A 110,909-nucleotide genomic window follows, 5' to 3' on the forward strand; every position below is an offset into this window, starting at 1 on the left:
TTTCATAAGAACATCTTTCATTCATTTTACCCTCATTTGACTGTTATGATGACAATGCAAATGTAGCTGAGAATGTTACATTATCAGATAAGTAAACATGACCCTGCCCCTTCTAGAAAAGATGACATAACCAATAGTATGCAAACTGTGACACTGTGATACCTAATCAGCTTAAGACCAGGAACCAGTAGATGTTCATGATGTAAACAGTAATACAATATGGTTAAGATTACATTTAAGGCATGAGAGGAAATAATACACGGGACCTTGTCTATACTAACCACAAAGGACACAACAACCAACACACTGACATACAGGAGCACACTGAGACTGTGACAGTCTACATCACCAGATATGTGTGACTATCACTAAGACCAGAGATTCACAGAGTGCTGAGGATCCAAAAAGCTGCCTTTAGAGGCGATGACACAGCTGAACTGAGAGCAGCTAGATCCAACCTGTTTCATGCCATCAGCAAAGCCAAGCATCTCTACACCAGGAGGATGACCCATCATTTCAAAGAGAGCAGAGATGCTTGGACCCTGTGGCAGGGGATCCAGACCATCACAGAGTACAAACGTCTACCACAGGTCTGTGACAGCAACTTCTCTTGCTGACCAACTCAATAACTTCTCTGTACGTTTTGAAGCACTAAACAAGACGCCTGCAGAGAAGATAGCACCCCCTCTCAACAACCAGGTTGCGAGGCTGCCAGTCTGGACAATATACTGGGCAATCTCCTCTGTCCTCCACTCAGCCCTCACCCACCTGGACATGAAAGGGTCTACTGTTTCAAGATTTCAGTCCAGCAATCAACACCATCGTCCTTCAGCAGCTGATAAGGAAACTGGATCTTCTGGGCCTGAACACCTCACTCTGTAACTGGATACTAGACTTTCTCACAGTCAGTAAGGATCAGCAATGACACATTGAGCACCACCACACTGAGCAGGGGAGCTCCCCAAGGATGTGTGCTCGGTCCCCTGCTCCTCACCCTGCCAACCCAAATTACAGCTCTGACACTTCATCAGATTTGCTGATTGCACAACTGTGGTGGGTCTCATCAGCAATAACAATGAATCAAATTGCAGAAATGAGGTGAACCTACTGATCACATGGTGCAAAGATATATCTCCCTAAATGTAGAAGGAAAACAAGGGAAATTGTTATTGACTTCCAGAGGGCACCTCAACTCAGACTCCCTCCCGGTGGCTAAAGAAGGCAAGAGCCCCAGCACTCATCATGTGCTGCATTCTACAGCCACCCATTCCTTACATAGCCTTTTCAGCCTCCTGCCATCTGGGAGAAGATATTGGAGCCCCCAGACTGGGTAACAGCTTTATCCATCAGGCTGTCAGGATACTGAACTCTCTCCCCTCTCCACCTCCAGAAAATCTGGAGTGTAGCTCACCCATTTCACCCCTTATACATCCAACAGCACCCACCATAAGAACGTTTTACACAAACACATACACCCACACTCAGCAACTTAAACAATTTATGTAGGAGTTATATGCCTGAACTGGTCTGGGAGAAGCTGCATTTATATGTCCTGTGCATATGGCAGAACTGATAATAAAACTGACTTTGACTTTCAAGAGTGCATCACTGCAGTCTGCACTGGCTTTTAAAAGAACATTAACTGGGGGCACTATAATTACAGATTTGTATCAAAGGTAAAATAATGTGTGAACTTAGTAAGTAAAATAATAATGGTAATAAAACATTATATGATGCTGAAACAGTTCATCCCCATTGTAACTGTAAGTACATCCTGTAACCTGAATCAACATAAGCAATCATTTAAAAAGCGCATAAGAAAAGTTAAAAAAAAGGTGTTACTTTCTTTTTTTTAATAGACAAGAAATAGTGGTCCACTGATGGTAAGGTTGGAATGTATGTGTGTGTGTCTTGAGGAGGCCAACCCTTACACACACACACACACACACACACTCGAGCATCTCCCAGATGAAGGCTCCAGCCTCAGCTGTGTGTCGTTGCTCACGGTGAGTGATCATCAGTTGGTTGGTCTCCGTTCAGTCTCTCTGTTTCTCTGTTAATCGTCTCGGAATAGATCGCATTGATTATTGTTCCCTCCCTGCACCATTTTCGTAGCCTTCACCGTCTGCAGTCAGTTCTTCTTCTTCTATTCTCATCACTCACCGCAGCTGAACGGAGCTTCGCTTATCATTTTACATGACTCCATCCGCGTCTGGTGATTTTTATTCAGGAGGAGGAAGAGGAGGAGGAGGAAGAAGAGGAGGACAGCGTTTTTTTTCTGCGGAGAAATCTGCGGAACGTGGAGCTTGAAATGAACGGTCGCCACTGAATGACAGGATACATGGAGGCACCACAAGCCTGCGCCTGTGACAAACTTGTAGGTAGGTAGGGAGAAATGTAGGCAGACTTCAGAAATGTGTGTACCTATTATGTATACTGTATTACCACCTCCTACATAAAAACACAGAGAGAGCTACATCATGTTCACTGTATTTATTTTTGAAATTTAGGGTTACAGTTCCATCTTTGTATTGCTCACCTGGGACCTTTTGCTAAGGAGACACAGTTCACTGGGGGCTTACCTGCTGCTCCTGCTTACAGTTTAATTAATGCTTGTCTGAGCAGAAAAGAAACAAGGCACCACTTTACCTTGCGTGTTGCCTCCAAGGTGCATTTATTGCAGACTGACTCATTCCTCCACCACATTCACTCCAGTATACTGTCCCACTGCAAAATGCTCAGCCCCACACTTTTTTCCATGTATCTTACAGGGAAACCCCCGGGAGGTCCCAGGAGAAGATGGCATTTTGGAGGAGAAATACTTTTGTTGGTAAGACAGATTTTTCTTTATTCTGTCTTCTTTTTTGTTTGTTTTATTTAACCGACTAAAAAAAAAGTATGCCAGAACTATCTGAAATGAAGTAACAACAGTAAATATTCTACCTTCCAATTGGCTCCAGGTTTGTAGGTTTGAGGTGTGTAATCATACAAAACCTGTTCAGGTTCACTTTATTTATCTTTCAAAAGCAGGGGACAGACCTTGTTTCATCCTCTCTCTGGCAGATACACTCCTCATCCTGTCCTGGTGCACTGCACTGGTTTGGAAAGATAAAATGAAACAGTATACAGTTGCCTCTCTCTGTCTCCTTCTGTGTGTATGTGTGTGTATGTGTCTGTTTGGTTTGTCTTGTTAATGTGTTTGTGTGTTTTGTGAGCATGTGTTTGTCATCTGTAGCATCCTGTAATCAGTATCAGCCTCTCACACATGGAGTGAGGTGACCTTGTGCTTTGAAGGGACAAACTAAAACATTTCCATGCTTTTTGTTTTTTGTTGTTGTTGTTTTTTTTTTTGAGAGAGTGAGAATTTAATTATATTTTTCAGCTATATACAGCACACGTGTGTTGTCATCCTTTTGGGGGGAAAGATGTCTCAGAACTAGTGAAACAATCACCTGAAAGAAAATCATCTAAAAGGTTCCTGTATCGATGCTAGACTCAGGAGGATTGTTCCTGAAGCATTTGTGAAACATCTCACGACATGATCCATCTGTAAGCTGTTCAGACTTGCAGTCTTACTCAAGAGTCTGCTGAAGTTCCCAGTAAAAAAAGAAATCAGAAGTAAACTAAGATAACTTTGTGCCCCATTAGAAAAACAATATTGTATTTGTACATTGTCTAATTAAATGTTTAAGCAGAGTGAAGACTTTGAACAACAAAAGCCTTTCTTAATAATTAATTATCATAGTAACTGATAGCAGGATGAGGCCAGCCTGCTGTGTGAGAGGGTCTATCCCGTTGCAGCTCTCTGTACGCATATTATACATAATTCAACAATGATTTAACCTCGTTTGGAAACAACAGATATAGCTCTGTGCTCCTTCAGGCACTGTTCTGTGTGTGGGAAGTTAATACATTTTGATAAATGGTTTCATCATCTTGCAGGTGACTGGTATTTATTTTGTTGTTTCTGAGTGCATATATTTCCTGTTGGGACCGCTTGAAAAGCTTGACCGAGCATGATAATGAACCTTAATGCATCACCTTGACGTATGAGCCATGAGATGACTGTCAGAGCTGGAATTGCAGATGAAGTCTTCAGTTGTTGTGTAGAGAGGGCAGGCTCAGACAGCTTCCGCATGACGCAGACACTCCAACAGTTGTATCTTATCAAATCCATAACACCAAGAGGTGTTAACTGAAGCTTCACTACACTTTAGAGAATAAATCAACCATATTAAGACATCATGGTGTGTTCATGCCCATGGATATGTAAGATATGATATGATGAGTGATAGGCCTACTTTGTGAAAGAATGATAATACTATAACAGATGCCATAACAGTAAACAAGACAACGTCCATAGAAAAGTGGGACCAAAACCTGGCAATAAAATGTAGTACTGTATGTAATTATGATGTGTAATTATGCTAAGCTATTACTTTAAAGCGCTACTCCACTGTTTTTATATATGATGCTCAATTTACTTATGAAGAGTGTGGCTCAGCCAGGCTCCATAGCTCTGAAAGGCTGAATTTCCAAAGTTTGAAAAAATACATGATGATATTTGGTTTGGCTTATTTGGTCCTTTGTGAGTCATTTTGCTTTATGAAAGTGCCCCCCAAAAAATGTGGGAAGTGAGGTAATAATCTCTGTCTCTGAAGTACTGAGAGTAATGAGGGCGAGACACTAAAATTGCATCAGATCATGGATTGGGTGAATATACTACTTAAATCAAGAACAACCTTGTCTTGTATCAGGTTCATTGAGATTTAGTATCACATTGTAACAGCTCAGGAAAACAGTTTGTGGACTCAAATGCACTTTAAAGTATGTGAAAGAAAAGTTTATGTTGTTGCTCAAAGCAAAATTCAGCTACAGAACAGAACCAAGAGGGCAAAACTGGCACAAGAATGGCACGATAGACAATCTGGTAGCAAACAATGGCTTAAGGGCAGATGGAGGGGAGTCTAATGAGCAAACTGGGAGCAGGTGGGCAGGTGGGCGGGAACATACTGAGGGTGGCCACAGGATAGGGAGGGTATACGCCTTTTTCACAGGATACATTTTACTCGTTAAAGCAGGAGAAGCATAGGTGTTACCAGCATTAAACTGTCTTTTGTGAAAACAGCTGGCAGGTGAAATAAATCAGTGAAAGATATTAGTGACTGGCAAAATGACAAAAGGGCAAAAAGGGTGAAAAAATTCATGAATTGGCGGCCACTTACAACTTACAATGAGCACATTCCACTTCTCAGTATGATCAATTCCAATGTCACTACCATTTGCTGAAACTGTAAGAGAGAAGAGTAGATGTAATTTAATTACATGTGGTCACTAGAAGAATATCTAAAAAGCTCAATGCTTTCCTCCATATGGAAATTAAAATCAGCATTATATGTGAGCTATAATTGTAAAAGCAGAAAGGAAACTGAATAGTTTTTTTTGGTTTTCTTTGTGCGCAGAGAAGGAACGCCATGTAAAGGCCAATGCGCGGGACTACAATGACAAGTTTTCTTACGCTGTAAGTAGACCTTAAAATTGCAGATGGTTTGCATTCGCCACAAGTTTTAGGCTCATCAGTACTGTTTCTAAATGTGTCATTATTCAGGACAATCGCATCAAAACCTCAAAATACAACATCTTCACTTTCCTGCCCATCAACTTGTTTGAGCAGTTCCAGAGGGTGGCCAATGCTTACTTCTCAGTGCTGTTTATACTGCAGGTAGGAGACGCTGTTTTTTGTGAAGAGAAATCTGCCATCACACAGAGTTTTTTGTATGAATGAGTGAACTTTTCATGTCACATAGGTAATTCCAGAAATATCCTCTCTGTCCTGGTTCACAACCATCGTGCCTTTGGTGTTGGTGCTGGCAATCACAGCCATCAAGGATGCCACAGATGACTATGTGAGTTTATCTACAGTATTTTTGTGTTTGCAGCTCTAGTGAATGCTCCTCCTTTATCTCCTCCTTTTTTGTTTGTTTAAATTTCAGTTCAGACATAAGAGTGACCAGCAAGTCAACAACCGCCAGTCTCAGGTCCTCATCAGGGGAAGGTATTTAAATGCTTTAAGTAACTGCGCATGTGATTATATATCTGTTCAAGGTAATTTATCCGGTTTAATCATAAGCTTTTTCTCGCTTCCAAGTTTGCAGAATGAGAAATGGATGAACGTTCGAGTCGGGGATATCATCAAACTAGAGAATAATCAGTTTGTTGCTGTGAGTTAACTTTGCTATTATGTTGAATTTAGATGCTTTGATGCTGCTGATTTATTTAGAGTGAAATGTCTTTTTCATTTTATTGCGCCATTTATTAGAGGAAGTTCAATTCTGCATCTTATTGCTCAGATATTATGGAGGAAATAGTGAGAGAAAGTTAACGATATGAGGGTTCCTTTGGGAGATTCAGAGGCCGCTGAGTGCTCTTGCAGGTTCAGTGGTGCAGGGATTGATTTATTTCCTTTTCTCACCACTGAGTGTTTCATATTGGTTTTACACACAGGCAGACATCCTCCTTCTCTGTAGTAGTGAGCCCTATGGACTGTGCTATATTGAGACTGCAGAGCTAGATGGGTAAGTGCTGCACTGGTTATGTAAAGTGTAAAAGACTGAACAAATCCAAACTGGGGTCAAATAAGACACGGTATTGATTGTGTGACAATGCAAACTGTGAAAATATGAAAATTTAGTAAATGTGAATTGCTATGTCACAGTGGAAAAATCTTCTATTTTCCCCTTACAGAGAGACAAATCTGAAAGTTCGTCAGGCCTTGTCTGTCACCTCAGATTTGGGAGATATCTCAAAACTGATGGACTTTGATGGTGAGATGAATATTTAGTTTTATTTAATTTTTTCATTTGTGGATATTTGGTATATGTATGAGTGTCTATGATTTTTTCTTTGCAGTAATGATTGTTGTTGTGTGAATCTCTCTCTTTTCCCTCAGGAGAAGTCATCTGTGAGCCACCAAACAACAAGCTGGATAAATTTACTGGAACGTTATACTGGAGAGACAATAAATATCCTCTGGATAATGAAAAAATGCTACTGCGAGGTTGTGTACTCAGAAACACTGAGTGGTGTTTTGGAATGGTTATATTTGCTGGTATGATATTTTTATTTTGATGATTTCATTCACCACATCCATTAGCCTCAACTGTATTTCTTTCTGTATTTCTTGCTGTGACAAACTCATAAAGTAATCCTTGATGATCCATGATGTTTCAGCTCTGATAGTTGTTTCCATTTTCTTCAACAGGACTGCAAACCAAACTGATGCAGAACTGTGGAAGAACAAAATTTAAAAGGACAAGCATTGACAAACTGATGAACACACTGGTTTTGTGGGTAAGCCGTACACTGCTTCCATATGGTAACATACATAATGCACCCACCTGCACAGGTGTTTTCACTTATTCTAGTCAGTGAGGCCTCTGCTCAGGAGTTATGTGAGGTCATTTGTACCAATATAAATAAGGAGTAAGCTGTCCCACCCAATGGGTGCAGCAAAATTAACAGAACACAAGGGACATGTTAATGAAGTGTAGCCTGCTGTACGCCTGTGTGCCATTGAGTTATAATTGATATTAGACACATCTTTCAAAATTAATGCAAAATGCTGATTCCATCTTTCAGATCTTTGCCCTGCTCATTTGTATGGGAGTTATTCTGGCTATTGGAAACACTATTTGGGAGAGTCGGGTTGGCAGAAACTTCCAGGTGTTTCTGCCGTGGAGCGAGTATCAGACCAGTGCTGTTTTCTCTGGCTTCCTCACCTTCTGGTCCTACATCATCATCCTCAACACTGTTGTGCCCATCTCACTGTATGTCAGGTAAGGTCAAAAACATACAATTGTCTGCCAAGTCTAGAATTTCCTTCAGTGATTTTACATTATTGTGTCACTTTGTTTATTTCAATTTTGCAAATGATTTCCTGTTGTAAGTTATATTGTATATTAAAATGTATGAACCTTTCCTTCAGTGTGGAGGTCCTGCGGCTCGGTCACAGTTACTTCATTAACTGGGACCGGAAGATGTACTACAGTCAGAGGGACACTGCAGCTGAAGCTCGCACCACCACCCTTAACGAGGAGCTGGGCCAGGTGGAGTTCATCTTCTCTGACAAGACCGGCACCCTCACCCAGAACATCATGGTGTTCAGCAAGTGCTCCATTAATGGACAAACGTATGGTAATGGAGTTTTTTGAAACCCTTTAATATATTATTGCTGTTATGAATATTACTGTTCTAAAACCAGTCTCTCACTAAAATTGGCTTACCTTTAGGTTTAGGAATAATGTGTTTGATCTTCAAAACACCCACACTGTAACCAATCACAGCAGCAGAGACATATTTCTTTGATAAGATTTTCAACTCATTACATTACCTTTTTTCCTCCTAGGTGATGTCTATGATGAATTTGACCAGAAGGTGGAAATTACAGAAGTAAGTAAAGCTGAACAATCAAAAATGCTAACTCTCTGATACTGTTATCACATTCTTCTAACTACAGTATGTTGATGGTCATGTCCCTTCAGAAAACAGCCTGTGTGGACTTTTCATTCAACCCTCTATGTGACAGAAAGTTTAAGTTTTACGATGGCAGCCTGATTGAAGCCATTAAACTGGAAGATCCTGCAGTGCAGGAGTTCTTCAGACTGCTAGCTTTGTGCCACACTGTGATGCCAGAGGAGAAGAGCGAAGGTAAAACACACACATACAAACACAGGCCAGTAGCTGTAGCAGTAATAACAGCAGTTACTCAGCTTATTAAAGTGTGCTCTGATGGATGTTTCTGTTAACATGAAGGACATTTGGTGTACCAGGCCCAGTCACCTGACGAGGGAGCACTGGTCACCGCGGCTCGAAACTTTGGGTTTGTCTTCCGGGCTCGAACCCCCGAGACCATCACACTGTGTGAGATGGGACAAGCTGTCACCTATCAGCTGCTGGCCATACTGGACTTCAACAACGTGCGCAAGAGAATGAGTGTCATTGGTTAGGTCTTCACTTATAATGGCAATGCTCCATTTCACCCCCTAGTTGTAGCTTAAAGTACAGTTATTTTTTCTCCATTCTACCCCTCTACTGACGTATTTGGTACCACATTCTGATGAGGCAACGTTGCAAACTAGTTGTTATTTATGGCTTACAACCAATTTAGAAAGCATTAGAAAATTATTTATTAACCATTAGCAAACACATTAATTACACTATATGTACATATACTTTTTGCAGTCTGTAATCCTTCTGAGTTGTTTGTTCTGTCCCTGTGTTTTATAGTAAGAAATCCACAAGGCCTGATTAAACTTTACTCCAAAGGAGCCGACACCATTATCTTTGACCGCCTGGATCCGTGCAGTGGAGACCTCATGTACACTACCTCAGAGCATCTCAATGTAAGTGCTATTTGATTGGATAGCATTACTCGGTGACTACATTTTAAATAAGTGCACTATGCACTATCCATGCGTATTTATAGTCTCATAAAAATCAATACACCAAAAACATCAATGTGCTTACATAACACTGAGGACTGCAGTGGTTTGTGCTGAGAGTGCTTATAGTACTGTCAACATTTCCGAAATTGCTGGATTCAGATTGTATCAGTGTCTCTTCTGTATTGAAATGAATGTCATCTGTCACAGTTATACTGTAAGTAATTACAGTGCTTTATTTTGTTGCACAACAGAATTTGAGGTTTTTTATCCCTCTGCAGGAATTTGCTGGAGAAGGGCTTCGAACATTAGCTCTGGCCTACAAAGACCTTGATGAACATTATTTTGAAGTTTGGATGAAGAAGCTTCTGTTTGCCAGCACTGTAATTGAGAACCGTGAGGACCATCTGGCTGTTCTCTATGAGGAGATCGAGCAGGGCTTGAAGGTAAAATTGACATCCTTTCGTTTACATCCTTGAAGCCATAATTCAATTCATTTAGCCTGTGCAGACTGACTGCTGCTCTGGTTGAAGCTTCTAGGAGCCACAGCAATAGAGGATAAACTACAGGAAGGAGTCCCGGAGACAATCGCCTGTCTGGGCCTAGCCGACATCAAAATCTGGGTCCTCACAGGAGACAAACTAGGTAATGTGATTCACCCAAATAATCATACTTAGCAGAAAAACTGTAACTGCTTACCCATCTGTGAAAAGCAACAGAGCTGTAAACTGCGTGTAACATTTCAGAGACGGCGATGAACATCGGCTACTCCTGCAACATGTTGCGAGACGACATGAATGAGGTGTTTGTTATCTCTGGCCACACATTACTGGAGGTGCAGCAGCAGCTCAGGTGACACATTGTACATTTATCCTTACACCTCCTTATCCTTCCCTCTGCGACTTGCAGTGCCAATATGTTTACAGCCCCATTTGTGGAGAATCTTGGCATCTAAAATTTTAAAAATTGCCTGGATAAGCTTAATGAATTTTCAAAGCACACTGAAGATGTATGTTTACTTGCTGTCGCTTCCCAGGAGCGCTAAGGAGCACATCCTCGGCCTGAGTCGAGTTAGCAGTGCAGGAGATGTGGAGAAGACGGATATGTTTGCAGAAGACTCTGTGTTTGAAGAAACCATTATTGCAGAGTACGCCTTAGTTATCAATGGACACAGTTTGGTAAGATACTCCAATGTGTCTTGTTACATGAAATGATTGTTTTTTCCGTGCCTGCAGGTTTTACTTTGTTAAATGGTGGCTGTGTTGCTGTCTGCTGAGTGTTGCATCTCTGTAGCTGCTGCTGCTGACTGTGCCGATGTCTGTAATGAGCAAAGAGCTGCTGTGCTCCTGAGGGCCCTCAGCTCTATTACAGCATCCATTTCCTCGAAGAGGGGCTGCTCCCTCGCTGCACCTTGAGCAGTGTGCACGGTCGCTTGGTGTTTTTCTTCTTCAGGGAGTTGACGTAGGTTTAACAGGTGTCGTGTGTGTTCCTCCCTGCAGGCTCATGCTCTGGAGCCACAGCTGGAGCACACCTTGCTGGACTTGGCCTGTTTGTGTAAAACTGTCATCTGCTGCCGGGTCACTCCAATGCAGAAGGCTCAGGTTGTGGAGCTGGTGAAGAGGCACAAGAGGGCCGTCACCCTGGCAATAGGGGATGGAGCCAATGACGTCAGCATGATTAAGAGTAAGTCTCAGGATTGACTGCTCTAGATCTGGATTGCCTCATGAATTAGTCAGAGAACTACTTCCTTAAAATATAGACCTGATGATATTTTTAAAACCTGGAATATCATTTAACAACCAAAACAAGACTCTTCTAACTATCTGCATGAAAAAATATTCTGTTTCCCGTGCCATAAAAAAGATTCCTAATTTGGCATCCAGTAATATTTAATATTATAGTTTCAAGGACCAGTGATCCATACTGTGTATTTCTTCCTCAGCTGCTCACATCGGTGTTGGAATCAGTGGTCAGGAGGGGATGCAGGCTGCTCTGGCGTCAGATTACTCCTTCGCTCAGTTTCGGTACCTGCAGCGGCTCCTGCTGGTGCACGGACGCTGGTCCTACTTCCGCATGTGCAACTTCCTGTGTTACTTCTTCTACAAGAACTTTGCCTTCACGCTGGTCCACTTCTGGTATGGTTTCTTCTGTGGTTTCTCAGCTCAGGTAAGATATGCAACATATGTAACATATCATGAGGCCTAGCAGCTCTTTGAAAGTTTTGAAGTAATGATGTTTACACTGTAACTGTGCTCTTTCCACAGACTGTGTATGACCAGTGGTTCATTACCCTCTTCAATATAGTCTATACATCTTTGCCAGTACTGGCAATGGGACTTTTTGATCAGGTAATAATGGTATTTATGATAGAGCACTGACTTATATATAGTTACCAAATCACCCAAATCTTTTTAAAGGAACTTTTGATTTCTAAAAGTTCATTCATTTTTTCAGCAGTTTCCAATGGCAAGCTCCTGAGCCATCTTATATTTTTCTTTTTGTTTTTCTTCTCAAGATACTGTCAAGTAATACAGGTGAATATTTTATTCCTGTAGACCTCTTTTACTGTGTCATAAACCTCCCAAAGGTACCTTATTGTCTAACTCTACAGATGGTGCTACACTAGATTCAACCCATGTGTGACTATAACCCAATCAGCCCTAACCCATATCCAACATTGTTCATACACCATCTTCAGTTTAATATCTCCCGTGCTATTTTCCACCAAACACTAACTTACCTCAACACACCACCTTTTCCCCAACTAGTACATCTAATATTCCTAAATCAAAAACACATAAAACTCATGCTGTCTCTGTTTTCTAAAGGATGTTAATGATCAGAACAGTCTTCGTTACCCGAGCCTGTACAAACCCGGCCAACAAAACCTTCTCTTCAACAAGCGCCAGTTTTTCATGTGCACACTGCAGGGGATGGGCACATCGTTCCTGCTCTTCTTTATTCCCTACGGAGCCTTCTCTGTCACGGTGAAAGAAGACGGCTCCAACTTTTCTGACCAACAAGCATTTGCTGTTACCATAGCAACGTCCTTGGTAATTGTCGCAAGTGTCCAGGTAAGATTACAAAGAAAAAAAACAGACAAGAATAGCACTTTTGATCTGAAAAATTAACACTATAATTATGTTTATGACGCATGTATCTGTCTCTAGATTGGACTTGAAACACACTACTGGACAGCTGTCAATCACCTCTTCATATGGGGGAGTCTGACTGTGTACTTTGCCATTTTATTTGCAATGCAAAGCAATGGCATGTTTGGTATCTTTCCAAGTAATTTCCCATTCATAGGTATGTTTGGCTCAGTGTGATGTATGTGAAGAAATAATGTTTATGCATGGAAATTGAGCACAAATAAATTTAGATTTGCATTTCCTTAGGCACGGCCCGTAACTGTCTATCAGAGAAGAGTGTGTGGTTAGTCATTCTGCTCACCACTGTGGTGTGTGTTGTGCCTGGCTTAGCCGTCAGCTTCCTGAGAGTAGACCTCTTCCCAACTCTAACGGACAAAGTACAGTAACTTTGATGCATATACAGTACTTGTGCCTATCGTATTGGTATTAAATAAAGGATCTAAGTACTTCCACCACCGCTGTGTTTCAACAGGTTCGTCACCTACAACAGACCACAAAGAGGCAAGGGCCTCAGGAGCAGAACCTGAGGCGAGTACGCAGGACGAGCTCCCGTCGCTCCGCCTATGCCTTCTCCCACCAACAGGGCTATGGAGAGCTGATTACCTCAGGCAAGAACATGAGGACAAGCACAGTGTCTTCTGCTCGCTCCCCTCAAAGGACTCCGCACAGCTCCAACTGGATAGAGAATATGTTAAAGAGAAAAAACGAAGTCTCTTGCATCTCGGTATGAAAGCACAGGAGCAGCAGAGAGCAGCAGCAGGGCTATACAGACTCCAAGGACACAGCACACAGACTGAGCTCGACCTCTGACAGACACTATATACACTATAGGATACCATATGCATGGATCCCAGAGACCAAGCACAAGTTATCAGTGTCCTTCATTTGGGTGAATTTATACTCAAATCCAAAAACACAGATGTACCTCATTTTCTTAGTAGTGTGATTCATGTGGACTCTGTTGAATGTTAAAGGCCAATTAAAACATGATTATCAAGAGGAACCATTTACAAAAAAGCCAGCCGATTGAAAACAGATAACTTTTTAACCTGCTTGACAACAGCAGCTATATTTTAGGACAATGTTATGCATGTGTTGCCAAAAGAAATATTTGTTGTCCTAATCTAATTTGATCTGTAAGCAGTTGGTGCATTTATTCCATATTAATTTGGTCGCACGTCCTTTTCTGATTAATAAAAATGGTTGGCACATTTCAGCACCTTGAGAGAAATCTCTAGCTGTCACAAACTAAAATGTAATGCAGAAATGGCAAAAGCGAAGATGAAAGTAGCCCCAAGCACCAGTAACAAAGTTTATTTATTAATATACCTAAGTCTGTAGGGCCTATGCATTGAAGCTTCCATATCAATATACATCCAAAGTGCTAAAATACAAGTGTCTGTAAATACTTAAGTAAAGCTGCTCAATATGATGGTAAGCACAACTTAACTGATCTTAATCTCTGATTACATTTCACCGACTCCATATTGTGCCAGTATATATACCATTAAACAAAGTGGAACCTCAAATATGGGATTTGTAATGCCTAGTGCATTTGTGGACAAAGATGTGATGAGAATAATTCTAAGATTGTTTTTCCCAGTGCTGTGCCTTGTATGGTTCCTGTTAAAGATAATCCATCTTTTTTGTTTGATGGTTCTTTGGCCTGACTTTATTTAAAAGATATGTGAAACTGGAATGCATGGGTTAAATCTGACATCTGCACAAAAATCCTCTTTAAAACAATAGCTGTATTGTAACATTTGAATGATCGTTATCAAACTCAAAACACGATTTTCATTTCAATTGGATTCCCAGGCGACTTCCCAAAATAAAATCATCGCTTTTATCAATCAAGTTATGAGCAGATATTTGACCTGAAAGAGTGAAAGAGAGGGGCTGGGTGAGATGTGATGTGATAAGGGTCCCTGAACAGATTTAAATGCAGAATGCTACAGTTACATTTAATACAGTACAGTAGCATGTGCCTTAAACCACCAAGCCTCAACCACCACTGAAGTGAAAACTGATTCTGTGCAGAAGCTCAAGGCCAGTGTGTGATCCTATAATCAGGACTTTCCATTCTGATTACCCATTGGGTCACACATCTTTAACAGCACAAACCCAACACACTCTAACAGCCAGAAGAAACATGTCTAAGTGATGCTGTTCCAATGATGCTAACTGATACACATGTAAAGCCTGGATATATTCATCATGTTTAATTCTCCATGATTTTTGCCCTTGATAATTACATAATGTTGATCTCTAAAATGTTAATAAAAGATGGATGAATGGATTTTGTAAAGCACAAATTAAACATGTGATTGTTATTTTATTTGCCATCTTTTTCTGTTAAGGTGAGACAACCAGTTAGCAATACAAAATCAATGCAAAAATCCTTCATGATTTAAAGAAACACATAATAATACAAAAAGCATATTCCCTTTGTAAAAACATAATGCAACTAAATACCTCTTTGGCCCTTGTATTCCACAATAATCTGTAAAGCAGTCAAATGAAACACCACATCACGTTTACATTTTGTGTTATCTTGTGATTTGCAAGTGCCCTCTGTCTCAAGTGTGAGAAGTCGTTAAAACAAAGTAATTATTCCTGCAGCAGTGTATGTGAAATTTAATCATAGCTGTATAAACAGCTTTGCATTACTGTGATCCATTTCACTCCTCAAAGAAAACTGCAGCCCCACCGCCCGGCTTTGATACAAACAAACTTTGTTTTTCCAATGCTGCTCTGCGTGGATCGGGGAGGTAGTAGGCCTTTCTGACGGCTTGTAAAAAGGACTCCACCTTCTCACTGGGCACCATGGAGACGGCACAGCCACCCCAACCCGCTCCTGTCAGCCGGGAGCCCACAGCGCCGGACTTCCTGTAGCCAAGAGAAACAAGAAAAAGCTCCATGTTTCAGTGCTGCTATTTCAACCTCAGTGTATGCAGCCATCAGTACCTTTAATCAGACGATCAGAAATTTAGAAAGAAGGTGAATGAAATGAATTGATGATAAAGAAAACACTTTAGAAAGTTAATGTCTTTTATACCAACAGCAAAAAACAGTATACTATCAGCATATCTTAACGATTTGTATATACTCTGTATAATTAGTCTGCAGTATGGGATTGGGTGCAGAGTGAGCTGGCATTCACAGCAACAAGATCCTGAGACTGAAGCAGCTGAGTGGAATTCAGCAATACTTCCAAATTACCCCAGTTTACTTTAGTTGGTTGTTCTAAAAGAGCTACTTTTTATCATTAGTTAAATATATCACTTCATCCCATTCTGTCCTCAGTGTAAACCTGTAATAGCAGCGAGTGAAGTGAGATTTTTCTGTACTCACAGACAGATGTCCACCAGTTGGTCCAGTTCAGGGCAGCTACATTCATACAGGTCTCTGCAGCTTGCGTGGCTCTGGTTCATCAGGTCTCCCAGCAGCCGGACGGACTCGGCAGGTTCTGAGTCACACACGGTCTTGAACTGCAGCACCCGCGCGGCCTCACTGTACACGTGCTTGGCTCGCTGGTGCAGCTTAAAGTGCGTCACTGAAAGAGAGGAGAAGAGGCAAATTTATCTCGTATTCATCTGTATGGAGACTCTGGTCCACCCAAACTTTCTGCTTGTTAATAATAGTGTGGACATAAGGCTGGACATAATGATGTTGATGTGTGCTGTAGCTCACCGTGCTGAGTGTTGGCACTCAGCAGCTCTGTGGAAAACTGCTCAGAGGTGATTCCCAGCACCTTGCAGATCTCCTGGCGGCTGTACGGCTCAGGATGCAACACCTCGTCCACCAGAGCCTGCATCTCCTCCAGCGAGGCCTGCAGCTCTGTCTGAACCTGGGCCAACTTCAACAGCCTGCTTGGGTCCAGACCCCTCGCCTGAGCCAGCATCTGAGTTCACATCAGCAAGAACATTTAATACACACTTATTACTCACATAAATGAAACATTAATTCTCTGTTGACAGGTTCTCATATGAAATCTGGTTTGATTTGATCTGCGATTAAGAGAAGTGTTTGAGATATTGAGCATTTCATGACAACAAACAAATCGAGAGTGGTCAGGATCAATGTACCTTTGTGGCGATTCGACACTCCACCACACGGATGTTGAAGTGAGAGGAAGCAGCTTTGTTCATCTCTATGCAGCAGTTGGAGATCACGAACACAGCTCCATCAGGGAGCTTGACATCAGTGGCTCGCAGAGGCTGGAACTCTATCAGCTTTGCCTGACAGACAAAAGCCAAAAAGTTTTAAAACGAATAAAACAAATGATTAACTGTTGCCTACATATAAAATTTTAATCAACAACAAACCATTATTCAGGAACCTTTGCACCTCAAACATGCATTTATTCTTATATTTTTCTGTAATTTAATTTTTTATACTGATGGTCTGGATGAAAAAAATGACTCTGATCAACTGTCACTTGTTTGACCTCATGTACAGAAAGGAAAGCTACATACAGTTCCTCTCTCTGCCAGGAATGAGATGGACTGGTCCATGCCACCTCCCTCTGTGCCGATGTAGTGTTCACATTTGGCACATATCTCAGCGAGAGCCACCTGAAGTAATACAGGGTGATGAAAAAAGAAATGACACAGTCTCCTATTCACAGCTGGCATGAAAGTGAAGCACATTATGGCTTATTGGCTTGATTTAGAAATTTACTGCTACAGTTATAAAGTATTGTACCTTGGATAGGGACTTCTGATTCGCTTCCATTGTTACAAGCCCGGCACAACAGACTAAGGCACTAGAGCTGGACAGACCAGAACTCGGAGGGATGGTTCCATCAACAACACACGACATCCCTGATAAACGAGCGATCCCAAACTTCTCCTGGTAATAAAAACACAGCAAGTTTTTATTTGCACCATTTTATTACAGTAATACAGACTACAGTAGAATAAGAAGAACAAAATACACGTCTTACCTGAATACCTTTAACTCCACAGAGAAAATAATAATGCCACTTTGGATTGTCTCTGTCTATGGCAATGTCCTCTGAGCACGACACAGTGAAGTCACTGCAACATGAGAAACAACAAGCATTTAGAGATTCAACAGAGAAATAATACTCTGCATGCATTTTAAGCCCCTAAAATAACATAAGTTCTCTAACGATCAAGGTTTAAGTCTTACTTGTACTGAGGATTGGTGTTGGCCAGTTGGATTGTCCCTGAATTGTTCACTGACACAGCAGCCAGGATATTCTGTTCAATAGCCATCGGAAGCACAGAGTAACCGCAGTAATCGATGTGCTCTCCTGTTGAAAATGAGAAATATGAAAAAGATATGTGAAATGGAGCCTACTGTAGATGTAAATGTAAATGTTTCAACTGATATGGGTTTAGCACTAATACAAATATTTGTGGAAGAAAGGTGGCACTAGCAAAATATTGAATATCACTAAATTTAATTACAAAACTACATTTCCTTCAGATGTTTTTTTGGAATGTAGTGGATCGTCTGACACAGTATATAAACAATAAAATACTCCACCAATAGAGTAAATTATGGAATTACAAAACACACTGCATTGGGTTTAGTGCTAGGTTGTAAAAGTCTCTCTCTTCACTCCAATGGACAGTTTACTAGTTACCTTCTGAAAAAGTACTGCAGAGAATCTGGACAAAAATACATTTAGTATCTACTTTCTGGCATTTATGACTACAGACTTGAAATTAATCACAAAAAACCCCTACAAAACTTTAACATCAGCCATAGGGAAACTTTGGAAAAGTTGTATTTATTGAGGCCATAAAACTGATCATTAAAACTGTAAGTTAATGACTCTGAAACTATTAATAAATCAATAGTAACTTACAAACCATTCATAAAGAATGCCTTATTAGAAAGTGCTCATCAGTCCTATATGCTACATTTCACAGACTCAATCAGAATCAGTCTACTGTCCAGATTTACTATACAAAATGAACATATTAGTTACCTATTAGATTTACTCTTCCTGGTGCACAAGCGTAGAAGAGAGGAGATTCTCCATACTTTGATTCAAAGGCATTTTTCAAGTTTTGCAGCCTGGAAGAATGTCAGAATAACCAATGAGATGATCAATGAATTATCAGACAGAGAACACACTTTTTTCTTGCTCTACCTCCTCAACAATCTGCATATCTGACTAATACTCACCTTTCATTTGTAGTAATCGCAGTCTTTAACCTTGGTGGATTAGCGGCCATTTCTACGAGTTTAAAGTAACTATGAATGGATTTTACTTGTCAGACAGCAGAGCTCAGGACTGTGTGCATATCCTGGCTGCGATCATCTGACTGTCACAAGGAGATCCCGGATGCCAAACGTGTGAACTGCGGTCAGTTTTAAAACAGCAGCTCCGCTCCGTTTAGTGTCGGTAAGATCCTGTTTTTGAGAAAGGAGCTGACTCTGGCACAGCCGGAGGATCCAGCGGCGAAAACCTGTATATAAAGAAACACGGAAGAGACACGAGGACAGGGGGCGGGTTCAACACGGTCCAACCCCATATCCATTGGTTCAACGTGTGCACACGTGTTCACATGATTTTCCCATGGACTGTATTCCCCTTTTTGGAAATGACTTGACTTTGTAGAGCACGACTGTAAGTGTTAAACGTAACAGCATGGCAGATATTTAAAGCAGAACCAGTTATTTTTAATTTGATTAGTTTCTTTGAGGCTCAATCATCTCAGCTCATTTCCAAGGAAACACAGTGACTACACTACCCACAACTCCAGAGACGCTGTTACCATGGAGACGAGATTAGCTTCGCAGAACCTAACAATAATGCTTGTGAAGTGGCTTGTACCCAGTGTGTTTTTTTGACAGTGAATGGAAATTAAACTGTTGCTGAGTCTGCTATTGAAACAGTATGATTTCTGGTTAGTTAAATAAGACGCTCGGTATAGTCGATGTGTGTATGTGTTTAAGACCCGCTGTGGTTTGGCGCTGCTAATGCGCGCGACTTTTCAAAGTGGGCGAGTCCGCTGCTCTTAAAGAGGACGTTCAACCGGCTAGCCGGTGCTAGCTTTGTTCCTTACAAAGTTTACTTCTAGGTTAAATGCACGTGAAGTGGCGTCAAACTTTTACTGGCAAACAAACTACCCACTCTGATCAGAGGTATATTAATTTTGCATAGGTTTTTCAAAGCACTGCCAAATTGTTTTTAAACGTTTGTCGGGATCGTTGTTACTAAGGCTAGCTAACATGATCAGGTTAACGCTAGTTAGCTAGCGTCAGTGCTTTGTAATGTAAACAGCAATGTGTCTGGGAGTTAATACACATTAACGTGAAGGAATAAGCAGTGTTTCGAGGGAAACGTCTCACGTTTTTATTTACAGGTAAGCTGTGTGTCTGTTTTAACCATCACAATACTGGTTGGCATTAGATCTCAGGGCTCGGGAGAAGGTGATGTTGTATCGAAGCCTATTTCCCCCTTAAAGTGAATTATATCTTATCTAATGATGCTTAACCAGACCCCAACCTTACCCTAGTTATTTCTGCCGACTCCCTAGCCTTGGAACCTAATATTTTCTTTCTCATATTTAAAGCGAAATTGCACATAGTTCCTGGTTTTTGTTATTTCCCTCCATTAAGTTAGTTTTGTGTCCCTTTTCCCAGCACACCCCACAGCAACAGGCTGTGCATCATGTCTATTGATTTTGACAGTGCTGCTCTTCAAACCCAACATGAAGAGGAAGAATACGACCAGGAGGACTATGCAAGAGAGCAAGAGGTGCAGCACACATACTTAAAGCATTATAAAGTTGTCATTTGTGTTACAGTAATGTTCCTGTATGCCGTTGTGATTTTGTTAAAGCTACCCAAATAGTTGATTTTTACATATTGTCAAGCATCTGCTATCCAGCACGTCAGATGAAATGATATATCCATGATGAAATTGTAGAAAGATAATCTGTGATATGTGCATTTCTCAAAGCATTTTTTCTCTACTTGAGATCACTTCCCTGTCACTGGTAATTGTATGTTTAGCAAATTGTTATGTTCACGTTTGAGAAGCTTACATTTGTCAGGATCATAGCAGTACTGTTGTTGTTGTCTGGGGAAGCATTTGAGAAGTGCACTGTTTGAATTTCACAAGCTCTGCCAGCTTCACAGCTAGAAAGGCATGTTGTGTTATTACCCACGCCTACAATCTGTTGCGCCATGAACCTGAGCTATTATTGGCTCAAGGAAAAGGCCTCTTTCCAGGTGTGTCACACTGAAACTAGCTCTGCCCTGTGGTTTCCCTACTTTCTCTGTATGTAGGTTACATTGTTTCTGTGTTTGACCCCAGTTGTACTTGAGAAGAGCAAGCATGAAGAAAGTGGTGCTGAATGTCTTTCCAATGGACTGTGACACTTGGAAGAATGGGACTTTGAATATTAATTCTTAATTAGATTTGGATTTTTGGTGGATGGATTTTTTTTTTTTTGGTATAGCCTATTTATTTATACCCAAGTTGGATAAGTTTGCCAACATGTTTGCCACCAGTGATTGGAATGTTTCTGCTCCAGTTAGCCCTGCTATATGTTTTGTCTGAACAATGGAGGTCTTTGGGAGCAAAACACAGCAAGGCCACTGGAAGCCAACAACATGCCTGGCACGTTTTGGATGTTTCACACAGAAAGTCTTCGCTGCAGAAAGATTAGGTTAGGAGGTTATCATGTGGCTTCACAGCTGAAGCAGAAGCGCCTCTTCAATCTTTGTTAAATGTGTAAGTGGGATAATATGGGTCCTTTGGTTGTGGACACAGTGGAGGATTTGAGGAATATTCAGCGGTCCCTGTGGGAAGTAAGTCCAGCTGGGTCTGTTTGTTTCATCTCTCATGGCTCATTGTAAAGCAAGTCTGGTCAGTCTGTTACTGACAGAGGAGAATTGTCTCTTTTGTTTTTGTGTCAGAAAGAGATAAGATGTTATTTTACATTGAGAGAACAAGACATTGTTGTTTGTCAAACAGAGCTTTATTTCACTTAGGGCTGCAATTAATGATTAATTGAAAATTATAGAAGGAGCATATCCTCATATTTCAGAGGCTTTAACCACGAATATTTGCAATCTTTGCTTGATAAATGAAGTGATTTGATTGTCTTAACTGTAAGGTTAATCCAGTAATATAATTGTCTAATCAAATAATTGTTTTAGCTCTGATTCCAAAATGAGATATGCATACATATTTAAAAAAAAAAGTACACAAACAATAACAACATGATTATGCAAAGATGTTTTTATCAGCTATATTGAGTTGTATACCTCTGAGGATAACCTCTCAAAATATTGCATGATGAATTTTAAAGGAACCACAGTTTCTCAAAATATATGTTTTAGATCACTGTAGAACAAAACTCTACAAACATTTCCCCTGACACATTCATCTTCTCAGTCAGTCAGGCAATCACAACTCATTGTTGCATTTTTTTTTCTCCTTAAATTTAAATCTGTGTTACTTAATAACTTGGTTGCGGAGCAACCTTGGTGACTCATTTTCATGTGCTGTTTTTCCACAGCTGCACAAGCTGCTCACAGACCTGCCCGATGACATGCTGGAGGATAGCAGAGACTCCTCCTCCCCAGAGTTGGAGTACTCCACCTGCAGCAATAAAAACACTGGCAACAGGTAACACACATGTGGTTGCTGATACATTACTAATCTCAGATTTGGAGAACTCGGGGTGTGGTTCAAGACAAGCAGCTACAATGTGACTGTATTATGAATATAATTATGCTTTTCTTGCCTCAGCCCACAGTCCACGTGGACTCAGCAATGGTCAAATCATCCAAGGCCAATCTCTCATGAACAGGTAGGGTGTTTTTCATGGACAGATTTTTTGTTTTCTGAACTTCTGAAGAGAAAACAAAATCACCCTTACTGTCAATGTCTCTCTGAAGAACTCTGAAGCTGACTATGATCAAGGCTCTCATGATGACTATGCCTATGGGGATGGTGCAGCTCAGATCAATGGACATCAGAGGCATCCTCAAAGTCAACCTCCGCCTCGCTCCTGGAACCAGCAGTCACAGGACCACCAGTTCACCCAGGGAGATTATACATACACGAGCATGGGCACAGAAGAATCTACAGAAACGAATGATTTCTCCACAGATCAGTATGAGTCTAAACCATACCCTCAAGGCAATAACAACCATGTGGAATATAATGGAGAGGGAGGGTACAGGGACAAGCAAAGCCATGAGGGCAATAATACCAGAAACCATTTTCAGGTGAGTGGACTATTTTGTCTTTTTAAATACACCAAAATAACTGCAGGGTCCTAGGTGTGTTATTTTAAGAATACAGAGTATTTGATGGTTCATTGCGGAGACTGCTGCTCTTGTCTTTTCAAGTCTCCTAGAGATTTGAGGACAAGCTTTCTATCTGTTCTCAGAGTGAACACAATGTCTGGTAAAGCTGCTATTAGTTGTTATGGCCCATGATAATTTGTATAAATAACAGTAATAATATGTTTTAACTGTTGTAAACCCAAGTCTCCACTTTTTCATTCAAATGAAACACACTTATATCCCTGTGTATATCATTCATACAGAATTTGCCTTTTCCTTTCAGAATTCAAAATTAATCTTGGTAAATAATATGTTATGGTTACATTTCATTTTTTGTCTTTGTTTTTCTGAATTTAAAGCCTGGAGTGGGAGACAAAGCTGTAAATCAGTACAAAGCCAGCTACAATCCTCACCATCCTGCCCATCAACCAAAGATGTTTAACTCACAAGCCGCTCACCAAGGTGGTCAGTTTGACCATCTGCAAAGAGAATTCCTTGACTCGACACAACGTGAGTCTTACAAGCTTGATTTTAGTTGCTGGATCAATAGCACAGGATCATAACTTTAGGCTTTAGGCAATTTTACTGAACTGGCTGAGCAAATCTGTCCAAGTAAATGATCTGAATCTGAAGTATTCTGTTGTTTGCAACTGTTGTCAAAGTGCCACTGAGCAATATACCTAACTCTCAGCTGCTCCACATTGGCTGTGCTATGGACAGTGGAACAGAAATTAGGTTGTTTCATCTGAGAAAAGCTGAGGAAGTGGGACAAATTAAAAATAATGAGCTGTGTCATTCCATGTACCAGACATATAGACTATCATGAACCACAGTTTTAACAATGTTATTTTAGATTAGCAAAATCTGTAGAAGTGATAAAGATCAAAGTTTGTCGGAGATTATACCTGTCATATTTCTGTCATGAACAGATGTATTTAGCCAGACAGCATGGCATGACAGCATTTTTATGGATGTTATTATCCATAAAGATGTAAAGACAGGGAGTCCTTGGTTGATTATGCCAGTTTACCACTGTGAAACTGCAGATGTTAAGTGTTATAACATACATCCTCTCAGATGGCATTTCTGAAAATTAAAATGTCTTCACACTGTTTAAATAACAGGTAAATGATGGATGTGCTGAATATAAATTTTGTGCTGTGTTTCAGAAACTGCTGATAGAGAGCAGCTCGCCCAATTGCAGATTTTAAATAAAGCTCAGCAGAGGCAGATTGAAGACTTGGAGCGAAAACTGGAAGATTCAAGGCGTAATATGAGATACCTTGAGCATCAGTTTGCAATTGTCAAAGGTATTTTTCACACAGTACTTACCTTAGAAATGGAGGGTGGGAATTGCCTCTCACTTTGTTGCAGCACATAACCCATGTAAAGTAATGTCATTACAAAAGATTTTGTGACATTTTAAAGGAATGGATTTTAATGTTGTTGCATGTTGTGATTTATCATTTTCTTTCTTACATGTACTTTAAAGCAAAAAAAAAAAAAAAATTAAGCTGTTTTCAAAACTTGAACATTGAATAATAATAATAATCACTCTAGGCCTGAGAGTTATGAGGGAGTCTTTTTTAAACTATGGTGTTACTTTATGTTTACTTTTGTGTTTGACACTTTCACTTAACAAATATGTTCATGGCTGGTTGTCTGTCAGTACAAAGATAGATAGATAATAGATAATAATAGAATATGTCTATACTTAGTTATTTAACTGCCCCCTTGTGGCTGTTGAGAGGGTTTGTGCTGTCTACAGAAACAAGGTGAATCCTGTGCTGGCCTGTTGTGTCCTTGCTTTTGATGGAAACATTATCATTGTCATCAATAGATGAAAAGGAAGGTTTGGCAGTAAGTCTAAAGGAATCGAGTCGATTGGTTGAGGAGGCCAAAGAGAGAGAGGTTCAACTGCAAAACAAAGTGAAGGCTCTGGAGCAACAACTACAGGTCCTTACAGAGAGAGACCATGAGGTAAGTTCTGTGCTGACACACACTGCAGTTTTCCTTGTAACTTTTTAACTGTTTAAAGCAAAATACAAGATAGTCTGTAATACATCAGGCTATCTGTAAGTATCTTTAGGTTCAGTGCTGGTTATGAATCAGATGCAAACCACACATTTGAAAGTAATGTCAGTTTTACAGAATTTAAAAACTGATATAAAATAATGTACCTCACTAAAATGTATACCATGTCTTCTTTAACAGACCTAGAGCGTTTACTGAAACATGCAGGTAGCATTAATATCTCCATTGCAACCTCTTGATAATCGTTGTTTCTACAGTAATCATACACTGTTTTCCAGAACATGAAGAAGCAGAGGGTGGCAGAGGCTGCAGTGGACAGCATGAAGCAGCAGATGTTGGAGCTTTGTCGTTCTGACACCCTGTCCAGAGCGCGGGAGCAGCACGACAGGGATCTTGCCATCATAAGGGAACAGCATGAAGTTGCACTGTTGACCATAGAGCAGAAGCTTGACTCCACCACTCAGGCCTTGAATGAACATGTCTGTAGTTTTTCTGTCAACGGGCATTATATTAACACATCCAAAGCCAGATAAATGTTGAGATATTTGCAAGTAACCTGCAAATAGATTATACTTGTAAATATAGTGTTGTTGTATGGTTGATTCCAGATTGATCTCAGTCAGAGGTTACGAGAGCAGGTGAAGCAACTGGAGCGCCAGAGAGAAGAAGAGCAACTGGAGAGAGCCAGAGTCATCAACGCCCTCACTCAGGGCCTGGAGGAGAGTCAGCAACAATGTGCCAAGCTACTGCAGACAAGTGAGAGAAGGGCTCTGCATATGGACATTAATAAACAACTTCTATGCACATATTTTTACACAGCTTTAGTCCAAATGATATTCTCTTAACCGTTGTGGTTCTATTTTCTTCAGGTTCGGTGCAGGAGATGAGTCAGTTGCAAATCAAACTACAACAGGCTCAATCAGCCAAGGCACTGAGTGAAAACTTGAACAAAGTCTTACAGGTTTGCTCTCTGAGTTCTTTGCCCCAAATGTAACCATTCCTAAAACATTATTACCTAAAAAAAGATGTACTTAAACCTGATTTCTGAAACCTTTTTTATTTTACATTTTGCCCTGAAGGAGGATCTTGCCGATTTGAAGGAGCAGATCACTCTGTATGAATCTGCTGTGAAACATGGTGTTATTGCACTAGACCTGAGCAGTGACTGGGAAAACCCGCTGTCTGAATCCTGTATGGATTTAGGACTAAAGAAAGTGAACAGGAAAAATGGCATGCTTCACAGGTACACCGTGATTACAGAGCACTGTCACTGTCACCATTACAGTGCCTCACTGTCTGTGTCCTTTGGTCTTTGAGCCATGAATGTTAGTATATACTCTGAACCTTTGTCAACAAATTTTAACTTTAGGATCGCCGATAACTATCAATCTTTCCCTACTGTTTCATCAGTACTGCCTTAGCGCACCTGTCAGACTCCAAGCTGCCCAAGGACGAGGCCTTGCGGCTGCTGCGAGTGGAGATGCAGCGCTGCCTGGGTAGTCTGAAGGGGAAGCGACAGAAGATCAGTCAGCTGCAGGAGGAGCTCCAGCACTGTCAGAGCCAAGTGAATGAACTGCAGACCCAGTTAGACGAAGCCAAGCTCAGCTCTTCAGTGAGGACTGCCCCTCTGTATCAACACACACTACATAATATTGAACTGCCAACTAAGGCATTTAACACTGTACTGTTCCAGTAGATAAGGAACCTGTTGAAAGATATGGACCTATTATACACTTGTTTCCCCCCCCCGACACTGTTCAGTTGGATTGGCATAAAAAGAAACAAATGACATCTGAGTGTTGCAAAAAAAAAAAAAAAAAACGACTAAAACTTGGTATAAATGGTATGGTACAGGCATACTGAATGAATAAATAAAAAAAATTGATGGTTCTAATGTAGGCAGTGTGTATAAAAGAAACATCTACTATATGATCACAGGTCAGAGAGAACAGCCAGACGAAGCATCTTGACATGACTGGAGAGTCTCAGAAAGAGTTGATGAGACTACAGGAAGACAAGCGACACTTGCAGGAACAAATGGAGGTTGGTGGCAGTTCATTATCAAATTAACTATGTTCTTTCTTTTTGGACTGAATCATCAAAGACTCTTATTCTGTCCCAATTTTAGGTGCTAGACAAGAAAAATAAGGAGCTGAAACAGAGTGAGGAGAAGGTGAGGTCTGCCAACGCAGAGCTGTGCACTAAGATGAGGGAGATGATCCAGGAGCTGGACCAAGAAAAGCAGGAGGCTGCTGAGAGGTAAAGCATGGAGAACGGTAATAAGATTACAATTAATGTTATCTTTAATGTATGTTTATTAATTGATATGTACAATTTTCTTCATGAAGATCTGAACGGATTCATCAGCAGTATAGGGACGATGTTGTGAACCGGGTCAAAACAGAGCTCATGCTGGAGCACGACGCTCAGGTTGAACAGCTGATGGAGCAGCACCAGCAGCAGCTCCAACAGTTACAGTAAGTCCTCAGCACCTGCCACTGAGAATTTAAGTTGACCGTGAACCTTTGCAACTCGTTTACAGTGTTTACTGCCTCCTTTACAGGGCACAGCTGTCTGAGGCCAATGATAAGATGTTGGCTGTACAAGAATGTTATATATCTGTCTGCAAAGAGAAGGACACGCTTGAAGAAAGAATACACAACAGGGAGAAGGAAGAGGATTTGATCAGAGAAAATGAGGTATACAAATAAGCTTATCAAACCAACACTGAAACATAATTCAAAAGATCAGAATACACTATTGTTAGGTGAATGATTATTCTGAATTAATATAAGTAAGGTAGTATTTTCTTTAGCTAAGCTGGAATGTAAAGTTTTTACTATTTATTTTTTGACCATTTGTGTGCTGTATTGCTGCACACTTTGTGCCACAAATTTGTTTCTCAGTGATGAAGGTGCCTGTAGATGTGTACTGAGGATGATTTGTGGTTGATTGGTTGTTATTCCCAGCAAAAAATGAGAGAGGAGAATGATATAGCTATGGGGAAGCTAAGGGCCGAGCTGGAGGCTCAGCATCAGGCCTCAATAAACCAGCTAAAAGGTCTGTGGTCCAGTCAGAAGGAGGCTGAGATCCAGCAGCAGGTGGACTCTCACATAACCTCAGCCAAGGCTACGTGGAAGGAGGAACTACAAAAGGTATGGATTTCCAACTCCCTCAACTCCCAATACATATCACTTCAGACCTGAATGTTTTTCTTTCTATGCAGATGGAGAAGACCTGGACCCAGAGGCTGGAGGAGGCTAGGAGGGAGAAACACAGAGAGACTGCTGAGGTGACCTGTCAGACAGATGAGACTGAGGACAGCAGTGTGACAATTACTGCTGAGGAGCTAGACTCCAGGCTCAGTGCCCAGAAAAAACAGCTGCAACTGGAAACTGAGAAAGTCAAACGCAAAGCTGTGGAGGAAGCAAGGAAACAAACCCAGAGAGAACTTCAGGAGAAACATCTGGAGGAGATGGCAAAGCAGGTTGAGGGTGCAGTGACCAGGGCCTACAATCGCTGGATTGAGGATTTGACTTCATTACCAGAATACCAAGCCTCTCTCCAAACAGAGAAAGAGAAATGGGAAGAACTACAAGAAAAATGCACAGAACAATGGGTACACTTTCTTTTGTCTCTTAGTTAAAAATGTTACTGCTGTTATCTGTCTTTTCTCTTGTCTAGTCCTTCATGTATCTTTATCCTCTCAGGTGTCCCAAGCCCTGAGGGAGGCAGAAGAACAGTGGCATAAGAAACACAAGAGCCAGCTGGAGCAGCAGAGCTCTGGCGAGCAGAGGGTGGAGGAGCTTCAAGAGGAGGTGGCCACTCTCCAGAGCCAGCTGGAGCAAGTGAGGAGAGAGCAAGCTGCCCTGCTGAAGGCCGAGCTGGCCGGAGCCAGGGCTGCCTGGAACCGAGACAAACAGCAGGAGATCTCAATCATTCAGGTTCGCAGTGAGCAGGTGTACCATAGCAAGCTGCAAGAGCAGCACAAAAAGCTGGAGCAAGTTTTGCAGCAGGCCAGGGAGGATGCAGAGCTCCAAAAGAAAGAGCTGCTCCTGCAGATGGAGTCAAAGCTTCAGGAAACTCTGAGGACCCGAGAGAAGGAGTGGAGATGTCGGCATGCAGAGAAAGAGCTGACCCAGAAACAGCAGGTGAGGGATGAACTGTTGGCAGAGCTTCAGACTGGGCTGGCAGAGGTTCAGGCACAACTTCTCAGAGATCCCAAAACAGATCAGCAGGGCACTGAAAACACCAGGAGAACCAGCGGGGACACGTCAGAGAGGACAATAACACACATCATCCAAACATCCTGCAAAGACATAGTCAGCAGAGCAATATCCCAGGCCAAGAAGGAGTGGAAGACAGTGAGTTGAGATTGGATTATCTGTCATCTAAAGAGGATAAGTGGTGTTATCTGTTATCTGTTAATGATTTGGGAGGACTGGTTCTGCTCAATGATTAATTTCCCTAGCCTGCAGAGGACAGAGGTTAGAGTGTTGCAAAACACACACTACTGCTATGACAAGTGCTGTAGCATTTAATCATGATTTGTCTGAACATACTGTCTTGATTGTGTCTCTGATTTGGTGCAGCATTTCAGTTGCTTTGCCCTTAATGATTCATTTCTGTGCCTTTAGATAAGTGAAGAGAGACTGAACCGTGTGTTAAAAGAAACTCAGGAACAGCATGAAAGGGAGATTGACAAAATGCAAAGTATGTAACATCACCAACCATATTACAGCTTTTTCACTTCCATATTGTGTCCTCACCATGGCACTGTGAAAACTCAACAATATTGTCCACTGTTTCCAGGCTCTTTGTCTCAGAGGAAGGAACAGGTTCACTGCAGGAAGGAGTGTGCTGAGACTTCAAGTAAGCTGCAGAAGAAGAATCAGGAACTCCAGAGACACTTGGAGAAAGCCTGCCGTCAACTCCAGCACACTGTCAGAGAGCACAAAACTGCCATGCAGCGTCTCAAAGGTATACTTATTTAATGCATTTAAAATGTTTCACTAGATGACATTTAAATAGATTTACTTGACTGCATCTGTTTTAATGAGGATACACCATTCTTCTTGTAGATGAGTATGAAAGCAGTTTACAAAAGGCCAAGGAGGAACATCTGCAGCAGCTTGATGAAGTGAAGAGAGCCAAAGAATCCTCAGGGTTTGTCCAGTTAAATGAAATATTGTTTCTCTGGCTTCATCATAAAGATGGAAAGCTTGAGTAGGACTTTTGAGCTTGCAGTAAAATTCATATGAAGTCCTTCTAGATATTATGTCCTGCTCCAACATCAAGATCCGTTTAGAAATGTCGGAAAAATTAGAGATCTCTCTACAAAATGTCAGAAAATAGTGGAAAAATAGTCACTGATGCCTGAAGCACAATGTGATGTTATCATTAATGGACAACGTTTTGTTAAGCTTTGTTTCTGAATTTTAGTCAGATAATGCCAACAGATTTAATGTTCTTCTGTACAGGAATTCTGATCACCACCAAAATCTCCAGCAAGGCCTCGAAGAGATGAAGCAGCAATACTTGATGACTGTAGAAAAGATCAGAGGTTTGTGATAGGGCTTTTATTTATGAGTTCATTATTTTTTGTAAACTGAATATCTGTGTGAATTCAAATGATTCAGCATCACGAACACCAGAATTAGAGGTTTTAGACCTAATAATACGTCTCTGGTAGGAGTCAGTGCTGACAAACTTAGACACTGTGGTTTGTGTATTTACAAAGACTGGCATGAGACTTCACCAAATCATCAAGCAAAAACGACTGGGTGTGATTTTTACTTTTTTTTTTTTTTTTTTTTAAATAACAGAGGACATGCTGCGTTACCTCCAGGAGAGTCGGGAGCGAGCAGCAGAGATGATCCGCATGGAGGTGCAGAGGGAAAGGCAGGACACTGCCAGAAAGATGCGGCGTTATTATCTGACCTGTCTGCAGGAGTTACTGGAGGATGGAGGAAAGACTACAGGGCAAGAGGCCGTAATTTTCTTAAACTTGTTTGCTTGCTTCATCATGGCTCCTCAGGCTAATTGTATTGATCTTCCCATCTTCTGCAGAGCTGAGAAGAAAATAATGAATGCTGCAAGCAAGCTGGCAGCCATGGCTAAAGTGCTAGAGACGCCTATCAAAAGTAAATCTGGAAAGAACTACACTTTACCAAGTGAGTCCCTGCTGTACAGACTGCATTACTGTGGATTTTTTTTTTCTCAAAATATCAATGTGTTGTTGATCTGTGTTTTGTATTGGCAGATTGCTCGACAGCTGCATCCACCACTGGCTGCCATCCAGGAAGAAACGCAGGTTTCAATAAGAACCTGTCCACACTGCCTGAGCTTCCTGACATCAGGGTAGAGGAGAGGTCCCACAGGGAAAAGACTTCTGCGGATTCAGCGCAGAAACCAGCTGCTGCAGCCAGGACTAAACCTCTGAGCCACCAGGACATTTCTGCTTCTGGGAAGGAGGAGGCCTCAGTGGATGCAGGCATGAAGCCCCAATCTGCAGCTCATACACACCTTAGCTCTCACAAACCCTTCTCAACAGACAGCTTCTCCATCCGAGGTAGATTTTGTCAGTGCTTCTGTGAGGAGTAGGAGCAGGGAGCTGTACCTGCAGGGAGGAGAATCCAGCACAGCAGACAACCACCTGAACAAACCATTCCTCATCCAGGAGGCTCCTGTCAGAGATGAGAAACGGACTGAGTGGAGCATGACCAGCAGCGACTCGGATGCAAGCTTCCAAGTCCCCAGACTCTCCCACTCAGGGAGGAAAGTAGAGCCAGTGAAGCCGTTCTCTGTCTCTGCAGCTTCAGCTAGCGACTTCAGAGAGTTTGGTGGCCTCACCCCGGATGCGTCTGACTTGACAATTTATAATGAGATTGCCAAGAAGACACCTCACGCCCAGACCTCGAATTTTCCCAGTGTGAAGATGAGCACACACAGAGAGCCCACCCCTGGCTCTGAGGCAAAGAAGCAGCAGGGAGTTTGTTCCAGGCCTGTGTTCTCTGAGTTGAGGCAGCGCCAGCAGGACAGCGGCTTTGACAGTCCATTCTACCAACACAACTGACAAAGTGAAGGGCAGGTATGAAGTAGGAACATGAGCTTAGTACTAACTTGACAATTTCAGTTACATTACCAAATAGTACCTTTTAATACAGTGTTTAAAGTTAACGTGATGTATAGGTTTTGCCTTCACAGTTGCTTGCAGTGTGTTTTTATGTGTGTGTGCTGTGTTAAGATTGTTGAAGGAATAGTTTGACATATTGGAATACGCATTTATTCACTCCCTTGCTGAGAGTTAGATGAGAAAGGCAATACCACCGCTACAGTATATTTGTATGCTAAATATGAAGCTACAGTGAGCAGTCTTTAACTTGGTGTAAAGACTGGAAACAGGTGACCTAACCTGAGGTTTAAAAAAATCCACCCATTTCTTACAGCCCCCAGCCAAAAAATAGTAAACAAACGAGATATAGTTTATTTTATTTCATTCTTTCTGCTATGCTAAAGCCCTGCTGGCAATAGCTTAATAGTGGCACTGATATTCTCATTTAAGAGCGCAAAGAAGCACATTTCCCAGTAACGTCAAACTTGCTTTAATGCACAGTTTGTTCCAGTGTAAAAGAAAGACATTTCATGCTTCTTTGTTCTAGCCTTGACATCTGTCACCTCAGGCAACACTCCTTCTCCCAACATCAAAACATTTAGGGTTCTGTTAATATTCACTCGTTTCTTTTGACTCCTCATACTCACTATCACATTTTAGTCTACCTGTAAAAATGCAGCTGTGGGTTGGAGTTCTGAATCTCAGTGAGACACTTGGCAGCATGATCTCTGATAAAATAAATACACAAGGGTTTGCTTATTTCAGCAAAGGTACACTGATTTATCAGCCAGCTCTGAGTAAACCTGCTTCTGTCTAAAGCTCCCAACACTGCGCTGTTATTCACATCCAAAGCAGGAGCACTAAGCCTAAATACAAATCTTCAGTCTGTGCTTTCTCACAGATCACTGTTTGATAAATACAGCTTTAATAAATAGAAACAGTTACATTTTCTTTCTTTTTTTTGTGTATGGCAAGCGTTGATAATGAGTGACCAGTAGTGACCTATTCCATGAATATCACAGTGTTAGCTCATGAAGGCTAATGTCCAAAGTATTCAGGTGTTTCTTCTGTGTCTACTTACATCAGGGTTGAGTGCGTGTTTTCAGGTCTAAAGTCGCAGCTCAGTCCACACTGTCATTTTTTTTCCCATCACCTTGTATGAGAGATATTGACAGCGCACTATTATAAAAAGACTGAGAGTTAGATAAGGTGCAGGTTTATTCAAAACTTATGTCACTCTCCTCTATTCTGTCTCTGTCACTTTTGGAGTTAGTATCCAGTGCGTATATGTTTTTATATTTAAAAATGTTTTATATCACATTAATGAGATATGCTGTGCATAGATTATAAATGTTTTTTTTTATACATATATGTTGCTTAAATTCGTTTGAATAAATCTTTTAATTTTATTGCAAATTAAGAGGGAACAATTCTTTTGTCATAAGAGCTGAGACTTGCCAGCAAATCCTGTTGATGTGAAGTGTAATTTTTATGTGTAGTTTGTATCAAAGATTAGTCTCAGTAATGTCTGATGGTCTAAATACAATCATGTTTACTGTAATTTCATATTAAACATCAAGCTATGCTTTCAGCTAAAACTAAAATAATTGATAATTCACGGGTAGTTCCTCAAAATGCGATTTTTTAAAATTTATTTATTTATTTATTCATTTTTGCGGGTTTACAGTAGCACACTAAGTATCTTTGGGATCTGAACGATTGAAAAAACAAGAAATCTGAAGACCAGGCCTTGACTCCTGGGAAACTGTGAGGAACATTACACTAGGTAACTAGGATCACATGTGTTTTTAATGTAAAGTACAGTAGGTCCAAATAATAAATCTGAAACAGGAAAACCAAGTTAATACAGTGTGTCCTGTAAATCAATGTTGTCAAATCCTGCGTTACTTTATAACTAGATTGTAAACATTTTCCAACCCTTGATATTGTATCTGAGCTCCTCCTCCTCCTCCTCCTCCTCTCCAGTAATACATATATATGTGTTAAACTTAAGTACACTCTCCACAGGCTGGTGGTTTAAGTCCTTACCAGACAACATGCTCGTGTGGGTAGTTGTTGCACTTGGGGTTGTGACTGTGCTCGGAGTTTTATTCCGCTTTTCTAACTTGTTCCAGGATGTCCAATACATACTCACCATCTTAAAAACGAAGCGCTTCATCTTAAAATACATGCAGACTAACTACACCGTCCTGGACCGGTTTTTAGACGCGGCGAAGACTCATCCACACAAGCCGCTCATTCTTTTCAAGGATGAAACTTACACCTACCAGGACGCCGATGTTCTCAGCAACAAAGTCGCGCGAGCGTTCCTGCAGAGCGGACTCGTTAAAAAGGGCGACACGGTGGCGATGTTCGTCGGGAACGAGCCGATGTTCCTGTGGCTCTGGCTGGGTTTGGTGAAGATCGGATGTTCCGCTGCTTTTCTCAACTACAACATCAGATCCAAGTCTCTGCTGCACTGCTTCAACTGCAGCGGAGCCACAACTCTGGTAGCAGCTGCAGGTGAGAGTAGTTTGTTAAAATTACTTACAAAGAAATGCTGCTTTCATGTGAATGCTTCAGTAATAATAATGTATTGCTGGTGCTGTAATGTAACTGTAACTGAGCACTTTAAACCTTTGAGAACCTTCCTCTGCATTTAATCACCAATCTTTGACTACTTTTAGCAACATTTAAAACTTGTAATGGAATATTTTATATTCATCTTTGAGGAACCTCTTCCACCTCTGTGTTTGGTTTCATATATACTGGTACAATATTATATATAATTACTGGAATATTGTCACTGTTAACTATAGTAACATGATTAAACAGCATGATAATATTATAGCTGGTTGAGGTGGTTTAAGCTACTTTATAGATTGGTAGTTTATAAGAAAGCATGTGTTAGCAGGTCTGGTCTTTTCTATGTAAAATCTTGATGTGCACAGTAACTGTGCAGCTGTATAAACAGGAGTACTCATGTAGAGAAGTAATACCTCTGAATTGTTCTGAAGCACATAATGTCCTTGGTTACCTTTCACCACTGGGTGTCTCTTAGTATTAAAGGCAACATAAATGTTTTTTGGTTTGCATTGGTGCAGGACTTAAGGGCTGGATTTATGATCTGCAACATGTAACTTCAGCTCTGTTTGCACTTTTAATGATTGGTCAGAATCATTGAATTTCACGCTGAATTTTGTAATCATTTCCACTGTACTGGGTAAGTTTAACATATTAACACTACAGGAAACAATTGCATGAAAATTGTCTTTTTGTGTAAAGTCAACCTGACTGAATCCTGATAACTGAAACCCCGCTAATCTAATATTAAGAGTGTGGGACTTAAATAGATAAATTATTATCATAATTAATTATATTAAATGGTAACAAATGCTCTTGGTACCGGAGAAAGAGAGCAGTGGTAGAAAGAAACTGGAAATTTATTTAAGCTGTGCACTTGCTTGCAATCTTGAGGTACTTGTACTTTACTTGAGTATCCATTTTATGCTACTTTATACTTCTACTCCACTACATGTATTTGAGAGCTTTGGCTGTCTGTCACTTTTGTATGTAAACTCTTAATGTGCAAACACAAGTACTTCCTTGTGACTCCTCACAAAAAGCAGTGTTTACTTGTGGCCCCTTGTCATGTCTCAGATATCTTAAATGTTAAGATATTAATATTAATAGTAATACAGGCAGAAAAAGCATAATTTCTGCTGAAGATAAGAATTACATTTTTCAAAATATCTTTCTTAACCCTTAACACAGAGTTGAAGGATGCTGTGGAGGAGGTCCTGCCCAGTCTGCTGGAGCAGCAGGTCACTGTTTACATCCTTGCTGACAGCTGTGAAACTGCAGGTGTGGAGAGCTTCAAAGACAAAATGAGCCAGGCCTCCTCTGAGCCTCTACCCAAGGATTTAAGGTCACATCTAACTTTTCAGAGTCCAGCAACATACATATACACATCTGGGACAACAGGTAAGTCACCTCAGGTGCTAACGTGCAGAACTCTACAACAAAAAGGAAGCAGTACCTTCACTACATGCATCCTCTGGCTTCTCTTCATCAGGTCTCCCTAAAGCAGCAGTGATCCCTCATTCCAAACTGTGGAGCATGTCTTTTCTTCAGTTTGTAACAGGAGTGAAATCCACAGATGTGATTTACGTTAGCCTCCCTCTGTATCACAGCACTGGCTTCCTTGGCGTCACTGGAGCCATAGAGAGGGGTGGGTGCACTTTTGAATATTCTGTATTTATATTTTAACAACATCACTGATTCTGTTAAGGGATCAGACTACTGTTACTGTTGTTATTGTCTGTTATTCCATATTTTCCTTACTGTCAACAAATCCCATGAGTAAGCCAAAACCAAAAATGCATCAGTCTGTTTCTCAGTACTCATGAACTTGTGTGTGACTGCATACTTTGGATGCTGGATACTGTTGTTTTTAGCAGTCAAACAGTGGTAAATGATGAATTTGTTGGGGACTATTTTCTGCTGAGGTTTAATTCACACATTTGTGTTTAGGAGGAAAATAAACACACACACTACGATTACAAACAGATGTGAGGCTGGGCTGATCTTTAGTATATTTTCTGTCACAAAAACAAGTAAACTCCCAGGCAGCTACCACTGACACACCTCCCACCAGCTTAAGTCAGCTGTAACACCATGAGTGAAAACTGGTCAGCTACAATTCAGGGGTAAATGGTTAAAACATCCAACTTCTGTCACAACTGCAAATGTGACCAAACCTAAAATTAAATTGCATTAAAAAAAGTCCAAATCCTAAACATAGATTTTTCCAGGATCACTATGTCACTTTCATATGATTAATAGTGTTAAATAACATCCTGTTTAAAACCTGTATTCTTTAGCTCATTGCTCAGGGTCGTGGGGAGAGCATTAGACAAAAATGGTGCTATAAGTTGTACTGGCTCTGATAATGAAGGAACATTACACCCAGTGCAACGATGCAGCTCATTTTTTTTCTCTCTTTTTTTTGTAGTGTTAGGTCATTTTTCCACAGGTCACTTAGAGTTACACCCTAAAAGCGAAGCTATTTTCTGACACTGATAGAGTCAAGCTGGCCAAATCCCCTGCAACAGTTGCTGTAGCAACCAAGGACATAGCGTAAGACCCTAAGCATGTAAAAGATATGATAAACCAAGCCTCTAGGCGAGGGAGTGAACAGTGATAATACTAGTGTTCATAGGTGCATACACAAAGGTATTGCATAAAATATACAACATGACCTCAGGATAACGTTGGGATCTTCACATGTGTATGGATAGATGCTGTGGTCCCATGAAAAACATCCTATTCTTTCGGAAAGATGACCTTTCAGACCTGTAGTTTACTTATATCAGACATAAGCCACATGAGGCTTTCAGCACAGAAAATATTTTGTTAGTAGGTTCAAGTTATTGTTGGTTTTGGTCTTTTCATTGAATTTGTTGACAAAAATAAAACGGTTAAATATCGCCAATTTTATCCTTTATAATTGTTATCTTGTTTTGTGTAGGTATCACAGTGGCTCTGAGGAATAAATTCTCTTCCTCTCAGTTCTGGGACGACTGCAGAAAATATAATGTCACTGTCATACAGTACATAGGTGAAATTTTGCGTTACCTCTGCAACACACCAAAGGTTTGTACTGTGTGTGACATTAAATATCACCAGAAATAAAACATTTTTAAAAGCCAAAAAGCTAAATAAAATTATTCTTATGTTCCTATATTTCCTTTTATAACAGAAACTCAATGATCGAAACCACAAAGTAAGACTTGCAATCGGGAACGGGATCAGAAGCAGATGTTTGGAAGGACTTCGTAAGCAGGTTTGGAAACATTGAAATCAGAGAGTTTTACGGAGCGACAGAGGCGAATTTTGCTCTGCTGAATTACAGTGGCAAGATGGGAGCTGTTGGCCGATACACCTTCCTCCACAAGGTAGAAGTCCATGTTTCATTCTACATTATAAGTGAAAGGTGTTATGAATAAGCAATGCTGTTTTTCATTGTTTTGCAGAGGTTATTTCCGTACTCTATAATCAAATATGACGTAGATAAAGAAGAACCTGTGAGGGATTCATCTGGTTTCTGCATAGAGGCTTCCAAAGGTGCGTCAGTAGCAGGGCTGTAGGTACAGCTGCAGACTTCAGGTCATGTCTATTCAAATTTTTTCAGATTTCCTTTATGCTTCAAAACAGTGTAACCTCACACACACACACACACACACACACACACACACACACATTACATCTAATGACACTTAAAGATTACTTCTCCCGGATTCACTTTCCTCAGGTGAGCCTGGACTTCTGATATCTGAAATAACAGTGAGGTCTCCATTCACTGGTTACGCAAGAGACCTGCAGCAGACAGAGAAGAAGAAGCTGCACGACGTCTTCAAGAAAGGAGACACCTTCTTCAACTCGGGAGACCTGCTGCGCATCGACGAGGATAATTTCATCTACTTCCAGGATCGAGTCGGAGACACGTTTAGGTAAATTCAAAGTCAAATGCAGCTTTAAAAGCTGAGTGCATGCAGCCTTCAAAGTTATTTTTTTATTTGTTACCAGATGGAAAGGAGAAAACGTGGCTACAGCTGAGGTGGCTGACATCATCATGCTGGCTAACTGCATTAAAGAAGCCAACGTGTATGGAGTTAAAGTGCCAGGTACATTCTTAATCAGTCACCCATGTGTAGAGTAGTAGGTAAAAAGGCTCAGTCGGTGAGCTGAAGTCTAAGTCCTTGTCATAAACTTTGACCAATATATATTCAATTTCACGAGCCAACAAGGACCGCCTGAATGCATCATTAGTTTTAGACTCAGACATGTTGAGGAGGAGGAGCAAGTTCATCCTGACTTTCAAGTCCTCTTATGGACCTTTACCTGCTCAGAGGATCCGACCCTTGAACTTGGACGTAACTTATGCAAAGTGGCTGTCAGTCAATCAGTTAGTCAATCAATCGATCAGTCAGAGATAGCAAAGGGCAGACAGGCAGCAGAGAGGGCAAAATTCAAAATACAGCACGATAACCAAACGCCCCTGACGTCTGTCTGTATCATGTTGTTTTGCAGCGTTTGGGGTGAACCTGAGCACACATGAACTTCTTTGACTGACAGAAGAATTGATCTAAACAGAAGCAGCCAATTGTGGCAAGTGTCAGCAACACTTGGTGTTTATGTTGTTCAGCCTGGTTGAACGCCAACACCGATGTCTGACCAGCAGCTTAACTTCCATAAAAATTCTAAAAATGGAAGATTTGCAAAAGACAGATTAAGAAAATTATGATCAAAATTTGTTTCAGAGGCTGAGATATCCAGACTTTTAATGTGCTTCAAACAAAGTGCTTGTGCTATCATCAGACAGCACCTAGAATGCTGTTAAATACCAATTCATCCCCCTCAGGCCTAGTTTGACATCATCTGTGTTATTTTCTCCTCCAGAGAAACTTCACAGCTTCTCACAGCTCACTGGTTACACACGACTACTCATCACTAGTAAACTGATCTTAATGCGTAAAGTTGGTAGACTGCCCCTTTATGAGCAGTAAGGACAAGAGCACAGGTTATCATTTTGTCACTAAATGCACCATTATTATGTACTTTAAGTCATTAATGTTTTTACATCAGTAAACTCGTATGTCTTGATTTAACCTCCAGGTCAGGAGGGGAGGGCTGGGATGGCTGCCGTTACTTTAAGAGACGGACAGAAATTTGACTCTGCTGATGTTTTTAAACACGTTGAAAACTTCCTGCCAGCTTATGCAAGACCACGTTTTATAAGGATTCGGGTATGTTTATTCCACTCGTCTTATATTTCTGCAGAACATTTTGACAGTTCCTTCTGTGGTGTTTGGAGCATTAGTTTCATGTTTTTCCACCCTAGTAATTGATTGCACTGTGATTTGTTACAGAACTCACTGGACGTAACAGGCACATTCAAGCTTGTGAAGGTGAAGCTGGTGGAGGAGGGCTTCGACCCACATGTAATAACGGACCCCCTCTACTTTCTGGATGAAAAAGCAAAGGATTATGTCCCTCTTATGCTGGATATATTCAATGAAGTTACATTGGGGAAAATCAAAATTTAAAGTGATCTTAAAGGAAAAATCCACCTACTCACAGTATAATACACCACCCACCTGTGATGTTCAGTGCACTGAAGCGTTGTGATCTATCAGCAGTAATTTAATCCATTTCCGCAAATGGCTTTAATTCTCCTCCAGAGAACATGACTGATCCTGTTGCTCCGAGCTGTGAGATTAACATCCATTTAGTGCAGTTAGAAGAACAAAGCAAGTTTTTCCAGTTAAGAAAAGTGACAGCTGTGAACTTCTTGTTCAAACAGTGGCTTCTTGCTGTATTGTCAGTGTAGGAGCTGGCATCTCCCCCTTGTACACAATGTAGTTCTCTTTGTATGATTGTTGAGTGTCTGTTGTCACTTCCCTCCCTCTCTGTAGGTCTGAATAATCTGAGTAAAATAACTTGTTATGATTTTTCTGATCAATATCAAAATTTAAATTGCTCTTATTGTAAATATCTGTAAATCAAACCCCAGTTTGAGCATCAATCACAAATGTGTCTTCTTCTGCTTAAATATAATAAAATAAAGTGATGCAGTTGCTTTATTTAGGTCCTCCAATGTTAATTGTCATTTAACCCTACAGTTTGTTAAGTTAAGTGATTGTATATGTTAAAGTTAAAATATGGCTCTTACATCTTAAAATGGATTGAATATGGCCTAAACTGGTCATTTTTTTAAAATAGAAGTTTCTATAGAGAAATCAACCAGGTTCAGGTTCTAGGAGTTGATTTTTCTCTGACTGACTGGTTTGGATGAACCTTAAATGAACTACATGAAGAGTGCATTTAAAACAGACAGTGATAAAAAGTTGCTTTTTGTTGTTTGTCTAACTCAGAAAAAATGAGTCATTCAGCTCTACCTGCAGGATGTTCTGTTACCTGCTCTGTCAGGAGGCCCTGCTCACTGACAGTTGTTAGTTTAATGTGTTGGCACCTGTTAAGCCTCTGTCAGACTCACTCATATCAGCTCTGTTCTTGGTGTGTCTTCTCTAGGTGCAACATCTTTGCACCACATGCATAGTCTGTTCACTTAAAATGAAACATCTCTGCTTTGAATTAAAGTTGATTTAAAATGATTTAAAGAAAGAGGCCCTTGTGCTGGCTTTGTAACACGTTGGATTTAATTGCCTTTTACTCAAATTAACCACAGGTATATCCTTTTCAAGCACAATTAAGTGTTACTGATCAGTATGACCCAGCAGCTGCCAGGTTAGAAACTCCCCTCACCCCCTGTTTGGAAGCAGGATGACCCAGACTGTGGTGCCTCTGGAGCCCAGCAGTGGATCAGCAGCAGCGAGGAGAGCATGACAGGTAAAGACGTTTACTCATTTAGCACACACACAGAGGATGAAGCCGGGCAGCTCGGGCTGGGAGACCAACCTCATTAACCACAGTCTGTGAAGTTAACAGGAGGACCAGTAAGAACTGTAAACTTCAGTTTTAGTACTGAAGATGTGGAACCTGATGACACACACTGAACCATCCACTGTTGTCATGTTCTTCTCGCTTTGTAAGTCTTTATAATATATATATATATATATAATTTACAGCCTCTGGTCCTGTTCTTTTTTTTTCCTCTAGTGATTTGTTGTCAGGACAAAATCTTCCTGTCTCCTAGTGATCCTACGTTTTGCCAGTGCAGTTTTCTGTGTAATCGTGACTTTCAGCCTGGTTAGCTGTGTGGATTTAGCACTCAGTCCATGCCTTTGGCCCAGAGTGAAATGTTTCAACTTTTGACACTCATGTTCCACAGAGGATGAATCAAAAATGTTTTGATGGTGATCTTGACCTTTCACATTACAACAGTATACTCATCAAACTGCACTGTTTGTCAGTGATGCACCAAAGTTGAATACCACTCAGCTTCATGCGTCAGTCTTTGAAATTCACCACTTTAACATTATGTAATGTGACAAGAGGAAAAGCCTTAAACTCTTAACTAAAGAAACAGCTAACATCATTTTATCACAACCTAATTACAGTTTTGATTATCAGCTAATCATCTGTCTGCACTAAAAGCCAGTATTTCCTGGTTCTAGCCAGTTAAATCAATTAACACTAAAACCTACATGTAATATTTCTGGATGTTGGACTGTTGGTTTGACTTAACAATTTGAATACATGGCCCTTGGTTCTGGGAAATTATAAAGGGTGTTTGTCACTATATTCAGACATTTTGTAGACATTTAATTTTTGTCATGGGAAACTAAAATATAGCATTAAAAAAACAGGTCAGTAACATCTCTGCCAGTCTGAACACTGCCAGCTTCACCTCGCCTTCAAGTGCCTGCAGGACAACATAGTGTTGTAATATGTTTGTGTCTTTTCTGACCAGAATGGAAATGTGTGCGTGTGTGTGCCTATCTGTGGCTCCGCTCCTCCCCATAAATCAGCAGACAAATACAGTTCAGTTTGAGGAGAGTACGCCCACCACTTGCTCAGATTGCGGATTTCTAATGAGGGCTGCCATTTGTAGAGCCGCTGTAACACTTTGCCACTGTTGTTATTAACGTACACGCCCGGACTTCAGTCTTCTTGCTCTTGTTGGCACTTTAAGCCCTTTAAAAAATTACCTGGAATTATCACTTTTCTCGCTGTTAAAGGACTTGCACAAAAGGGGATGTTTTTAGAGGATAACAGAAGAACAATAAAACACCTGAGTAACATAAATATGGAGAGACATTAGTGTAAAATCAGTCCTGAGTGGATGTGGAGACACCCGATCTGGCAACTAGAAAACATTCCGGAATGAAGGAGGGGTCAGCGGGCCACAGTTGAGCACCGCCCCGGGTAGAGTGAGTGAACTTTGTCACAAATTTCACTGAGCTGCATTATTTCCACCTCCTCCGACTCTCGCAGACAGATGCGTCCAACTTAGTGCGCTCTGCAAAAATGTACATCTGGTTCACCGTCTTAGCCGGACTGGCTATTCTGTCCCTTTCATTCCTTAAAACACGTTCCCCATACCTCGGAGAGGACTGGGCTTACATGCTGAGGAGCATCAAACTTGGCATCAGGCTCGTCAAATACAAGAAAAACAAACCTTTTTACAGCATCTTGGACTGCTTCTTGGATGCGGTGAAGAGGCATCCCAGTAAGATCTTTATCCGCTTTGAAGGTCGTGACTATTCTTATGAAGAAGTGGATAAGCAGAGCAACAAGGTGGCCCGAGCCCTGCAGGCTGAAGCCCAGCTGAAGGAGGGGGACACGGTCGCCCTGTTTATGGCCAACGAGCCCAGTTTCGTGTGGACTTGGCTCGGTTTGGCCAAGCTCGGCTGTCCGGCTGCTCTGCTCAACTTTAACATCAGATCGAAGTCTCTGCTGCACTGTTTCTCCTGCTGCCGGGCCAAAGTGATCGTCGTCTCTCCAGGTAAGACGCGGTGAGGTGTTAATAAATGCGTCAGGGGCGCAGAGAAGAACAATTCTCCGACCTTTTGGTTTCTTCCACCATTGTTCCTTAAGCATGCTCGTCCCTCACAGGAGTGCAGAGTTCAATCGTGACCTGCTGCTGGTGCTTCAGTGTTTCCATTTAGTGCAACTTCAAGTGGTGGAAAACACATTTACTCAATTACTGTACAAAGTGCATTTTACTGAGAAAATGTTTGTACTTTTCAGATTAAAATTATACATAAACATATGATAATCTTATAAAATACAGCACATAGATAAACTAGTGTTCCCCAAACTGTTGGGGCTTATTATTACTTGAATAAACTGTGTCACTGGGGCCCTTTTCAGGTTTCACATGTCTGAAATGACTCTGGTGTGGGCAGCTTCACCAGAGACACATTTCCCTCCTCGGGAGATTTCATTCATTTTGTGCAGCTGAACTTTTTATTTGTTTTAGGGGCCAGTTTTCAAGCATCAGTAGCTTTACTTTTGATACTTTAAGTATATTCAGATGGTAAAACTAATGTAGTTTTATGTAAGTATAATTTTAAATGAAGAACTTGTACAGGAGTATTTGTTTTAGTTGTATTTTTACTTAAGAATCTTCTTCCACCGCTGGCAGTGTTATACTTTAACAAAACAAAGTTCCATTTGAGTTCTTGTTACTTAAACACATTCATCTGTACATTCTTCTAGAGCTGTATTTACCTTACAGGTAATGATTGTCTAGGCATGCAATTTACAGTCAATAGGAGATGACCTAAGACCATGATGCATCACTATCAGGGCCTGAGTGACCTGCTAATCCCATAAGAGCCCAGCTCCTCCCTCTCTGTGGATCTTTTATGTACCCAGTCACCTTAAAGTGTCCATCATTGGGTACAGGACACAGAGTAGTGGTTTCATTATATTTTCTCTTAAGCCCCAGAAACCAACCTGTAGTGCTACTTTACCTTGTATTTATTGTTACATAGATTTATTCAGGAAAATGGACCCTTTTGAACCAGCACAAACTGACATAATAAAATTATTTTAGATTTTGCTTCAGGGGTGCATATTACCAAACATATTAGCAGTTAACACTGATTTATTGTAAAGTGAACAGGGGGCATTTTTGCCTGGTTGATAATCCAGACTTGGTTGCTAAAGATTAAAGTACCTAGTTTGAGCCAGCTGCAGTACAACAGTAGCAAACACTCTGAACAGGACTGTTCTTTCTAATGACTCTAAATGTCTATGCAGGACAACTTAATAAGCAGAGCTGAGTTGGTTTTTGAACCAATCTAGATTACAGCACAAACAGACTGATATTTTAATGTTTCAGGTCACTACATACTGTCAGTAGTTATATTTTACAGTGCTAATCAGAAACTGCTATTTAGTGTTTTAGGACACATTTAGAGAACTGCATGATTTTGAAGTAATGGACATGGATAAGAATGTAGACCAGAGAAAGAGATCTTTTTTGTTTAGACAGTTCAGGAGTAATATGATGTCAGTACTGTATCTAGTCAGAACAAAAGTTTGAATCACTTTTAGTCCCGTGTGGTTTCAGTCATTGTGCTCTACATTCAGTCCTCAAGACTGAGTTCATCTGAGGAAACCTTGCAGTCAGAAAACAAGTTTCTCCATGCTGCCATTATGGTGCTAGAGTTTCACCCCTGAGAAATGCATACAGTTGAGCTGAACTTCCTGCACCATGTGCTCATATCCCAGTGGGATCTGAGGTAACATGATGCAGGCAGGCAAGCCTACATGTGCAGCATTGCGCAACAGAGCCCTCTTGACACGTTATATGAAGCTGAATCCTTTTCTGTATTTGCAGATCTGCAGGATGCCGTGGAGGAGGTTTTACCAATGCTGAGAGAGCAGGGTGTCAGTGTGTACCTCCTGTCAGGCAACTGCAGTGTCCAGGGCATCAACTCTTTGTCTGACAAGATCTCACAGGCCTCAGATCAGCCTCTGTCCTGGGCGCTCAGGGCCAACGTCCATATCAGGAGCACTGCTGTGTATATATACACGTCTGGCACCACAGGTACATCAGAAAACTTATCAGGGAAAAAGAAAAAAGAAAAAAAAAAACGGACAAAAAAGTTAAAGTGACAGCCATGGAAATTGCTCACTCAAAACTGCACATTAACTAACTATCTAACTAACAAACTAACATTTGGATCACTCTTAAGGGTATGACTATCTTTTCTTTAAATATGTGTTGTTTTTTTCCCAATTTCCTCTGTGTGAGAGCGATAGTAGAGAATCAGACAGGAAAAGCAGTAAAAGAGAGAAGGAGTAAACCTGTCCCTGAACCAGAATTGAAAGTAATATTGTAGTTACATCATACGTGTCTTTTCCACTTGGCGAATGGAGTCCTCCAGAGCACGAGTTTCTTTATTAAGTTGTAATAGGTCTAAGGGTTAGTGTGATCTACTGATTCTGATAATTCTGTGATGTTCCCCCCAAAAATATGAGATATGAAACACTCCCCTGCTGTAGACTTGAAAGGTGCCTGTACAATGTTTGTATTTTGCTCCTTAATGGTGGCCACAGTCAATGCAACACAATATGTATATTCATATCCCAGGTTAACTGATTGTTGTGGCCACTTGGGGGCAGCACAACAAGCTGTCAACATTGACATTGTATCACTTTATAATGAATATGGTGAATGTCTTAGCTAACAGTTACTCATATACACATCCAGCAGATAAGGAGTGCTTTTTTTGGAGTCTTGTTTCTGGCCACTTGCACCAACTCTTGAGGGAACTTTTTTGCTATTTAGGTGCTAAATGCTCCACTACATTCACCAGCTAGTCGCTAACTTTGACTGTTTGGTGCTAAGCAGGTAGCGCACAGTGGGTTTATAGAGGTATTTTTTTTGTTAGGTTTTTTTTTTTTTTTTTTTTGCTAAAAACCTGCCTGTTATGTCTAGAAACCTTTATGAGACCAATGAGAATGTGAGCCATAAAATGAGACATAATTTTATCCATTGTTGGTATAGAAATGTTGATTAGTGCAGCTTTAAAAGAAATATGCCTAGAACACAGTCTCTGAATGAACAGCAGAGAATTGGCTCATACTCTTACCAACTGTATCTGTTGTACTCTGAGGTAATTTATTATTCTTTGACCTTGGAAGGTTTGCCTAAAGCAGCTGTTGTCACCCATGAGAGGGTGTGGGCATCCTCCTTCATCCAGGCAGCATGTGGAGTCACAGCAGAGGACATCATCTACATCAATCTGCCTCTCTATCACAGCGCAGGCTTCCTCATTGGGACGATTGGAGCCATAGAGAGAGGTAATGATCCGCTTAATCCTCCACAGTATAAGAACAAAAGCATTTACACACCTGGTTTGGACACATTAGAGCAGATAAAGATAAAGGCTGTGTAATATCCTGTCAATTGCAGGTATAACCGTTATTCTGAGGAGAAAGTTCTCAGCCTCTCAGTTCTGGGATGACTGCAGGAAACATAACGTGACCGTCATGCAGTACATTGGTGAAACAATGCGCTACCTCTGCAACACGCCCAAGGTAAAAGGAATCCAGACCAACTTGTTGTTAAATAAATGAAGTACTGTTATAATGATGGAGATTTTCTGTTACTTATCAGAACTGATCTCACTGTTTGCAGAAAGACAACGAGAAGAACCACGAAGTGAGGATCGCCATCGGCAACGGAGTCCGGTCGGACATTTGGTCGGAGTTTCTCAATCGCTTTGGTGACATTAAAGTCAGAGAGCTGTATGCTGCCACAGAGGGAAACATCGGTTTCATCAACTACACTTCCAAGATCGGTGCAGTGGGAAGAATCAATTTTATCCACAAGGTATGCATAGGAACATGTCTGGTGTTTTTAGTCATGGTATTGATGTGGCTCTAGATGGTCAGTCCACCAGACTTTCAAAAAATACTGAATGGAATGGCACATCATTTTGTTCAGACATTCTACGTCCCAAGAGGATGAATCCCAAAAACTTTGGTGATCCTCCGACTTCTCCTTTAGCGCCACCAGCAGGCTCACAGTGGTGGTTTTGAGAGAAATGTCTTAACAACTATTGGACAGATTGCTTTGAAATTTGGTTCAGACAATAATATCCCCCCTCATTATACTTACTTAACATCAGCATGTTAGCATTTTTATTCAGAGTATGCTATCATTAGACTTCAGCTCACTGCACAGCTGGTCCTAAGTAAAGCTTCACACAGCCAGAAGCATCACAGCGGCTCTTGTTACACTAGCCAACTTGAACTTAAACAACTGTAGAAGTTAACCTTTTACAACAATGCACCTTTTTAACTGGTGAACCATTTATTTCTTCTTTCTAGTTTTTCTTCCCCTACACTTTGATCAAGTTTGACATTGAGAAGGAGGAGCCTGTCAGAAACTCTGAGGGTCTCTGCATTGAAGCAGCCAGAGGTGAGTCAATATTCTAGCCCAACACAAACCTGTGTAACATCTGTGTTTTCTTATTTCTCCTCTAGTCAACTGAAATAAAACTGACAAAAGTGTTAATTGGTATTATTAAGCAAAGATGTTATCACCTGTGTCTTTCTGAATTAAAAATAATTGGGCTTTGTATTGTTGGTTGTGTAAAACAAGCAACTTGAAGATGTGACCTTGTGTCTATGTGGAACTGTGATTGACACTCTTTATGTATCTTTGTGTCAGGTGAGACGGGTCTTTTGGTGGGAAGGGTAACTAAGAGGTCTCCCTTTGTTGGGTATGCTAACAACCCACAACAGACCGAGAAGAAGAGGCTTCGTGATGTATTGAAAAAGGGCGACCTGTACTTCAACACTGGTGATTTGCTACGGGTTGACCACGAGAACTTTGTGTACTTCCAGGATCGAGTTGGTGACACTTTCAGGTGATTTGTGACTCATTTTGTGTTGATTTGTTTTGTTTTTCATTCTCTCAAAAGATGACCCCATTTTGCAAATTTTCAGCAATGCACTATTTTATATTTCTCTGAATGAGAGAATTAAGAAAAGAAACCGTAGCAGTTTTTCTTTCATTCAAGTGTTTTACTGTGGTTGGAGCAGATTTAGACAGCTTAGTGTGGAAACACAGTAAGCTATCTTTAAGGTTTGTCTCAGTTCACTACCAATAAGCCAGGAATGCACAAGTTTTTCATTTGACATATTTTTGTTTCCTGTTTGTTTATTTGAAAGAACAACTGTGTCTGTGCCTTTGTTACAGATGGAAAGGAGAGAATGTCGCCACATCGGAGGTTGCAGACATTGTCACAATGGCTCATTGCATTTTGGAGGCAAATGTCTATGGTGTCAAAGTTGAAGGTAAAAACACTGTCTTAAATAGTCCTGTAGAAATGTTTAGAAAGGGGAAATAACCACATATACTGAACAGGCTTTCTCTGTATCTTTGATATTTTCTGTATGTGAATCAAACACTCATAAGGTCACGAGGGGCGGATCGGCATGGCAGCTGTCACTTTGAAAGAAGGAGAAGAATTTGACTGTTCGGACACCTACAAGCAGGTCGTCAACTACCTCCCAGCTTACGCAAGACCTCGATTCATCAGAATTCAGGTAACAAAAAAATGTATCTGCAATGCACTTATGTTGTATTTCATGCATCTGCAAGTCTTTGGCGCTTGTGTCAGGGGGAATATGGAACTGAGCATTATTGCTGCACTTCCTCTCAAAGCCCCCTACTTGATCTACCACAGCTTGCACTCTACCTCATTTGAATGTAACTAAACCTCTTTGCTCAGTTCAGTTTGCTTCCTACAACCAGACTCGCTGACTTAAGATTTCATTGTAAACTGTGACGGTCATCATATGCACCAATTTAAGCAAGAAGTTCATGTGTTAAAGGAATGCGCTGAGAAGACATTTTCTCTCTTGATACCCAAGGACGTGGTTTTCTCTATATAAGGACTTGTTCCCCTCACTTCTAGTTATAGTTTAATTAATTCACTAAAAGACCGCTAAACAAAACCTACATTGTAGCTAATTAAAATGTTAGAATGCTCACTTGAGTGGCTTTTGCTATCTTAATTTTGTTACATTGTTGTTTGACTCTATTCTATTCTTTTCTGAAACTTGAGCCTTTTTTGGATCAGACTATGCCTCTCAGGCAACATGCAAGCTGCCTTACTGTCTTGGTGGGAGTTGTTGGGGCTGTATGCAGCCTGTGAGGAAGACTGCAGACAGTACTCAGGGCTGAAAAGTCTCCTGAATTCTCTCCATTTTCCAGTGTAGAATCATTTGGCTGTTTATATTTACAGATCATTTTCCTAAAAAGATGCTGGACCTGATCATTAATCAAAGACATTAATTATAGGTGATTACTGGGTTAGTGCATTTTAATGCAGCAATTTATGTGGCTTCTTTTGGTTTACTAACCCTATTGTAGAAAGCATACCAATCACGTTAATCATATTTTATTTGCTAGATATGCCTATATAGAAATTTAAAAAACATTTATATTACTTGCTTGTGTGTATACAAGTAAATCCGAACCTTTACCTATGTTTGTCATTTTTATACAAGCTAATTGAGACCAGGGAGCTGTCTGCAAATGACTGGATGTAGTGGATCTGTGACGTCTGGCCGATATTTGATGTGCTTAATAAGATGGTGGTGCATCCCTGGTGTGTTGTTTTAAAACTTAAGTTGGACTGACAAGTTTCTAAACTTCACAAACTGTGTTTCGTAGCCCTTCCTGGAGATGACAGGGACATTCAAGATGAGGAAAGTGAAGTTGGTGGAGGAGGGATTCAACCCAGCTCACATCAAAGACCCTTTATATTTCCTGGATCCTGAGAAAAAGACTTACGTTCCCTTGACTGAGGAGATCTACAGAGCTATAGCTTCTAGGGAAATCAAACTCTAATGCATAAACTAAAAAGTAGCCAGTGTTGAACCAGATGACCCATATGTTTACAGAGATTTAACCGCTCACTGGTGGACCTTCTTTTTTTTTTTTTAACAGTCAACTAATCTCAGGGGCAGACTGACTTTGAAAGGTTTTTTTTTTTTTTTTTTTTAAATAACACAACTACTGTTCATCTCGCCAGTTTTGTAAACTTATTCCATAATGCTGACAGTATGTGATATACAGGTATGTCTCACTGCCACTGTTGTACTTTAATAATTAAACTCTGATTATCTTTTTCCCCGATTCTCACCATTTATAATCCGCCAGATTTGCATTCAATTTATTTAACCTACTTATGTCACATTGTACAATCTGCTGTGGGTTTATCAGTGAACCTTTGCACTGATATTATGCACAATCTTTGCTTTATCAGAGTGCTCATAGCTCATACTGTGAACCTACAGCTTTATTGTAAGAAAGGAAATATCTGAGTCTTAAGGTTGTTCTAAATGGTGGCCCTGAACGTCAAAACACAACAAACATTCCACAATATGCAATATTTCAAAAACATATCGGTATACTGAATATCTAGCAAGTATGACTGTAACAACAGGCAGCGGCCCACAAATACCGGTCCACACAGAAAGAGTAAACAAACAAGAAGCGTTGTCCCACCCTTTCCTTAATCTGAAATGATGTGTTTTGTGAAATTATATTATGCTTTTACCTGGGGGCCCCCACAGCTCTGATCTACAAGCTGTCAATGTGCTCTTGTAATCACACAGCTTTGTAACTCTGGAGGGGTGACTGACCAACAGAACCTCAGAGATAAAAGGACACTCAGACTTTGTCACAAGCTTGTTCACATGACAAACATAGCAAAAATGTCGAAATCAAGGAAATGTTCTGGTTTCAGAAAAGACAATAACAACATATTTAATGCTGTCTGGCACTGAATTTAACTTCCTTTTTCTTGAAGTCCTCCTTTGCTTAAAATGTGTTTTGCTTACTGTAACTTCACTTGAGTACTTGAGCTTGAGAAGGATTCTCAGTTTAAGAAGTGCACAGATAAAAGTGATTTTGTGATGTTGCCACTAGTTTGGGAGCCAGTCGTGGTCCAGCGTGCAACTTCAACATACACAAGTTTATGGGGAAATCTGAATCCTCCAGTGTACATACACAGTGTGGATTTTTCAAGTGATGAATATGAGAAAGACTTGGATATTCATAGATTTTGGGGAAAAAAAGGAAATACATGGGATTCATATATTGTATCTACAGAATAATCCACCCAACTGCTAAGTTCACTAAGTTCATGTTGAATGGGTTTAGGGAGCAGCTGTGAATGGTAGAAAACTTAAATCACACATAGCATACTACTAATACAATCGCCAACTTCTGAACCCACAAAGGAATCCTTTGAGCTGTTTGGCAGAAAAACAGTCTGGGTGTGTCAATATGTAAAACATCTGGAGGTTTGGAGCAGCACACAACACTCAAATCAGGGGAGCAGTTACTTTAAAAATGAATTTATTTATTAATACAGTGGTATACTTAGAAATGTGTCGCAAAGGAAAAAAAAAACAACAAAAGTTGAACTGAAGACAAATCAAAATAAATAAAAAGAATGTCAGCCACACAGGAGAATAAACTAGTGTTGGGTTGAAGCAGTGTTATCATATCAAAAGAAAATAGTACTGATGTGCCATAATAAATTGTCTATTAGTACAAAAATACATTTCAGGGCACACAATACAGCATCCAGTATCACAAATAAAGGAAGGGACCACTCTTCACAGCAGACCCCCTCAAGTACATCTTTTAAAATCATTTAAACCAAGCACTTCTCTATTTTGTAAATAAGAATAAAAAGTTTTCTGACTGTTAAAAATGCCTTAAGTAGTGTGTGTATATGTTGGTAGAAAAGTTGGACTTATTACTGCTTATGTCAGTTCCAAGGCTCAGGGGTATAACCAGAATACAAACATAACCAATGTAACCGCTTTGTCTTTTTTAACAAACGTTTTCTCTTTTATACAAAATAACAAAGATGTACAAAAGTTCATTTACAGAGAACCAAGGCCATATGCTAGCAATATGTACAGCCACAATTTAAACATCTTCTAGCTTTTTGTATTTCCTCAGACTTCATATGCATAGCAGTAAAAGAAAGCATACCTTTTCATCAGCCTCAATTATTCTCGTGTGCTAAATCCAAGTTCACTGGCTATGAGAAAATGCAGAGACAACTTTTTCTTCCATAGTGATCGCTATAACTGAAGGATCCGATGTTTTTAAAGTTTCACTGAAAAGTTAATATGCAGATAAGGCATCACTGCTTGCAGTGTACGATGGGATTTTCATGTGTTGAACTTAGTAGTAGCAGGCTTCTGGACCTGAGTCATAGCACATGCATAGATCTCTAGACAGCAGGAGTTTGTAAAATCAAGTCAGTATATTTATCTACGGTAAAACATTGCTACAAAACGTCAGTTTTAAACAGAGAGAGCCCCATCTGAACAAACGGGCGTCTGACACTAATACTTAAACCTTCATTCTTCATATTATATTTTTAATCTTTATGATGCCTACGTATTCTTTCATGAGTCAGGCTCAGCATTTCTCAAGTCCTCAGAGATCCTACATGAGTGAAACGCATGACCACAGAACTCACAAACAAAAGTTTTGCATATACCAACTTTGCTGTTTGTGAGTGATATATATATATATATATATTTTTTTTTTTTCCTTACAGTACGCAAAAATCCCGTTGCAATATTAAACAGGTTTCCAAAATTCTCCTTTTTCTTGCACTGCTCTGACCCCTTTACAAAATTAGCTAAAAATGTCAAAATGAGAGTATTCAGTCTGTGCACTGGTCATGCATCCCAACTTCAGTTCCTTTTGTTTAAATAACTTCCTTTTAATCTTTATTTTTTGCAAGCCTTGAAAGCACCGAAAAAAAAATGAAAGAAAAGAACAAGAGTACAGCCTTGGAGATGCTGGACTCCTCCGACTCTCCTTGTGTGTGTGTGTGTGTGTGAGATTTTTTTTTTTCCTTTCTTTTTTTTTTTTTTTTCCAAATTTTGGGCACAGTAAACAATGTGAGAGTATTGAGTTCATACTTCATCAAGCATTGTGCACCCCCGCCACGGTGCAGGGAGCACGGCAGGGGCAACTGAGGTCCCCTGTTTATCACATTCAGTAACAGGCCAGCTGTTGCCCTCTTCAGAAGTGGTCAATGAGCACAGATACACAGTTTGCACCCACCAGGTAGTTTGGATCTCCAGGGAGAGATTTGTTCTGCCATGTTTTGGGATCACCTGCGAGAGACAGAGACATGATGTCAGCTGTTGGAAAAACTCCCTTCGTTTTAAAATACAAGAAAAAAGTTTAAAAAAAAAAAAAAGCAGAAGCTCAAAACAAAACAGGTTTTTCTGTTCCACAAGACTGTTGATTTGGATAATTTAATGCATAAATGAATGCAGGGTATGTCAAGACTTTCTGCTGCTCACCATGAGTTTATGAGATTACTTAATGCTTAATGGATCATTCATTCAATCAGTGTTAACTCGCTGTTATTTGATGCATTCACTTATCTGTCTCTAAATGAGCTAGAATCCAGTTACACAGAAAACAGCCATTTCTGACAAATGCATTTGATCAGCATCTCTGAAAGCACAACAATACCTTTACCTACACATCAGATTTTTTGTTGTTGAAAGAAGTGGAGCATAGCACTGAAGAGGAAGACGTAGTACTGCAGAGATGCCGGTTGACAAATCACGGAAGAATGAACAGTTATCTTTAACGAACGCCACTGATTTTACACATCAAAGACTGTTTACCACGCTTGGGGAGTAGTACTGCATACGTGAATTAATTTCAAACCAAACTATCAGTGGTCGAGTTGCGCTGTGGGCGATGTAGGCGCCAGGTTTTGAACCCTATATCTCTGGTCTCCAGTTCATGTATTGGCATAGAAATTAATGTATAAAGCAAATATTAAGTGATGATTCATTCAGCGTTAACCAGTCACATAAACTCACAGTGACTTTGATATACTTTGATGATACATCATGAATTAATTCATCATACATTATGCATTAGGTAAGCAGGTGTTTTGTGCACTTACTGTAAAATGTTAACTGATTATTTTACTTTACTTAATAAATTAAAATCATGGTCACAGTTAGGGCTGCATACCGAACTTTGGTTCTTTTATGGCACCGACCAAAATGCGAAAAGATGCATTCGAAAGATGCCTTGTTTTTTGGTGCCAAGTTTCAATACCAAGGACTTAATCACGTGATCTGACCTGTAACGTTACACGCAGTAGAGGCATGCAGGAAAAATACTTGCGTGGTTACGGCCATAGACGCGGTTCACGTGTATCTGTGTTATGAACTACTGTGTGTGTGCGTGTGTGTGTCTCAAAGCGGTTTAAAAAAAATGCGACCAAGGCCATAAGTGTGGCTCCATTTTAGCAAGATTGATGCCAATATTGTCCGATGCAATATTTGCAAAAAGGACATCGTTGCTAAGGCCGGCAACACGACCAATTTGATGAAGCATTTGAACGTGCACAGAATCAGTTTAAGAGCAGAAAGTTGCTCTGTGTTCAACTGCACAAAGATTTAAATAAAATTGGTATTAACGAACGATACCCAGCCCTAGACACAGTACAGAAGACACACAAACAGGTAATGGTCAGGCTTTGCTAGTCCATTAATAGAGGAAGATTGTTTCTGAAAACTGACTGAAAATAAACAATGTATCCTCTGTAACAGTTTTACTGGTCAAAGAACTGGACTGGCATGTTAAACAAGTGGGACAACTGATAAATATCAACTACTTTAATAACTGGTAATTGACACAATCTACACATTTTTCTCAGTTAAATGAAAATGAATTGTACTGTCTGTAAAATGTCAGAAAATAGTTAAAAATTGATGATTATAAAATGATATTCAGTTAAATATTGCATAAGCAAATGCTGAGGAACTGGAGGTTACGTTTGGCATTTTGGCTTAAAACAATGAATCCATTATCAAAATGGTGTCAATTAATTTTCTGTTGATGGAATCAAATCAGTCAAGCAATTAATTAATAGTTTGAGCAATAGTTTGATGACTGACAGTTTCTTGATTCTAACTGTTAGATAGCTCAATATAAAAAAAACATAAATGCCCAAACAGCGCATGCATGATAAAGAAAACAGGAAATAAGGAAAACAGATGAGGTGCTTAAAGTGATCCAGACACCAAGAAACTCTCCTCTCTAATCAAAGCCAGCCCACAGACCCCAAAAGGACAGAGAGAGGACAGCGTACCCGACGAGGAGTCGGAGGATTTTAGAGCAAAAGACCAACCATCAGGGGTCATGGACGCACAGTGAGGTAAGCGCAGCTCCACCGGCTTCAGGAACTTGAGTCCATGAGGGCCACACATCACCAGCGGACTTAGCAGCGTTTCTCCTGCACAAACACAAAACAAGATTTAAATTCCACTAATTACACATGGAGGAATTAATGAGCACACAGGATTATCTATTACTCAGTCAAGAGGCAAAATGGAGTCTGCTGCCAGGCCTTCATAGTGTATGAGAATTAACTGCTAACTGACTTTCAAGGTTAATTAAGTAAGTACACTCCCCTGGCACTAAATGTTAATTTAAAACATGGTGACATGGATGTTATTTTATGTAAGAGCAGATAACGGAGTAACCACTGTCTTGAGTGTAAATCAACTATTTACCTGTTCAGGATTTTATATTCATACTGTTCCTCACACAGATATCTAGTGTTCTTTACTTTTGTTTCATTGTGCAACAAAACCAGTGTGAAGTATTAACTGCAGTTATTCGCCAATGTATACAATCTTAAGTAATCCAGCAATCAAATCTATAATTATCTGGTAACGGTGCTGGTAAAACCTTTTTCCTGATTCAGTTAACTGCTTCACTTTAAAAAAATACAAGTATGCACTTAAATCCAACATTGGCTCGAACACAAAAAGTCACAAACTCCCCTGTTCACTATGGTTACTTTTGTCCAAAGTACATCAGCACTTTAAGTTTTTTCCTCAGATGTAATGACTTCTTGGTCCTTGACATATTTAGGATATAAAGAGTCTCTGTATAGCAGTGCAGTTCTGACCTTTCTCCTTGTCGAGGGGGGGCAGGATGCTGTTGTCCCGGCACACCTTGAAGTAAATCTCCTGCTCCACGCTCTCAGGGATGGCACCCTGGGGGATGATGATGCTGACGCCTGTCTCGATGGAGCTCAGGACCCCTCCATTACAGTTGAAGATCCCCCGGGCGGTGGCCACCACCGTGTGTCCTTCATCTTCGTCGTCATCGTCCAGTGCGCTGGGGCTGAGGGGCAGAAGTTAGTATCATCAGTCAAAGTAGCGTAGGCAGAGAATAATGCACAGCAGAGGACATAAGAGAAACCCACTGAGAACAACAACTATCTTTCTGTCTTTCAGCAGCTCAGTGATTACCCTCAGAGAACATACTGCTGCTGCTGGATTTCAAAATTTATGAGCATCTTACCTTACAGGGATGGCCTTGGGGATGGCGTTGATGTTATTGTGCTGGTATTTGGGCCTGTTGTCCATAGTGCGTGTGAAGGTGTCCAGGCCGCTGTCATGATCCAGGGGCTGTGGTGACAGCTGAGGCTTCCCTCCACTGCTGCTCACCACACTGGGCTTAGTGAGGAGTTCTGTCTTCACTTGTGTGTCGTTGGGCAGCAGGTTGTGGTTGAACTTGGGGCTCTCGAACTTGCGCTCAAAGGGCCGGGCTGAGCTGGTGTAAGGCTTGGGGACGTAGCGGTTATAGTTAGTTGGAGCTGGAGCACCGAGCGTCTTAGTGGGTGCTGCATCAGTGCCATTGACTGGGGATTTGTCGGGGAGGCCCCTCGGGGGCAGGTAGCCACCTGGTGTGGGTTCGTCCCTGCTGGCTGGCCTGAGAGCTGCCAGCTCAGGTTTAGGATTGGGTGAGGTCAACGGTTCAGGTATGGAGTTAGCTGGAAATGTGAGGAGGAGGATACGATACGTCTTTGTCAAACTATTATATCCTTGCAATTTAGATAATGCTTTGATTTCATTTATAGTAAGAACAATAATGATTAAACCATAATAAAAATTACATATTAGTTGCAGCCTGAAACAACAGAGGTGACACATTAGTGTATTATTGTCATGACTAGATGACTATGTGGTGACAGGAAACGTTAGGTTTCTTACCGTCATTAGGGCTGAGTTTGGGCAGTGTGTTGGGTGGGATGGTGGAGGCAGGGGGCCCATACTGAGAGGAGGGGCTGATCTGGGGCAGAGGCTCATATCTTTTCTCCACTGGACTCACCTTCTCTACAGACTCAACTCTGCAGCAGGTAGATACAGACAATACACTTAATGCAAACAACCATGACTGTTGATTGATGCGGTTACTGCATCTACAGAGCTCAGGAATTTTGTACATCAGCCAACACTGCTGGCATGAGGTGTGTTGTTATACCTGTTGTACGGGTAGGACAGCTGAGCTGGTTTGGGCAGATCATGGAAGCGGTTGACGCCAGGGGCAGGCTGGCCCATGGCTTTGCTGTCAAAGCTACGGCGATCAAAGTAGGACAACTGCTTCCTGTAGTACTCTTCATCCTCATCTGGGTCATAGTGGTTGGAACGCACTACATCATCCAGAGGTTTAGTATGGGGCTTCTGTGGCTCAGGAGCCCTGCAGAGGAAGCCAAAAGAAACAAGTAAAACAGCTGCAGAGCTTGTAACAGCAGGGACAGACAATAGGATTGACCTAAAGCCAGCTGAACAATATCTAGACAGAAGACATCTCATATATCCTGATTGTCTGAAGTCCTGAAATGATCAAGTACGTTTGAAAGCAATCTGGATATCCGTGGACAGAGTGCTCAGGACAACAGGGAGCATCAAAGTTCTGCAGACTGCTTGTCCTGCTGACATTTAAGTCCCATCTTTTAGTACACATTTGGTGTTTGGATGACTCTGCTCTCACTGCACAGTATGTATGGCTTACTGCACAATGATCTAAGTCCACTAGATGGCACTCAAGCAACAATAAATGAATTCCAAGATGCCTTTGCAAGGATCTTAAGACGTGTCCTTCACCCACCTACTCTGCAGCCTGGGGTGCTGTAATGAGGACTACATACCTATAGGTGGACTTCTCCTGCTCCAGGTTGCTGAGGGAATTAGCTTTGAGGACTGGGCCAGGTGCACTCACAGGTTTAGGAACATCTGCAGGCTGAAAAGCAAAAGAGAGAGTGTCTCTTTAGTGCTTCTCACATCTGATCCAGATTTTTGTTCACATGAATGGACTGCATGCACAAGGAAATCTAGTACTGTGGCTGACAAATACAAAAACAGACAATCATTTCACAAAAACAAGCTTGCATTTTCAAGTCCTGCAGATCTGCAGTTTTTGACAGATATATCTGCTGTGTAGGAAAACATCATCTGGACTCCTTGGAGCTTTGCTAATTATTTTGTGTTGCTTTCAAGCCTTGTGTACCAAAATGCTAATTCTCAAATAGCCCAAAAAGACCTACCTGACATTTAGCTTGATTGAGGTGACTTTGTACTAGGTATTGTTATATATGTTTTTAGTCAGAGTACGGTCCTAAGTAGTTCTCATTCAGTTTCTAGCTCAGAGTACAATTGTTTGTGTTTCTATTATTCTATTTTCTTATATGTCTTTGAGTATTCTTATATTCATCATATATTTACAGATTCATGTGTGACTTGGTAGCTGTACAGCTCTGTGAGGAACGTACCCTGAGTACTGATGACTCTCCTCCCTCTTTAGCCCTGTCCATGGAAACAGACCGTTTATTCTCAAACATCTTGACTCTGTTGAGAACTGACTGTGGTTTCATGGCCGGGTCCTCATCCGGGTCTTCCCTGGGTGGAGGAGGGAGTGGTTTGGAGCCTGGAGTGATCGCTGGCTCACCTGGGGAGGGCAGGGTCTCCGGTTTAGGAGGGGGAATGGTGGATTCAGAGTTTATCATAGGGTCATGTATCCCTGGCTTATAGCCCCGGTTTGGAGGCCCAGGGATGTAGGTGGGCCTCAGACCAGAGTCACCGTAATACTGCTTTGGCGGCTCCGGTGATCGAGGTGAATTAATGGGGAAGCCATGAGGTTCTGCCTCATAAGGAGAGCGGGCATCGTAGCCTGCTGGGGGCGGGGGCGGGGGCTCATCATAACGAATGGGCCCAGGTTTACTGTGGCGTGGTCTGCCATCGTAGCCCACTGGTGAGGCCTCATCATAACGCGGCTGAGGGGGGCTGTAGTCCCTCCCTGGTCCATCCTCATAGGAGGACCGGGGGTTATAGCCCATGGGTTGCTGGTGGCCCGTCTGGTACCCTGTGGGCTGGGAGGACGAGGTCTGCTGGTCATAGGGGGGCCACTGTTCGTTGTAATGAGGCACACGGTTGTCGTAGTGCAGGTGAGAGTCAGTGTTGTGAGGCTTTGGTTCTGCGTAGCCGCCTCCGTCATATCCGTAAGGCGGGTGGTCGTATTCGCGGTATGGCTGTTTGTCCTGGTACGGCGGCTGGTGACTGTAGCCCATAGACTGCTTCAGGCCATGGTTGATTCGCACAGGGTCCTCCATATTGTACAGATCTTTCTTGTACATCTGTGAAGAAACAACACTAAATGAATACATCCATCACATCATCATTTTGAGCTTTTAACAAACCACCATGTTGAAGGACAGAAAGCTGTCAGGGAACAATATTTTCCCAACTCCAGATTAAGAATAACTTGACTTGAGGAACTGAATATCATTAACCAGATTATTAGAAAAAAATCGCTTGACCAATTAATTCAACAAACATCAAGTTTAAGTGCAATTACACAAGCAAACCTTTATCCTTTTTTTAAGAACAGACCTGAATGCCTGTTTGACAAGATGCCTTTCAAGAATGATAATAATCCATATAAACACAACTGGATTTAACACTTTAACATATTTTATAAATAGTGAACTAAAAAGCAATTTGCACATTTCTGAAAGGCCTCATTTCAAACATATGATGTGTAGCCTGTAGACAGCAAATAGTTACAGTACTTCCTATGGAAGAAGGTTGATTTGTTGGCATCTACTCAGCACAAAACTACTTAACAGAGGACATAATGCAGTGTGCTGATGTACGTTTATTGTTCCATAGGGAGAATTGCTTGATGTAAATTATTACCAAGAGTACTGTCTGCAGGTTAGCTTTCATCATGCAACCAACATTCAGTTTGCATCTAATGCAACGTCAAACTACTGGCACTACAACAGACGACACATCTACCACTACGATGCCACTGTAAGTGCTACTATCGTTCATCTACAGAAGAGAGTCAAAGCTGAAAGGAACCCAAAAAACATTAGGAGCCATGCAAAGGAAGTAAGAGGCAACAGTTAGGGCTGGTTGTGGATGTCTTCACCCTGGTCAAAGACTCAGATGTACCAGTCCTTCTGGTCTCCCAGCCCACTGTGGTGCATGTGGACTAGTCTGTCGCACATTTTCTCTGGGAGCCAGAGGCACACAGTGGGCTCAGTGAGTCACACAGTGTGGGCATTTCATGCAGAGAGCGAGTGGAAAGCATGTGCGAGAAGACAGGCAGTTAAAACAGCAGGCTGGGGCCCAGGCCCGGTCCGAGTGGCTGGTGAAACAGCGGGTACCTTTGGTTCTGGACCAGACGGTCCAGACGGGTGGGGTTCGTGTGGTGGTGGTGGGGGCTGAATAAGCTCAGGGGCAGGGCTGGGGCTGCTAAGTGAGTCAGCCTGAGGAGCTGCGGCTGCAGCAGGCGGCTCCTCTAGGTGCATACCCTCTAGCTGTACAGGCTGCTCAACAGCAGGGGGCGCTACCACCGTCGGAGGCAACGAGGGCATGGGCAGAGCCGCCTCATCTTGCTGTGAAGTATTGTTAAGAGACATTTATAACACAGCCTGCCAAGGGCACACAAAGCACAGCTCACCCCAACACCATGATCTTCCTCCTTACACTGAATCAGTTTTACACCAGCCAGAGAATGCACTTACAAAAATGAGGTTAGAATAGATAACATACCAGTAGCTTCTATAACATGTTTTTGACTTAGCAAAGGACATTTAATCTTAACAAAGGTCAGGACACGACACTGAACACAAAGGAGCTATTCCTCCGCTCTGCAGTCATATACTTTTATCCATACATTCATTTCTGAGGGGCGCAGCCTGCAGTGGACTGCCTGCAAAGCTAGATATGAACTTTACCTGCTGTGGCGCAGCCATCTTGAACCCAGCTGGGTCTATGCGACTGGCTGGGTCAGGCTGCACAGGGTGCTGGTATCCAGGGTAACCAGGGGTGTCCTGAATTACAGGTGGGTCTTCTCGCACAGGCTCTGAAGAGCGTGTGATGGCGGGCTCCGTGGGCAGGCCCACTTCATCATTCAAAGTCTCATCAAGCTCCTGGTCTGTGTACGCTCCACCCTCTGTGTCTGTGTCCTCATAGTCTGAAGTGTGGCGGCTGTCTGTGCTATACATGGAGTATTCACTACCTGGCGCTGACAGGTAGGACAGACGGTCATCGTGGATATCCAAGTCATCCTCTGTAGTACCATCCGCCTGAGCAGAGCAGAGAAACTGTCACCTCATGGCTGACTAAGTCAAACAGGACTCAAATAATGCTGTTAAATGTGGTGGAATAGAACAACACTTGGCCAGTTTCTCTCACCTTGCCCTCTGACACCCACACCAACTGGTTCTGCTGTTGCTGGATTGTTTCTTTCAGAGCTCCGTACCAACCATCATTCATATTGTTCAAGTTGATGGTGGCTAGAAGGGAATATTTCGAGTTGCAGTCACTTCATCAAGAATATAACATGTAAAAGAGACGATATATATTTTAAATTTACTGTGTTTTAATACTGTGCCTACTCACTGGTGAACAGGTGGTGATTATTCTTCCTCAGTTTGATGGCTCGCTCATAGAGCTTCCTGGCGCTCTTCCTGGACTCTGGACACAGTCTGGTCCTCATGTTCTTCACACCCTGCTTATTATCAGGATTTAGGAAGACTACAATCGGGTACCACTGAGCATAGTTCAGCCTGTCCACAGCATTTGGAGTGATGTCCAGAACAGCATGTTTGTCCTTCATGGGATAAAGACATTAAAGAAGAAAGATGAAGCGTACATATCTGTGGTCAAAAATCTATGATGTATTTTACATGATAAAAAGGAGGCATACTCTGTCAATGATCTGCTTTATGGTGTGAAGACGAATGATTCCTGAACTACGCTGGTCTGTTCCTGCATCTCTTGGTTCACTCTCTGGAAAAGACGGTTCAAGAGATTTATAAAGAAACATTTCTGAGTACAGATTTGTTGTTGATTATTATTGTCATCAAAAGATTTGCAACACAATGCATTAAAACATACTTGCAAGTTCAAAAAGATCTGGCTCTTCTCTGGAGAGTTTTTCTCGAGCGACATCAGCAATGGGTCCAAAAATTACAACTGGCCTCAGGAAACCAGCTGCACAAGAAAAAAATAAACAAAAAAATAAAATAAAAATAGTCTCACATTGACATACTGTACAGCCTGGAAGACATGATCAGATTCCTCACCCTCTCTTAGTACGACTCTTTCATAAGCTGGGAACTTTGTTTGGACTGGCTGGGAGGAGAGGTCTTCTCTGCTCTTCCTCAGGTTCCTCTTCGAGCTGCGAAGACCGCGGAACCTCCAGAAGTCGGCCCTGTCGCCACCTGCTGTTTTGGGGAGAGTGTATTGCACGCTGGAGAGCTGCTCCGCTCTGTTGACAAATGGCAGAAAGACAAGTTCTTAGTGTAACACAAGTTAATAGATGTGTCATAAACTTGGCACAGCTTACCTCAACACTGCCAATACCTAAGGACATTACATGGCAATGATAATCATAACAAATGTAAGACGAATGGGGGGACTGACGGTCTACTGTTGTGACAAACATTTATCCAGCATGTCACTCACTGAAATAACTGATGTGCAGTTCAAGGCAAAGCAGACACGTCTGTTAGGATGTGGTCACCTGTTTTTGTTGGGGATGATGCCCCTCTCCACCTCTTGGTGGTTCTTGCCGATGCGAATAGCCAGCCAGGAGCCCAGCTTGCCGTTGTAGAGGGTGTCCACCACACGGAACACCTCACCCTTGTTAAAGCTTAACCCATAGGGAGATTCCTTCTCATACTCAAAGTGCGTCCGGATGTAGAAGGAATCGCCGACATCTGACTCCACGATCCGCCGATATACTTAACAGGAAAGAGCAGTGAGTCAAAAACACTGGGCCAATGCAACCTCTAGAACTGTACTTCTTATCTCCTCTCCTTACTCACTTCACTTACCATCTTTCTTCTTCTGGGCCAGAATGGTGACCTCTTCACCTTTAGGAAGGTCCAGGAGGAACAGCACTGCCTCCTCTCGGATTATGTTTGCAAAATCTACATTGTTTACCTGGAATTTAGGAAAACAGAGGTTGATGTTTTATGTTTACCACAGAATAACTTGAGGAATAGACTTTATTGTACACAGGGTGCATGACAGAAAACATATATCTCTGTTTAGATAAAGGTTTACATAGCTCTTCCTGTTCTCAGCATTGCCTGGGTAACTGCAGTTTTTACTGCACTGCAAGAACTCAGGCCATTCGTCATTATACTTGGAGAAAAGAGGAGGAGGTACAAACAGCAAGATATATGACTGTGAGGAAATGGGACAAACACAGCAAGAGGAAACACAGTTTTTTTGTGTGGGCTCCCTCGGGGCCATTGCTAAGAGACCGGCCAGGAGGCACAGGAATTTTGGAGCAGCTAGTGTGTAAAACCATGAATAAAAAAGGGAAAAGCTTGAGGATGCATATCTCATAAAACATGGCTGTTTACAGATGCCATAAAAGGTACCCATTGGGTAAAACAAAAAGAATAAAAAATGATCCTTTGAAGCACGGGACCGATTCAACATACAACTTTTTGCAATCTCTTTTACACCAACTTTTAAATCATAAAACAAGGACTTGATTTCAGGTGTCAGCTTATACACTTGCTGTGTTAAAAATAAAGTAACTCACCCTGAGAATTTGGTCACCCTCCTCCAGGCCCTCCTTAGCAGCTGGGCTATCCTCCAGCACTCCGGCTACAAAGATGCCCACGTCATTCCCTCCAGCCAGACGCAGTCCCACGCTCTCCCCCTTCTTGAACTTCACCAGTTTCATGCTCGGCCTGTGGACGAAGACAAGAGTTAGGCCGATTTCTTTGACGCAGCATCATTTCATGGAATTTTCCTTTCTATGAATACAAACTGCACTTTATGAATAGTTAAGTTACTCTTGCTTGCCAGCCAGGTCTCACTCTCTTTTTTGATACACTTGGCTCTTTTGAGCTTACAACAGCAAATATGTAAAATGGTGCTGTAGGAGAAAGATAGAATCCTTGAGAACATTTGAATACATTTCAATATTTTTGCTAAAGACCAAAATGACCAGAGTAAACTGGCGGTATCATGCACAAACACTGGTAGTTGTGCAACCAGTGATATTAAAAGCTGCTTATTCAACTTGCCAGCAAACAAGTACATGCCATGTAAAACACCTCTAAACAGCACTGAATTCTAAGCCTTGTGGCATACTTTGAATAAATAACTGAGGGAAGGATGTGCATGAGAGAACTGAAAAATGTCAACTGCATTTCAAAGATGTGCTGTTGTCACGCTAACTGCAGGTTAAATTGTTTTCCTCACAGCTGTCTTCTCGTTTTAATAAAGTAAACTGAGAGTTTATGAAGCTTATGAAGGCACTCACAAAGATCACTTTGTAGACTTTCTGAAGCTTTTTATATTAGGACATATTACTATCAGTCATTACCGCAGAATGCTATCATCATGGGCAGCACTTGGCACAGGGGCATCAGAAGGACTGACTGGCAGGTCTACATCTGGCTGTCCAGGCTGAGCATACACTGGCTTGGGCTCTGAAGAAAAACACACACAAGCTCATGTTGTTAATGTGGACAGACGATGAACATGTAAGCAGCACTGTGCACGTTAAAAAAACAAAGGAATCCTCCCCCAGACACTGTCACGACTTGCTGCAGATACATGCATTTCACTGAGAACAAGTACACTAATAAAAACGCAAATATTCAAAACCACGCATACAAACACAGACACAAGACACACAATGTCCTGAGCAGGGAGGTCAAACAGAAAGGCAGCAGAATGCTGCGGGCTGGGGAGGAACGTCAGACTCGATCAACTCATACGGTTTATTTTCACTTGGCTCCAGGCAAACTCAGCCAGGCTCAGCAGGCGTCTGGATCTAACTTTTTTGGTCATTGTGCTTTTAAAAAGGGCAAAAATGACTGGTTCAGACAAGATTTCTTTTTAGTATGATGAAGCCATTTAATGCTCTGCTGCAGGCAGGGAAAATACATGCTGTTGTTTACAAATCTCACAAGTGTGTATGTGAGAGAGATTAAAATTGTGATTGGTAGCGCTTACATAAAGACACAACATCTGGTTTAATAGCTGATGGTTGTATCTCTGACCTGGGAGTGGCGGGAGCTGTTTCTCCTCTCTGGCAATGGTCGACTCCTTCGGTTTGGGTAGAGGAACCTCCTCTGCTAGCTTCGCTGGCGTCGACGCCGGCTTTGAGAGCCGTTCGTCATCACGACTTCTGTGACTGCAGACAAAAATAGACGTTTTGTACAGTTTATCTTTAGAAAATGAAGACATAAGATTATAAATAGTGTATTCTGGAGATGTAGATCTTGGGGGCAACAGGAAATCTTTGAGGCTACAACATCTTGTACACTGGCTAAGAAAAGAAAAACAGGTGAAAAGAACAGCTCGAGTCTAAAGCTGCATCTTAGTCTTGAAGGTCACCACTTTGTCTCTCCACTCTTTTGTGGTCTATTTTTAGAGCAGCTTATCTAAGGTGTCAGAGTGGATTCTGTCCTGCAGGTGAATTTCTCTGTGAGGCTCTGGCTTTAGACCAGCAAAGGTTTGACTTTGATGCCAGTTTTTGAAACATTAAGGCCGTGTAAACTGAAACACACTGACTCAGGCCAATTATGAGTCAGATAATTGTAAATGATGACAGAATTTCCCTGTGTTTTCAAAAATGCTAGCATTCCCAATGTGTTTCAAATGAGAACTCAGAAGAGAATGAAAGTAAGCAAAGCAGGCTGCCTGGTGGTACGGCTCTATGGCTGTGACTTGGATCTCCTGGTCACATGCCTGCTCACAGCTTTACTGGCAAACACTGCTTTATTCACAGACAGGGTAACAAAGTAACCATGAAGGACCCTGTTTGAAGTGGCTGAAGAAGAACAAACTTTTTTTTCAGACCATTCTGAAGGAGGTCCAACTTCTAACTGCCAACTTCCTGAACTGAGAGAAAAGATCACAGGTCTCAGATCAGGTTTAGATAAATAAAAACATCCTGTTCCAACATCTCCTTCCTGTTAATTAAAATATTTAATCTTGATGTGTCATCAGGAAATTATTAAAACACATTTTTTGCTTTTTGCATTTTTGACACACACACAATACATACAAGAGACAATCTATGTTACAGAAAAGAGTGACCAAAATGGAGGCAGACAACTGCAGATATGAGACGGTACAACAGCTGAGCCACATGTAAAAGAGGAGACAGGTGACACTGATTGTTAGTGATGGCCTTTTGTTCCTTCGCTGTCGGAGCCATATTGTCCTTGTGCCAAACATGCGGTTTGTCCACCAAAAACACTGAAGAGAGACAGAGATCCTGTGACACTTTCACTCAGTCATCTCAAGTCAAAACAAGAGGTGTCACTGAATAATTGATATTGTGTAAGGTCATTTCAGCAATATTTGATCAGGTTATCATTTGCTGTTACACAAAACACTGATTTTTAGTCATCATTCATAATTTCTCTATTGGAATGATGGCTGTGAGTAAAAGTTAACACCTGAAACTAGATCTAACTGTCTAAATCTATTCTAGTTACTACCACTATATTAGTAACTATTCACTCAGCGTAATGAGTGATGACTTACGGTATTCTCCAGCTGTTGATATGTAGAAGGAATAAAAGGGCAGACAAATCTCATTTAATGTCAGTGTTGATGAGACTATACTCACACGTCTTGACACAAACTGATGCATCAAAACAGCTTTGTTCAAAACTCAAGATGACCTTCAACTGCAGACACAAAGCAGTGTGGGTTAAGCTCTGAACTTTTACACCGAGCAGAGCCAAGTCCCGGTTTTGCACTCAATCCCAACTTTGACTAAGATTGACTGTTTTGCAGCTTAGCAGTTGACTGTTATTTTCCCCCGGTCAATAAGCAGTGTGAAAGGGGAACAACTGTGGTGCTCTATTGAGTTTAAACGAAGAATTAATGAGGTACTTTCAAACAAGGTTACAGTCAAAAAAGTGCTGAATGGGCTGATGGCTGGTATTAGCCCAAACATAAAATCGAAAGTCCTTTACAACCCAAAAAACTTAAATTTTGACAGACAGAAACACACACACTATAGCAAGATCCATTATGTAACAGGTGTTTAAATATTATTTTAATTATTGATTATCTGCAAAATAATACTGTTTAGTCTAAAGAAAGATCGAAAATCTCAAACATCAAACAGCACACATCTCTACCTACCTACCATAGTGATGTCATCAATTTGTTTGTTTTCCCAAATAAAATGAAATGCTACAAATGATGTTTACATTTAACAAGACAAAGAAAAGCACAAAATCGTCAAAACTGCTAGAACTTTGAAGGTGTTCGGCCTTATGCTTTAAAAATTTCTGCTTCAAAAATTGCTTAATTGTTTCAATTCTACATTAAACACATGAAAAACAATTCCCCTTTAATTAATCAAAGTTTGCCATCCATTTGCAGTCATTAAGTGGTCTCTACTGAGATGTGTTCTCTCTCTTTCTTTTTTTTTTTTTGGTTGAAATCTGATTTATCAACTGGATTGCTACTTTTAGTTACTGTATATGTAAATGACACAAATTATAATTCTACACATATCCCCCTACTGCATGTCATTCACAGCAGCTAAAAAAGCTAAAACATAAATCTGTGGAGGGATGGTCTTTACCTGCTATTGCTGATTTGTGGGGGCGAGTGTCTGGAGTGGTCTGAGGGTTCAGATCGCCTGTCTGGAGAGCGGGAGCGGCTGCTACGATGTCTGTCATGCGATCGATTGGAATGGTCAGATGCCAGAGAATGGATATCTGAAATGTCTGATCAAACAAGAGCCACTGTTCAATGACTGAACTCTGAAATACACACTGACAAGTCTGGCTTTTAAGCTGCGCCCCATTTTAACTGAATCCAACACTTAACACCAGTCTCACCGTCTCTGTCAGAGGCGTTGGCTGAGGGAATGCTGTCATCGAGGTCAGGGATGTTCAGCAGGGTTGCCCTCTCGTCCCTCTGAACAACCATTTTTAGCTTGCCCTTTGACCTTTCTATCAGCTTCTTGGCGTCTATCAAGGAGAGGTTCTCTGTCACTGTGCCATTGATCTGAGAATATTGGGTGGGGGGAGGAGACTATTAGCCAAGACAAGACAAAGATCATTTTTACACAGCCACAGAATTTGAATTAAAAACAAGAAATAATATAATTATGTCTTTGTTTCATATTTTGATTCAATAAAAAGATCATATGAGACATTAAGTTTGTTTTAAGGGCAGAAGATCAAATGCAAATTGACTGCAAAGCTAATTGTGTTTGTCAGGGAGAAAATCAATTTGGAAAGCTATGAGAGGGAGCCGACAGCAAAATTACATCAAATAATCATTTTAATGCTTGCATTCAAAGAAAGTAACATAACTTGTGAAAGAGCTTTATGTGAGAGATGACTGGTTAAGAAAAGGTTCTGCTCCGAAAATTCCCAGTAACTGAGCAGGTTACACTATAACTGTTATGCAACATGAGATAAATATAATATATAGTAGAGAACAATACACAGCAGCAGTACAAATTATTGGTTCTTTTTTCCATCTCCATCAAAACCAAAAAGGAAAAGAGGACATAATATAACATTTTCAGTAGTTTCATTCAATTTTAATATTTTATGATGTTTGCATATAAAATGTTTATCAGGCTTCTTGTCTCCATCCCCCACACTCTATCTCACCTTCAGTACAACATCCCCTTCCTGGATGTTGCCGTCCCTGGCTGCCAGGCTCTCGGGGGAAATGTCCTTGACAAAGATGTGGCTGGCCAGGCGCAGGCCATATTCTGCTTACAAAGTGAACGACAGCAACAAAGATGATGTTAGCACAGAGTTCACGTGACCACACCACACTGACCACACTTTGCTGACAGCCGCTGCTCCCACTGGGATTAACAGTACTGATTAAAGAAGATTAATTGCTCTTCTGCTTAGATTTACTTGAGTTAACTTGGATTTTGCTGTGGCTGGCAAGTTTTGTTTACTCTGGCGGTTAACCAATGCTGATTTGGAGGTCTTATTCTCTTTTAAAAGTCTAGCTTACTGGTAATAGCTGTGTAGATAAAATGGCAGGTGATTTCCTGGATTATCAGCGACCATAACTGGTTCAAAAACCTCCCTTTTCATCCCCGACTTTGTGAGCCTCACCTTCATTTTTGCGGGATTTGACAAGCGTGACCTTGGCAGGACGCGGAGGCAGGTTGTGTGAGCGGCGGTCTGAGCGTGGGGAGAGACTCCTCTCCCGCGAGCCGCTGCGCTCACGTTCCCGATCCCTTCGCCCACTGCTCCGGCCACTGCGCCTACCCACGGCCCCGCCCACGCCGCTGTAAGCACCGCTGCGTCCGCTCCGTGTCTCGTATATCTCTTCATCGTAGCTGTCCTCTTCTTCGTCGTGCTCTGACATAGTTTCCCTCTCTCCTAGGCGGCCCATGGGGACATGCACCTTCCTCTTCCGTCTGATTGTCTAAACAAGGGAAAGAAGATATGAGATCAGCCTGACGACCTCTAGATGAGTCTACATGTACATACATGTTAAAACAAATATGACAACACATTGTAGTTCCTGGTTTTAGTTTTACGTTACTCTCTAAAGATATTCACAGAGAAACATCAGCACTCACAATTTTGGCAATTTTCCCACTTTTACGAAGCTGCTGGACTGCGTACGCGTGCTCCACATTGTCCATGGAGACGGCATTGACCATAACGACTCTGTCATTTTCCCTAGAGAGAGGTGACATCAAGAACAGACAAGCTGGAGTCCTTCTGTAGCAGGCAGGGTAATCTAATACTAATAACTAGCAATCTGACCAGGCTGCCAATAACAAACAAAATCTTACTGCAGTAGGCCTTCCGCTGGGCCTCCTTTCAGCACGTCTGAGATGACAATGGAGGTCTCGCCACTCTGAAAATGAGGGTTATCCCGACCTCCTGATATGGCTATCCCGAAGCCAAACCCTGGTGCCTAGACACAGAAAAACAAATACATTAGCACACTGATTTAGCTGTCTGCATGGATTGCGTGATACCAGTTATAAAAGTGTGGTTAACACCTGCTTGTACATTACATACAGGATGTGGAAGAGAATCATGCAGAAGAAAAGTTCTGTGATAATTCCTGTGTTTTGTCTTTTCTCTCAGAAACTGCGTAGACAAGACGTGATCCAGAGGAGAGGGGAAAGAAAGAGAATGAAGGGATGGGGGATGGGACAAAGACAGGAAGACAGACAGACGGGGCAGACAAAAATCGGGACGAGACTCAGGTTTCAACATTCTATAGACAGATGTAGAGAGCATCTGAGGGATACAGAACAGATACCTACCCTGTGTAGTGTAACTGTGTGCTGTTCCCAAATGACAGTCTCCTCCATTGCTGCACACTGGAAGACAGAAATAGCATGTGATTAGCATCAGATCCAAAGATTCAAAGTAAATGACTGGCTAATCATCCCATGACCAAAGTGACACAAACTGATTGACACTGTGTGTGTCACTTGGGAAAAAAGGAAGGAAAAAAACAACAAAAACAGTCATGTGTCCTGCCAAAGTTTCCTTAAGTAAAACACTAAATACCCTTGTTCAAAGTAATTTTACATCTTTGCTACAGCTGTCAAATATATATATTTTTAACACTTATGGCCTTAAAACAGCTGTTGTCAAGAAAGCAAAAATAATTATTCAAACTGATGAAGGTGGGAGTGTAAACTTTTGTTCAAGGCAATTTGCTCCTAAAACAGATGTGCACAGCGCTTATAACAATTTAACCTCAATCCAAGTCATCTTCTTTTAAAATAACAATGTAGGTGTTATCTAACTAGCTTTGTAATGTGTAAACGTGTTTCTACACCGCTGTATGTCCAGTTAACCCCTTTCCAGAATCCTTCACATCAATCTAAGTAAAGAAGTACTGTAATGCTTCAGATTGTGTCTGATTTTACTGTCATGAGAGATTTTGGTTTTACTGAATTTGCATCACTCATGCATTTCAAATAAAGGACTACACTGCCAAATACATTATATTAAACTACTAAGTCTAACAGTCTAAAGCCATACACATTCTGAGAGACAACAGTAATTGACTGAAGCCCATTTCCACTGCATTCCCTCTGCTAAGTTAAGAGGTCTTATTAAAAGAGGAAAGCAGCCCCAGTGTTTCTGGGCTCTCCACAGGCGAAATTTGATAAGGATGCAAACTGTCACAACCACTACACAAATTGAGAGCTGTGCTCAGCAGGTTATTGAGTTTGTTTCAAGTTTTACACTGTTGCTTATTTGCAGTGATGCAGATAGCACCGTGTTGTGCTCAGTTTTATTTGCAGCACACTCACACATTGCCAAACAGACCACACACCGTCAACATACTGGTGTCACTTTCCTTTATAGTAGGTCCACAGTATGAGGTCCCACGTTTACTATGCACCGAATACAACAGGCACAATAATAAACATTGTGATAGATACAATGAGATTCCACTGACAGTAGGTCAGAAATGAAAGCACACTCGCCGTCACATTAACAACCAGAGAGGATAAGATGAAGGTCGACTCATTCAGCTGTTAGGTCAGCACTGTCCTCTGCGCTCCACCGCTCATTTCTTATCTTATCTCTTTTTCTATTTTATTTCACCTCCGCCACAATCTCACGACACATTAGACATTTAATGACTGCATATAAAATACTATCAGGTCCATTCCTCTGGGGCAAATTACAACCCACATCACAGCACCTAATGCAATAACCCCCATTTGTCATGTAAATTGATCCCAGGTCTGTGACCTTAATAGGTGAGACTATATCACACATTTCCCTCCTGCTTTGCTGGTAATTTCTCTGACACTTCCAACACTTACAATAAGGCCACCTGGGCAGAAAACTCATGGAGAATGATCTCATGTTGCGGCACATTAAAGGGCGATGACAGATGAGCAAAGGGAGATGAGCCTAATATCAAAAGCAGTATCAGTTCCAATGTTTAGACCCTCAGCTGACATTTGCCAGCGTGTTGGCAGCTTAAAACCCAAAACATCTAGCAAGTGTCAGTCTAGCTTCTTGTTGATGAACACTGTGTATCTACATCAGTGTGACAACCTGCTAATGGTATGGCTATCAAGTTCCCAAAAGTGATAATGATGGCTACATTTTGGAAGAGCTACAGGCAAAAAAAGAAAGAAAAACAACAGTTCAAACAAGCATCTGTTTATTTTAAAGGAAAAAAATGCTCTACTTTGGTTTTGTATGTTGGAAAAGATCAGTCTGAGGTAGTAATAACCTGACTGTCTCTGTTGCTGTCCTGTTTATTGTTTTACCACCCAGGCTTCCTTCAACACATCGTCCTCCTTATGTCTGTCGTGACCTGTCGGCCAAGTGCCAAACGTTAGCTAGCGTCTGGGAATACAGGCAGCTGAATAAATCGCCACAAGTGGCCCCAGACATTCTCAGCTTGGCAGCAAAAGTCACAAAATGCTCAAGCAGCTTATGGTGGGGCTCACAAAAAGGGGCCGGACAAAAGTTTGAACAAGGGAACTCCTCCTGGCCTTTTACATTGAATGCACTGTACTTGAGAAAGGGAAAAAAGACATCTGAATATTAACAAGACTGCTGAAAAACAGACGCATGAATTCTCACTGGAAAGTTTGCTCTTTGGGAAGGAGGATTTATGTCTATGTCTTCTTGATCAGCACTGTGGAAATGCTGATGCGAAGAACTCTAAATTTCATCTAAATTTATAGAGGGTTTGCCATTAAACTGAAAAGTTATAGGAGGTACTTGTTTACAGTTGACATTCCTACTTTCAGAAATTCTTTATGGGCATTAATGGAGCATAACACAAACATGCACACACATAAGCATACAATGTTCAGGCCCTGTGTTGCAGCAGGGTTGTGAGAAATGTGATTTTGTTGTCTGGAAAATATGATTAGAGAATGCTTACGATGCTGGAGCCAATACAAATAAATCACCATAAAATTAATGGAATGTAAAATCCCAAATGAAGCAAAACAGGAGGAATCGAAAATGGAGTAAAAACTAAACAGAATTTAGAAGGGGAAAAAAAACAAACAAAAACAGATTTAGCAGGGTCCTGCAGTGTGCATCTCCAACCCTCCCCCTCTCTCTTCTCTCTCTCTCTCTCTCTCTCTCTCACACACACACACACACCTTTCACTTTGAAGGGATGTAATTTTGCTTGCTCCTCCTGCAGAGCTTGTTGCTCTGGTAACAGAGGGGGAACAGTGTGGTGTTGTTCAAGTGGCCTGACATTTTCAGGCCGTGTCTGAAGGTTCCTCTCAACTGAGGAAGGTTTAAAAAAGACACAGCTGAATTAATTTGAAAACAAAAGCCTTTTTTACATTTTAGATGAGCCCTGTTTACTTCTTGCCACATGTATATCTTAACGCTGTCTGGACTAAAGGCCTGACATTTGTCAAACACAAACACGCTACCACTTTAGAATGCCTGCGGGAAAAGTGGGAATTAACAAAGATAAACAACAAAATGCTTTGTAGAACAATAACACAATAAAAGAAAAAATGGATATTCTGTGTAATGTATTCATATAGCATTTAGTCTCTTGACCAAACCAACATTTCAGAACCCAATTCAGAGCCTATGACCCTAATCTCAACAGGAAAGATAACGTAAGACAAAAAAACAGAGCAGTTTCTCAGTTTGATTCAAGCTCTGAAGACTCTGCACAGCTCCTGTATACACTTTGCAGAGAAGTCACATCAGCATCCAGTGACTGATGAGTTTTTGTGGCACTGTTGTGTACGCCCTTTATGGCCACAAACAACTGGTGCCAACAGAAGCTTCATGCCACAAGCTGGAGCCAGGGCTGGCAGCAGCTCCACAGTGGAGACACACCATGTCGGTTGGGTCATGCTTGGGGGATTACAACCAGGCAACTTGGGAGCCAGCACAAAAACACAGATGGACTACAACACAGATGGATCACACAGCTGAGAGTGGAGAAAGTACCGGAAAGCCATCGTCAAAATGGACTGCGCCGAGTCAATACACAAATGGTAAACAACAAAATTGCTCAGTCTGCCCACTGTGGTTTATTCCTCTGCAGCGGAACAAACTACTGAAGCAAGTCTGTCAAATAAATGCTCTGCTAACAGTATTTTAAGATATTAATCTCAAATCAATTTAAGGCTGCACTGATAATTAGTTCCATTACTGTAAAGCAAAAATGATTAGTCAATCATTTAGCTGATCAAAAGAAATTTCATCTGGAATTATTTTGATAATCTATTTATTATTTACTGCAACTGATGTTTTAAGCAGAAATGGCATGACTTGACTTGATTTTAGCTGCTCAAATCTAAGTATGGGTCTTTTCTGTGAAAGTGAACTGAAAATATGACCAAGCTGTTGGAACCAAATGACTGATCAAGAAAATAATCAGTAAATCAATCAATAATTAAATAATAATAAGTCGCAGCCCAAGATTGTTTATTAATCTGCAGATTATCTTGTTGATTTATCAATTGATCATTTGATCGATAAACCTGTAAAAAAAATAAAATCATTCCAACAGTTCAAAACACAGAGACTCAATCTGTTATCACAGATGACTATAAAAATTACAAAAATACACATATTTGAGAAGTTGGAAATAGATAAGCTATTTGCTTTACCAAAAAAAAGCCATAAAAGATTCATCTGTCAATTGACTAATGGATTCATCAAGTAATTGTTTCAATTATAAATCAATTATTTCAGTTCAGTGACAATTACAGCCAATGTTACTTGTATTTGAGGTAGGCATTTGTAGCTATTGTCAAACACAAGTACAATGTAATATTAGCAAATTTTGGCTACTGTTGGCAAGTCTGCAAGCCACCTTGGCAGGGTATCTATCTTTTGGCAGTTCTTTTCAATTAAAAAAAAAAAATCAATCAGGCTGGTAAAATACTGAAAGACGCTGATGTTTGGGTTTGCATTGCAAGCCTGGCCTCACATCTCAGCCTTCTTCTACATTTTTCAGACTATACTGTAGGTACCAAAAAAGCAAAGAAACCAAACAGAAAATAATCACGCTTTCTTAAGTGTGAATATTTTAACACGTGCAGTCAGCTACTATGCTACTCTACAAATAGTGGTATATTCATCCATACACCGTGTGAAATAAAATCTGAAGCCAAAACTGTACAAGATGAGGAACACCTCTGACTTGGGAGACAAAAATCCTTAAAACACAATGAGTCATCACAACACCAACCTAACACGACCCGTGAAGAGAGAGGCTAAGATGGCGTTTCATTTTGTATTCAGTCTGGAGTATCATTAAAATTAAAGAGTGCAGGCTCTCCAACTCTCTATTCAGCAGAAAAAACAAAATCATATTTCTTTTGAAAAGGCAGCGTGGTGGGGTGTTCAATTCTCTGACTAAGACAATAGATTTTGTGCTGTGGTATGGTTTAGGGGTGAGGCAGAACCTTATTCAATTTTGACCGCTCTGGGACCAGAGTAGCTAAAAATAGCCCTCATTAATTCTGCCGTTGTGATGCTGCAACAGAGTGATTTAAGGGAAACTTGCAGCATGAACACTGGAGAACATTTAATAACCTTTTGTTGTATTAAATGCCATGGATCGACTGAAACAAATGATGCAGCACAGCGAAGAAAATACATTCACTTCTCCCTAGTGCCCATTTGCTGGATTTGTCTGTAGGGTCTGAAGAAAACAAAGAGAGGTAGATCATTTTCAGAAATCATTTAGAGTACCAGGGCAGAGAAAATGTGGCAATTCAAATTTTAAAACAGAGGGTGCTTAATAATTTCTTTTGAGAAATTTAATAAAACACAAATTGGTATTGTAGATTTTTCCATTACAAACTGCTGAAAACAACATTTCACCCCAACGCTTATTTTTAGAAACTCTATTTCTAGTATCAATTTAAGATAAGACAACATTTTTTCTGGAGTATTCCTATTTGGAATCCAAATGAGTTTCCACAGTCCAACTACAGATGGGTCCCCACATGATAAGAAGCAGCAGAGATACTCAATGAGACTCAGCCTAGTGCAGAAGACAAAGGCAAAGACATTTGCTCAAAGTAATCAGAGGCTTATCACCATTCAATCAAACCAGGAATGACACTGATACAAACACCAGCACACCAGCAGTGAACAAACAGCTAAGTCCAAACAAGCAGCGTACTTTCAGAACACTGAACAAGTTGCACTGCGGCTGCAGACAGAAAACAACAACAGGATCACGCTTCACTGTGGCTGCTGGCAGTGAAGCAACAAACAAGTAGAATAAGATGATTGATCACTTCAGAAATTGAGAACGATGTGCTGGGGAGTGCTGACAACTGCTAAAACTCGCCTGCCTCGGAGAACTTATTCAAATGCTAACGAAGGCCCATGCCCTAACACCAGCCCAGAGGTCCCCTGGGAGATAAGTGATACTCTGCACATACAACATGGTTAGACACTGTACTGCAGGTCTCTAATGGAGGAGAAAGAGTAGCAGAGATGTAGCACTATGCGAGTAACAAGAAGGTCAGAGGATGAAACCTATTAACTGTGACATAAAACTTAATCACTGACCATTACATCCACAAAAGACAAACACTTTCCATTATTTAAAGGCTACAGTAAAACAGACTTAGACCTCACCCCTTCATGTCTATAGTTTGTTGCTTAAGTATTCAGGTAAAACTGGATGCATAGAAGATCAGGGGTACTTACATCAGTTCATCCTGGTCACTACAGAGGACACAGACAAAAGCATCTCAAACCTCCAGCTGCTCCTCAGTAAATCCAGCAGGAGATTCCTGCAGACATCGGCCGCCTCAGTGCATGACCGCACCAATCAGTGCTGGGAGGCACTCACCCCCACCTTCCCTTTCCTTTCTCTTTTCTTAGTCCTGAAACAACTGAAATTATGACCACAGGTGAGGGGTTATGAAACACACCCCGCAGCTACACCCTAATGCTTCCTCTGCCTCGCACGGCTCTGTGTCCTCTCCATACATCTTTTTTTTTCCCCTTCAGAATTTATCCCTCCCTTCAACTCTCTCCTTACACGCTCATGGGATCGAAGCAAATCCCCTCTGGCTTGGCAGCAATCTGTGTGGGATCTGCAGTTCCGCTACAGCATGGGACTCCTCTGTGCTAGCGAACATCCATCCGCAGTGTAAACTGCTGTATCGGACTTAACCCTCGAGCTGCCGTGCTGAACCAGTACAGAATCAGTTCTCTCTGCATGTGGGGCGTTAATACGCCCCTCCTCCTCAGGTGTGCTGCATTATATGCATAAATTATGTTAATCGCGTCAGTGACACCACAGAAGACTAGCTGTCTCAAAGTCAGTAATCATAAATATATAAAGCAAGAAGACATTATACTTTATATTTTTTCACTGCAGCTGAAGACAACACAAACACAATCGCCATTACAGCTCACCTCTAACACAAAATGTAGCCAAGATAAGCAGGTTACTATTGAAGCAGAAAAAAAATAAGACCAAATTAAACAAACCAAGACAGGCAAGGTGGACACAGGCTGAGAGAAAAGCAAGGAGGCACAAACATCCCACATAGAAAGGTTACACTGAGAAATTTTGTCATCTAAACAAAAATATGGTGGTAGGGCACAGTGTTTAAAAACCATTTAATATGGATTTCATGATTTAAATCTCACTTTGCAATGCAGCTGAGACATCGCCAGCCCATTATTTTGCTTCTGTAGCTTATATAGTAGTAAGTAAAACCAACCGTTTTATGGAAATGAAGGAAATTAATTCAACAGACTCTGCTTGAAAACCCCATCAGGAAAGTAAAGGAAGTGTATTTTATCATATAATTAATAACAAGTGACAACCACTAATATGGTATTATTTCAAAAATAACATACTGCATGTAATTTCCAGTAAAAATGCAAATAATATTGTTCCATCCAACAGAACACATCTTTGTAGTTAATATCTAATCAAGCAGCATTTAGAGGACACTGTAATAAAACTAATCAAGACTGTTTTGAGCCATTTTCCCCCACCATTGTTAAGGATAATGTGTTTTCTATGGAGGAGCATACTGCATGACTACACAAACATGTGAATACATCCTAAGGCAGCTTCAAGCATCTGCAGTATGTGCCAACCACATACACTGAGGCATTCCTTGTTGTCTATGAAGAGCTGCGTTCTCCTTCACTGACAACAGGAAATACATGGCAGACAGAGGCGTATTACAGGCTGGGGCGACCCTTGTCTTTACAATGCAACTTTTGTTACAGGTCACATTGAGAAGGCAGGTGAGACCACGGTGACGGAAGCTACTGTATTTCTATACTGTGTCAGAGACTAATGTGGTGACATTTCATTGTGCACTTCATCCAACCACATGACATGATCAGAAGGTTACCCACATAAAGCTAAAGGTGTCTTAGTTTAATACTAAACTATAAACAATCTACTCAACCTCATGCAGTTAAAGCATCCCTTACTGCCTGTAACACACTGCTTGTTCCTCATCAAATTCCTGACATTTATGAGACAGTTATTACAGATACAGCTTTGTGTAAGGGCAGCATTTGCATACCCTGTCTTTGTCCTGCTCTATTCGAGTAGGTTAACCAGCAGTGACTACTGATACAGACGCACTGTGCATCCACAAATAGTAAACGGGTGACTCAGCTGAGAACTGATTTACATTGTGCTATTACAGATTTGTTTGTGACTCTGAAAGAGGTAATACTGAATGAAAGCATACAACAAGTACACAACATGCAATGGCAGGAAGGGAGATAAAAAGCATTATCTTCCTTAAATCAAAAGCAAATGAGCCAGGTTTGCCAACATGATACAACAATCTGATAAAGAACAGCATTCAAGGTGAAACAGAATTCAACACACACACAAAAGGAGTTACACATTTTACAAATATTATGGCCATATTCATCAGTATTATAGTACATGGACTAAATAGCAAACCAAGGCCATATGGGTCATGACATCCCACTTATCAGTCAGGATAATGATGGAGTTGGACAAGCCTGACACCAAGTCACTGCTGGTGAAGAGGACGAGTTAAATTTACATCGCCCCAGAGCAGAGCCTGAGAGTGGTGACAGATTCCACACATAGTTTGCTCTCTCCGAAACCTTCTGCCTATCAGCCTCCAAATTAATTATTTCCACATTAAGCAAAACAGGCATGTAGAAAACCTGAGCTGCTAATCACTACGCGTCAGCAGTTCTGCCAGTCGCCATGTCTTCTTTGGCAATATTTAATTCATGACTACAAAATATAGAGGTGTGATTACTACACTCTGCATCAACATTTCTTCGAGAATATCACAGGAATCGTGGTTGAAACAAATGGACGTACTATTCCAGCTTTAAAGTTCAATCAATCAATGTTGCACTCATTTTAATGTTTATCATGCAAAGGTTAAAGGTTTGGGAGCATCTAAGTAAGAACTGGCACTGCAAAAACAGAGAGTTCCTCATACAAATAAACCACAGTTCTATGTCCAATAACTTCCAGTCCTAAGGGGAAAAAGCTCGTGTTTACAGCTCAATAACTTTTGCAGCAGCAAGTTTTTGCTGCAGCGTTCTGTAACATATTCTGTTCCTGTTATAGATACTTGAGACGTGTATTGTGTTCTTTTCTCTTCAAACTAGAGTAGAATATTTCAAAACAGAAAAAAATTAAATCTTGTAACTACAAATATTTTTTGCATGTTGCAAATGATGTTTTTTCAAAATTTCCATTTCAACTGGATATTACATCTATATTTCTGACTATTTCTGTCACTGAAGATGCATAAATCTCAGTGAGGGGAGTCTCATAGGCAGTTCGTGTGACCAGTGGACATACAACAGCTTGAACTTACAGATACCTGTCGAACATGCTCTGGATAGACATGCAATCTAAAATTCTCAATGCCGAGGTTTCAGTTTACAAAATAAAGGAAGCCAGAGAGCAAACCATGTTCTATGTGGTAAACATCAAGACTGATTGTTCACACTATAATTACCAAGTGCTCAAATCAGATTTGTGTTTAGACAATGTGATAATAAGCTAGCATTATCTAATTCAACATTACCTTTCTCAGTATCAGTGCTTATGTACTTTCTGTTCAACAGCATTTATAGTAGTAATACAGTAGTAATATATGATTTTAATCATATTTTATCCCTCTAACTAATCTATTTTGAATATTAAACCATACTGTACAGTAACTGATACCGTGGCCATCTGGGGGTAGTAGAAGTTGTGAACACAACACTGACATTTTATCACCTGATAAGTAGATATGGTAAACTTTTTTGTATTGAAAATGATAGTTATAGTCTGTTTAAGTAGAAATGGCTAATTCTATTTTTTCTTAAAATTATGCAAATTTTACCATGAAAATAAAAAAAATCTGATTTAAATATTACATGTCTATGGCCATTTTCCACAAAACATCATAACCACAAAACAAATATGAGCTACTATCAAAGTTTGATACTTTGATAGTGGCTCAGCGTGAGCAGGGTCTCTTTCCAGGCTCCATAGCTGCAGTCAGGGATCATAACCAGGGCCTCAGTGTGTCCTGAACACACGAATCAAGAAATCAGCCCCTGAACTCAATCAGCCCAGTGGAAGTTATCAGTGCCCCACACAGAGCACACAAGAGGGCAGGAATGTGCTGATAAGCTGAGCCACTGACCTGCACCCCGCCTCCTCTCATGTCACAGTGATTGAAATGAGGACAATGGAGCCAATGAAAAACAGTAATGATAAGGGATGTTTCTGCACTATAAAGAAAAAGGAGGTTCATGCTAAAATGTGATTGATGAGCGATTTTGTAAGCCTCTTCATCCTGATAATTCCACATCCCCTTCAAAGAGGGATTTACGATGGACTTGATTTATATAAGCAAGCTCCTGTACAACTGGATCCGTAACCATAACGGAAACGCGCCATTTGTTAACGCAGAGAGACTTACTGTATTATGGGAACATGGACTTTAATGTCATATTTTTAAGCAGTGTTTGCTAAAAAGTTTTAGCTTAAGCCATGTATCAGAGCAATGACTTTTCAATGTCTAAGGTACCAACAACAACTTGCTTCATCTTCAAAAAGTAGCCCTAAATCCAGGGAGTTTAAAATGCATAAGGAATGAAAGAAGATAATTGACCAGCCATGTAAAAGTTGACCCACAAAATCCCATCAGTGCATATGGTAGTTTCATTTTTCATTATTTTGTCCGTGGATACAGTTTGTTATTGAGAGACAAAAGTACAAACAATGTTATCGTACATTCTCATTACATCCCTAGATGTGTAAATATGATGTGAGGACTGAAAACATGTGGGTCTTCTTTTTTGTTAACCAACGTGCAGAGTAATATTTAAGTTGACATAAAGAGGGAGGGGTGATTAAACTATGCCGTATTGTATAACAGAATCCTCTCCTAAATTGAAAAACACTAATTAGATGTATAGCTCAGGAAAGGTGAAACAAGGGATGTCTCAAATCTCACAACTGTCCTAATAATTCAAAATAATCAATGGTGTGTACAGAGATACAGGACTTCAGGACAGCGCAGACTAACTCATTAAATCCTGTTCCTTTTTATTTTAGTGGCATCTCAAGGCTATCACTGACACTGAAACATGTTATGTTTACAGTCTCCAAACAGTTTTTTCCAACACCATCTCTCTCCACAGATAGATCATTAATTTCTTCAAAGAGGTACCAGAGGCCATCTACTTTGATCAATAAAATCGGCCATTTTGTTGGACATTAATTTGCATGCAACCGTAGGTTTAAAAATGTAAAAAGTTTAGTTTCTCCAAGGAGCGACATGTCTCAATACATCAGATGAATACAGTAAAGCAGTCTCACGTTGTCACATACATATATTATAACCGGCAAATGAGACCCTTGTTAAAGTCAGTTTCTATAAATAAATAGGGCTACAAAACTTACATTTAACTGAAGTCGGCAAAATATCAGATATATTTGTCCTTCTAAAACCAAGAGGACTCAGATGACTGCTGCTCCCATGACAGCTTAGGGCAACATGATTTACAGGCCAACATGTATGGCTGGCCTTGAGCAGCTAGATTTTCTCTTCTCCTCAGGCGACATGTTTGCCAGAGTCATCCCCGGCACAGCACTGTCATCTTAACAATTTGGGGGAAAAAACAGTAAATTTAACTGTGCATTGAAACATCTAATGGCTGCCACATATTAACATCTGTATTGTGCCTCCCCCGCTTCATTTGACAAATCTGTTGCCCTGCCCAACTGCCATTTCACATAACATTACAATCATGATGAAAGGATGACACACTTGAGTCCTATGCTCAGGGAGTACATCTGTCTGATATGTGCAGTGGAGAATCCTTGTACTTCACTTGGAAGAACATATCAAATAAATGTTACAGCTAATAGAGGTAATACCACTGCACTCTTTGGGCAGTATTTAGGGAGTTGCCTTTAATTATCTGGTGTAGAAACAAAGATAAATCAATGACATATCAGACTAAATATGACAGGACCAACTGGTCAACCTTATACCATTCACAAAATATGTACAGACAACCTGAATGGAGAGCTAGGTATTACTGACATTAAAAATATACTTAATACCTCATATTTTGATGATCATTAGTTACACTTTCATTCAACATGCAATCTTAAGAAGGTTAGACATGTTGGCCAACCAGGCAGATGCCTTCATTATTTTATTTTCCTGTATAACTTATCTCTTGAAGAGCTTTCAGAACAATAAGGTAAATAAATTCAAGCAGAATTACAAAGTCTACTGTAATGGCATGATACTGAATCTGATATTAGAATTTCCCTGTGCCATGTTCCAACAACACAGTGTCAATGGCCAGCTGTAGTTATGACTAGGTTTACAGCAAATGACACTGACAAAATTAATGATAACAATATACAAAACGATACTGTCCAGCGTTGTTATTATTCAACAGGTGACGACTGGTGCTTTTAGTTCATGTTAGCAGCAGTCCATCAGCTGTAATGGAAATGTAAATAGTGAGTTAGCTCAGAGTAGATGAGCCAAACATCCCACAGCAATGCCCCCGCTCACACACACCTGACATGACAGTGCATTATTATGACAGCTGGTGTAAACTGCACAGACATTGGGTCAGACAAGCAGGTATTTCTGTGTCATCCAAACTAAAGCCAGCTAACCAGCTAACGTTAGCCAGCTGCTACTTAGCTTCACCACAGATTCACTTCAGTTTTACAAACGGACCACCATCAAAACAAGGTGAGCCACCGCATGACCTTCCCTTTAATACAGAAAACCGATGTCATATTTCTAGCAGCCGACCTCACTTTACCACTCCCTCCTTGCTTCGTGCTGTCTGACACTTAATAAATCTTGTGCCCCCGTTATACCAACTTGGTCAAATCAACCCCTAGCTGGCCGACATTTTGTTCCAGCGGCTAGGCTAGCTCATCCTAGCTAACGTTACCTGGACGCTCCGCGCACTTGACGTGGGAACAACTGGTCCGCCCGATGACAGCTCGACCGCAAGGCATTATGAGACTCAATATTACCGCTTACACAAGCTCCAAATAACACGAGTTCACACCGTTATTCATAATTACAATTAGAAGATAACGTAAGCGTGCTGGGGCAACTAGCTAACCAATTAGCATAGCGCGTAGATGCAGTTTGCTAGCAGTGAGGTAGCTAAGTTACCTCGGCTTGCACCGTTATCGCTCGCTCGTACCCGCTGGGACACACACACACACACACATCCAGTCAGCTCCTGCGGCTGCAGCGAAAAAACACACTCCTAAATAACGTACTCACGGATAAATCAAGAAACCCATTCACCTTCGCAAAAGCAATGGTCCTCGCGGCGTGCTTGTGGAAAATCTTACAGAAAAGGAATGGAAAGGTCTTCCTGGTGTGGCTCCAGAGCAGCAGCAGCCGCCGCACTGCAATGGCAGGCAGTGGATGAAGCCTTCCGTCTCTCCCACCTCCCCCCACCCCTCCTCTGCTCTCACACTTCGGCTGCCTTCACCGCCGCGGTGACAGTGACAGGTTCGCCTGGAAGAAACCATTCCGGTTTGTCCGCGGGGGGAGGAGGGGGGTGGAGGGGAGAGCAAGGATGCAGAGAGGCTGTCCGCAGCAGTAGCAGCAGCGGCAGATATCCAGCAGCGTCAAGCGCCATTCCGGCGTGAGAACAAACGGTCGTAGATGAGGGTGAAAACACACCGATGAAGCTTTATCGGCTCACGGTGAACATAGCAGCGTCCACTACACATGGAGGAATGGATGCAACTGTTATCAACCTGTCATGTATTTCAAATCCATCGATTACTGAGGCATGAATAGTAACAATGATGCTGTTCTAAAACGTTCAATTTTAGACCATATTAATGTAAAACGAATCACAGTTATTTTGGGTATTGTTCGTTTTGACAAAGTAATCCAACACATCTGTTTTTAATATATGGATTGATGACAGGAGTCTTTTACATTTGACATGTACAGCCATACAGCAAATAAGAAAAAGGAGTCCACACAGGTTCCATTGGCCTCTACAAAAACATTATCAGAAAATACATTTAAATCTCAAAATGGGTTATCAATTATCAATCAGTTATCAATTTTGTTGTCAGCCCTAAATGTTAGGATGTGTTTAACTGAATAAAACTATTTGAGATAACCACTACAGTAAGGCGACACCAGCTCAAATAGTTAATAGTTAATATCTCTGTTTGCTCTCAGTACTAAAATAACTTCCTCTTCCAAGTAATATAATTTCACTATTGCACCAGCAGCACAGTAGACTTCTATTGGTAAACAGTGGTGGGCTACTGAACCATTGTGCTCCTGAAGCACTGTAAACTTTGCCTTTGCTGCATGTGACGTAAGTTGTTACATTTTATCTTTAAAGAGCTTTTAACAAGCATCCTGACCAAACAGAGAGCTGATAAATCAGTGTGAGGATGAGAGAGCTGTTGAGTGCTATGTTTGCAGTGAGAGTGCAGCGACATTGCCCTCATGCACATGGGGTATTTGACATTGTTCTTTATATTATAATATTAGATTTATTTGATGATGTAAACTGATTTCCAAAACACATTTCAACTGTGAAAGTGCTGCGCAGTTCTTGCTTTAGTCTTCAGATTTCCCAAGATATTTTTAAATTACTTTTACAAAGCGTACAACAATAGGGATTATTTTACATCTGCTTTGTAAACATATTGCAGCAGGATGCAATATATATCCAGCTGTTGTTGCCTTTACATTCAGAACTTCATATCTGAATGTATACTCCCTATTATGTCAATGTAAAAGAAAAAAAAATGAAACAAAACCCCTCTCATGTTAAGTAGGCCTCAATATTGATTTGACAAATTGAATTTCATGGAAAATGGTTTGATTGATTAGGCATCTCCTGAAACAAAGGACTGAACAAGGACACAATGGTTTATCTTTCATGCCTTCCCATGTGTGTCTGTATGCGGCCTGTGTGATATATGTAGCTTATTTATGTGTGCATAATGAGGAAAAACTACCATTTATTTCAAAATGTTAGCTTTCTAAAAAATATGCCTTACCGGATGAAGATTACAGGCCCTTATTTTACATTAAAGTTATATTGCCTTGAATGCAAAAGGCCATCAGAGTAAATCTATTTGGATAACTACAGCAAATATAAACTCTTTATAGGGAAAGCTGAGGTAGGCTACTTGAGTAGTAATGACATGCTGCATAAAGCCATTTAAAATGCAGAGGATAGAACTTAAATCCACCCTACAGTCACGATGCTCAATACTCCTTCCCATGGGGTGAACAGATTTAATCAATATACAGTAGAATGTAAATTGTGCACTGCACCAAACCCCACTCTTAAGACTCTATCGCACGCACTTCAGTTTTTGTGCTGGCTTCCTCAGAAGAACCTAATTCTCTGCAGCACCTTCTGTTGTGCATTTTATCACTTTGAGATTGTGTGACCGTTCTTGTCACCTCTACCTCTGGCACTAATGAGCGCAGGAGAAGATAGGGGCTGAATGTAATGCTGGAGGAGCACAGAGGTCCTGCAATGTTGCTGACGTAGGGAGACTTGCTGCAAATTCCATTGGAGGAACGGGAAGGAGAAGGGGTGGGGGGTGGGTGGGGGCATCTTGAATGGAAGAATGCGAATTGGCCAAGGTCATAAGAATTAGATAAACAAGGGCAGTCATAGATATCCTGTGGGAAAACAGAATATGATGAACAGCAGGATATGTTGTAAATATAAAGGGAGCTCCACAAAAAAAACAAAAACAATAAATGCTTCTGTGACCTGCACCTCTACAGTTTTTGTTGAACGGTAACAGACAAACCTTTTTCAATATGTCAGAATAATATGCATCACTGAGCATGAATGATGGTTACATAATGCCAGTTGTCATCGATATTTATCATCATGCACTGCAATATTAAAACTTGCTGAAGTATTGAGACAGAACAGTGTAATCAAGCTACTATAGCCCCTTTGGAAATACATGAATGTAAACTTTTTTTACCATCTGCATCTGTGGTTGAATTGGCTTTGATGTGGGCTCACGCTCCTTAATGTATCTCTGTTGAAGCCCTTGAAATACCCTCTGTTAATGCTACAACAGTGTTTGCATCACCGGCTCCGACTGCACAGAGGGAGTTTACCATGCCGTGCAACAGAATTACGCAGCCCCTCTCTCCCATCAGCACATTCAGACACACAGATGTCAGGCGTCCAAACGAGAGTATGACTGCGGGAACGAATCACACGAGTGGAAAAGCAAATTAGAAATTCACAGCAGGTCGGCTTTTAGAGTGCACTGCCCCTGATGGTGAGTGAGTCACCTCTCAGCTGCACAGGTCAGGAAAAACAGCCTACTAAGCAAAGGTTGGGGTGGCCATCTATGAGCTTTAATGGCTGCAGCTATCAGATGACATGACAGACGTTAAACATAGCACTGCAGCAAAGGAAAATAAATGTGTTTGTCCGATGGCAGCATGAGAGAAAAGATGATATTATGTGACACCACGCTGCCCAAAGCTGCAAGATGATACTCAAAACTTTGTGCTTCTTATCTTGTTATCCAGTCTTTGGTTTTACAAATTGGGAGTACATCAGTGTAATCCCATAATGGAGTGAGCTGGCGACTGTACAGAGGCTTGTATTTCTGTGATTTCTGTGTTGTCCTCTGTCAGTATCACTGACCTCTAGCATGAGAACGCAGCACACTGACTTGACAGCCAACCCATTAGTTGAGGACAGAAATTCCTTGGACGAGGCTTCATAATGCCACACGACTATACTGTGCTGCACATTCAGAGCTGAGGAGAGCGACAGGGGTCTATGATCTAGTGAGAATGAGATGAGGTATCTTGTAAAGTCAGCAATAAAAAAAACACTTATCAAAAGGTGCTTTATAGAAGAATGAAGTGTGACCTCGGTGAAGCAGAGTTGAGGGTGTACGGCAGTAAAAATGCAGCCGAAACACGCAGGAGTTTGGCTGCAGCCTCCTGATCTCCGTCCAGCTTATTAGCAGCTGATTTTACAGTTTATGATTGTACCACCTGTCTCACAAAAGCAGAATATCTCATAATTCATCTAGAGTATAACATTTAGATTCTGCATTAGAATACACATATTAATTTTGTTGATAATGATGCAGCCGGCTGTGCTCTTTGGGCTTTTGTGTGCTGGGCTTTTATGTAAGGGCCAACACGTTTTGCAGATGATTAATTTTCTCTCTTTGTGGTTTTTCTCTTTGTGGTTTGCTTCTCCTGTGGTTTCTCTTTGTGGTGTTGCTAGTAGTTTAAATGGAATTAATAATTTATATATTTTAACAACAATTGTTTTTGTCATCTGGCAGCCAGGAGATGCAAGTTGGATGATTTTTTTTGTGTAGCACTGGCTGCAGTGGAAATACTGATATGAAATGACTAAATCAGTATAAATGATTAAAAAAATATCAGTCTATAGAAAAGTATCCAAATCACTTAAGTCTCATAACCACTGTACAGTATGTGTGCATACGTGTATTTGGGGAAAAAACAGTGCATGCGTTCATGTACATTACTGCATTGTGTATCTTCTTTTTTTGAAAACACTCACACTTTAAAGGCAGATATTTCACAAAATGGTAATAAATAAATATAATAATAATGGTTTTGAGTGACAGGCGGTTAAAAAAAAAAGAGGAAACAAATACCATCTGACACTGTGAACATACAGGTTGTGACTGACAAAGCACAAATCTGGGTTTACTGATTCATAAATATCAGAACTAAAATCAGAAACCCTGTGTACAGGGAGGAAATACATATTTTTCAAGATTCCCTAAATGAACCTATAATCCCCATCTCATTTTTCCCACCAACAGCTGAGAGCTCAGACATATCAGGTGACATAAAATGACCTCACATCCCCTGGCCTGTGGAGGATCATGTGACAACAGGCCACCGACATCCAAATCCTCTCTGGATCAAACTACAGCATCATGCACAGTAGCAAAGAAGCAATCACCTAAGTATGTTTATCCCAGGGGGGGAGAGCACAAATGCTAATAAAGATGAACAATTCCAATCAGTTAATGTGAAGGCATGTATGGCAGGGAGGATTTTAGCAGCAAAATGTGGGAGCTGAATTATTTTTGCCTTTGAATACATGCCTAGATTGTAGACTGCAGAGTTAACCATGAATTCCTTGGGAGGGAATAAAAGCTTTTAAAGCAGAAGGATCACGATCAATCCAATTGTGATTTCGCAGACAGCTGGAAATGGCAACGATTATTGATGATTAATTATCTACTCTGAGGCTCTTCTCCTATAAACCCAGAGGCACTCATGTGTCTGAAACCTACAGTGTTGTTTGGAATAACCTTATTCACAGTGTGACCTGTGAAGTGAACTACCACTTCAATTATTAATGAAGTGGCTGTAATTTTTTATTCCCCGTCAAACAAACCTTTAAATGAGTTTGGATTCATAAGTGGTTGTCTATTCATGGCTTTTCCCCAGGAGAGCAACCTCGCTCAGGATGAGAGTAAAGCAATTAGAGGCCTTGGTGGTCTGGGATCAGGTGCTCCCTTCAGACCAGGCCGAGGGGTATTGTGGAGGGCAGGTGATGGGGGTAAGAGAGACAGGAAGAAAAAGGGAGAATAATCACCCAGGGGTAATTTACCGCACTGCGGAAAGAAGCCACACAATACCACACCGCTTCTCAACCCGACTGGAAATTAATTTTATCACAACTACAGTTTGACTCATTGATAAATCCAGGAAGGAAAAAAATTATTAAAGCTATTTTTAACAGAGCAAACACTGCAAGGTTCCCACCCGGTGCTATACATCAAATGAGTTGTTAAAATGTATCTTTGCCTGCTTGGCTCCACCAACCTCATGAGCATCAATAGACCTTAAACTACCACCTCTTCCCATTCTAGTAGCTGCAGTGCTCATTGTTTTTAAAAGTAAAATGCATCTTGGAAAATGCTACAGTATATCTGAAAACTTAACATACATCCAAACCCAATATCCCGACTGCACATCCAACCCCTCCTTCCTCTGTTCCGTCAGCTATGCAAACATGGATGTTGCACTGTGTTCCTGTATGTTTAGGTAGTAAAACTCTGCCCTCTGCAGGACTTCAGCTGAACATTATTTATCTGTTGGAGCCTGACTTGATCAAGCCTTGCAGGAGGGAAATCTATATGAAGAATAATTTATGGTGGCGTGAAAACAAGCGCGAGGAGGAGTGGATCTGCGTGATTTCAGCTCCCTGCTGGCTGATGATGCACGCGTGAGCCGACGGAGGGAGACACAAGGAGGAGAGCTGGGGTTGTTCACCCACGGGCCCCGTCGTGATGGGATGCTCCTGAGTCTAAACAGCATATGGTGCCTCCCTGGGCATCAACACACATCCTACATGTCCAGCAACACAGCAGGCTGTGTGATACACTCACACACGCCACTGACACAGCAGACATGCTCACACTTCTAAATACACAAAATGAACACACACTTCTTCCTTTCATTCATTCTCAAACACGGCATTCGGGTTTAGAATCACTGAGGAAATTAGGTCTTTAGAAATTAAACAAAATATTATTTATTCTTAAACGGTTTATTATTATGTTGTAACATGTTAAATCAGTATTGTATGAACCTAAACCTCTAAATTAGAACATTATAACGGCTGATAATGAACAACAAAGCTGAAAAGATGATGGTCGATTAATCACTCAACAAGTCGTTTCTCAGGCAAAACAGTCAAACCAGCTTCTTAAATATAAGCATTACCTATATTTTCATTTTGTGATTTTGTATTTTGGAATTTATTTATTTTAACAGGGACAGACATTAAAACATTATGCCTGTATAAAACAAGGAGAGATGCCTTGTACCAGGTTTTAGCCATTGCTAATTTCCACCTGTAGTCCTTAAGCAGGTAGATGGACAATCATTGTATTGTTGTAGCCTGAATATATGTGGAATTTAGACTGCTGGTTGGTTAAATTGAGCCACTGACAGATATTGCTTTGGGTTGTAGAAAATTCTAACAGCCATTTGTTAATATTTTCTGTCTTTTTTTTTTTTTAGTCTAAATGATTCATCAGTTAATCAAGAAAGTAATCATTAGATTAATGGATAACGAAAATAACTGTGCAGATCTAATCAGTAATTCATTTAATAAAGGTGTATTCATTATGTTCCTTTATAATTTTAATTCTGAGCAGATAAACAAAAACAAAGCCAGACTGAATTTGCTGTCTGTAAAATCTCATTTTAGTAGCAGCGAATGAGAACAAGATATCGCCTCCAGAAAAACAGTACGTGTTCATCTTATGATAATTAATCAACAGACAATATAATCTACCGAGCGTCCACAACCGCAAGCATCAAACCCTGTGATTGATTAAGTTGTCTCAGGACAGCCTTCCCAGTGCTTCATTCTTCATGCTTTACTTCCCCACCACGGCCACCATCTTGATTCCAGCAAACATTACATCATCCTGCTGGTTGTCCTTCACTTGACCCTACACTCAAGTGCTCAAATGGGTGGAATAACATGAACATCAAGCCCTCCTTGAAAATAAGCCAAAAATCATAATAGAAGGCTGTTATTGAGGTATTAATAGATCCAGAGTGTATTTTTGGAACGGAAAATATTGCATGTGATGTTGGTTTAGTGCTACATTCTCGCTAATCCTCAGCCGCTGATGGTGCTTACTGTCCAGGTCTCTGCTCCTGTCATAAATCATGTGGGAAAGTCAATAGAGTTGTTGGGATTTATGTGGGTTTGAGTCTTCTCTCTTGAAATGATTTGTTGTAGATGAGGGACACAAGCCCAACCATAAAAACAATTCAGGAGCATGAGTCATTTTCTTCCGATCCTCAGCTGACAACCGAGGACTCTGCTGTTTATAATCTTTACCCTGCATCCTTTAAGGAGCGAACAAGAAGGTATTATGTTACTGAGAACTACAAGAAATCTAATTTTGGGACCTTGGCTTATGAATATAATAGAAAACTGACTAAAACTGCTTAATAATTAGTCAGTTAATAGTGATAAAAGATTATTTAACATGGTAAAAATCAGGTTTTAAATCTTTTTTTTTTAATGCTATAATTTCAGAAACAAGCAGCGAAAATGTTACAAGGTACTGCTGCGGACACTGTAAAGTCAACATATTGCTACAAGATGTGTGAAATGATGGTACTAGATACACACAGTGCACAGGGCCTACAGTGACCTGCCATATGTCCCATCAGAGGACACATAGGCAGGCCTTGCTCCTGAGTCACAGCCTCCAGAAACATACCCAACATCTGTCATCCCCTCAGCTGCTGCCTGTGGGATCACGCACACAACCTTCACATGCATCACGCATGGTCAGCTCCACCTCCCTGTCACATACAAACCCCCCCTCCATCACCTCCAACCACCCCCACTGTGCTCATCACCTATAGGACAAAAAAAATCATCCATTCGACTCTGTTCTTACATAACAGACCTGTCTCACCTAAAGAAAATCAGCTGCTGCTCCAATCACAGTGCCTCCCCTCGTCACCCACCCAACCCCCCCGTTCCTCCTTCCAACACGGCCTCCTACAGCGTTAGTCGTGATAAATCTCCCGTGCCCACCCCGCGCACTCTGCTCCTCCCTCCCTCTCCCTTTCTTTCCACAGCCTTTTTGTGGTGTGTCTCACTCAGGTCCAGCCCTCTGCTCCCACCCTCGTGCACCTCTTTCATCACACGGGAACAATCTTCCCTCCTAACAGGCCCTGAATATGCAGATTGGTTAATTCAGCTGCAGTTGCTCTCTCCGTAAATGCATCTGCAGCACTTTCCGAAGACTGAGCAGCAAATAAATGCTTACGCTGGGGCTTTTTTTTCTTCCTTTTTTTTTTTTTTGGTGGTTGAGGGGGGGAGTGCCTCTGTCCATGGTAGACTGCAGCCAAGGATGGGAATTTAGAAGTGGTATGGGGCAAGCAGAACTAATAAGAGATTAAGACTTTGACCAAGGTGAAGCTCGAGGCCCAGTTGGTGACTGATCCTGATCTGTTAAGGAGTAATTAATTTAATTGCGCTTTTCATCTTCAGCTTAGTTGCATCTGCAGCACCTGCTGATATGTGCTTAGTTTCTCTGCAACTCACCTGGTTATAGCCTCTGCAGCAAACATTCCTTTAACATTTCCCAAAACAGCTGAGAGGGCAGCAAAAATACTGCATTAAAAACAGATCTTTCCCAAAATCAAAGCACATGAAACAGAAACAGCAACCTGCACCAGGACTACAAGGTAGATTTTGTGTGTGTAAAAGATGCTTTTTTTCTCCCCCATTGCTGCAGTGAAATATGATGCACATAAGATGAGCACATATTCAGAAACATCTCAACATTGATCCATACATAACAAAGAAGGAAAATCCTCTAGAGAAAGATTTTTTTTTATCAATAATCCCTGATGTCTTTTTTTTAGAACAACAAAGAAAAGTTGTACAGACTGGTTTGACACCAGAGATTAGTGTTGTAAATAATAAAGAGAATAACGTTTTGTTTCATACTAGAACAGGTGGACCAATGCATCTCCCTAAAGCATTAAGAAATACTGTAAACGCTGCTGCTTTGAGACGGGGTGAGGTGTTGTTGATGAACACTGAAAAATAACTTTGGCTATACACAAAGGCACTGGGTGCATAAAAGACTGTAGTTTCGCCCCCCTCTCCATCTCTGTTGTGCTTTCTGCAGCCTTAGCACTAAAATCTGATTCAAGCTTTCTGTGAACAAGTGCACTGCTTGCCAACACAAATGACAGCGGGAGTGGGCCAGGCGCCAAAGTCCTCCCCTGACTATCAAGAGAGAAAAGCAATCAAAAGAGGCAATCGATATAAACAAAGTCTTAACTACTATTGATTATTTAGCTCTATGCTGATGGGCTATGATAGTTATGGACCTAAATTCATACACTCATTTGATTAATATTCTCAGTTTTCTGTTTGAATCAGCCAATCCGGCGAGATTTTTTTTTTTTTTTAATGACTGCAGATCATCCAGCGGCTCAGAGGCAGTGTTGTGTCTGTTGTGACATTTTAGTAAGATGCAATGGAAACTGCTCCTCAGCTCAGCATCCTGCAGTCTCATCACTCACTGTAAGGCGGACCGTTACTTCCATCAGCTGCATTTGAGTTTGGGCAAGTCAGCAAGTTTTCCTCCAGTGCACACACAGCCTGTACAAAAGAAATATACCGTGGAAAGGCCAGGAGCCCTTAGCTGAGCTCTCAGTCTCTGGTGAGATAGTGGCCTCTTGAGCCATTTGAAGCGTCCTCTGAGTGGCAGGCCATAAAGACAAATGGCCGCAATGTGGTAAGTCACTCTCTATGACTTACAGAACAGGAGAGGATATGAGCATACAGCGACATTACACTGAATTTTCCGCCCACTTACGCTGTCTGTATATGGCTCAAAATCAAGGCCACCACTAATCTGTCAATTACAGCCTAAAAGCATTCACCTCCAGCATATCACTGTCAAGTTTACTAGATGGGAGCTGAATACTGATTCTGTGATTAGTTTTAAAATGTAGGTCTTTTGTTCAGTCGATCTTTTTTTTTTTTTTTGTCTGACAGAGACATTGACCTGCTAACTTTTTTCTGATTCTTAATGCTGTAACATTTTTGTTTGCTTTTTTGTTTATGGATGGAACTACTTGATTCACCATTTTGGATCAGACTGAAATATTTCAACAACTACTGGATGGATTGCTATGACATTTTGTACAGACTTAATAGTCTCCAGAGGATGAATTCTGCAGCACTGACTTTGGTGATCTTTTTACATATTACCACCAGCAGACTGACATTTTTGGCTATTAGTGCAGTACTGTATCTCAAAAACTGTTGAGTAGATTACCATTAATTTGGGTCCAGATACCCATGTTGTTCAGCTAATAAATCCTAATGACTTTAGTGATCCCCTGACTTTTCCTCTAGTACCACCAGTGAAATATCTCAACACCTGCTGGATGAATTGGCATAAAATTCAGTACAGATACAGAGATGTATCTTCATTTTATTTGCTGATCCCTTGACTTTTCCTCTAGTGCCACCATGAGGTTGACACTTATGTTTTTTGAGGGAAATGTCTCAGCACCCTGCCACCCTCAGGATGAACTGTTATCACTTTGATGGCCCTCTCACTTTTCATCAACTGAAATGATAATTTGTCCGCTATTAGTCCTGTTACTAAATCAGCATGTCAGTGAGTGGCCTAAAGCTCTGTGACACACAGCACTGCTGAGCTGTGAGTTCTTACTTACACAAGAGTTGAAGATAAACTCAAGGTATTTCAAAGAACATTTAGTGTTTTTATAATATAAAATTTAGTCCAACATGATTTTAACCAGCTGCAAATCTGTTAAAATATAATACATGTAACTTAATAGGATTCAAAACTCTCATTCTCTCAAAGGGCTACTGTTGCTGACCAGTACTTATCAATAATTCAACCAGCTCAGTGGTTTTGTGGTATCCTTTAATGAGATGAAGCGTTTGAGCTGAATTCATAGTCAGGTCATAGCTGAGCTGTCAACACAATATAATTCCCCTGAGGCTGAGGCCCTCCAGCAGTCTACTGCTCTGTCTGGAAACAACAAGGTACCTGGTATGTATTACAACTGTGTCAGCTTTGATTTATGCACATCAGAGCTCCGGTACTGAAACACTGCTTTGTGAATTATTACGTCTTCTGTATCTAAAAAACACTCAGCGGCAGGTATTTCATGATAATTTAGTGTGACTATAAAGACCAGAAATGTGAGAGCTTCACCTTGAGCATTTGAGAACACTTTGAGTCATTTAAGAATTGAGACATCTGGGACACCTGTTCAATGAATGTGATCAAAGACAGAAGTTGTGTGAACGTCCTCTTAGAGACCAACTGAGGGAATCTTAAATCTGAACATGAAAATCATTTTTTATACGTTTGCCATGACATTAGTTATCAAGTGTGGAAATGCCAGCAGCCATTCATGGTGGTAAAGGTGGTGATAAAAGCAAAATCAGTTAGCTCTTTCATCTAAGAGCAGATTATAAATGGATGAGTGGTGAAAATTAAAACAGATTAAATGTCAAACTGTAACTGTAGTGAACTGCAGGCTTTCCTTCCTTATCCAAATGTAGATGAATACATTTGTGTCCCACATTTAAGGAACAGATTCTTGCAGCGAGTTTGAAGCTACAGCCAGCAGCCAGTTAGCTTGGTGTAAAGACTGGAAACAGTGGGAAGCAGCTAACCTGACCCTAACTAAATCCAACCTCCAGCACCTCTAAAGCTCACCATGTTCATGTTATATCTCTTTGAGTAATCCATACAATGTAAAACCTTCCTTAAAAAACAACTTGTCATTTTTACACTTCAGTTTTTGTACAGATTTAACAAGGCCGGGCTAGTTATTTAATACCGGTCTTTTGGCTAAACTAACTAGCAGCTTGTAGTAGCCTCATATTTATTGCACAGACACAGGAGTTGTATCAATCTTTTCATAAAACTCTCCACAAAGAAGTAAAGTATATTTCCCTAAGTATTGAACTGTTCTTTTCATGAAGGAAATGTACCAATATATGTACCGAGTGTCTACAATCCAACATGTGAATCAAATCTTTGGATAGTGGTGTAACAGTGCTAAAACCAGACTGTCCCCCCCCCCCCAAAAAAAAAAAAAAAAAAAAACATGCATGCATGCAACATGCATTTACTCCTGCTTTCCTTTTTGAAAGGTTTTACTAATCAAAACAATCAGCATATTTGTTGGGAACCATGCATGAGAATGAGAAAATTATCATTTGAGAAAATGTGACTCTGCCACCTTTCAGGCCACTGGTGCCAGTCCCATATATGACAAGTGGTCTTTAATGATTACACTTTGTAAGTATCATCAGTCATGTGTATCGTATATCTCTGCTTTTAGGGAACTAGTGAATAGTTGTTTGGACAATTTAAATGATGAATGTCTGTGTTTGGTGTACAGCTGGACTGATTTTTGGACATTTAAACAATGCATTTTCTGTTTTTTCAGTGTTTTTAAGTCATACACCACTTAAATAAGGAGGCCTTGTCTGTCGCTGTTATTTCAGCCAAATCTTTCTCATCTCATCTTGCTGGCTTGTGAGTTCTGAACATTTTTTGGTCATACATTACTGTGTCTGTGATTAGGTGACTCAGCTCATTAATGCTTTGTGTTTGCAGCACAGCCAGTTACTTACATTGGAGTCAAGCAGATCAATGCTGTCCAGGCTCTTGCTCCTGTGAATGCGGCCCTTGATGCGGCGGAGTGATGGCTTGCCCTGAATGGTGCTCACTGAGGAGGCTGCTGTGATGGAGCCAGCGGTTGGGCTGGGGTGTATCCTGAGGTCAGCACGGAGGGAGTGGGAGAAAGAGGACAAAGAAAAGAGAAAAAAAAAACACAACAGCACTACATCAGGGGCAAGCAAGTACACATACAGCATGGGTTGTATCACAGCAGTGCAAAGTGCCACAGGCAAGACCGAGGAAGAGGAGGAAGAAGAACACAGTGGTCACGTTTCTGCTTTTCAAAATGCCACAGTCCCCCACTGGATAAAATGGCATTTAAAGAAATCTATAATTGGATTTAATGTCACAGAGGCCCTGTAGGGAAGCTGGTTCAAGCTCAGGAAGCACACTGCAGCTTCGACCACAGAGGGCCTGCACAGCTCTGTGGGCCACACCAGTCAGACCGTAGCTGGGTCATGGTGAGATATGGAGAGGAGGCACGCTTGGCTGACCTATCATCGATACTCTCAGGAAATGTTTTACCCTTCACAAATGACATACTTAAGCAGCGCTGTTGGAGCCCTGCTGACCACATTAAAACCCTCAGCTTCTGATTCCCTTTGTGTTTCTGGTGTTTGTAGCTTAATTGCTGTGTAATGTGCCGTGCTTGCCACAAAATTAATGGACCCTGTGGGGATGAATAAATCTGAACTGAACTGAGAATTTAGTTTATCAATCCATCTGGAACAGGGGTAAGTTTGTAGACTAGCAAAAATCTACTACCAATATTCACTGTATATATATACATATATATATCAGTAGCACTTTTTAACAAGGCACCCTTCTATAATTAGTAATTGATTTATTAATGATAAGTAAATAATTAATTAATTAATTATTAATAAATCAGTAATGTTTTGTGATAAGCCATTCATAAGAGCAACGTTTGTGTTCCCAGCCTTTGAAAAACGTCTCTGGCTAGTGTTCCACTTCTCTACTTGGTAACAATGCAGCTGTAAATGTCAATAATCTATTAATAAATGCTTGTGGAAATCACACTTTCTAATTGGTTAATAAGTTATTGATAAACAGATTATGACCTAGCTACTGTGCAGGAGAAGTGGTGCAAAAGACGGTCGATTTAAAACCTCCACGCAGATATCCTGCTGAGGGAGGTGAGCCAGCTACAGATTTTTCACAACTTGGCGACCAGAAAGTTCTTACTAATAGCTTATAACTGATATATAAAGCATTAGCGTTGTTATCAACTGTTAATAAAGCCATTAGCTACAATTTCTGAACCATTTACAATGGATGTCCCATTAAAACTGGTACAACTGTGACACTTACATTACTAGTTAGTAAAGGTCAAATAATTGATTAATCAGCTGATCAATATGCTGAGAAGTTACCATCATCTTTTTTGATAACTAATTAATTGTTTAGGTCATTTTTTTCCAGCAGCAACACCAAAAATACATTAGTTTCAGCTTTTCATTTGTTAAGATTTTCTGTTTTTTGTTAAGACTATCAATGTTAATGCTACTGAATTTTGCTGTTACCCACTTCATTTTTGCTTAATTTAGTAGAGAAGAAGCTGTTTCCCATTAGTGCACTGTGTTCAGGCAGCTGGTGTAGTGTCCTCTGTTCTTCTCTTCTCCTCTCTTCTCTTGCTCTATACCACCCCAGTCCTCCCTCTCAGTGTCAGAGAGGACAGTTGCTCTTAATGAGGATTTACCTAACACAATATTCAATGAGGAAAAATCCTGTCTACACAGTGCGGCTCAGAGACAGTAGATATCCATTAGCATGCTCAGCAGCGGGCCCCGAGGAGCTCCTGAGGTTTGGAGACTCAGCAGGGGAAATTATGAGAGAAGGAATGAACAAAGATGGGAGGAAGCGAGCATCACCTTCCATTTTCTCTCTGCATTAATTCAATAGTTGCCCGAAGCGGAGTAAGGTGCTTACTGGCTGCAAATACAAGGTAAAAGCATTCGGCGATACATGCAGTCAATTATAGGCGACCTCAGATTGTTCTCATAAACAATACAGCAAACATGACTAATGAGAAAAGCTGCTTGGACTGTATCACGAGCCTGATGCAGTCCTGCACATTCAGAGGCTCATTTCTTGGATGTTGATTCTGAAATGGATTTCAGCCAAAGCACTTCAGGCTACAAAGGCAGAATGTAACACGGTGCCAGCAACTGTGCCGACTCAGATATAACGTGCAGTGAATGATTTTACATTGCTTTTGTGATGAATTCCTCTTCGCTATAAAACATGCAGGTATAATGTGTTTCATCTAGGTTTGAGAGAATATATAAAACTGTGACACTGAAAGTTAACTTCTCCTTTTCACTTTATCATGGTAATGGGTACATTTTGTCCTTTTTATGACACATGCTCATGGAATAGGGGATCATTTTAAAGGAACAGTTTGACATCTTGGGAAACAAGCTTATCAGCTCTCTTGCCGAGAGTCATATGAGAAGACTGCTTTAATGTCTGTACGCCAATTATGACGTTACAGCCTGCAGCTAGTCAACTTAGCTTAGCATTAAGACCAGAAACAGACGGAAGCAGCTAGCCTGGTCCTGTCAAAAGGTAAACTGCATTTTTACAACGGGTTATGTGCCAGATTACATCTTGCAGTCCTAACATCACCATTATCACTACACCCGTCCAAGATATAGTCCAGCACATAACCACATGCAAAACTATGACTTGTTTTTTTTACACAACGTTGTCAAACAAATAAGACAAAGTGTTAATCAATTAGCTTTAGTGGTGCTGGTTAGCAGATTGCGTTATGTTTTGACAGAACCAAGTTAGCTGTTTCCCCTTGTTTCCAGTCTTTGTGCAAAGCTAAGCTAACTGGCTGCTGCTGCAGACTATGGCTTCTTATTTAGTGTACAAACAAGAGTGTGGTTCCAATCTTCTCATTTAAAGAGAATAAATGTATTTCCCAAAGTGTCAAACTGCAGCTTTAGTTACTGTCCCTTCTCTCTAACTGAGATACTTCTAATACTGTACACATAATATCACTGAGAGTGCACTGTATGATGTTTTTTTCTTCTCTTTTGATGACAGATGGAAGATGGCAAATAAAGGCTAAACAGAAGCTTCAAATCCTTCATTTTCTTCTGCTTTATTTCAGCGAATAGGTCAGGTACTTGCTGTGTGGACGGTTCAGGATACAATAAGTGTCTGCTAGGCCTTCATATGGTGACTGTACTGGGGCCTTGGACATTTCCTAGTCTCCGTAAAAGACAGAAAAATCCACTTCAAAGGAAAATGGAATAAGATCAAGACCCCCATTGGCCCTCACCGTCCACTACAGAGTGTGATAATGTAGTTCACAGGTAAGGTCAAGCAGATGCCTGATGCCATTACAATGAAAGAACGACGGACACTCACGCATTGTGTGGGACTTCATGCCGTCCCTCTGCTCCCTCTCTCTTGGTGTGCCTGGAGGAGCCATCAGGTACGATTAGTTTGAGCAATAACGGCTACTGCTTAATCAGCAGGTCAATAGGCAATGTTACGCTTCATTCCTCCCATCTTGGCTAGTGCTAATATAACACTTAACAAAGAGAGCAATCCTGACCAGAGTCTGACACATATACACGCACACAACCACAGACACATTAAAACACACACACAGTAAAAGAACACTCAGCTCATTCAACAACATGGTGAGCCCAAATGAATTATCTCTATGCTGTAATCACACTATCAGCCTGCTTTTGTTTTGGAGAAAAGGTGCAAGTTAAAAATAACAGGAAACATTACATAAAAACAAACAAACACAATAGACTTGTTGTATTATCCCTGCAGGCTTGCAACAGAGTGTAAAGTTCATTAAGTCAGGTTAATGCCAATCTTTGGCTGTGTGCAGGGGGGAATGGGTTTTAAAGACTGCAGGCAAGGAGGAACATCTGTTTGCAGAGACTAATCCCAATTTAGAGAGCTACTGCTGCCGCTGCCGCTATTCAGACTTTATCAAAGGCAAGCCGAGCTGTGCCTCTTCTAATTTTGGGAGAATGTGATGCACATGGCTCACACGGTCTCTGCTCGGTGGATGGTGAAAGTGTTCAGGCAAAGCGGTGTGTAATCTCACCACCACACGCTGTGAGATCAGCAGAACAGGAAGCAGCTCTGACCGTTTGACCAGAAATGGGACAGAATTAACGCTGCAATTATGTAAAAAGCAACCTTAAAAACAGGATACATGCATGATATGAGCTGTTTCTTTATACAAATGCATTGGAGTCTTTTTTTTCAGTGATGTCACATCCTGTCATACATCTGCATCCTAAATGTTTGTGAATGGCAAAAATATGATCCACAGAGCCTTTCAAAATCCTTAATGAAGCGGCATATAGAGCTGACAATGACGTAATGGGAGGTAACAAATTATTATTTCTCATTATAGCTTGATAAATAGATTTTTTTTAAACAAATTAATCATTTTTGAAATGACACATTTTACAATCATGTTGTATAAAAGAGAAAACCAGCAAATCTTTACATTTTAGAAGCAGTGATGAGCAAATTTGATAATGATTAGTCTAATATTATAAATGCCATGGACTGATTTTATGTCAGTCAACAAATTACTTATTCCAATTCTAGGTTCAGCTCCAGTGGTGTGTATAAGGAGTAATTTCTTAAATATCTGACTATGGGCATACAGTGTTAATGAGTATAGAGCAGTATTGATCTAAAAGGTCACTTTAATCAAGTTATCTATATCATTTGTGGAAAAAGGTTAAACCGATCGTCTCAGAGTGTCTCTCTCCAAAATCCTGGCAGAGAGAAGATAAGGGAGAAGTCCTAACATAATAACACCAGGTGTTATGTAAGACCATGAATTACAACTAAAACCCAAGGCCTTCAGTTACAGCACATATTCATCATTATTAAAATCTTTTTGTGCCTTATTTTGATGCTTATTAAGAAGCTTTATGTGTGGTTATTGGGTTTGAAAACAAAATTGATGCAACATTCATTGAGGATTTATGTTTCATGTGTTAAAACATGCTGCTGTACTTTTTTTGTCATTAGGCTGCATTTCAGTCAGTTTTACAAGCTCTTTACACAAATTTCTGAAAACACAAGGCGTACAAATGAGGACACTGCACACTAAATATAATGTTACATCATACCACATTCATTAGACACACTTTTGTCCTAAATGAATAACAAACACATCTGTACTGCACACACTTTGTGTGTTTTGTCACGCTTTCTTGTACAATATACAGTTAAGGAGCGATATAACTGCTGAGGGCAGTTTGAGCCACAGGGAAGGCAGTTTAATGATTCTACCACTACTACTGGTACTACTACTACACCTACTATCTCTACAACAACTAGTACTGTTTCTAGTGATGATATTAATAACACTAAAAAAGATGAGGAGGACAGTGAGGATAAATATTCACCATGAACATCAATGTCAGATACTGTATTTCATGTATTTTTAAGTATCACCAGGTTATGTAAATTATATCAGGTTAATAGAATATAAAACAAAGTGCAGCTATTCTACCAACATTTACAGAGGGAATGCTCTGGTTATTAAGCTTAAAAAACCACACTAGTGTTTTTTTTTAACCCAGTCTATATATGCATGATGTAGAGAATGTTTCCCACCTTTCGTTTTCATTCATTATAATTATGGAATTGGTGAATTAGTGAATTAGTACAAATACAAATTGGAAGACTCTTGAAACTTGCCACACACAGGTAATTCATCACACTGACTATCAAATCTGCAATTAATTTTTGTCAAAGATCAATTATTGTTAAGTGATAATAAACTCGAAAGAGATTGTTTTGAAAGGTCTGCCATGTAACAATAATGTGGCTTTGACAAAATGAAATGCAGACCTGACGTGCAGGTGATGAATCACACAACTAACGCAAAATTCAACTGTTATTACATTATGGGAATTAATGGAAAACAATGGCTGAAAGCTGGAAAAAAAAAAGATTAAAATATATGAACCACAACAACACGATTAGCAAAATGGTTAGCCGTAACAGACATAACAAATGGAAATGTGCAGTAAAAGGAGTGTAACATGCAAAATCCCTGGTATGATGCTTTAAACATCATATAGTAATAAAAAGTTTAGAATACCAGTTATAAAATGATCAGTGTTTGTAAAGGTTTATCAATGAGCATTTGAGGTATAAGAGCTTAGCATATTCACTTCATCTCCCAATAGTTAAGAGCAACTGCTCTTCACTCAAGCTGTAAAAAAAATATTCGGTGTAACAAGGTCAGACCAGAGTTACATAACTACTTTAGCCTTTTGTATCAGTGCACTGCTGTAGTTGAGAGGCGCTTTCCAAAATCTACTTAAATATGGAAATGTAAATACGAAAGCTGGAATAACAGAAGAAACATGAACTGAGTCCTCTGTCTCAGTGAAATCCCTTATCTTCTCCCAGGGGGTCCAATTAGGCTAATAAGACGATGACTAAGGAATATGATTAGCCAAAGAGACCAGGAGATAAAAAGCTGCATGTGATAAGCCTCTGACCCACAGTGAGGTTACAGCAACACTTTGACTTTGGTGACATCACCGTTTATAAAGGGATGGTGGTCATGTTCTTTGCAAATGTTTGAATTCAAGACACAGAAGAAAGATTCAGGAACATTAATAACTACAAACCATTAAAAACATCCTGTTGTACACACACTATTTGGACTGTGATTTCACGTGCTCTAACATTCAGGTTGTGGTCCTTTGTTCATGATAATCTTTCTCAAGACAATATGACGCGCAGGGATTTTCAGCATCAGTGTTTTGTCCTTGCTTTGGTGACAGAAATGGTTTAGGAAATGATTGAAGCTGGCTTTTAAAGAGGTGATGATAATGGTTAAGCCTCACACACCAGAGCCATGCCAGTGTTAGCTGCATTATGTGGGTAAATGATCCACACCGTGCAATGTATTTTGAGTTTGTGTGGAACACTCGCTATCAGAGTGCCATTGAGCCTATTGACTCCTAATTAACCGTCTTTGCTTTCAAACAAGATGGTAATCCGGCTGTAATTAGGGAAACTATGTCTCACACGTTGCAGCCTAGGCAGCAATCTGCTTACGGCGAGGAAAAGGAACGAGAGGAAGACTGCCGTAAAGTAAACAAATGAACGAGGCCGCAGGAGGGGAAGCGGTGGAGAGTGAGAGGTGGTCACTGCGATATACTGAAGCACACAGGCACACGGAGTAATGAGGACACTGAACAGGTGGATAGACAAGACACAAACACACATGCTGAGAGCAGAGTATGGGGGGAAAAATGTTTAATAGATGTGGGTGTGAGAGGTGTGCAGAGGCCTGGCTGCAGCACAGGAAATAAAAACAGGAGAGAACCGTGTTTCATGCTTTATATTTTATTAATTAGTTACAACAAAGCAATGGTGGATAAGAGTGGGGTTGAGGAGGAGGAAGAGGAGGAAGAGGTGGAGGAGTAGGGTGATGGTTCATTACATGGTTTGGCTTGATGGTGACATTTCCATTGACAACAGCAGTGCAGTGGAGGCCAGATACACTGAAGCACATGAAGTTGGAGGCAAAGAAACAATGATGAGGCTATGACATCATCCTACGCATTCAACTTTACAAACTGATGGAGAGGAAGGGCACAGCTAGAGCCACTGGACTCCACACGGACGCACGCACGGACGCACGCACGCACGCACGCACACAAACTCCCAGCATGCGGAGCATAGTTGCCTTACCTACTGTGTATCGAACCACAGTAGGGTTTTGTGATGATTGCAACATGGTGCAGACAGGCTGCAGTGGCTGACAGGAATATTATGTCATTTTGGGAGAGTGAGCGGGCAGCAACCGTACGTGGCTCCGTGACCCGCTCATCTTTTGACGAGATGTGGGAGGCGACAGCTCGGCTCAATTCAGCCCCCCCTTTTTTTCCATCTCCCAACCTGCATCACATTATCATCATCATCATCATCATCACCACCACCATCCGCACCAAGATTCATACTCACCACATACGCTTCCTGGGTGGAAGACAATGTTCTTTGTTGGAGGCGGTCACCCCCAGAGCCAGCTGCATAACAGTAATGTATTTCTGGTAATTCACCATGGTACTGTCCACCGCTACTAAAAATCCAACCCAAAGAAAAGCACAGGTGATCATATATTTCTTTATTCCCTGGCATCCGCCTCCGCTGCGTCTTCCATGCTCAGCATCACAACGCCATTTCCAGCGCTGAAGGACTGACAGTGAAAACACTCCCCAAGGAGCTGAGCGAAAGGTGCCGTACCGCTGCGACCCATGTCTGCAATGACACTCTGACCGTGTTTTAGCGCTCGCAAACAGATCGCCGATCCATTCGATTTGGTTTTTTTTTGACAGTATTTTCTTTCTTTTTAAAATACGGTCAGGGTTTGGACATTATCTCCTTCCCTCCTGCCTCCTCCCTCCTATCCAGGGCTGGAAACACTCTCTTAAAAACGCTGCAGCGTCCAGGCGTCCGTGTGTGTGAGGTAGGGGAGAGAGTGTGTGTACAGTGTAGTCAGAGGGGAGCGACTGGGAGGAAGGGGAGGAGGGAGAGGCGCGGGGGAAGAGGGAGTAGGAGGAGGAGGAGGAGGGGAGAGGGGAGGAGGAGGAGGAATGGGGGGAAGCAAGGGACCGATTCATTTGGAGATGCTCAGTAACATCTGTTTAGGAAGTCTCAACTTTGTCTGTAATTACTTGTTAAAGGGTGGCTTATTCAGAAAGCCGAGTGAATGCCGAGTGCCGAGTGAATGACTTCCAGGGGCGTAACTAAAAATTCTGAGCCCCCCCTGAAAGCCTCAAAGCATACTAGTCCCCCAACCCCTACCTCTCCTTTTTTTGGAGGTGGGTGGGAGTACTGGAGGGTACTTCCTGTTCTAACAACAGCCATTTTGACATGTCACAGGAGGGGAAGCACAAGAGTAAATATTAAATTAATGATGGTTGGATTCTATTCAGCTGCTTCTGTCTCAGGGTCCTGGTGTTGTGCACACTGGCTGCATTTCCATCCACCTGTTTTAAAGCATATTTTCATTTTGTGCATAAAAAACTGGATGGATTTGAGACCTTTTTTTTACACTTGGGTGAGGTGGAAAAGTTGTGACCTACACGTTCACTGAAAAATTAATGCCGCCAACAGTTTATCTTAATAAATAACTCCTGGTATTTGCATAAAATTATCTGATCAAAATGCACATTAATTAGCTTTTTTTGGGTGATTTTCTGAAAATTTGGTTAAAGTTTGTGCTAAATTTGGATGGCAACCTGCTTGACTGTCACACTGTCATGACTCGGACAGATGAGTATGACAGTCACTGTTAATGTTAACACCTGTGCTTTTTCAACCGTGACGCGTCAATATGTCTGCTGGAAAATAACTGTATGTCTTTACATGTCTTCTGAGAAAAAAGCCCTTCTGCCAAGGAAGGCAGTAAGATGCACCTGAAAGCTTGACCTACTAGAAATGTTCAGGAGCTTTCAGTTGCATCTCATGGCCTTCCCCTGAGGATTTCTAGTAAACAGACCAAGAGCAAAATTTTCTGTCAATGTGCTTCTTCCAAGGTCAATGAACCGTGAAGCTCTTACTGTACAGAGACTGTCTACTCATTGCCAGTGTAAAGTGAATGTAAAGAGAAAGTACTGTGACTGTAGCAGCTAACTGAGGAGCTTTTATTGGCCTCTGGGATTACCTTCAACCTTAAATGTCTGACTTAGTTAGTTCTCCTTTAAATGAGCACGACAACCCTAATGTCATGGATTCTTGCTGCTCATGTTACAGTATTTCTCACTGATATAAAATCAAAGTAGTCAGAACACCTGCACTCAGAGATAGTTAACCTTTATGTGTCACATAAAATGGCAGCTGGTTAATGGGAAACAGTTTAACTTAAATCTCATGCACAAATAAAAGGATGGGGGAGCCAGTCAGGGACTCTCCTTGAACTGAGCCAGTGGTCTATGCAAAATATATTTAAGGAATAATACAATTGAGAGAAGGGTTTAAATCATTCATCACAAATACAATATTCAGTGTTAGTGACTCTGGTGAATGATGAATGATGTTTATCCTGTGCATGGTCACAGGGGACTGGAACCTATCTCAAGTTTCATTGAATGAGCAGCAGGGGTACACAAAAGCTGGCAGTCTGTCACAGGGCTGATACATACAGTACAGACAGATTATCATTCACACTCATATCCACTCCTGATTCTGAGTCATCTGTATATGTGTGCAAACTCGACAGAGAAAGGCAGCATATTCAGGGATACACTATTTGGTCCAAGTTGGAAAAAAAACTGACACTTGATAGACTGAGAAAGCATCTCATTGCAACATAAAAATTTATAAATAAATAATGTCAAAATCACCTGTTCCTGATCTTCACCTTAACCCAATCCCCCATCTCCCTCACACCAGGATATGAGCACCAGCTATTGGACAATTTAATGGACTTATTTTGCTGAACAAATTTTATTAGACATTTTCACTGGAGACACCTCTTGTGCTTATTTTTACTGAACTTCTTTTGATAGATTTATTACATTGATATTGGACTTATTATACTTGCATGACAGGATTATGAACCCCTTGAGTTTTGAGCCTCTCCTACTTGTTACAAACATAAAGTTCTTGCCCATTTTGTACATGAGCACTATTCGCACCCAGCTGTCTAAACAGATCTATTACATATCCAGCTTTTCTTTCACTTAGAGAGCTTGGGTGGTGTTGGGTCTAAAATATGAGTTAAGTATTGTTTGCATTAAGTTTTATTGGTGATGCTGAGCATATTTCTTCCTTTATCAGAAAGAGCAAAATAGTAATTTATCTTGAGAAAACATTTTCATCAGTTAAATTTAAAATTAAAGTCACATTTTGATGCTTGACACAGAAAATATGTTTCTCAGTTTGGCTACAGATTATACTCTGACCTAGTGTTTGCTAAATTCATGGAGGCACAGTACACAGCAGCTCTGCCTCAGTGGACTGTGCCCACACCACCTGTCATTAGCAGCAAACCGAGGCTGGCGTGGGTTGTTTTTCAGTCAATAGACTGACACACTGGTGCTGTTCTAAGCTTCAGAGTAAGTCTATTAGTCTAGACTTTGAAGTCTTAGCGGAGAGAGCCACCTTCTCACCTTAGTACTGAAGTGCACTTCTCACTCCCGCTCGACCAGACAGACTTAAACAACGCAGTTCGGCAGCCTGAGGAGGCCTGATGAATGGAAACTGAGGTTCTTATCCGTTATGAGCAATACAAAAGCAAAATAGCTGATATAAGCATTATATGATAAAGAGATTATCTGGTTCATTAATTAGGAAAAATCAGACTGAGGCACATGCTGAAAATGAACTTGAGCAAATGTTGTGTCCTCCAGAAGCTTTCCACCATACAGCTAAAGAGGCAGAGCATGGAACTGACACTGCCAGTGTCAGTGTCAGAGGAGCAAATCCCTCTGTGGCCAACGCTGCTAAAAATGTATGCTCTCATGACTCTGTAGTGCTCTATGGATGATGGTATCCTCCACATGGTGTGTGTTATGTTAGCCTGCACACTGACAATGTAAGCCTTTCTTTGGCAAGTGTAGGATAAACATGTAGAGCTGCATTAAGTATATTATGATGTATGGTTATGTAAAATGAAATGGCAGTGAGTGAAAAATATCCCTATTTCTAAAATAATTGTCTCAGTTTTAGATTTATATATCATATTTATATATTTTAGATGTTATAGCATATCCAAAAAAGCCTAATATAATACACAGAGAATGAACATCAGGCCTATTTTGAAACGTAAAACAGCCCTGTTTGTGGCTGCCAGTTAGTTACTTCTGGGTGACTGGAAGCAGAAAACCCTTTAGGGCATTAAAGGAACCTAAATTCAGCTCGTGCTCATATGTCCAAAATTTCCTCCTTCATGCAGTACCTGCTGATGAGAAGCCAACTAATGTTGTCTGTGCGCAACAACTAAAAATACTACACTTGCATAGACATTAAATATTCTTGTATACACTTGAAACAAGCCTGGATTCCACACAGATTTCTGGGTTTGAAACAGAATATCTAGAAAAGAAAAGATATGTTAGGCTTAATATATTTTGACTTGAATACTTTTGAGCCAGCAAAACAAATAAAAGATTTTTTTTAATAACAGAATTTTATTTAAGGAGCGAAAATAAATGGTATCATCTTATTTTGCATAGGAAATCCACAATTTCTAATAAATATCTGCGTAATCTGGGATAAATTTAGTATAGTTACTTTACTTAGTTGAGTGTTTTTGCATTCAGTTTTTGATTTCTTTGAAAGAATTGCTCCATCTAAATAAAAGTGAGCAGCTGACTCAAAAGCTTGAAAAAAAAAAAACAAAAACTAATAATCAAAAATAACGTTAGAAACTTTTTTTGTTGTTGAGACTTTAACTCATGTCAAATCCTGGCTCTGGTCCTGGCAATAAGAGGTGATAACAACAGTTTCATTTTGGGCCAAAATCAATGTCAGATTTGGAGCTTATAAGGATTAAATTTATTTTGAAAGGATTTCTACTAAATTGCATATTAACAAAATATCTGGCACTGGCATAAAATAGTTCAGGTAGCATAAGGGTGCTTCGCTAACGTCCACTACATAGAGTCTAAGTTGCAGGCTGGCCGTGATGTCACTGCTTCCTGCTCATGGCCTCTTGAATCCAGTCAACGCTCGACTAATACACCACTAACAGAATCATGAGAGCAGAGGTGCTCTCCAGCAAACCCACCAGCAACGCACTCTGTCACCTCTCATTGACTAGAACGCCACTCAGATAACTCTGCTGATTAATCAGACACCACAGATCATCATTATCAGGCATGTAAGACACAGCAGTGATTAGTGGATGGGGAAACTGCTACAGATACACACGCACACACACACACACACACACACACACACACAAATTACCCAGGTCTCCCTCCCTCTCTCTCTCTCTCTCTCTTTCATACACACACATATTATGATGAGGTTGTATAGGAACCAGTAGTAGTGTGTCAGTGGGGAAGCGTTGAGACAGCAGTGGGTCAGTGGTTGTGCTGCAGTCTGAAGCCCACTGCATACCCATGCACACTCCACTGCAGCACTTTGATTTCACATTGGCATCCCCCCTCTGCATCTCCACAGTAATGGCTCAGAGCAGCCTGCCCCATCATTACCCTTCTCACATGAGAACCCACTGCTGACATCTTTTAT

At 40.9% G+C, this 110,909-nt stretch overlaps 5 protein-coding genes, 1 long non-coding RNA gene and 1 pseudogene across 15 annotated transcripts; 5 read left to right on the forward strand and 2 right to left on the reverse strand.

Moving 5' to 3' along the window:
• Nucleotides 1–1,682: 1,682 nt before the first annotated feature.
• Nucleotides 1,683–14,930, forward strand: atp8b4 (ATPase phospholipid transporting 8B4). Its single transcript, XM_018666322.2, has 28 exons — nucleotides 1,683–2,381; nucleotides 2,772–2,830; nucleotides 5,463–5,521; nucleotides 5,609–5,722; nucleotides 5,808–5,906; nucleotides 5,994–6,055; nucleotides 6,149–6,221; nucleotides 6,505–6,575; nucleotides 6,745–6,824; nucleotides 6,950–7,108; nucleotides 7,262–7,350; nucleotides 7,639–7,835; nucleotides 7,985–8,193; nucleotides 8,405–8,448; nucleotides 8,541–8,706; nucleotides 8,812–9,000; nucleotides 9,286–9,401; nucleotides 9,722–9,886; nucleotides 9,974–10,085; nucleotides 10,187–10,292; nucleotides 10,477–10,618; nucleotides 10,940–11,123; nucleotides 11,383–11,606; nucleotides 11,705–11,788; nucleotides 12,269–12,514; nucleotides 12,611–12,749; nucleotides 12,839–12,969; nucleotides 13,065–14,930. Exons 2-28 carry the CDS (start codon nucleotides 2,800–2,802, stop codon nucleotides 13,320–13,322), a joined length of 3,549 nt encoding a protein of 1,182 aa, XP_018521838.1. The 5' UTR covers nucleotides 1,683–2,381; nucleotides 2,772–2,799; the 3' UTR covers nucleotides 13,323–14,930.
• Nucleotides 14,908–19,018, reverse strand: galk2 (galactokinase 2). Its single transcript, XM_018666325.2, has 10 exons — nucleotides 18,758–19,018; nucleotides 18,558–18,646; nucleotides 17,750–17,873; nucleotides 17,541–17,634; nucleotides 17,300–17,446; nucleotides 17,071–17,169; nucleotides 16,681–16,833; nucleotides 16,286–16,496; nucleotides 15,947–16,148; nucleotides 14,908–15,481 (listed from the first exon to the last, which is right to left on the reverse strand). The coding sequence occupies exons 1-10, from the start codon at nucleotides 18,805–18,807 to the stop codon at nucleotides 15,274–15,276; spliced, it is 1,377 nt and encodes a 458-aa protein (XP_018521841.1). The 5' UTR covers nucleotides 18,808–19,018; the 3' UTR covers nucleotides 14,908–15,273.
• A 140-nt stretch (nucleotides 19,019–19,158) lies between these two features.
• Nucleotides 19,159–33,895, forward strand: cep152 (centrosomal protein 152). Its single transcript, XM_018666321.2, is given in 28 exon segments — nucleotides 19,159–19,941; nucleotides 20,222–20,336; nucleotides 22,108–22,217; nucleotides 22,341–22,401; nucleotides 22,490–22,822; nucleotides 23,242–23,392; nucleotides 24,052–24,192; nucleotides 24,723–24,862; nucleotides 25,195–25,395; nucleotides 25,525–25,672; nucleotides 25,786–25,877; nucleotides 25,996–26,159; nucleotides 26,327–26,528; nucleotides 26,855–26,959; nucleotides 27,045–27,175; nucleotides 27,265–27,393; nucleotides 27,480–27,615; nucleotides 27,886–28,071; nucleotides 28,143–28,535; nucleotides 28,627–29,280; nucleotides 29,554–29,629; nucleotides 29,729–29,896; nucleotides 29,998–30,082; nucleotides 30,397–30,479; nucleotides 30,742–30,898; nucleotides 30,986–31,089; nucleotides 31,179–31,456; nucleotides 31,458–33,895. Coding segments are annotated over 27 exon segments (5,049 nt in total). The 5' UTR covers nucleotides 19,159–19,941; nucleotides 20,222–20,249; the 3' UTR covers nucleotides 31,992–33,895.
• Nucleotides 33,896–34,037: 142 nt separating this feature from the next.
• Nucleotides 34,038–41,206, forward strand: LOC108876664 (long-chain fatty acid transport protein 2-like; annotated as a pseudogene).
• Nucleotides 41,207–42,557: 1,351 nt separating this feature from the next.
• Nucleotides 42,558–50,661, forward strand: zgc:101540 (hsFATP2a_ACSVL_like domain-containing protein). The gene is made up of 10 exons (XM_018666323.2): nucleotides 42,558–43,500; nucleotides 45,346–45,555; nucleotides 46,656–46,814; nucleotides 46,927–47,051; nucleotides 47,152–47,346; nucleotides 47,847–47,937; nucleotides 48,190–48,388; nucleotides 48,721–48,818; nucleotides 48,940–49,070; nucleotides 50,203–50,661. The coding sequence occupies exons 1-10, from the start codon at nucleotides 43,023–43,025 to the stop codon at nucleotides 50,377–50,379; spliced, it is 1,863 nt and encodes a 620-aa protein (XP_018521839.1). The 5' UTR covers nucleotides 42,558–43,022; the 3' UTR covers nucleotides 50,380–50,661.
• A 1,216-nt stretch (nucleotides 50,662–51,877) lies between these two features.
• tjp1b (tight junction protein 1b) lies at nucleotides 51,878–106,218 on the reverse strand. 10 transcript variants are annotated; one of them, XM_018666309.2, is made up of 30 exons: nucleotides 105,675–106,218; nucleotides 101,061–101,111; nucleotides 97,613–97,754; nucleotides 71,182–71,238; nucleotides 70,699–70,823; nucleotides 70,480–70,582; nucleotides 70,007–70,322; nucleotides 69,542–69,645; nucleotides 68,756–68,924; nucleotides 68,497–68,641; nucleotides 65,945–66,078; nucleotides 65,263–65,368; nucleotides 64,471–64,621; nucleotides 63,749–63,857; nucleotides 63,436–63,655; nucleotides 62,996–63,180; nucleotides 62,808–62,903; nucleotides 62,617–62,699; nucleotides 62,310–62,520; nucleotides 62,103–62,203; nucleotides 61,643–61,993; nucleotides 61,070–61,300; nucleotides 59,171–60,031; nucleotides 58,550–58,641; nucleotides 57,883–58,098; nucleotides 57,612–57,748; nucleotides 56,920–57,391; nucleotides 56,522–56,739; nucleotides 55,697–55,840; nucleotides 51,878–53,687 (listed from the first exon to the last, which is right to left on the reverse strand). In XM_018666309.2, exons 1-30 carry the CDS (start codon nucleotides 105,824–105,826, stop codon nucleotides 53,593–53,595), a joined length of 5,577 nt encoding a protein of 1,858 aa, XP_018521825.1. In that variant the 5' UTR covers nucleotides 105,827–106,218; the 3' UTR covers nucleotides 51,878–53,592. The 10 variants fall into 10 exon arrangements, with proteins under 10 accessions (XP_018521825.1, XP_050929245.1, XP_018521824.1 ...); XM_051073288.1 differs by having other exon boundaries at nucleotides 55,757–55,840; nucleotides 69,542–69,648; XM_018666308.2 differs by having other exon boundaries at nucleotides 69,542–69,648.
• On the forward strand, nucleotides 83,866–97,730 carry LOC127142870 (uncharacterized). The gene is made up of 3 exons (XR_007813965.1): nucleotides 83,866–84,117; nucleotides 97,426–97,514; nucleotides 97,596–97,730. It is a non-coding gene; the product is annotated as an uncharacterized LOC127142870 (long non-coding RNA).
• Nucleotides 106,219–110,909: the final 4,691 nt, after the last annotated feature.

This window comes from Lates calcarifer, linkage group LG10 (assembly GCF_001640805.2).
Source record: "Lates calcarifer isolate ASB-BC8 linkage group LG10, TLL_Latcal_v3, whole genome shotgun sequence".
In the NCBI taxonomy this organism is placed as follows: Eukaryota; Metazoa; Chordata; class Actinopteri; family Centropomidae; genus Lates; species Lates calcarifer.

Bases quoted from the DNA above. Each gene is read 5' to 3' on its own strand.
- atp8b4 (XM_018666322.2), top strand. From the start codon at position 2,800: ATGGCATTTTGGAGGAGAAATACTTTTGTTG. The intron at 10,619-10,939 runs GTAAGATACTCC...TCCTCCCTGCAG, and splicing joins TTATCAATGGACACAGTTTG to GCTCATGCTCTGGAGCCACA. The intron at 11,607-11,704 runs GTAAGATATGCA...CTCTTTCCACAG, and splicing joins TCTGTGGTTTCTCAGCTCAG to ACTGTGTATGACCAGTGGTT.
- galk2 (XM_018666325.2), bottom strand. From the start codon at position 18,807: ATGGCCGCTAATCCACCAAGGTTAAAGACTGCGATTACTACAAATGAA. The intron at 17,874-18,557 runs GTAACTAATATG...CATTTTCAACAG, and splicing joins AGGAAGAGTAAATCTAATAG to GAGAGCACATCGATTACTGC. The intron at 16,149-16,285 runs GTGAGCTACAGC...CCTCTCTTTCAG, and splicing joins GAGTGCCAACACTCAGCACG to TGACGCACTTTAAGCTGCAC.
- zgc:101540 (XM_018666323.2), top strand. From the start codon at position 43,023: ATGTACATCTGGTTCACCGTCTTAGCCGGACTGGCTATTCTGTCCCTT. The intron at 43,501-45,345 runs GTAAGACGCGGT...CTGTATTTGCAG, and splicing joins AGTGATCGTCGTCTCTCCAG to ATCTGCAGGATGCCGTGGAG. The intron at 47,347-47,846 runs GTATGCATAGGA...TCTTCTTTCTAG, and splicing joins GAATCAATTTTATCCACAAG to TTTTTCTTCCCCTACACTTT.
- tjp1b (XM_018666308.2), bottom strand. From the start codon at position 105,826: ATGATCACCTGTGCTTTTCTTTGGGTTGGATTTTTAGTAGCGGTGGAC. The intron at 70,583-70,698 runs GTAAGATTTTGT...ACCTCTCTCTAG, and splicing joins CCAGCGGAAGGCCTACTGCA to GGAAAATGACAGAGTCGTTA. The intron at 53,688-55,696 runs GTACGCTGTCCT...TGTCTCTCGCAG, and splicing joins ATCCTCCGACTCCTCGTCGG to GTGATCCCAAAACATGGCAG.